General features: G+C 39.8%; 2 protein-coding genes, 1 non-coding gene and 1 pseudogene across 10 annotated transcripts; 1 reads left to right on the top strand and 3 right to left on the bottom strand.

Annotated features, from left to right (window-relative positions):
- Positions 1–20,629: 20,629 nt before the first annotated feature.
- Positions 20,630–124,052, top strand: WDR33 (WD repeat domain 33). Of its 8 annotated transcripts, none has more exons than XM_037069997.1 (22): positions 20,630–20,794; positions 60,418–60,642; positions 61,556–61,624; positions 62,377–62,481; positions 64,153–64,248; positions 64,431–64,582; positions 66,274–66,371; positions 99,058–99,184; positions 100,239–100,393; positions 100,491–100,569; positions 104,771–104,881; positions 105,240–105,334; positions 105,534–105,620; positions 105,851–105,990; positions 106,617–106,769; positions 107,597–108,679; positions 111,872–111,980; positions 114,870–115,308; positions 119,972–120,135; positions 120,232–120,324; positions 121,057–121,272; positions 123,052–124,052. In XM_037069997.1, exons 2-22 carry the CDS (start codon positions 60,439–60,441, stop codon positions 123,279–123,281), a joined length of 4,005 nt encoding a protein of 1,334 aa, XP_036925892.1. In that variant the 5' UTR covers positions 20,630–20,794; positions 60,418–60,438; the 3' UTR covers positions 123,282–124,052. The 8 variants fall into 8 exon arrangements, with proteins under 8 accessions (XP_036925892.1, XP_036925905.1, XP_036925911.1 ...); XM_037070005.1 differs by lacking the exon at positions 20,630–20,794 and adding an exon at positions 20,829–20,908; XM_037070010.1 differs by lacking the exon at positions 111,872–111,980.
- LOC119004159 (spermidine synthase-like) lies at positions 31,473–32,161 on the bottom strand (annotated as a pseudogene).
- LOC118974263 (small Cajal body-specific RNA 14) lies at positions 80,070–80,213 on the bottom strand. Its single transcript, XR_005063839.1, has one exon.
- Positions 124,053–126,497: 2,445 nt separating the features above from the next.
- SFT2D3 (SFT2 domain containing 3) lies at positions 126,498–127,586 on the bottom strand. The gene has a single exon (XM_037070046.1). It carries the CDS (start codon positions 127,453–127,455, stop codon positions 126,814–126,816), a length of 642 nt encoding a protein of 213 aa, XP_036925941.1. The 5' UTR covers positions 127,456–127,586; the 3' UTR covers positions 126,498–126,813.
- Positions 127,587–133,423: the final 5,837 nt, after the last annotated feature.

Genomic DNA, 133,423 nt, shown 5'->3' with positions numbered 1-133,423 from the left:
ACTTGTAAACGCTACCTCATGCTATATTCTAGATTCAGAACCTCGTGAACACATTCTGTTGGGCATCGTTCTCTGCAGTCCTGGCCAGCTCTCTGTTTCATCATCAGGAGACCCTGCAGAATCTCTAATCATGTGTGAAACATTGTTAGACCTACTGTACTATGTTTGCAAAACCAGAAATAAGGAGCACATTGAAACAAAACAAAAAGATACGCTGTCAAACCCTCACTTCACCAGAAAGTAACCAGAAGAATCTTTTCTGAAAATTCTAGTCATTCTGGTTTTATTGAAATTAATTAAACTTGAGACTCAAAAAATAGCATTACTGGAGGGACCTGAGCCCAAGTCATTTTTTAAACATTATCTATTTAAGCTTATGCATAAAACCATCAAAGCCTACATAAAGATTTCTATGTGACTAATTAATGTTGTATTACTCATAGTCAAAAACAATCCAAATGCCCACAAACTGAATGGATAAATATATATATTTTTTCAGGTTTTTACTACAAAAATTTTTAAACATACAAAAAAGCTGAAAGACTAGCACATTGATCATCTGTATGTTCATCAACTACATTTAACATAACAATATTTGCTTTATCTAATATATTTTTGCTACAAAACATCTGAAAGCACATGACACTTCATTGAAATAGTTAAATGTGTTTTTCTGAAATGACTTCCTTCTGTAAGCACTATTGGACTTAGGAACATTGATAAGAATTTTCAGATATTTAATATTTAGTTCATACGTTCATATTCAAATATCCCCGGGGAGAGTCTGGGGCCGAAGTTCAGTTCCCATGTTGGTATAATTTAGTATTATATAAAAGCAGTTACCACTAAGGATTTAAAATGACACTTGTGAAAAATATTGAAGAAATACATGTGGTCACTGCTCTCAAGTTGCTGTAAAGAGCTCTGACTGGACAGAATACCTGTATGCAACCCCATGATGAAAAAAGGGTCTAGGTAGATTGTAGGCCCAGAGTAGATTTTGATCACCAGTGTGTCTGCAGGTGACACTTGGTCTCTTCATGTCTCATCAGCAGGAGGGCAGTTTGGAACTAAATGGGCAGAATGGTGACAGTAGAGTTGAGGCAGGTCTGCTGAATGTAGACTTGAGTTATGTGATGCATTTTATTTACTAGTAAATATGTTAAGTAGAAACAGCGCCATTTTCAGAAGGATCAGTGGGGAGCTGCAAGGAGATCAAGAATGTACCTGAAATTATAAAGTGAGATAGAGTTGAGGTTGTGGAGAAACAGCTCAGAAGATACCTGGGAATTTTGAAAGACAAGGTAAAGCTGCCAAACAGAACTTTATGTAAGGGAAAAATGTTCTATATCCGTGCTGCTCAATATGGTACCTGATAGCCACATGTAACAGTTGAGTCCTTGAGGCCAGCATGACAGGAACTGTGTTAAAAACATGTTTTTTCATTAAAATTTTAAGTAGTTGCATGTACTTATGTTGGGAACAAGAACAATGGCCTCAGCCCCAAGGAGCCTGAAACCCTAGCAGACACCCTGTAAGTTGATTGCCATCTGTTTAGTTTCAAAATCTCCATTTCAGTTGAGTCATACCCCCACCCTTTTTCTTGGGTGTGGGCCCTGTAAGCCAATAATCTGCCTGTGTGCAAAAACACCTGCTTGATGACCTGTATATAAGGATTTAGCTGTAAGCGCTAGGCGTGAAACCCGGAGGAGCCCAGTGGGCACAGTGTCTCTGGAGGGATCACCCCTGCGCAGGTTAAACTTGGCCAATAAATTAACATCTTTGAATCCCTGAAAGTCTCCGACATTTGTTCTCGAGGTTGGTGGATCTAACATTTGGAGGTCCCACCGAGATTTCCCTCATTGGAGACCGGATGGGTGACTTCAGCTGAGTAAGTAATTGGTTAGGATCCTCTTAGTGTTTGTACTCCAGAGTTAAAGACCCTGTGGTGTGAGACAGGACGCTGTCTAAGACCGCCCAGGGATTGTCAGAGACGGAACGCCGCTCTCTGAAATTTGGTATTGATGACTTAGATTGGGACCGGTCCCCTTAGGTTTCTATTTCCTTGCGCTGCGCCACACTGTGAGTGTGCTTGGTGTGTTTGCAAGTGTTTATGTCTAGGGACTCGGATAATCTGTGTGTTCGTACGGTCCTGTTGGTTGTCGGGTCTTTGTCTTGTTTAGTATATTGGTTTGACCTCTGAGGTCTCTAAGGTCTTTCAGATGGGTCAGCGAGAATCTGTGCCTGGTTTTCCGCTTGATTGCCTGTTGAAAATTTTTTCTGACTTTCAGAGGCGAGCCCAAGGATATGGTGGCTCGCCACCGGACCCTGAATTCCTCTGAACCTTGAGTCAACTAGAATGGCCCTCCTTCAATGTAGAATGACCCACGGAGGGCACTTTCGACCTCCCAACCCTGTTTGCTGTCCGGGCTACCGTTTATAGAGTTCCCCACCCTGACCAATACCTGTACATAGATATCTGGGTGGATATTGCTACTGAGCGGCCTGGATATATTAGGAAATTTTTAAAAGGAAATCAGCGGGGCAGAGGAGCGGTTTGTCTCGTTGCTGGAGGGAACAAAGAAAAGGGGGAGGAGGGGCGGGGCGGAACTGCTAGTGCTGCCCCGAGACAGCCCAGGAATCAGCGTAGGCTTTATCCTGTTTTGCAAGAACCGCCGGAGGATCACCTGGACCCTGTAAATGCTCCTCCACCTTACCCACGCAAACAGGAACCTGATTCCTTGCATTGGGATGCTGGCGAGTCCATGAGCCCGGCACACACCGGGTGGGGGGGGGCACTCTACGGGGAGGGGATATTGCCTTTGGCGGGAAACGTCCACCCTCTTGCCCCCGTCAGAGAGGCCTGCCCCCTTGCCTTTGGCGGCAACTTCCACCGTCTTGCCCTCGTCAGAGAGACCCGCCCCCTTGCCTTTGGCGGGAACCTCCACTATCTTGCCCCTCCGAGAGGCACCGCCCCCACCAGATGCTCCACAGCCAGCACCTCCTCGATTTATCTACCTTCCTTTTTCCACCAGTGATTTATATAATTAGAAACATCAGAATCCCCCATACTCTGAGAAACCCCAAGGGCTAATCTCCCTCCTGGAAACTATATTTAGAACCCATCAACCCACCTGGGATGATTGCCAGCAGATTCTGCAGACCCTTTTCACTTCGGAGGAGAGAGACAGGATTATTAGGGAGGCTGCAAAGGCAGTCCTAGTGGAGGAAGAGGACACCACCGCGGGAAGGAGAGAAATAGAGGGTATCCTCCCTTCCCAGCCTCCTAATTGGGACCCCAACACTACGGGAGGAAGAGATTCGCTCATTCAGTATCGCCGGGCTCTACTCAGAGGGCTGAAGGCAGCAGCTAGAAAGCCGACCAATTTTAGTAAAGTCGGTGAGGTCATCCACGGGCGGGAGGAATCCCCAGCAGCCTTCCTAGAAAGACTCATGGAGGCCTACAGGATATATACCCCTCTAGATCCTGAGGCAGAGAAGAACAGAAGGCTAGTGAATATAGCTTTTGTGACTCAGGCAGCGTCAGATATCAGAAAAAAGCTTCAGAAGATAGAAGGGTTTGAGGGAGAGAATAGGAGCAAGTTATTGGAAATAGCACAGAAAGTGTATGTTAATAGGGATGATCCGGAGGTTGGCAGAGCAAAGGAAGTTGCCAAGATTCTGATTGCTGCTCAGAAGCCTCCTCCCAAAGGAAAAGGGGGACAACGAAAGGGCCAGGGACGGCGAACAGACATAGACAAGGACCAATGTGCCTTTTGCAAGGAGAAGGGACACTGGAAGCGAGACTGCCTGAAGCTGAAGGCTATGAAGGCAGACAATCAGGGACAAAAACAAGGCCCTGAGGTCTTGCTCCAAACCTTAGACTGACGGGGCCAGGGCTCCATTCCCGTTGGCTCCCAGGAGCCCATGGTCACCTTAACAATCGAAGGTGAGCCAATAGACTTCCTGGTCGACACGGGAGCCACTTTTTTAGTCCTGAAACAACCTCAGGGGCAAATTCAGAAGGCAACCACCAAAATAGTTGGGGCGACTGGCAAAGCAGAAGCCTATCCATGGACTACCGCTAGAATTACTAACTTGGGCCGAGGCACCATCACCCACTCCTTCCTAGTTATCCCAGACTGTCCTTCCCCACTGCTTGGGAGAGATTTGTTGCAGAAGCTTCAGGCCACCATTACCTTCAGATGTGAGGAGAGCCCTTCGAGGAACAAGGGCAAGGAGGCAGAGGTCAGCTTGGAGATAACTGTCCCACTATCTGAAGAATACCTACTTGCTGTTATACAAGAAGGTAAGGAGGAAAGAGCAGGGGTCCCTGATGCCCTACTCACCAAGATACCTGGAGTATGGGCAGAGACCAATCCACCAGGGTTGGCCATCCACCAGCCGCCTGCTCTGGTGCAGCTGCTGAGCACCGCCAGCTCAGTTAGAATTAGGCAATACCCAGTCCCAGCCCGAGCCAAACAGGGCATTGCACGACACTTGCAACGCCTGCTGGAGGCAGGCATACTCCGAGAGTGTCAATCCGCATGGAATACCCCACTACTCCCTGTCCAGAAACCAGGGAAACTCAGGACTACCGCCCGGTGCAGGACTTGCGGGAGGTGAATGCGTGGGTAGAGACTATTCATCCTACGGTGCCCAACCCATACACCCTGCTGAGCTCATTGCCCCCGACCCATACCTGTTATTCAGTTCTAGACTTGAAGGATGCCTTCTTTTGTATTCCCCTGGCGCCCCAGAGCCAAGAGATCTTTGCCTTCGAATGGAACTACCCAGAAAATGGACTGGTGGGGCAGTTCACTTGGACTAGGCTACCACAAGGGTTTAAGAACTCCCCCACCATTTTCAATGAGGCCCTCGGCAAGGATCTGCAGGGTTTTCGCTCCTCCCACCCGTCGATCGTACTGCTCCAGTATGTAGATGATATTCTCATAGCAGCCAAGGATAAAGGAGAATGTGAAGAGGCCACCATAGATCTGCTACAGGATCTCGAGCGGATGGGGTATCGAGTCTCTGCTAAGAAGGCCCAGATTGTGACTCAGACTGTAAGTTATTTGGGGTATAACTTGCAGAGGGGACAAAGGACTCTGTCCAGCCAGCGGATCCAGGCAGTTCTGCAGATTCCTGAGCCCTCCACCAAAAGGCAAGTACGAGAATTTATGGGCGCAGTAGGATACTGCCAGTTGTGGATACTAGGCTTTGCAGAACTAGCTAGACCCCTGCATGAACTAACCAGAGGAAAAGAAGAGCAGTTCACATGGACAGATAAGGAGAGGCAAGCGTTCCAAGCACTTAAGGAGGCCCTAGTGACTGCCCCAGCCTTAGCCCTGCCAGACCTAGCTAAGCCCTTTCAGCTGTTTGTAGCAGAAAAGGGAGGGGTAGCCCTAGGGGTGCTGAGCCAGGAGCTTGGGCTGTGGAAGAGGTCCATGGCCTATTTGTCTAAAAAGCTTGACCCCATGGCCTCAGGGTGGCCAACATGTCTGAGGGCACTTGCTTCCACCTCAACCCTGGTCAAGGAGGCCAGTAAGTTGACTCTGGGACAGGACATACAGGTGATTGGGGAACATTACGTAGAGCAAGTGCTATGAGCGCCCCCAGATAGGTGGCTAACTAACGCACGGCTAACGCAGTATCAGGCCCAACTATTAAACCCTCCGTCTGTTCAGTTCCTTAAAACAGCTGCCCTAAACCCGGCGACCCTGCTGCCAGTACCGGATTCCACTTTAGTCCACGATTGCAAGCAAATCCTTGACACGGTGACTGGCTCCTGCCTGGACTTAAGAGATCAGGCATATGAAAAGGCAGACCTAACCCTCTTTACTGATAGGAGCAGTTTTATCAAGGATGGAAAGCGGTACGCGGGGGGCAGCAGTGACCACAGGAGATAAGGTCCTGTGGCGAAGGGCACTGCCTGCAGGGACCTCTGCACAGAGGGCAGGTCTGATAGGGCTGACCGAGGCCTGACGGATAGCTGAAGGAAAAGTGGCCAACATCTACACTGACAGCCGTTATGCATTTGCCACGGCCCACATCCATGGGGCCATATATAAGGAGAGAGGCCTCCTAACAGCAGGAGGAAAAGACATTAAGAACCGCACTGAAATTCTTGCCCTCCTAGATGCCATTTGGTTACCCACCAAAGTTGCCATCATTCATTGCAAAGGACATCAAAAGGGGAATTCCCCTGTTATAAAAGGTAATTGCCTGGTGGACTCAGCTGCGAAAGAAGCAGCTACGGGACAACAAGAAAACCTCCTCCCCCTAGTGCCTCAGCCAACTCTACCTCCGGATCCTAAGTATTCCCCCCGAGGAAGAGCAGGAAGGGATACAACTAAAGGGGCAGAAAAATCAGCAGGGGTGGATAGAACTTCCTGACTCCAGACTCTACCTGCCTCAAAGAGTAATAAGAGAGATAGTAAAGGATATTCATACTGGTACCCACCTAGGGCAAAATAAGTTAGAACAGCTTGTCAAGAAATACTATTTAGGGCCCAACATTAGGGATATTATTCACTTCATTGTCTCTAGATGTAGCATTTGTGCTAGGGTAAATGCGCAGAATAAGAAATTGCCCCCCCTTATAAGGTATCAGGGAAAAGCTCCTGGAGAGTTATGGGAAATAGATTTCACAGAGATGACTCCTGGGAAATCAGGTTATAAGTATCTATAGGTACTTATAGTATTAGTATTAGTAGACACCTTCTCGGGATGGGTAGAAGCATTCCTCACACGAGGAGAGACTGCCTCCACCGTTTGCAAAGTTTTATTGAGGGAAATCATACCCAGATATGGCATTCCCATAGCCCTAGGATCAGACAATGGACCTGCATTTGTCTCAAAGATATCTCAAGAATTAGCTACAAAGTTAAATATCAATTGGAAATTGCATTGCATCTATAGGCCCCAGAGTTCAGGACAAGTAGAAAGGATGAACAGGACTTTGAAAGAAACCATAATGAAATTAAGGGAAGAGACCGGGAAAAACTGGGTTGAGCTACTCCCTTTCGCCCTTTTTAAAACAAGGTGTACTCCTTACCTTAAGAAATGGGCCCTTATGAAATTTTATTTGGACAACCAATACCTCTTGTGTCTCGGTTAACTAGAGAAGAGATAGAAGTTTCTAATCACAACTTCCTCAAGTCCTTACAGGCACTACAGCACATCCGGAGCGAGGTGCGAGCTCTTCAGAAGACATCTCCATCAGATGCTGATCATGGCACCCGAATACCTGAACCACCAGAACCTGGACAGTGGGTGTGGATCCTCAATCACAGGCGGGGTAACCTGGAACCGAGATGGAGTGGACCATTCCAGGTACTCTTAAGCATGCCAACGGCTATTAAAGTGGCAGAGAAACCCTACTGGATCCATCTCTCCCACGTGAAACCAGCCAACCCCTGTGATGAGGATCCCTGGAGATGGCAAGTCAAAAGAAAACCAGGGGAACCCTTGAAGTTGACTTTTTCTGCCAACTAAGAATACTGATTCTTTGTTCCCTGTTTGGTCGAAATATGGGGTTAAAAGGAGGAGAATGGGTACTAATTCGAACAGCAGATGGAAGTGCTATTGCTAAAAATTTTACTTGGGATGCGGACCCAATAACCCTACAAGCTGATTTTTCCAAATTTTTTGGAGACACTCTTAAAGATTCCTCAGTTTCAGATAGGTTAGGGACTTCAAATCTTTATGTATCCACTGGGATAGTTGGAGGAGGGGCTCCCCCCAAACCCATACCAGTGGATGAAGAAGAATTTTTAAATAAACAATTAAGTAGAACGAGAGCCTACGGGTGCCCACAACCGGAGAGAAAGAGAGCCCGTGGCTGTGGATGGGAAGGAGATTTTTACTGCAAAAGTTGGGGTTGTGAGACTTTAGTCAGGAAGGAAGGATGGGTCCCAGGAGGAGGAAAAGATCCCCATATTAACTTAGATAGGGAAAGTAAATGGGGGAAACCTCAAGACTGCGGAAAAAATAAGTGTAACCCAACAGTCATTACTATTAAGAACCCACAAGACCCTGAATGGATTAAAGGGAGAACTTGGGGTTTACGATTATATGTTACTGGACAGGATCCAGGAACCTTTTTTACTATAAAGAAGCTCCCTATGAAAACCAAGTTACTCCTAAAGGGGGCAGGAGGTGGTCTCCCACCAAAGCCACCACAGCCCACTACAAGGGGGCCACCGCGACCCACCACAAGTTCTCCCAGTCAGAGCGGGTCGCCTGTAACCCCTGTTGAAAAGTCAGAAGAATTAGAAGACCAGAGCCCTAAGCCACCATTCTACACTCCTAATCCGCCGTTAGAGAGACCGCATCACCAAGAAATCTATGCCTTAGATTTATTGGATAAAGTTTTCCCATTCTTCAACAATACTCAGCCAGAAATTACAGAGTCCTGCTGGCTATGTTTAAGTCCCCGGCCGCCTCTTTATATAGGATTAGGAGCCAACACCTCCAGAGGAGGAGAATTAGCCCCTAAGACAGTCACTCTTACAAATGACATAGAATGAGATCAAGACCAGATGGAGGACTGTGTTACTGAAGGGTCCCTCACCCTTGCGGAGTTCCATGGGAGAGGAACCTGTTACCTCCAAGCAAATTCCACTCTAGACAAAAATCCAAACTATAGTGACCACTGTCTTAACCAAGAGGCCCTGCAAACAACCTCAGGGAACCCCTTCATAACCAAAGCTTCTGAGGGGTTATGGTTTGTCTGTACCCAAGGCATTTTTTTTTTAATTTTATTTATTTATCTTTAGAGAGGAAGGGAAGTAGAGAAGGAGTGAAACATCAATGCATGGTTGCCTCTCATGAGTCCCCTGCCGGGAACTGGCCTGCAACCCAGGCATGTGCCCTGAGTGGGAATCGAACCCAGGCATGTGCCCTGACTGGGAATCGCGGGCGTGTGGTTTGCAGGCCCGCGCTCAATCCACTAAGCTACACCAGCCAGGGCCCCAAGGCATTTTTAAATGCATTGTTCCCACTCACCCTGAGCTCTGCGTTAGTGCTTATATTATTCCTCAAGTATATTTATATGGAGGAAATCCTGAGTTTCTAGTTGCCTCCCCTCAGCGCACCAAACGAGCCCCATTGCTTATCCCAATTGTAGCCACTACAGGGATTGTAGGTTCCGCTGCTGTAGGGGCGGGGGCTTTCATACAAGGGGGGGGGGCTTTCATTGCTCAACCTCAGGCAATTATCCCAAACTTTCTCAAAGGACATATCCCTCCTACAAGATCAAATAATATATCTAGAGCACCAAGTAGACTCCCTTGCTGAAGTAGCCTTACAGAATAGGAGAGGACTAGACCTCCTCCTCCTCCAGCAAGGTGGGTTATATGCTGCATTAGGAGAAGAGTGTTGTTTTTATGCTAACCACTCTGGAGTAATTAGAGAAAATATCAAAACACTCACCAAAAGATTAAAAGGTAGAAATAGAGAAGAAGAAAGTTCTAATTGGTATGAATCTATGTTCAAAACGTCCCCTTGGCTAACCACCCTTATATCTGCCATTGCTGGACCACTCCTAGTGCTCTTATTAGTGGTCACAATAGGACCTATTATCTTAAATAAAGTACTTGCTTTCATCAAGGAGAGAATAGAAGTGGTTAAGCTAAAGGTACTCTCCCAACCCTACACCATCCTCCCGAGTGATGAAGAATCAAAGGTTTGACATACCCCCAAAAGAAAACGGGGGAATGTTGGGAACAAGTAAAATGGTCTCAGCCCCAAGAAGCCTGAAATCCTAGCAGACACCCTGTAAGTTGATTGCCATCTGTTTAGTTTCAAAATTTCCGTTTCAGTTAAGTCAGACCCCACCCTTTTTCTCATGTGTGGGCCCTGTAAGCCAATAATCTGCCTCTGTGCAAAAATGCCTGCTTGATGACCTGTATATAAGAACTTAGCTGTAAGCACTAGGCGCGAATCCCGGACGAGCCCCCAGTGGGCACAGTGTCTCTGGAGGGATCACCCCTGCGCAGGTTAAACTTGGCCAATAAATTAACATCTTTGAATCCCTGAAAGTCTCTGACATTTGTTCTCGGGGTTGGTGGATCTAACACTTACTGGCTATTAGCACAGGTCTTAGCTCCCAAGACAAATGTCCTGAAGGCCATTGAAATCAGGGTGTTGGCAAGATTAACACTGTTTGCAAGAGCTGATGCGGACACTGGTCCTCAGTGTCTGTGTCGCTGTGGATGTAATGAGACATTCACCCAGACTACTAAGCCATGTGTAGGAAAAGAGACAGCATGAATTATGGAGAGCAAAAGCCTCAGCCCATGCCATGACAGGCCTTTATTGGGTTTCTGGGCACATTACAGAGTGTTCCTCATTTACTATGCACAGGTTGCTTTAGATAGTTACCTTTTATAGAAAACAAAGGAGCCAATGCCAGTAATCATGTCACAGAAGAGGGATATTTGCGAATGAAAAGGCAAAAGTGGTTGGACCGGTTACACTGGACCTTGGAAGGTTTAGCATGGTTTTTAGGAAGTTATTTTGCAGTAAATGTTTGCCACTGGGGGCTAGGCCTACACCACACAGAATGGTCTACAAAGAGCAGCAGTGGTAACAGGTGACCATTAATCAAAATTTGGTCCCCAAATTTCTGAAGTCTAAAGTTGAATATCATTTTCTTTTTTTGGGGGGTTGTTTTTTTAAAAATATATTTTATTGATTATACCATTACAGTTGTTCTATTCCTCCCCTTCATTCCCCTCCACCCGCACACTCCCTCCCCCACCATTCTCCCCCCCTTAGTTTATAACCACGTGTCTCAAGTTCTTTAGATTCTATATTTCCCCCACTATTCTCGCCCTCCCCCCTATCTATTTTCTACCTACCATCTATGCTATTTTCTGTGCCTTCTCCCCCCTTCTCCTCCTCCCACCCCCCTGTTGCTAACCCTCCATGTGTTCTTCATTTCTATGGTTCCACTCCTGATCTAGCTGTCCTCTTGGTTTGCTTTTGTTTTAGGTGTGGTTGTTAATAACTGTGAGTTTGCTGTCCTTTCACTGTTCATATTTTTCATCTTCTTTTTCTTATATAAGTCCCTTTAGCATTTCATATAGTAAGGGCTTGGTGATGATGAACTCCTTGAACTTGACCTTATCTGAGAAGCACTTTATCTGTCCTTCCATTCTGAATGAAAGCTTTGCTGGATAAAGCAATCTTGGCTGTAGGTCTTTGGATTTCATGACTTGGAATACTTCTTTCCAGCCCCTTCTTGCCTGGAAGGTCCCTTTTGAGAAGTCCGCTGACAGTCTGATGTGTACTCCTTTGTAGGTGACTGTCCCCTTATCCCTTGCTGCCTCTAGGATTCTCTCCTTCATTTTAGTCTTGGCTAATGTAATGATGATGTGCCTTGGTGTGTTCCTTCTTGGGTCCAACTTCTTTGGGACTCTCTGAGCTTCCTGGATTTCCTGGAAGTCTATTTCCTTTGCCAGATTGGGGAATTTCTACTTTATTATTTGTTCAAATAAGTGTTCCACTCGTGGCTGTTTCTTTCCCCCTTCTGGTACCCCTATAATTCGGATGTTGGAATGTTTAAAGATGTCCTGGAGGTTCCTAAGCCTCTCCTCATTTTTTTGAATTCTTGTTTCTTCATTCTTTTCTGGTTGGATGTTTTGTTCTTCCTTCTGGTCCACTCCATTGATTTGACTCCCAGTTTCCTTTCCATCACTATTGGTTTCCTGTGCATTTCCCTTCATTCCCATCAATTTAGCCTTCATATGTTCCTCTAATTTGTGACTGTAATCTACCAATTCTGTGAGCATCCTGATAAATAGTGTCTTAAATTGGGCTTCTGAGAGGCTGGCAATCTGTTGGTCGCTTAGAGTTATCAGCTCTGGGGCTTTGAGTTCCTCTTGCGCCATCTTTTGGGCTGTTCGTGCCTGTTAAGTAGCAGGATCGGAGCCCTAGGTTTTCACCAGAGCAGGGCAACTAAGTCTCTGGGTTGTGACGTTGTATGTGGGGGCGGGGTCAAAGAGGTACAATGGCTTACCTCTGCTGCCCGCTGCTGCGACCCCCACCGGCACCACAGCCACCACTGTCACCAGGCCCACGCGTTTTGTTCCACTGCACTCGAGTGTGCCATTGCTGTCAGCCCTCTACCACTGGGTTCGTCCCCTGGAGCCTGCGTGGTCCGTCTCACTGTGCACGAATGTGCGACCTTTGTCAGTCTGCCCCGCACCCCGACTGGCTTGGGGCTGCCTGCGCACCTAGCGCCTAGGTCGGGGGATCTGTCCTGCCCGACCCAGCTCCACTGCTGGTTCCGCCTCTCTTACCATCCCCGTTGAACGGTTTGTAGCTGTCCGACTTCCATATAATTCCGTTTTCTGGTCTTTGGGTGTGTCCTAGTTCTCCAAAACTTTTGTTGTAGTCAAACTTGGTTGTGGGAGAAGGCACAGTGTTTCCACCTATGCCTCCATCTTGGCGGAAGTCCTGAATATCATTTTCTATACATCTCTGAATTCAGTTTTTCTAATACAAGTTTTTTTTTTCTCAAATCTGTTCCTTCTCTACTAATGTTCAGACAAAATTTTGAAAGTTGTTTTAAGGAAACATGTGGAGATAGTGAAAAGAAATGAATACCTCGTCTTTTGTTGAGAACTTCTTTCTAGTTATTTTGCTTTTCAGTAGGCTGATAACTTGTATGTTGAATTTAAAAGACAAAATCCCTACACCAAGATTGCAGGTTCCAGCCTTGTTAAGGGCACATACAAAAATCAACCCATGAATATAGGCTACTTAACAGGCACGAACAGTCCTAAATATGGCTCAAGAAGAACTCAAAGCCCCAGAGCTGATAACTCTAAGCGACCAAGAAATAGCCAGCCTATCAGATGCACAGTTCAAAATACTGGTGATCAGGATGCTCACAGAACTGGTTGATTTTAGCCACAAATTAGAGGAACATATGAGGGCTAAATTGATGGGAATGAAGGGAAATGCACAGGAAACCAATAGTGATGGAAAGGAAACTGGGAGTCAAATCAATGGAGTGGACCAGAAGGAAGAAAAAAATGACCAAACAGAAAAGAATGAAGAAACAAGAATTCAAAAAAATGAGGAGAGGCTTAGGAACCTCCAGGACATCTTTAAACATTATAAAGATGTTTATAGGGGTACCAGAAGGAGAAAAGAAACAGCCACAAGTGGAAAACTTATTTGAACAAATAATAAAGGAGAAATTCCCCAATCTGGCAAAGGAAATAGACTTCCAGAAAATCCAGGAAGCTCAGAGAGTCCCAAAGAAGTTGGACCCAAGAAGGAATACACCGAAGCACATCATAATTACATTAGCCAAGATGAAAATGAAGGAGAGAATCCTAGAGGCAGCAAGGGATAAGGGGACAGTCACCTACAAAGGACTTCCCATCTGACTGTCAGTGGATTTCTCAAAAGGGACCTTCCAGGCAAGAAGGGGCTGGAAAGAAGTATTCCAAGTCATGAAATCCAAAGACCTACAGCCAAGATTTCTTTATCCAGCAAAGCTTTCATTTAGAATGGAAGGAGAGATAAAGTACTTCTCAGATAAGGTAAAATTCAAGGAGTTCATCATCACCAAGCCCTTACTATATGAAATGTTGAAGGGACTTATATAAGAAAAAGAAGATAAAAAATATGAACAGTGAAAGGACAGCAAACTCACAGTTACTAACAACCACACCTAAAACAAAAGCAAACCAAGAGGACAGCTAGATCAGGAGTGGAACCATAGAAATGAAGAACACATGGAGGGTTAGCAACAGGGGAGTGGGAGGAGGAGACGGGGGGAGAAGGTACAGAAAAAAGCATAGACAGTAGGTAGAAAATAGATGGGGGGAGAGCAAGACTAGTAGGGGAAATATAGAATCTAAAGAAGTTGAGACATGTGGTTATAAACTAAAGGGGGGAAGGTGGGGGAGGGGGTGTGCAGGGTGGAGGGGAATGAAGGGGGGGGAATAGAACAATTACATCTGTCCTGTAATGATATAATCAATAAAATATATTTTTAAAAAAGAAAAGTATTTAGGACACGAGTCAGATGAAGCTTTAATATTAAGTGGTATTTGTATACACATTTGTATACCCAAAGACAAGAGTAAACCCTGGTCTGAGAACCTATTTGCTAAGTGCTCCTAAAATTCCTTAACCAGCATTGTAATTGAGGCCATAGAGCCCAACATTTGTTCACAGGGTGACAGAACCAGGACTTGGACCTAGGCCTATTGACATGGGGTTCAATGTTCTTTTTCTTCCTGGCATGCTTTGTAGACAAAACTGTAGTTGTGTATACAGTACTCCAACTTGAATTTGTGCTTTGTCAAAGCATCAGAACTGTATTTAAAGAAGTGATATACATTGTTTTCTTTGGTCTTTAATTTAGATACTTCAGTTTCTTCTGTTTTTGATTTGTCGTTGCTGGTTTGAGCAGGCTTGTTTTCTTCACCTTTCAAAAGTAGGGAGAACTGTGCTAGTGCTGACAAGAAGAGGATATTTAGAAAGAGTCTAATTCAGGGGGCAGTGATATGTGGAGATGGGGGTTTTAACTTTTTTTGTGTGTGTAAAGAAGTTTTTATTTATTTTTAAATTTATTTATTTATCTTTAGAGGGGAAGGAGAGAGGGAGAGAAACATCAATGTATGGTTGCCTTTCATGCATCCCCTGCTGGGAGTTGGCCTGCAGGGAACCGGCCTACAACCCAGGAATGTGCCCTGACTGGGAATCGAACCCCGATCCTCTGGTTCGCAGGCCTATGCTCAATCCACTGAGCTACACCAGCCAGGGGGGTTTTAACTTTTAATAAGTATATTTTATTCACTATTCTATTACAGTTGTTCCATTTTTTTTCTCCCCTGTATTCCCCTCTGCCCTGCACCCCACCTTCCACCAGCATTCCCCCACCTTAGATCATGTTTATGGGTCATACATATAAGTTCTTTGATTTCTACATTTCCTTTACTGTTCTTAACCTCCACTGTCTATTTTGTACCTATCAGTCATGCTTCTTATTCCCTGTACCTTTTCCCCCACTCTCCCTTCACCCGCTCCCCACTGATAACCCTCTGTGTGATCTCCATTTCTGCGATTTTATTCCTATTCTAGTTGTTTCCTTAGTTTGTTTTTGTTATTTTTTAGGTTCAGTTGTTGATAGTTGTGAGTTTGTTGTCATTTTACTGTTCATAGTTTTGATCTTCTTTTTCTTAGATAAGTCCTTTTAACATTTCATATAATAAAAGCTTGCTGATGATGAACTCCTCTGACTTTAACTTATCTGGGAAACACTCTAGCTACCCTTCCATTCTAAATGATAGCTTTGCTGGATAGAATAATCTTGGATGTACATCCTTGCCTTTCATGACTTGGAATATTTCTTTTCAGCCCCTTCTTGCTTGCTAGGTTTCTTTTGAGAAATCAGCTGATAGTCTTATGGGAACTCCTTTGTAGGTAACTGTTGCTTTTTCTCTTCCTGCTTTTAAGATTCTCTCCTCCTCTTTAATCTTGAGTAATGTAATCATGATGTGCTTTGGTGTGTTCCTCCTTGGATCCAACTTCTTTGGGACACTGGGTTTCCTGGTCTTCCTGGTAGTCTATTTCCTTCACCAGATTGGGGAAGTTCTCTTTCATTAGTTGTTCAAATAAGTTTTCAACTTCTTGCTCTTCCTCTTCTCTTCTGGTACCCCCGTGACTCGAATAGTGAAACATTTAAGCTTGTCCCAAAGGTTCCTAAGCCTCTCTTCATTTTTTAAATATATATTTAAAAGATTTTATTTATTTATCTTTAGAGGGGAAGGGAAAGAGAGAGGGAGAGAAATATCAATGTATGGTTGCCTCTCGTGAGTCTTCTGCTGGGAACTGGCTTTGCAACCCAGGCATGTGCCCTGACTGGGAATTGAACTGCGATCATCTTGTTTGCAGGCCCGCGCTCAACCCACCAAGCTACACCAGCCAGGGCTTTTTTTTAAAAAATAATTTTGTCTTCATTTTTTTGCATTCTAGTTTTTTCATTCTGTTCTGGTTGAATGTTTATTTCTTCCTTCTGCTCCATATTGTTGATTTGAGTTCCGGATTCCTTCCCTTCACTGTTGGTTCTTTGTATATTTTTCTTTATTTCACTTGTCATATCCTTCACTTTTTCCTCTATTTTTTGACTACACTCAACTATTTCTGTGCGCATCCTGATTATCAGTGTTTTTGGACTTTGTATCTGATACATTGGTTATCTCTTCATCACTTAGTTGTTTTTCTGGAGTTTTGATATGTTCTTTCATTTGGGCCACATTTCTTTGTCTCAGTGCAGCGTGCAAGGGGCAGAGCCTTAGGTGTTTACCAGGCCAGGGCATCCCACTTGTCTGTGTTGTGGCGCTGTATATGGAGGAGGGGTCCAAGAGGGAACAATACTGCTTCCTTGGCTCTCAGCTGGCTTTCAGTCACTTCCCATGCTACCCACAAGCAAATTGGGCCCTTCTGGTGCTGATTCCCAGGTGGGTGGTTTTGTGTATATTCTAGGACCCTGTGGTTCTGTCCAACAAACTCTCTTTTGATGCTGGGAATTTCTCCCACCGCTACAACCCCCAACCCCAGTTTTTTTTTTTTTTACAGCCAGAGGTTTTGAGTCTTTCTTTTCCTGCATTAGAACCCTGGGTTTCCCAGTCTGTCTCACTCCCCCGTTGTTCCTCTCAGTTTAGCTACATGTGAATGTTGGACTGCTAGCCACCACCTTGCCTGCCCAGTCCTCCAGCTGCCACTTTGCTGCTCGTCCTCTCTGTCCTGGCTCCCTGTCTCTGCCCCTCTTAATGGTCTGGATAAATGTTTCTTTTTTAACTCCTTGTTTGCCGGACTGCTGTACAGTTCCATTTTCTCGCAGTTCTGGTTTTTTTTTTTTTTTTAAATTTGTTGTCAATCTTCTTTTGGTTGTGCGAGGAGGCAAAGTGTATCTACATATACCTCCATCTTGGCCAGAAGGCTATTAATTTATTTTTAGAGAGAGGTGAAGGGAAGGAGAAAGGAAAGGAGAGAAAAATATCAATGGGTAATAATGCCCAACCAGCTATGCCACACTGGTAAGAAATGGATACAGTACATTTTTATGGTAACATTTTATGATGATTTTATAAATTCCTATTATATTGATGCTCCAGTTCAGCACATTTTAAAGATTTTCAAAGATTAGGACAATTTAATATGCTTGAATGCCTTTCCTACTTCTTATGGCTATATCTCGGAATAGACTTCTTATCACTTTTCTATCTTAGTTTTAGGACCCAACTTAAGGGTGGACTCCTTAGGGTAAACTTTTTGATCCTTCTCTCTTCAGTCCATGAAAGTCCTGCCTGTCATTCTGGCTTTCCTTCAGGGCTTCTGCCATCCTATCCCTACACTTAGTAGATGTAAATAGAATTGCCTGTTGTCCTACAAGGAACTCCTTGGGATCTGGTTTATTCTGTGCCCAGAAGTTAGAGGAAATGCAGGACAGTATCTCTTTGTTGTATTAATAAGTGGTGTGGTTGATTGAATAACAAGTTCTTCCATACCACTCATTCCTGCTACTCCCACTGCTATCTCCATCATAATTCTTTTAGGGGATAGGGGATATACACAATCACATATCCTAGTGTCAAAAGCAAGACAACAGTCCCAAAATGGAGTCACTTATGCTATACTCCACACCACCAAACTAAGACTTAATTACAATTTTGGCTAGTTCCAAATGGAATGTTAGATCAGTCAATCAGGCACCCCTGTTATCCTCTAAAGGAAAGTGACTTTGTCTTTACTAATCTGATTTTCTGCCTGTTATAATTTTCTTGTTCTTGCTCCCATTTGCCTATAAAATGTTTGATTTTCCACAGCTCCTTGAAGCTCCTTTCTGTCTGCTAGATAGAGTGCTGCCCAATTAATGAATTATTGAATAAAGTCAGGAAGATCTTTAAAATTTATTTAAGTTTGTTATTTAATAGTAGCCTGCAGTAAAATTGTTGCTTTCCCAAATCTTTGCTTGTTGCCTCCAAGTTTGTGATAATCCATGCCTTTCTAGAATTGGGAAAAGGAAAATTAAACTCTTGACACCTGGAGAGTTGTATGGTTCTGGTATTTATTAACAACACCCAGTGGTTTCCAAGTCTCATTTAAACAAATAGAAAAATGGGAAGATTCTTTAAGCAATGTGTGATGTTAAGCAATGGACAAGAAGTTGAATATCATAACTGGTAACAAATAGAAATGCATTTAATACAAAATAACATATGTCAGTAACCTGCTTTTTTTTTAAAAAAAAAACAAAGGCCCTTTCCCTCTTAGTGATTATAAAAGTAAAATGCAGATATTTGAAGGAAACAGTCATTCATAATCCCACCATTTTATTTCCTTAGCTATTTCTTATTACATATACATACACATTCCAGCAGAAGTAAGGCCTGTTTCAGAGTTATTGGTAGGGTAATAATAATATGGGTGTAATAATTTATAGTTTTAATTTGAACATTTCACCTAAAATGTCATATAGTATGCTTGAGTGTTATATTGTTATGTTACAGAACTACATGTTTATGATTTTGTAATAAAAGATTTTATAACAAAAAGGGGGCATTAAAGTGTGACAGCATGGGTGGAACTGGAGAGTATTATGCTAAGTGAAATAAAGCCTGGCAGTGAAAGAAAAATACCATATGGCCTCAACTTTAAGTGGAACCTAATGAACAAAATGAACAAATGAGCAAAATAGAACCGGAGGCATGTAAACAAGGTACAGGCGGACAGGAACCGGAAGGGAAGGGGGAAGGTGATGAGGGAGGAAATAGGGGGAAAGGCCTAGTTAAAGAACAAGTGTAAATGACCCATGGACATGGACAACAGGGTGGGGATTCACTGTCATGGTGGGGGATGGGCAGGGCAGGGGAGAGCAAAGGGGGAAAATTGGGACAACTGTGATCGAATAACAATATAAAAAGGAGGGGGTCATTATTTGGGCTGGACTCTGTATTTACAGTTGTTGATATTCATATCCCACTATGATGAGATCATAAGCATTTCTGATGTCATTATTAAAACTTTGTATCGTATAATCTGTAGTGTCTGTGTGGTATTCTATTGGATATTCTGTGGTATCCTGTTCTCTGGTGTTGGGCATTAAAGTTGCTTCCTTTTTTTTTCTATCTTCAATACTACCTCAGTAACAGGTTTGTCGACAGTTCTTTTTCACATTTCTCAGACTATTCTTAGGGTAGATTTTTAGAAGAAGGATTAGGGTCAAAAGTAATAAACATTTTAAAGATTCTTTTATTTTTTAAATTATAGTTTACATTCTACATTATTTTGTATTAGTTTCCAAATTAAGACTCTTGATTCATATTGCCACACTACTTTCCAAGTTAGAAGACACCTTGCTTGAAGTTTTATTCTCAACTTCATATAAATTCTGTCATCCAGTGTGCTCTTTGTGCCTGATTTAACACTTGAAACCTTGATATTCATCCGGGTTTTTGTGTTTATCAAGAATTATTTCCTATTGCTATACTGGTCATTGTATAACCACACCAGTTTATTTACTGTCAAGTACTTATGGACATCTGGATTATTATTGTTTGGTTGTATGAATAAAGCTAGTATAAATATTCTTTTTTTTAAAGATTTAATTTATTAATTTATTTATCTTTAGATGGGAAGGAGAGAGGGAGAGAAACATCAATGTATGGTTGCCTTTTGTGCGTCCCCTGCTGGTAGTTAGCCTGCAAGGAACTGGCCTGCAACCCAGGCATGTGCCCTGACTGGAAATCGAACTGCATTCGTCTGGTTCGCAGGCCCACGCTCAACCCACTGAGCTACGCCAGCCAGGGCTGCTAGTATGAATATTCTTATACAAGCCTTTGGTGGATATATTCTTCCGGTAGTGTAATTGCTGTGTGGCTTCTTACACATTGTTTTCCAAAGGGGTTATACCATAGGGCTTACTTAGTTCTTGGACTCTAGACACTAAGCTAGAAGTACTATTCACATAGGGTAGCTGCCTTCTTGACTCTTGGCTTGGGGCATTCATTTACATTCTCAGGTGTGAACCACCATTTTAAAAGACTCTGCCCTGGCTGGTGTAGCTCAGTGGATTGAGCACAGGCCTGCGAACCAGACGAATGCAGTTCGATTTCCAGTCAGGGCACATGCCTGGGTTGCTGGCCAGTTCCCTGCAGGCCCACTCCCAGCAGGGGACGCAGGAAAGGCAACCATACATTGATGTTTCTCTCCCTCTCTCCTTCCCCTCTAAAGATAAATAAATTAAATTAAAAAAAATAAAAAAATAAAAGACTCTGCAAGGTCAAATGCCTTGTCCACAATGTGACTCTCCCGTTAGTTTGGCCATATAACCTAATACAGAACAAAATTCTCAATTAATATTTGCTTCAGGGTTGGCTCACAATACGAAGACAGCCAATACAGCCAAACCCCCTGGCTTCTATCCTCTTCCCAACGCAGATCCAACATTCTCCTAGACGCAACAAAGCATGCACTCTGACTGCCCGCTTAGGGTTCTGACCAGGTCCGGTCTCTCATCTCTGCACATGCGCAGGTCGAGCCCCACGGAACCTGGTGGCCCAGGCGCGCTGACGTAGAGCCTACGTAGGCGCGCGTCGACGCAAGTGCGTGCGCTCGGTAGTTCCCAGGGGAACATGGCGGCTGCTGCTTTGAAGGAGAGGGATTGAGAGGTGAGGAGGTAGGAGGTCGACAGGAGGGACATACCCGGTAGTGAACCGGAGCACTTCGCTCGTCATTCGTTAAGAGTTCTCCGCGCCAGAAGGTGAGTGCGGCGGTGCTACAGGACATTTTGCCGGCAGCCGGCGAGGGCACTTTCCGCCATTTTCAAGTTCGGCCGTTGCGTGCTTTGGAGGCCTGGCGGGGCGCTTGGGAATAGGTAGGAAAAGCAGGGGAAATCGACGTCGGGAGGATTGTTTAAGGAAGGTTGGAGCCTTTGGGGAGGTGGTTGGAGGCTTGTTGGAGGCCAGGAAAAGAAGGCATGGTAGGACTACAGGCCGTCACTGGCGACTGGTGGCGCCCGGACGTAGGTGTAGTGTAGGCCGCGGATAGGACGTGAAGTTTAGAGGAGGGAAGCGGGTTAAACTGAGATTTGGTGCGGTAGTGCCGGGGGTTGTGCGGAGTGTGGTTGTGTATGATTGGTTTAAGCCTTACACTTTAAGGGGTCACGGGAAGTTAATGCAGAAATCTCTGAGAGAGCAGAAGGTTTAACCTCGATATTATCGTGGTTTGTAATCGCTATTAGTAACAGAAATAAGTACACAGCTTGACAAGTGAGATCCCTGCTCTTTTGGAGTAGTTATATTATTATTTTGTTTCTCTTAAATCATGTTCCCTGCAAGAGTCCCATTAATAACTCCCTCCACAGTTCCGATTTTAGGTTGCCTCTGGCAAATAGTGATTTAGGCTCTTAAAAAGCATTCTTTAAAAAAAGAAAAGAAAATGTTGGTACGTGGTTGTAACCCTTAAGGATGGTGGCCCATCCGGAGGAAGAAGTAGGCAGGTCAATAGGGAATTCCGTAATTGGATAGGTGTAAATCAAATCAGAAAGGTGGGATTACCTGTAGAAAGCCTATTAAAAATGTTTGGAAGTAATTTTTGCACAGAAAAAGAAAAAAACTGTTAGGAACTCTGGAAGAAGTTAGAGTGAACAAAAGCCTGTGTTAAAAGGAATACCTCTTGTGAGCACTGAGTTGACTAATGCACAATTTATTTTTTGCCTGTTAATGTGCAGTGGTGGATCTATTTAATTAAAACAAAGCTTTTAGGTGAAACATGTTAATTGTTTCTTTAGTAGCATTCCCTCCGCCACCCCCCACCCCGTCTTAATTGCACTTAACACTGATCTTTTATCATACTTTATCGCATTTTAATTGGTCTCCTTGCCTAGAAGGTAAAGATACTGTATGGATTTGCATTTTGTGCTGAGGCTTGAAGTTCTGTATTTAGCCTATTTTCCTGGAAAAATTTATTTTTGCATTCTTGTGGGAAGGATTTTGGTAGAAAGTTGGCTTTACATCGCAATGCTTCAGGAAAAAATAAATCCTTATTTATGATGTTGATGGCTTACCTTGCATTCTTTGGCAGAAATTATTAAAAGGACAGACAGATGTTGCCATTGCAATTTTAACTTGCTCTAAGGCTTTAATTACACTTAAACATTTTTAAAAATATTTTATTTATTTTCAGAGAGGGGAAAATGGGGAGAAAGTGGGAGAGAAACATCAATGTGTGGTTGCCTATTGAGTGCCCACTACTGGGAACATGGTCGGTGTCCCAGACATGTGCCCTGACTGGGAATCAAACAGGCGACCCTTTGGTTTGCAGGTTGGCACTCAATCCACCGAACCACACCATACAGGACTAATTATACTTCTAATAACCACTTCAGGTGCTTTTTTGAACTCTCTTTGCTAAGTATTAATGATAAGTACGTACACTTTTTCACATTACTTTGGGAAAAACATGTTGCCTAATTGCTGAAGTTTGAACTGTTTCATATTTCAGAATAAGAAAACAAGATTACAGTAAAGCTTTATAACTACAACAAACACATTGACAAAGGTATTAATGAAAGCTATTTCTTTATCAGGGTATTCTCATAATTCTTTTGAGGTCGCTTAGGAAAAGATTAAGACTTAGTGTTTTTAAAGTAGTACTAATTAGTTGGAACCTGCAGATTAGAATCTTCATTATCAAAGTATTTAATTAAATGCCAGAAACTTACCAGTTGTTGTTTTAGCATTAGAGATTTGTTGTTTAAGATTCCAAAGTGTCCTAGTTTTCTGCCAAACATTATCCCAGGATTTTGTGTTGAAACTTTTGCTTATGAAAGATGTTAATTTTTTTTCCTTTGCAGTGGTGAGTTTCTCTGTCGTTGTAATGTGTTTGACCAAGTAAGTCAACTGATCGTTTTTTTTTTTTTTTTAAGATTTTTATTTTTTTGCTTTTAGAGAGAGGGGAAGGGAGGGAGAGAGAGAGGGAGAGAAACAGCATTGTGCGAGATACATCAATTACTTGCCTCTTGCTTGCTGGCAACTGGGGACCTGGCCCACAACCCAGACATGTGCCCTGACTAGGAATTGAACCAGAGACCCTTTGGCTTGCAGGTGGGCTCTAAATCCACTGAGCCACACCACTCAGGGTTGATCATAGTTTTAATACTTAAAAGTATTTTGTCTTTTGTCTTTGACAGAGATACAGGTTCAAAACTTTGCTGATGGAACACTTTCTCTTTTGTAACATTTCTTTTCCTATTCCAAAGATTTACATTAGTCCTAGACACAAGCCTTTAAGTATTTTGGAAAATCTTACCCAAATTTCTCTTATCTTTTATGGACCATAAACATTTTAATATTTTCTGGTAGAGTGACTAACTTCATAATGTTTGTGTTGTACCTTATATTCATAATTTGAGGGCCTATGAATTTTTAGGTCTGGGTAATGTTGGAAAGGGCATGGATTTCAGCAGGAACAACTGGGTTTGAATGCTAGGCTCACCACTACCTAGCTTTATTTATACTGGGTCAGTTAATTAAACTTCTTTTTTTAGATACATTTTATTGATTATGCCATTACAATTGTCCTATTCCCCCCCCTTCATTACCCTCCACCCTGCACACCCCTCCCCCACCATCCCCCTCTTTCATTTATGTCCATGTGTCACAAATTCTGTAGATTCTATATTTTCCATACTATTCTTGCCCTGCCCCCTGTCTGTTTTCTACCTACCATCTATGCTACTTTTCTCTGTACCTTCTTCCCTTTTCTCCTCCTGCCACTCCCCTGTTGCTAACCCTCCATGGGATCTCCATTTCTTTGGAGATCTCCGCTCGTGAACTAGCGGTCCTCTTAGTTTGCTTTTGTTTTAGGTTGGTTGTTAGTAACTGTGAGTTTGCTGTCCTTTCACTGTTCATATTTTTTATCTTCTTTTTCTTAGATAGGTCCCTTTAACATTTCATACAATAAGGGCTTGGTGATGATGAACTCCTTGAGCTTGACCTTATCTGAGAAGCACTTTACCTGCCCTTCCATTCTAAATGAAAGCTTTGCTGGGTAGAGCAATCTTGGCTGTAGGTCTTTGGATTTCGTGACTTGGAATACTTCTTTCCAGCCCCTTCTTGCCTGGAAGGTCTCTTTTGAGAAATCAGCGGACATTCTGATGGGAAGTCCTTTGTAGGTGACTGTCCCCTTATCTCTTGCTGCTTCTAGGATTCTCTCCTTCATTTTGGTCTTGGCTAATGTAATTATGATGTGCCTTGGTGTGTTCCTTCTTGGGTCCAACTTCTTTGGCACTCTCTGAGCTTCCTGGATTTCCTGGAAGTCTTATTTCCTTTGCCAGACTGGGGAAGTTCTCCTTTATTATTTGTTCAAATAAGTTTTCCACTCGTGGCTGTTTCTTTTCCCCTTCTGGTACCCCTATAATTCGGATGTTGGAACGTTTAAAGATGTCTTGGAGGTTCCTAAGCCTCTCCACATTTTTTCAAATTCTTGTTTCTTCATTCTTTTCTGTATGGTCCTTTTTTTCTTCCTTCTGGTCCACTCCTTGATTTGAGTCCCAGTTTCCATTCCATCACTATTGGTTTCCTGTGCATTTCCCTTCATTTCACTTAGTTTAGCCTTCATTTGTTCCTCTAATTTGTGACTCAAATCAACCAATTCTGTGAGCATCCTGATGACCAGTGTTCTGAACAGTGCATGTAATAGGTTGGCTATCTCTTGGTTGCTTAGAAGTATTGGCTCTGGGGCTTTGAACTGTTCTTTTTTTTTTTTTTTTAAGATTTTATTTATTTATTTATCTTTAGAGGGGAAGGAGAGAGGGAGAGAAACATCAATGTATGGTTGCCTTTCGTGCGTCCCCTGCTGGGAGTTGGCCTGCAGGGATCTGGCCTGCAACCCAGGCATATGCCCTGACTGGGAATCTAACCTCGATCCTCTGGTTCCCAGGCCCGCGCTCAATCCACTGAGCTACACCAGCCAGGGCCTGAGCTGCTCTTCTTGAACCATAATGTTTTGGTCTGTTTGTACCTGTTATATATGAGGTGCGGAGCCTTAGGTGTTCACCAGGGTGGGGAGACCCAGTTGCTGGGTTGTGATGCTGTATGTGGGAGTGGGGTCCGAGAGGGGCAGTGGCGTTTGTTCCACTCTCTCTTGAATTTTGGTCCCCTCTGCTGCTTCCCCCAAGCAAACTGGGGCCTTCTGGTGCTGGCTCCTGGGTGTGGGGACCTGTGCACCCTCCAGGACCCTGTGGGTGTCTCCAACAAACTCTGTGAGCCTGGGAGCCTCTCCCGGCACCTCAACCCTGAAAGTCTTTCCAGTTGGTGCTTTCAAGCTCTAATTCCTGTCGTTGGGGCCCTAGCCTGAGTGGTCTGTCTCACTACTCGCTCCTTTGCTTGATTTATCTGCACGTGAATGTGTGACCGAAGTCAGCCAGCCAGCTTGCGCCCTCACTGTCACTGGGTCCACCCGTTTCCACCCCACACCTGGGATCTGCCAACCACCGCCTGGGCTCCTGGGTCAGTCTGGCCGATCTTTTCTGTCTGACTCCGTTCTACCAACTGCCAACTCCGCCCCTCTAACTGGTCTGGCTGAATGGTTCATTGTTGTCGGACTTCCGTACAATTCAATTTTCTGTGTTTTGGCTGCATTTTTGTTACTAAAACTTTGTTGTCTTTAAACTTGGTTGTGCCAGGAGGCACAGTATTTCCACCTATGCCTCCATCTTGGCTGGAAGTCTAATTAAACTTCTGAAGTTCAGTTTCCTTTTATATAAAAATGTTAATTATAATATCTCAAAAGTGAGAGGAAGTGTCTAGTATGTAGTAAGCATGAGTAAATTTTGATATTTTCATTTAGTGATGAGAATTTAATTGCTGATGTAATTTTCAGTGTTTTAAGTTGAGGTATAATTGACATATGACATTAGTTTTAGGTGTACAACATAATGGGTTTTTTGCATTTTCATACACACTAATTTTTTATTTTTACTTTTCAGTTACATTACTGTAGAAAGTTATATTAGTTTCAGGTGTACAACCCAGCGATGAGCCATTAAATGTAGCTTAGGAAGCAGTCATCCTGATTAATCTAGTACCTATCTGACACTATATGTAATTATAATAATATTATTAACTATATTCCAATGCTGTGGTTTATGTACCCATGACTGTTCCTTAACTACCAATTTGTACAAGGTCTGTCTGGAAGGTATCCAGCCATGTAGTGTGGAATGAAAGACATTTGTTGAAGAAGATACAAGATACAAGAAACATTGTACATAGGATGATGATGCCTAAGTCCCCTTCAAAATAGACACCTTGGGATCTCACACAGTTTTCCCAACAGCCGACAGCTGCCCAGTCATATTTTCCTGAATCTCACTGATGGTCTGAAATCTCTCTCCTTTCAAAGGTGATTTTAGTTTTGAGGAAAGCCAGAAGTTGCAGGGCGCCAAATCTGGGCTGTGGGGGGCTGAGTTACCTGGCTGATTTGATGTTTCATCAAAAAATTCTGTATGAGGCTGATGCATGGGTGAGCACATCATCATGATGTAGCTGCCAGTCACCAGTTGCCCATGGCTGCAGCTGTTTTCATCCTGTTGCATCTCTTAACTGACAAAGAACATTGGGGTAGTACTCCTTATTAATTGTTTGGCCTGGATGGACGTATTCATAAAGGACAACACCTTCACAATAAAAAAATGCAGTTAATAGAGTCTTGATCTTCCTGCAACTTTGCCTTGCCTTTTTTTGGGCCTGGAGAACAGGCAACTTCCATTGGGACAACTAGGCCTTTGTTTCTGGATCATAGTCATAGACCTACAATTCATCTCAGGTTACTACCTTCTTGAGGAAATCTGGTTCATTGGTAGCAGTTTAAATCAAGTCATGAGCAACTGCAGCACGATGTTCATCCTACAAGATGCTCATTCTGCTCTTGTAGCGGAAGCCATGGAATGAATTTTGCCACAAAACATTTCCTGCCAGGGTCCTGTGTCAAAATCTCAGCAGTTTTTGGAATATCCAGATCAGCTTCTAGTTCTTGCATTATCAGTTGCTGATCTTTGTTGATCACATTCCATACATGTTCAAAATTCTGAGGTGTACTGCTTGTTGCAGGCCTTCCAGAAGGTGGATCACTTTCAACAGAGTCTCGACCATCTTTGAAGCATTTGTGCCACACTTTTATTTGTGCTGCACTCATTGCATCACCCTCAAAAGCCTTCTGAATCATCCAAATAGTTTCTATGGAGGAATGTTAAAGCTTAATGCAAAATTTGATGCAGATTTGTTGCTCTACTTGCTCAGTCATTTTGAATGTGATTGCCATGCAGTACACATGTTCACTCAACAGCATCTACTGTCCCCACTGACTAGTACAGTGAAATTGTCATTGTTTATGCACGAGCATTCCAGTCCATTCTCCTTGGTTCCTGGGTTACATCGATGTCACACAAACCATTCTTGTTATGTTAATGGTTGGACTTTTTCCAGACAGACTTTATGCTTAATCCCTTCACCTTTTTTATTCAGCCTACAATCTCCCTCCCAACTGGTGACCATCTTAGATAAAATAGTTACTTTATCTATGACTTTGTTTTATCAGGTCTACTTGTTTATTTTTTCACATTTCACACATAAGTGAAATCATATGGCATTTGTCTTTCCCTTTCACTCAATATACTATCCTTTAGATCCATTCATATTGGTGCAGAAGACAAGATTTAATTTTTTTATGGCTGAATCATATTTCATTGTATATATGCACCACATAATTATCCATTCATGTATTGATGGACACTTAGATTGCTTCCATATCTTGGCTATTGTAAATAATTCCTCAGTGAACATAGTCTTTTCAATTTATTGTTTTGGAGTTTTTCAGAAAAATAACCTGAAGTGGAATGGCTGGATCCTTCTTTGTCTCTTGTTATAGCCTTTGTTTAAAGTCTGTTTTGTTTGATGTAAGTATTGCTACCTCAGCTTTTTTTGTTTCCATTTCCACAAAATATCTTTTTCCATCCTTTCACTTTTTTCTTTTATTTTTTAATATTTTGATTGATTATGCTATTACAGTTTTCCCAATTTCCCCCCTCTATCCGCCCTCCGCCCCGCCCCCCCACCCTTCAGCATTCCCCTCCCTGCTTAGTCCACGTCCATGGATTGTAAATATAAGTTCTTTGAGTCCTCTGTTTTACCATTTTTATCTCTCCCTGTCTACCTTATGCCTATTAACCATGCTGCTTCTTCCCTGTACCTTCCCCCCCATTCATCCCTGCCCTCTCCCCACTGAAATCCCTCCATGTCCATTTCTCTGATTCTGTTCCCATTCTGGTTGTTTGCTTAGTTTTTGTATCCATTGTTTTTCTTCTCTTTTAGCTTCAGTTGTTGATAGTTGTGAGTTTGTTGTCATTTTACTGTTCGTAGAACTGTTTGTAGAACTATCTAATTCTAAGATAAGTCCCTTTAACATTTCATATGATAATGGCTTGGTGATGATGAACTCCTTTAATTTGACCTTATCTGAGAAGCACTTTATCTGCCCTTCCATTCCAAATGAAAACTTTGCTGGATAAGAGTAATCTTGGATGTAGGTCCTTGCCTTTCATTACTTCAAATACTTCCTTCCAGCCTCTTCTTGCCTATAAGGTTTCTTTTGAGAAATCAGCTGATAGTCTAATGGGAACTCCTCTGTAGGTAACTCCTTTCCTCTTTCAGCTCTTAAGATTCTTTCCTTCTCTTTAATCTTGGGTAACTTAATGATATATCCCTTGGTGTGTTACTCTTTGGGTCCAACTTCCTTGGAACTCTCTGGGCTTCATGGACTTCCTGGAATTCTATTTCCTTTGACAGATTGCGGAAGTTTGCTTTCATTATTTGTTCAAATAAGTTTTCAATTTCTTGCAGTCGTTTTTCTCTTTCTGGCACCTCTATAATTCAGATATTGGAACGTTTCAGGTTGTCCCAGAGGTTTGTAAGAGTCTCTTCACGTTTTCGAATTCTTGTTTTTTCATGCTGTTCAGGGCAGATGTTTATTTTTTTCTTTTTGTTCCAAATTGTTGCTTTGAGTCCTGGTTTCCTTCCTGTCACTGTTGGTTCCCTGAACATTCTGCTTTATTTCACTTTTGGTATTCTTCTCTCTTTTTTAAGATTTTATTTATTTATCTTTAGAGGGGAAGGGAAGGGGAGAAATATCAATGTATGGTTGCCTCTCGTGTGTCCCCTGCTGGGAACTGGCCTGCAACCCAGGCATGTACCCTGACTGGGAATTGAACCGTGATCCTTTGGTTCACAGGCCTGCGCTCAATCCACTGAGCTACACTAGCCAGGGCTCACTTTTGGTATTCTTCATGTGTTTTTTCATTTTCAGCCAAGCTCAATCAGATCTGTGGGCATTTTGATTACCAGGGCTTTAAATTCTCCACCAGATAAGTTGGCGGTCTCCTCCTTGCTTAGCTTTTTGAGGCTGTACTGTGTTCTTTCATTTGGGTCATATATCTTTGTCTTGGTGCAGCTGATAGGTTGTAAGGGGGCGGGACCTTAGGTATTCACCCAGGCAGGGTAACCCCAGCTGCATTGTGGTGCTGCCTGTGGGGGAGGGGCCAGAGAGGGAACAATGCAGCTCACCTGCTCATCTCTAGCACACTTTTCTTTTTTAAAAAATTATTTTATTGTTTTTCAATTACAGTGTCTAGTGTACTTTTCAATGGACTCTTGGACCTTCCTGTGAGACTGGGAGTTTCTCCCACCGCAGCAACCCCAGTTGTAGCCTATAGCCACCTCTGAGTCCCCTTAAGTCAGCTCAGCCTCCAGTTTCTGCACGTTGTAGCAGTTTTTCTGAGTCAGCATGCCGGTCTGCCACCTTGCCCATCTGCCACCTTACTGGTCTGGTTGTTCTGGTTGGCTTTTTCTTAAATTCCTTGGTTGTTGGAGTTCCATGCAGTTTGGATTTCTGGTGCTTACATTGTTTATGATTTCAGATGGTTTATGGTTGTTGTCTTCCCTTTGGTTGTATGAGGAAGCAAAGGATCTCTACCTATGCCTCTATCTTGGCAGGAACTCTCATCCCTTCACTTTTTGCCTGTGTCCTTCCATCCTAAGGGAATCTCTGTAGATAGCATATGTAAGGTTCTTGTTTTGTTCAGCCAGTGTCTTTTGATTGTAGCATTTAATCCATTTGCATTTAATTGTTGATAGGTATGCATTAATTGCCATTTATTTATTTCTATTTTTGATCTTTTTTCCCCTTCTTAAAGAAGACCCTTTAACATTTCTTATAACACTGGTTTGGTGGTAATGAACTCCTTTAGCTTTTTCTTGTCTGGGAAGCTCTTTACCTGTCCTTTGATTCTAAATGATTGCCTTGCTGGGTAGAATAATAGTGCTTGTAGGTCCTTTCATTTCATCACTTTGATTATTTTGTGTCAATCCCTTCTGGCCTGCAAAGTTTCTATTGAGCAATTAGCTGACAGTCTTCAGGAGCTCCTTTGCAGGTAAGGTACTTCTTTTCTCTTGCTGCTTTTAAGATTGTCTTTGACATTGAATATTTTAATTATTTCTGTACATCATCATCAACATTTGTTTTGTGTTGTTTTCGATAGCAGCCATTGTAGTAGATGTGAGGTGGTAAATATACCTCATTGTGGTTTCAGTTTGAATTTCTCTGTTGTTGAAGGATTTTGAGCATCTTTTCATACTCTTGTTTGCCATTTGTCATCTTTGGAGAAAAGTATGTTCAAGTCACTTTGTGAGGTATATAATTGTCTAATCTCGTTGTACACCTGAAACTAATATATGTCAACTGTAATTGAAAAGTAAAAGTATTAAGATTTTTTTGTTGTAAATATGTATGTTTGATGGGTGAAGGGTGACAGAGGGTGGAGATGGTACTGTACACAGTTGGTATAGGTTTGGAGGCTGGACACCACAGAGAGAGACAGGCAGTCTGCTCAGCAGGGCAGGCTGAGCAGCATTCTAGAGCCTTTAATACCTGGTTGGTGGGTGTGCTGGTAGGGGTCTGGTACATGGTTTCCTTGGCTGAGGTCCTGGGTGGTATGGGCATTGGCACCTGGCCTCAGCTAACATTCAGGCAGGGTGTTGTGGGCAAACTCAGGCTGCTGGGTGCTCATCAGAGTGGTAATATTTCAGCTGCATCTGTTTGACCTGCTTTTGTCTCAGCTGCTGCACCGGCTACTAGAATGCTTGGGTTATTTATTTATTTATTTATTGAGAGAGGGGATGGGAAGGAGAAAGAGTGGGAGAGAAACATCAATGTGTGGTTTCCTCTCATGTGTCCCCTACTGGGGACTTAGCCATGTGCCTTGCCTGGGGATCAAACCGGCGACATCTTGCTTCACAGGCCTGCGCTCAGTCCACTGAGCTACACCAGCCAGGGTGAATCCGTGGGGTTTGCTGCACAACATGAAGCCAATTGGGCTGCTGGGGTAAGGTGGGAATGGTAGAGTAGGCATAGCTCACCATGAGAAGAGTGACTTGTGAAAATGCAGCATGTCTTTGTTGAAGTTTAGATGGAGCTACTGGCACTCACTTTGGCAACAAAGTATTCAGTCCTTGAGGGTGTCTTCATAAGCTGGTAATAGACTACTTGAAGAGGTTTTTCAGGAGGGCCCTTGTGGTCAGAGGAGTCAGTGATGATAAATAATGTCAAAGCCGTCCTTATTCTGTTTCATGATCTCAAAACGTGGAGCATTAGTTTTGACCTGGAGCAGCCAATGGCCATGGCCAATAAGAACTTCTTAGAGACTTGAATGACATCCTCATCAGTCTTGCACTGGATCATAGACTCCACAGAGGAATGCTTCACCACCTTCAACCTTTCCAGGACACTGTGTCCCCACCCCTGATTAACAGACCGTGTGTGGGTGGGGTGGCTGCAGAGTGGCAGGTTGGCTGTCATCTCCTGGTAGGAGAACTCATCCCTTTCCATGCACTTATGACTTGCTCCAACACCAGCATGTTGCCATGACTCTTACTGCAGAAGAAAAAGATACTCTGTTACCACTCTGGTACTGGTACCTGGTATTCCTGGTATCCAGGCTACACTTTTCATGGAAGTTACCCTCCTGGAACCAGCCCTTCTGGATGGCAGCAAGGCTGGAGTCCATGGCTGGCATGCTGGTGGGTGGCACTGGGTACAGATCCTGGACTTAGGGATCCCGGACTTAGGAACCTGGACTCAGGCCACACCAAGCCACAACTTGACCAACTCCGCCCACTGCAGTGACGTAACCTAACCCTCCTAGAGGGCCTGAAATATAAGATTATTGAAAAAAAAAAATAAAATACAATAAAAATCCTGAAAAAATAATGACAGAAACTTTGAAAATTTTATCTATCCTATGTATAATATTGAAGTTACAGAATTATTTTACTTATAGAGAATATTAAATATTGATCCTTTAATTTGAAGATAAACAGGACTGAGAAAATTAAATTTTTTCTTAGTTACACAGTTACTGCAGAATTCAGGTCACCTGCATACAAGTTTAGTACTCTTTAAAAAAAAAAGAAAACAAAAAAGGAAAACCAGAACATTTTATAGTACAACTTGAAAGGGATTTTTTGTTCTTTGACTTTGGGAGTCAAAGCTTTCTATAACATCTTTGGGAGAAAGCTAAAATTATGACAGTTAAAAAGCTAGTAAAGTCTAAGTCAGGAAAGTTTTCCATCGGGAGTTAAGTGGTCACATTATTTTGTGGATTATCAATTAGGACTTTTGTGTATTTTTATTTTAGTAACCTAGTGATTTTCAGCTTTTAAATCTGCCTTTAAATCATGGGATTTAGCTTAACATTTCTTGGTAGATTTTGCACACAAACCTGTGTGTAACCCAACGTCTCCCTCATGTGTTCCGGGTACTCAAGTTGTAGGTGATACTGTTAGGGAGTTGTCTTTTTTAATCCAAAATTTCTACCCATAATACTTGATTCCAACTATTTTTTTAAATATCAAATTTGGGCCCAGAATAGATATTTGCAGTTCTGTCTGACCATGTCCGTAATATTACAGTTAATAGCATTACTTTTGTCGGGGAGGGTGTTTAAGATGACAATTTATTCTCATAGTTCTGAAGGCCAGGAATCTGAAATCCAGGTGTGATTAGAGTTGATTCCTTCTGGAGGCTCTGAGGGAAAAGCCATTCCATGCATCTCTCCCTTAGCTTCTGGTGACTGCAAGCAGTCCTTGGCTTTCCTTGGCTTGTTTGTAGGTATATTGCTCCAATCCGCCTTTCTCTTCACATGGCTACCTTTGTTGGGTGTTTATCAGTAGCATTTATTTTCATAAGTTATGTTATTTTTATTCAGTTATTCATATACTTCATCTATATGTAAAAAAATAAAGGCACAAGAAGATATGTGGTAATCTGTCTACTTTCTGTGGCTATCCTCTAGTCCCCTTTCGTCTATTCAGTAGGTACCATTGCTATAAGTTTGAAGATAGTTTGGGCTACATACAGCAAACTAATGTTTGAGCATAGGACAGTTTATCTTCCTAAAATAGAAATTTTATAATCTGCATTTCTGGAATGATTGATTCATCATTGCCTATAACAGTGTTTTTTTTTACATTTTAGACCCCATGTCCCTGCTTTCTTTCTCCCCAAAATGTAAATATGCATATATTAGAATTTTACATATGACTGCGAGGTGGGAGGTGTCATTGAATTCCTTTTACCCATTTATGTATCTGTAGATTTCATTTAAATCTAGCTTCTTGCTGTATTTGGTAGATTTAAACTCTTTAGCATGTCTGAGTTGCCTAACAGGAATTTCTATTCCCTCTTCACCCTACCCTGCTCATGAACAACTTTAAAAAACAAAACAAAACTCCTTTTGTGGCTTAGCATAAGTTCTACAAGTTTCATCCATTAGCATGTATTAAAATTTCCTTTTTAAAGTTGAATGATATTGAATACACTATACTTTCTTTATCCATTCTTCTGTTTATGGACATTTGGGTTGGTTTTCATCTTTTAGCTATTGTGTGAATAATGTTGCTATGAGCATGGGTTTACAAATATTTGTTAGTGCACCTACTTTCAATTCTTTGGGTACACACCCAGAATCCCATAGCATTTTATATGTACTTTTATAGCCCTTTGCCCTGTTGTGATATAAATATTTCTGTATCTGAAGATTCTAAACAAGGCATATCGTGGGGAAGCTTATGAAATTGATAATAAAATTGAATTAATGATTAATAACCTTACCCTTCCAAACCAGAAAGCACCAGGCCCACATGGGTCATTGGTGAATTCTACCAAACAGTTTAGAAAGAAGTTATACCAATTCTTTGCAATCTCTTCCAGAAAATAGAAATAGAAAGAATACTTCCTAATTCATATTTGAAGCCTAATGCTAAACCAAACAAAGATGTTATAGAAAGAAATCTATAGACCATTATCTCTGGAACATAAACACAGAAATCTTCAACAAAATACTAGTAAGTCCATTGTAATAGTGAATAAAAAGAATGTACAGTGATCAAGTGGGATTTATTCCACTTATACCAGTCTGGTTCACCATTCAATAATGAATTGATGTAATCTATCACAATCAACAGGCTTAAGAAGAAAAATCATATGATTAAATCAATCATTGTAAAAGAACATTTGACAGAATTCATATCTATTTGTGATAAAAATGCTCAGCAAACTAGGCATAGAAGGGAACTCCCTAAGTTCATATAGAATATCAACAAAACCCTCAGAGCCCTGGTTGGTGTGACTCAGTGGATTGAGCGTCGGCCTGCGTGAACCAGGAGGGGCCTCAATTTGATGCCCAGTCAGGGATATGCCTGGGTTGTGGGCAGTGTCCCCAGCTGGGTGTGCAAGAGGCAGCCAGTCAGTGTTTTTCTCCCTCTCTTTCTCCTCTCTTTAAAAATAAATACATAAAATTTTTTAAAAAATACAACTCACAGCTAATGCCATACTTAATAGTGAGGAACTAGATGCTGAGATCAGGAACAAGGCTGAGATGTTCATACTCACCACTTCTCAGCATTGTTCTGGAAGACCTAGCTAATGCAATAAGATGAGGAAAGGAAGTAAAAGGTATACACATTAATAAAGAAGAACTAAAGTTGTCTTTATTCACAGAAGACATGATTGTCCATGTAGACAATCTTAAGAATCAAAAAACCTCTAATGAGGGATTATAGCAAGGTTTCAGGGTACAAGATAAATACACAAGTCAACTGCTTATATAGCCAGGATGAACAGTTAGAATTTGGAATTAAAAACTGCTATATTCTACATTTCCACCCAAAAATGTACTTAAGTATAAATCCCCCCCAAATGTACAAAATCTACAGTAGGTAGACTATAGAATTTTAAGGAGAGAAATCAAAGATCTAAATAAAGGAAAAAATATTTCATGTACATGGAAAGAAAGGTTCAGTATTGTCAAGATGTGAATTTTCCCTGACTTAATCTGTAGATTTAACATGATCCCAGTGAAAATCCTACCAAATTATTTTGTGGATCATGATAAACAAAATTCCTTTTAATCAGATAATTATTATCACTTTCTACTAAATGAATGGTTGCTGGAAAACAGAGTAGTCAACATAATTCTAAGGTATTACCCTAAGGTATTAAACATTTTGGGCATACAGAAAAGTTGAAAGAGGTTAATACCGTATACATGCCTCCTGAATTCAACATTTGTTCTAATTTTGCTGTTACTGTCTCTCTCTATTGGTTTGCCATGGCTGCCATAATACAGTACCACAAATTGAGTGGCTTAAACAATAGATGTCCTAAAAAATATCTTTTCAGTTTGGTGAAACTTCTCTTAGCTCATTCCCTGTGACACAAAAACAAAAATTATTGTTCTGTGAGCAAATACTGTGTTTGCTGGACCTTTTTTTCTGTATGATTACTATTTTCCTTTATGATTAATAAGTATTTTGAGGAGATACCTTGACACTAAGTAAATATATGTTGCTTCTCAATTTTTTGCTCACTAATTTTAGCAGCTGTTGGTGGAGCCTGTCTGCATCAAGTGTTAACTGGGTGTTCCAATGGTGATTTTCTGATAGCATATGATGCCTATCTGCAAAATCTGCAACCATTGTTAATATAATAAGAGTGGTCTATGTGACATTGATGTAACCCTGCAGCCAAGGAGAGTGGACTGGAATGCTCATGTGTGAACAGTGACAACTTCACTGTAGTAGTCAGTGGGGTTGGTAGATGCTGTTGAGTGATCGTGTGTATTGTGTGGCTGTTGTCCCCATAGTGACCAAGAGAGTAGAGCAATGAATCTGCATCAAGTTTAGTGTTAAACTTGAATATTTCTCCAAGTAAACTATTTGGCTAACTCAGAAGGCTGCAGTTATGGGCAGCTGGTGATTGGCAGCCTCATTGTGACAGCACACTTCATCATGCATCACATCTTGTGCAGAGTTTTTTGACAAAACATTAAATCGCCCAGGTGATTTAGCACCCCTAAAACCAGATTTGGTGCCCTGCAACTTCTGGCTCTTCCAAAACTAAAATTACCTTTGAAAGGGAAGAGATTTCAGACCATAGATGAAATTCAGGAAAATACAACAGGGCAACTGATGGCAATTGGGGGAACTGTGTGAGGTCCCATGGTGCCTATTTTGAAAGGGACTGAGGCATCATTGTCCTATATTTCTTTTATCTTTTTTTTTTAATTTAAAAATTTATTTATTTATTTTTAGAGGGGAAAGGAAGGGGAGAGGGAGAGAAATATCAATGTATGGTTGCCTCTCATGCATCCCCTGCTGGGAACTGGCCTGCAACCCAGGCATGTGCCCTGACTGGAAATTGAACCGCGATACTATGGTTTGACGGCCCACACTCAATCCACTGAGCTACACCAGCCAGGGCTCTTTTATTTTGTATCTTCTTCAATAAGTGCCTATTTTCCTATTACATGTCTGGGTACTTTCTGGATAGACCTCATATATTTTAACGTGTATCTATTATAATTTTCATGTGTGCTAGGTGTATGCAAATTATTGGGAATGTAGAGATTAAAACATTCAGTTCTTGCTTACAAGGAATTTATAGTTTAGGCAGAAAGACATTTAGTTTTTACCATTGTAATATATGCTTTTCTAGGATTATACATAGTATACTTTGTGAGTGCAAAGACTGCTGAGTAAATTGAGTATAATAAATGAGCATAAATTTACAAAAATAATTCAGAACATTGGTATAGAGATATACCAACAAGTGTTTTGAAAGTACAGTCATGTGCTGCTTAATGATAGGGATATGTCCTGAGAAATACGTTAAACAATTTCACTGTTCTGTGGAATCATGGAGTACACTTACGCAAACCTAGATGGTATAGCTACCGTACACCTAGGCTGTAATAGTATAGTCTGTTTCTCCTGGGCTACAAACTTGTGCAGCATGTTACTACACAAAACAATACGAGGTTAAATCAAGCACAAGAGAAAATGATGCAATTAAGAGACACTGTAAACACAAAATATGTGAGGCTGCCATTGGAGTAACATGGCATACTGTTTTACAGCAAACTTTTAAAAATAAGTTGAAGGAGTACACTCTAACAATAAAAAGTATAGTATAGTAAATACAGTAACATTGTTGTTCATTATTATCAAGTATGTGCTGTATACTTTCAAGTATACAGTATCAAGTAATTGTGCTGTACATTTATATGACTGGCAGTGGACTGGGTTTGCTTACACCAGCATCACCACAAACTGGTGAGTAATGCATTGTACTACAGTGTTACAACGGCTATAGCATCACTAGGTGGTAGGAATTTTTCAGCTCCATTATAGTCTTAATGGATCACTGTCTTTTACGTACCCATTGTTTATTGAAATGCTTTGTGGCACATTATTTGGCAAAGGTAGAGATTTGAGAAGAACATTTAAAAAAAAGTAAAACACCACTCCTACCTCTTTATAAAAGTAAATCATATCTGTGGACAACTTGGAAAAGCCTAAGGTATAAAGGAAACAACAAGATTTTACCATAATTCCATACTTTGTTGCCTTTATGTGTTTATTCCCATTTTTTGACTTTTGCCTGAAAACATACAGTTCTTTTAAAATAATTGTAAATTTTATTTTACAGTCTAATTTTTCTGCATAGCTTCAGATCAGGTAAATTTGTTTAAAATATTTCAAACAAATTTTAATAGTAATATAAAATTTCATAATATAAATGGGCAAAAAGAACTTATTTAGCTATTTTTCTGATTGCCTGTGCCTTTGAACTGTTTTTTTTTTTGTAAGGCAGATTTATTTTTAAATACCAAAGTTTTAAAAAGATTTATTTATTTTGTTTTAGACAGAAAGGAAGGGAGGGAGAAAGGGAAAGAGAGAAACATCAATGTGTGGTTGCCTCTCACCTGCCCCCTATCAGGGACTTGGCCTGCAACCTACACATGTGCACTAACTGGGAATGAAACTCACAACCCTTTGGTTTGCAGGCTGCTGCTCAGTCCACTGAGCCACACTAGCCAGGGCAAGACGTGGGTACTCTTCATGGGTCTCTGTTAAATCATAGAATGGTTTAAAAATAGCAGTAGTTTTCTTGAATGTCAAATAGATTATAATAGAAGACTATAAATCATAATCATGTGCTTTACAAATAGTAACTATTGGGTGATAATAATAGTCCTTAATACTGGCCCTTCATTTTAAAGATGGAACAAAGACCCAGAGTGTCAAAAATTTCTCCAAGGGGAGACTTCCGCCAAGATGGAGGCATAGGTGGAAACATTGTGCCTTCTCTCACAACCAAGTTTGAACACAACAAAGGTTTGGAGAACTAGGACACACCCAAAGACCAGAAAACGGAATTATACAGAAGTCCGACAACTACGAACCATTCAACGGGGACGGTAAGAGAGGCGGAGCCAGCAGCGGAGCTGGGTCGGGCAGGACAGATCCCCCGACCTAGGGGCTAGGCACGCAGGCAGCCCGGAACCAGTCAGGGTGCGGGGCAGACCAAGGTCGCACATTCGCGCGCAGTGAGATGGACCACGCAGGCCCCAGGAGGCGAACCCAGTGGTGGAGGGCTGGCGGCGGTGGCACACTCACATGCAGTGGGGCCAGGTGCGTGGGCATGGTGACAGTGGTGGCTGGGGGTCGCGGCAGCAGGCAGCGGAGGGAAGCCATTGTCCCTCTTTGACCCCGCCCCCACATACAACGTCACAACCCAGCGACTGAGTTGCCCTGCTCTGGTGAAAACCTAGGGCTCCGATCCTGCTGCTTAACAGGCATGAACAGCCCAAAAGATGGTGCAAGAAGAACTCAAAGTCCCAGAGCCAATAACTCTAAGCGACCAACAGATTGCCAGCCTCTCAGAAGCCCAATTGAAGACACTATTTTTCAGGATGCTCACAGAATTGGTAGAGTACAGTCACAAATTAGAGAAACATAGTCACAAATTAGAGGAACATATGAAGGCTAAACTAATTGAAATGAAGGGAGATGCACAGGAAACCAATAGGGATGGAAAGGAAACTAGGACTCAAATCAAGGGGGTGGACCAGAAGGAAGAACAAAACATCCCACCAGAAAGAAATGAAGAAATGAGAATTCAAAAAAATTAGGAGAGGCTTAGGAACCTCCAGGACATCTTTAAACGTTCCAACATCTGGATTACAGGGGTACCAGAAGGGGGAAAGAAACAGCCACGAGTGGAAAATGTATTTGAACAAATAATAAAGGAGAACTTCCCCAGTCTGGCAAAGGAAATCGACTTCCAGGAAATCCAGGAAGCTCAGAGAGTCCCAAAGAAGTTGGACCCAAAAAGGAACACACCAAGGCACATCATAATTACATTAGCCAAGACCAAAATGAAGGAGAGAATCCTAGAAGCATCAAGGGATAAGGGGACAGTCACCTACAAAGGACTTCCCATCAGACTGTCAGCTGATTTCTCAAAAGAGACCTTCCAGGCAAGAAGGGGCTGGAAAGAAGTATTCCAAGTCATGAAATCCAAAGACCTACAGCCAAGATTGCTTTATCCAGCAAAGCTTTCATTTAGAATGGAAGGACAGATAAAGTGCTTCTCAGATAAGGTCAAGTTCAAGGAGTTCATCATCACCAAGCCCTTATTATATGAAATGCTAAAGAGACTTATATAAGAAAGAGATGATGAAAATATGAACAGTGAAAGGACAGCAAACTCACAGTTATTAACAACCACACCTAAAACAAAAGCAAACCAAGAGGACAGTCAGGAGTGGAACCATAGAAATGAAGAACACATGGAGGGTTAGCAACAGGGGAGTGGGAGGGGGAGAAGGGGGGAGAAGGCACAGAAAATAGCATAGATGGTAGGTAGAAAATAGATAGGGGGGAGGGTGAGAATAGTAGGGGAAATATAGAATCTAAAGAACTTGAGACACGTGGTTATAAACTAAGGGGGGGAGAATGGTGGGGCAGGGAGTGTGTGGGTGGAGGGGAATGAAGGGGGGGAGTAGAACAACTGTAATGGTATAATCAATAAAATATATTTAAAAAAAATTTCTCTAAGGTAGGGAAGGAGGAGCCTTTATAGAGAGCCCTAGCTTCCCAAGTTCACCGTTCTTTGCACTCTGATGATAACTGTGTCCAATCCCTCCATTGCTTAGAGACTCTTTTTTTAAGATTTTATTTATTTTTAGACAGGGAAAGGGAGGGAGAGAGTTGGAGAAACATCAGTGTGTGGTTGCCTCCTACATGGCACCCACAGGGGCCCTGGCCTGCAACCTAGGCATGTGCCCTGACTGGGAATTGAACTGGCTACCCCTTGGTTCGCAGCCCACACTCAGTCCACTGAGCTACACCAGCCAGGGCGAGAATCTTTTGAGGAGTTGTGGATAGCATTCAACTTTGCTGTGTATCTTGAATTTACTTTTTAAAATTTATTTATTTATTTATCTTTAGTGGGGAAGGGAAGGAGAGAGGGAGAGAAATATCAATGTATGGTTGCCCCTCACACATCCCCTGCTGGGAACTGGCCTGCAACCCAGGCATGTGCCCTGACGGGGAATCGAACCGCGATTGTGAGGCTCACAGGCCCGCGCTCAATCCACTGAGCTACACCAGCCAGGGCTGAATTTACTTTTTAGATGTGACGTTAAGAAGGGGTTCTGATGTTGAAGGAAATTTAAAATGAGAGACTGAGAATAGCCTTCCATTGTGTGTACCATCCAGTTTTATTGTTTTTCTTGTGGATAGTTAGTGCTGCCAATCCCAGGTGATCCTTATTACTCATGATAGTTATGTTCTGTAAAGTTACTGCAAACACTGAACTAGCAAATACTCAACTGTTGTTCCTAGAGAACACAGGGTTAGATAAGTGGGAGCCTCTGGTGAACATATTTGCCTCAGCCAATCAAAACATAACTTTGTTATTTTGTGTGTTTCTGTTTAAAGAGATCTTACTTAATGTGTATTATTGATTAACTTTGAACTCAGTGGCTAACAGCAGTAGTTACAGCTCATGCCTCAACTAATAATGCCTGAACCATGTCTTTCTACTCAGGTGGATTTCATAAGGCACTCCAAAGCCGCCTTGTGCTTAGGAACAGAAGACAGCACTTTAGCACATTTCGGTGCCATTTTAAGCAGCGAAACAATCAGTAAAAAGCACAGACACATGAAAAACATGACATTCAATAGCCTGCAAAAAGACACTTGTTTACAGTATGAGAGAGGAAACAAGAAGGCAGAGCACCACCTGATTAGGCCTTAGCTGGGAATGAGTTCTGGTAGATTGAAATTTTTTGCTGCTCTGTGCATGTCTACAAATTACCACCAAAGACTGCAAATATTGATTTTGGGGCTACAAATTAAATTTAGTGAGTAGACAAATTAGCAAATGTGGAACCTTTGAATAAGGAGGATCCATTGTTGTTTGAGCACAGGGAAAGTGTTTTTCTTTTTTTAAAAAATATATTTCATTGATTATACCATTTCAGTTCTATTCCCCCCCTCATTCCCCTCCACCCTGCACACCCCCTCCCCCACCCTTCCCCCCTTTAGTCTATGACCACGTGTCTCAACTTCTTTAGATTCTATATTTCCCCCACTATTCTTGCCCTCCCCCCTATCTATTTTTTTACCTACAGTCTATAGTACTTATTTTCTGTATCTTCTCCCCCCTTCTCCTCCTCCCACTCCCCTATTGCTAACCCTCCATGTGTTCTTCATTTCTGTGGTTCCACTCCTGATCAAGCTGTCCTCTTGGTTTGCTTTTGTTTTAGGTGTGGTTGTTAATAACTGTGAGTTTGCTGTCCTTTCACTGTTCATATTTTTTATCTTCTTAGATAAGTCCCTTTAACATTTCATACAATAAGGGCTTGGTGATGATGAACTCCTTGAATTTCACCTTATCTGAGAAGTACTTTATCTCTCCTTCCATTCTAAATGAAAGCTTTGCTGGATAAAGCAATCTTGGCTGTAGGTCTTTGGATTTCATGACTTGGAATACTTCTTTCCAGCCCCTTCTTGCCTGGAAGGTCTCTTTTGAGAAATCCGCTGACAGTCTGATGGGTACTCCTTTGTAGGTGACTGTCCCCTTATCCCTTGCTGCTTCTAGGATTCTCTCCTTCATTTTAGTCTTGGCTAATGTGATTATGATGTGCCTTGGTGTGTTCCTTCTTGGGTCCAACTTCTTTGGCACTCTCTGAGCTTCCTGGATTTCCTGGAAGTCTTATTTCCTTTGCCAGACTGGGGAAGTTCTCCTTTATTATTTGTTCAAATAAGTTTTTCACTTGTGGCTGTTTCTTTTCTCCTTCTGGTACCCCTATAATTCGGATGTTGGAATGTTTAACGATGTCCTGGAGGTTCCTAAGCCTCTCCTCATTTTTTTGACTTCTGGTAACTTCACTTTTTCCTGTTTGGTCATTTCTTCCTTCCTTCTGGTCCACCCCCTTGATTTGAGTCCCAGTTTCCTTTCCATCACTATTGGTTTCCTGTGCATGTCCCTTCATTTCAATTAGTTTAGCCTTCATATGTTCCTCTATTTTGTGGTTAAAATCAACCAGTTCTGTGAGCATCCTTGATCACCAGTGTCTTGAATTTACATCTGAGAGGGTCGCTATTTCTTTTTTGCTTAGAGTTATTGGCTCTGGGGCTTTGAGTTCTTCTTGAGCCATGTTTTGGACTGTTCGTGCCTGTTAGGTATGAGGAGCAGAGCCCTAGGTGTTCACCAGGGCCAGGCAACCCACCTGCTGGGTTGTGACGCTCTATGTTGGGGTGGGGCCAAAGGAAAGCAATGGTGGGCAGTCTGTCTCACTGCGCGCAAATGTGCAACCAGCGATCAGCCTGTGGTGGGTTCACCTGCCGGGGCCTGCGCAGTCCGTCTCACTGCTCACTCCTCTGCTGGTTTATCTGCGCGCGCAAATGTGGGATTGCAGCCCGCGAATGTGGGACCCCAGCCAGCCCGCTGCCCGGAGCCCTCACTGGGCTAGCTGCCTGGGCGCCTGGTGTTGGGGCTCTTTCTTTTGTCTGTCCCCAGTCTGCTGCTTGCTCTGCCCCTCTTACCGGTCTGGTTGAATGGTTTGTTGTTGTCGGAATTCCGTATAGTTCAATTTTCTGTTGTTTGGCTGCGTCTTTGTTCTCCAAACCTTTGTTGTATTCAAACTTGGTTGTGGGAGAAGGCACAGTGTTTCTACCTATGCCTCCATCTTGGCGGAAGTCTGAAACAGTGTTTTTCTTTTTTTAAAAAAGATTTTATTTATTTATTTATATTTAGAGGGGAAGGAGAGAGGGAGAGAAACATCAATGTATGGTTGCCCCTCGTGCATCCCCTGCTGGGAGTTGGCCTGCAAGGAACCGGCCTGCAACCCAGGCATGTGCCCCGACTGGGAATCGAACCACGATCCTCTGTTTTGCAGGCCCGCACTCAATCCACTGAGCTACACCAGCAAGGGCGAAACAGTGTTTTTCTTATTAAGGGATTTTTTTTATTGTTGTTAACTCCAGGAGTATAAGATGTATGCTTTTAAATTCGGAGTTCAAACAACTGAAAATGTAGGGAAGTTTTTTTCCCTGAATGTGCTCATATGGAAGGTAAATGACAAAGACCTAAATACAGATTTATTTCCAAAGCAAGATACATAAAGAGGTGGAAAGAGGGTGCACCTAGGAGTGAGAATAAAATTGGTTAACAACGTCGGAAAAAAGTATTCAACCTTACTAATAATCAAGAAGGTTAAAACTATAGAAACAGCCAAGTAAAAATGATTTTTTAAACATTAAGTAGCAAAGATTATTTGACTTCAGTAATTCCTCTTGTTGTGATGGATTAAATGGTTTTGAGGAAAAAGCATTGTGCACAAAGATGAGTGCAATTTGATTTTTAGTGTATATTTTAAAACAATTCCTATGTCCAACAGTGGGACATTTAAGTAAATCATGTTATACTTAGAACATCTAGGAAATTGTTTTAAAAAGTTTGCAGAGTTTTTTTTCAGAGTTTTTAATATGGAAAACTTTAAAGCTGTAATTATTAGGGTGTGAAAGGAAAACTTTACATGTAGTTCACAATTGGAAATAGTTAACTAATTGTGGCATATTTTCTTCTTCCCTTTTCCCTTTATGTTCTCAAACTCTTTCCCTAGGTATTCTATCATAACTGTGTGTTGTTTTCATAGTGGGCAAGTTCTTTAAAACATGCAAATTATGAATAGGCAATACAAATTTGGCTCACAGTATATATAATATATGTGATTGTAAATGTCCATAGTAATGCAACACTGAGGTAAAACAAAATTTTGAAGTGCCTTCTAATAGTCCTTAGAAAGTAAATTACGTACAGCATAGGTGGCAAACACAAGGCCTATGCGCCGAATCCTGCCCTCCACCTTGTTTTATCCAGCCTGGCACCTTGTTTCTACCCAGTGGCAGCGCTGAGCTTCTTGTCCCTAGTTAAGGCGTAGTTATGTTTATACAGTCCTAAAATTACATTCAGCCCTTTGAAGGCAACCACAAGGCAGATGTAGCCCCTGGTGAAAATGAGTTTGACACCCCTGATGTGCAGCATGCTTTTCACTTACTCAGTTTTTCTGAACTCTGAAAGATGCAGATTGCTAAAACCTTAGTGTTTATTATCTGTAGGAATAAAGAGATTTTCTTAAATAACTATAAGGTTATTGCATATGACAATTGGCAATGATTAATATAATATTAATATCTGTGCTCTTTATATAATGTAACAAGGTAGATTGTACTTACCAAGCTTAATTGAACTGTATAAGTTAAATAAATTTGTAACTTGTTTTGCACAAATCTTAAAAATTGAGGTATAATTTACATATAACATCAAGTGTACAACATAATGATTTGGTATTTGTATACATTTGTCAAATGATCACTAGAATAAATCTAGTTTACATCAGTCATCTTACATAGTTAAGAAGTTCTTTTCTTGTGATGAGAACGTTTACGATCCTCTTAGGAACTTTAAATGCACGGGAACTTTAAATGCACGGTAGAGTATTACTAACCATTGACATTGTATTGTACATTACATCCCCATGACTTATTTATCTTATAACTAGAAGTTTATACCTTTTAAATTCCCATTACTCATGTCCCCCACACCTCCCCCTACACCCCTGCTCTGTGCCTCTGTATCAGTGAGTTTGTGTGTGTGGTTTTTTTAAAGATTTGACTTATTTACTTTAGAGAAAGAAGAAGGGAGGAAGAAAAACAGGAAGAGAAAAAGCAGTGTGCGAGAGATACATGATCAGTTACCTTTTGCACACCTCCATCTGGGGACCCGGTCCACAACCAAGGCCTGTGCCCTGACTGGGATTGAACTGGAAATCTTTAAGTTTCCAGGCCAGCACTTATTCCACTGAACCACAGCAGCCAGGGCTCTTTGCTTTTTTTAGATTTTATATATATATGATATTGTAGAGCATTGGTCTTTCTCTGACTTATTTCACTTAGCATAATGTGCTCAAGGTTCGTTCATGTTGTTGTAAATAATGCAAGATTTCCTTGTTTATGGAAAAAATCTTTTTTAATATGCTGTGTGTGTGTGGTATGCATACCATATTTTCTTTAGCCATTGATCCATTGATAGACAGTTTGTTTCCATATCTTGGCTACTTTAAAATGCTGCAATGAGCCTTGACTAGTGTGGCTCAACAGATTGCATGCTGGCCTGCAAACCAGAGGGTCACCTGTTTGATTCCCAGTCAGAGCGCATGCCTGGGTTGCTGGCCCGGTCTCCAGTAGATGGCAGTCCAGAGGCAACCACACACTGATGTTTCTCTCCGTATCTTTCTCCCTCCCTTCCCCTCTCTAAAAATAAATTATTAAAATTAAAAAAATAATGATGCAATGAACATATATCTTTTTGAGTTACTATTTTCATTTTCTTCAGGTAAACAAAAGTGGAATTGCATGATTATATGGTAGTTCTGCTTTTTTAAAAAGTATATTTTATTGATTATGCTAATATAGTTTTCATACTTTTTCCCCCTTTATTGCCTCTTCGTCCTGCATCCCCCAACCCCCAACCCCCCAGCATTCGCCGTCCTTAGTTCATGTCCATGGGTTGCACATATAAGTTCTTTGAATTCTGTTTCCTATACTATTATTAACCTCTCCCCATCTATTTTATACCTACCAATTATGCTTCTTATGCCCTATACCTTCCTCCATTCCTCTCCTCCCCCTTCTCTGAAAACCCTCCATGTCCCTTTCTCTGATTTTGTTTCTGTTCTAGTTTTTGTTTTCATTGTTTTTCTCTTTTTAGGTTCAGTTGTTGATAGTTGTGGATTTGTTGTCATTTTACTGTTCTTAGTTTTTGATCTTCTTTTTCTTAGATGAGTCCCTTTAACATTTCATATAGTAGTGGCTTGGTGATGATGAACTCCTTTAGCTTGACCTTATCTGAGAAGCACTTTATTTGCCCTTCCATTCTAAATGGTAGCTTTGCTGGATAGAGTAATCTGGGATGTAGGTCCTTGTCTTTCATGATTTCAAATACTTCTTTCCAGTCCCTTCTTGCCTATAAGGATTCCTTTGAGAAATCAGCTGATAGTATTACGGGAACTCCTTTGTGGGTAACTCTCTCCTTTTCTCCTGCTGCTTTTAAGATTCTCTCTTTATCTTTAATCTTGGGCAACTTGATGATGTGCCTTGGTGTGTTCCTCTTTGGTTCTAACTTCTTTGGGACTATCTGGGCTTCCTGGACTTCCTGGACTTCCTGGAAGTCTATTTCCTTCGCCAAATTGGGGGAGTTTTCCTTCATTATTTGTTCAAATAAGTTTTCAGTTTCTTGCCTTGATTCTTCTCCTTCTGTCACCCCTGTAATTCGGATATTGTAATATTTAAAGCTGTCCCAGAAGTTCCTAAGCCTCTCTTCATTATTTTGAATTCTTGTTTCTTCATGCTGTTCTGGTTGGATGTTTATTTTTTCTTTTTGTTCCAAATTGTTGCTTTGAGTCCTGGTTTCCTTCCTGTCACTATTGGTTCCCTGAATATTTTGCTTTATTTCACTTTGTGTATCTTTCATTTTGCAACCAAGCTCAGTCAGTTCTTGTGAGCATTTTGATTACCAGGGTTTTGAACTTCCCATCAGATAGGTTGGCTATCTCCTCATTGCTTAGCTCTCTTTCTGAAGTTTTACTATGTTCTTTCATTTGGGTCATATTTCTTTTTCTGGACATATCTGTTAAGTTGTGAGGGGGTGGGGCCTTAGGTATTTACCAGGGCAGGGCAACCCTCTTTGCTGCATTGCAGTACCATCTGTGGGGGAGGTGTCAGAGAGGGAACAATGCAGCTTGCTTGCTTTGCTGTAGCACCACTTTCCAATGAACTCTCAGACTCTTGTGTGAGACTGGGAAATTCTCCCATCATGGCAACCCCTGCTGTAGTCCAAAGTGAGCTCTGAGTCTCGGTTTCCTGTTCAGCCAGCCCTGCCCGAGAGGTCCCCCACCTTGACCTGGTTTCTCTCAGCCAGCCCCTGCCTTTGTGGTCCATCACCTTGCTTCAGGTCTTCCCTGTCTGCATGGATGCCCTGCTCCTTCCTACTGGTCTGGTTGAATGTTTCTTTAATCCCTTCATTGTTGGAGTTCCATGCAGTTTGATTTTCTGGCACTTCTGGTTGTTTATTGTGTTTAGATTGGTTGTTATCCTCCTTTTGGTTTTTCGAGGAAGTGAAGGGTTCTACCTGTGCCTCCATCTTGGCCAGAATTTCCCGTTTTTTTTTTTTTTGTTTTTTTTTTGGTAGTTCTACTTTTACTTTTTAACCTCTAAATTGTTTTCCATAGTGATTACACCAGTTTTTAGTCCCATGAGGAGTGCACAAGGTTTCCTTTATCTCCACATCCTTGTTAACTCGTATTGTAAATAAACAAACAACCCCCCCCCAAAAAAAAACCCCCAGAAAACAAAACTATCGAGATAGCAGCCCTGGCCAGGTGTCTCAGTCAATTGGAGCATTGTCCTATGTACCAAACGGGTTGCAGGTTTGCTTCTTGGTTAGGGCACATATCTAGTTGTGGGTTCAGTCTCTGGTTGGGTCACACATGGAAACAAACCATCAATGTTTCTTTCCCTCAACTCCCACAATAATCAGTAAACGTATCCTCAGGTGAGGATAAAAAAATCCCCTGAGATTTCATCAAGGTTTGTTAATGTCTTTTTAGTCTCATACTTCAGGCTAGTTCTCCTCTGCCTTTGCCTTCTCATTGCATTAACTTTTGTTTTAAAAGATTTTATTTATTTTCTAAGATTGGAAGGGAAGGAGAAAGAGAGAGAGTGAAACATCAGTGTGTGGTTGCCTCTTGTGCACCCCCTATTGGGGTGGGGAGCAGGCCTGCATCACAGGCATCTGCCCTGACTGGGAATCAAACTGCTGTGACCCTTTGATTCACAGGCACGCATTTAGTCCACTGAACCACACCAGCCAGGGCTCACTCATTGCATTAACTTATTGATGTTTCTAAGTTAGGCGTCTTCTGGAATCTAATAATGTAAGTTTGTAAATGCAGTTGTTTTGTTAACTTCTTTTCTCTGTATTTTCTGTCCTCTAGCTCTAGAGAACCAATTAAATTGTTTAATTCTCATGGATTAAAAAGTACAGTTGTGTCTGCTTGGTAGGTATAACCTTGTTCCATAGATTGTGCCCATCAGAGCCTTTGGCATTAATAGTTCTCATTGTGTAGATTATTCCCCTTGTACTGATACCATCAACCTCCAGGGGCTTCTAAATTATTAATAGATTCCAGATTCCAGTTTGGGAATAGAAAGTATTGCTTAGCACATGTGAAAGGATAACTTTTTTCGAGAGTTGTTTTTTATTTCACATTTAAATTAATTTTGGTTAAAAGTATTTCAGCCCTGACTGGTGTGGCTCAGTGGTTGGAACGTCATCCTGTAACCGAAAGATTGTAGTTCACCTCTGGTCAGGCATATGCAGAGGTTTTGGGTTTTATCTCCTGTCTTGGCACATGTGTGTGTGTGACCCCGATCCAAACACATACAGTCCCTTCCAGGCGCATATAGCCCCAATTTGGGTGCCTATGGAGGCAAATGATTGATGCATCTCTCACATCAATGTTTCTCTTCATTACTCTCTCCTTTCCTTTCTTTCTTTCTCTCTCTAAAAAAAGCAAATGAAATTGTCCTCAGGTAAAGCTACAAATAAATAAAACGCATTTCAAACAGACTCAGATATTTGACTCGTGCCTCATTTATTTATAATGACGGAATGATGAAGGTGGTGTTAGTTGACTAGAAATACTATATTGGGTTGAATTCTCCATTTCTCACATTCATGTTGTCTTTCAGTTTTACAGAATTTTCAGATTAAAACTATCTCAAGTTTTTGGTTGAAAACTTAATTCAACATAGAATTAGCAACTGAATTTATATTTTTGTCACTTATAAATTAATATTGTCTAGTTATTAAAGAAGATTGAATAGAACCTCTGTTGCTTTAGAAAGATTCTACATATGCTAACTATGTCCTTGAATGGAAGAAAAAAATTTTTTCTTTAAATCACCACTTGAAAGTGGTGGGGGATGACATAAACATCAATATGAAAGAAACATTAATCTGTTGCCTCCCCTCTGTGTCCCAACCGGGATTGAACCCACAACCCAGGTATGTGCCCTGACTGGGGATTGAATCAGCAACCTTTTGGTGTAAGGAACCATGCTCCAACGAACTGAACCATCCAGTCAAGGCTGGAAATTATTTTCTTAAGAACAGAGTTGAATTCTGACTTCTATTGAGTGAGAGTAAAGTTGAGTGAGAGTAAAATTTTACTGAGCTTTAAATTGAGTTTTTAATGTATCAAATCATTAAATATCTCAAATTCAAATTGTGTTGACAAAATTCTTCACACTTCACAGTAAAAATTCTTACCTACTTGGAATAAAAGGGATTTTTTTGGCCCGATAAAGGTCATTTGCAAATATCTATGGCTTGTGTCATACATAACAGTGAGTATTGTATGTGAAGGACTAAATACTTTCTCCTCTAAGGTTGAGAACCATGGTAAGGCAAGAAATAAAAGGGATTTTAGCATATAAATAAAGAAAATTGCCCCTATTTGTGGATGGCATGATTGTCTATGCAGAAAACTTCAAGGAATCTGCAAGAAAGTTTCTTAAACTAGCGAGCTTAACAAGATTGCAGGATCTTTGGGCAATGTTAAAAATTATGTGTTTATACCAGCAGTGAACAACTGGAAATGGAAATCAGTTAAAAAAAATAGTACCAATTAAGTAGCACTCCTCAAAAGGTATAAATCCGAATACACACACACACACACACACAGACACACATATACCTACATACATATAGGATGTATGTGCTGAAAACTATAAAAGGCTGATGGAAAAAAATAAAGCCTAAATAATTATAGAAAATTACCTCCTTATGATTTGAAGATTCAGTATTGTTAAGATGTAATTTTTCCTGATCATCAGCAACATAGGTGGAGAATCTGATCTGAAGCCTAGGTGTTATATTAAGACATTCTGTAAAGTTACAGTAATCCAGCCCTGGCTGGTGTGGTTCCGTGGACTGAGTGCTGGCTTTGGAACCAAAAGGTCACTGGTTTGATTTCTAGTCAGGGCAGATGCCTGGGTGGCAGGTCAGGTCCCCAGTAGGGGGAGAGTGAGAGACAACCACACACTCATGATTTCTTCTATTTCTCTCTTCCTAAAAATAAATAAATAAAATCTTTTTTTTGTTTATATATATATATAATTGATTATGCCATTACAGTTGTTCTATTCCCCCCCTTCATTCCCCTCCACCGCACATTCCCTCCCCCACCATTCTCCCCCCCTTAGTTTATAACCACGTGTTTCAATTTCTTTAGATTCTATATTTCCCCTACTATTCTTGCCCTCCCCCCTATCTATTTTCTATCTACTGTCTATGCTATTTTCTGTACGTTCTCCCCCCTTCTCCTCCTCCCACTCCCCTGTTGCTAACCTTCCGTGTGCTCTTCATTTCTATGGTTCCACTCCTGATCTAGCTGTCCTCTTGGTTTGCTTTTGTTTTAGGTGTGGTTGTTAATAACTGTGAGTTTGCTGTCCTTTCACTGTTCATATTTTTCATCTCTTTTTCTTATATAAGTCCCTTTAGCATTTCATATAATAAGGGCTTGGTGATGATGAACTCCTTGAATTTCACCTTGTCTGAGAAGCACTTTATCTGTCCTTCCATTCTAAATGAAAGCTTTGCTGGATAAAGCAATCTTGGCTGTAGGTCTTGTGTGTAGGTCTACACACAAATGTTTATGACAGGTTTTTTCAAATTGCCAAGCACCACAAACAATCTAAGTGTCCCTGAATTGGTGAGTAGATGAATAAACTGATACCCATAGAATTCAGCTAAAAAGAATCTTGCTACTTGCAATAACATTAATGAATCTCAAAACTGTTAAGCTAAGTGAGAAATACCAGAGTGAAAAGGCTACACACTGTATGATTTTGTTTATTTGATATTCTGGAAAAGAAAAAAGCTAGAATGATGGGCAACATTGTTACTGAACCACCTTCCAAAATTCAGGTTGGTGTACGTGATATGCTAATAAGCCAAACACTGAGACACTGCTGCATGGAGATAGAACGAGGTTTATTTGATTTGGCTAAATGGAGAAGCTGGGAGAGCAGGATCTCTCATATCCATGTTTTCCTAAAAGTAGAAGGAGGGAGGTTTTTAAGGAGGTTAGGGGGTAAAGGCGGGGTAAGGGGTAAGTTTCAGTGAACTGAATCTATTTCAGTTTCAGTCTGTTTCTTTAGTCCAGATAACATTTTGTACCACCAGACTTCTGGGTGTCAGCAGCTAGTTGCAACTTTCTTAAAGGCATTTATTTCTTCTGCAAAATAAACTCAAATTCTCCTCACGACTCTGAAGTTATCTCCTGTTTGACAAGGAGACTACTACAGCCACTTACAACTAAATTGAGAACAAGGGGTGCTGGGCAGGAAGTGAAGAATAGCATGTACAAGTGATGGTTTTGTGCTTTAGCTACATTTTTCTATTTTAATATATTTATTTATTTTCAGGGGAGGGAAGGAGAAAGGGAGAGAAGCATTGAGATCTGTTGCCTCTTTCACATGCCCTGATGGGTGATTGAATCCCCAACCCAGGCATGTGCCCATCAGGAAGTGAACTGTGGTACAATGCCAAATGAACTGAGCTGGTCAGGGTAGGTCAGAGAAACTAACTTTGTTTTTATTTTTAAGGATTTCCTCCTGCCCTCCCCTCCCTTCCCCTCCCATGTGAGAGAAACCTCGCTCAGTTGCCTCTTATGGGCCCCAACCAGGGACTCTGCCTGCAACCCAGGCATTTGTCCTGACCAGGAATCAAACCAATGGGAAATCGAACCAGTGACCTTTCAGTCTGCAAGAATGTGTTCAACCCATTGAGCTACACAAGTCAGGGCTAACATACTTTCTTAATCTTTGACTAAGCTACATGACAACCCAAGCAATTGAAACATTTAATTCAAGTCTATTAACTGTATTCCTAGACTCTATGATCTGATACCCAAATGTGTTCATTGTTGACAGTTTCAAGATGAGTGGCTGCCAGGGTTAGAAGTAGTAGTAGGATATTGCACACAGAGTGCCAATATGAAGGAACATCTGGGGATGATATGTTAAACTGTTCTGCCTCTTCACTGTGTTTGTTCCATAATTCTGTGTGCTTGTCAAAAGTTAAAATGTACTCCAAAAAGTGCATTTTATTGCGTGAAACTTTAAAAAGGTAAGAGAAGATGGGGCACAGAATGGGAAAAATGTTTGCAGAAGAATATATCTGATAAAGGACTGGTGTAAAAAATTAAGAACTCTTTTAAAAAAAATTCATTTATTTATCTTTAGAGGGGAAGGGAAGGAGAGAGGGAGAGAAATAACAGTGTATGGTTGCCTCTGCCGGGGACACACAATGTATTGTGTGTCCCCTGCCAGGAACTGGCCTGCAACCCAGACATGTGCCCTGACTGGGAATCGAACTGCGATCCTCTGGTTTGCAGGCCTGCGCTCAATCCACTGAGCTACACCAGCCGGGAAGAACTCTTAAACATTAAAGAATAAGAAAACAAAAACTTGATTTAAAAATGGGCATAAAATCTGAACAGTCACACTACCAAACAAGATATACATATGTTAAGTAAGCATATGAAAAGATGCTCAAATTGTATACGGTTACATACCTATTAGGGTGTCTGAAATCCCAAACACAGAACACTCGATGTCTGTGAGGATGTGGAAAAACAACTCCCATTCACTGCTGGTGGGAACGCAGAATAGTGCAGCCACTTTGGACAGTTTGGCAGTTTCCTACAAAACTAAGTGTACTTTTAGCAGATGATTCAGCAGTCATGTTTCTTTGTATTTACCCAAATAAACTGAAAATATGCAAATATTTTAAAATAAACAAAAACTTGCTCGTGGGTGTTTTAGGAGACATATTCATAATTTCCAAAACTTAGAAGCAACCAGGAAGGCCTTCTTTCTTTAGGTGAATGGATAAACAGTCAAGACAGTGGAATCTTAGCACTAAAAACAAATGAGCTATTGAATTAAGGAAAAGATGTGGAAGGACCTTAAATACATTGACTAAGTGGAAAAAGCCAATCTGAATACATTTATCAAAACATGTAGGATGTACAGTACCAAGAGGGAACCCTCATGTAAAGTTTATGGGCTTTGGGTTCAGTGTTGGTTTACTGATTTTAATAAATGTACCATAAAAAATACACAAAAATAAATGTAGCATTCTGATACTGGATGTTGTGGGGGAAGGGGCTGTATGTGCGTATGTGTGTACTTTATTAGTTTTGCTATGGATATAAAAGTGCTTTAAAAATAGTCTATATGAAAATAATACATATAAAAGAAACAAAGGACAAACTGTGTATTTCACATTGGAGTATATGGTAAATTTCTAGATCAGTGTAGGGTAGACTGTTGCTTCAAGGAAAACAACTATATTTGTTGCCAGTGATAAAAAAATTTGAGGTTTCAAGCAACAAATAGAGTTTTGGAAAACTTGTATTTGTCATGTGAGATTGAATTCCCCAATAATTAATCATTTTAATGATAAGAACTATAATGTGTTTAATAAAAATGTGATTATTTTTTGTTTCATAAATAATGTGACAATTACATGTAATTCTGTGGAACCAGTGGTTTACAAATTGTCAGCACATGCTGTTCTAAAATCATGCAGCAGGGGTAAATGTTTCAAAGCACCAAGTAAACCAGTGCCTTTAAATGTGAGAGTTCAAAAAGTTTATTGATAAGATTTCAGATGTCATGTTACAGGGACAGACGATATTTAGTAAGCTACCACTTGCCAAATTTTGTTGAAATACCAAAGAATATTCACATTATCTGAGAAGGCTATTAAAATACTATCTCATTTTCCAAATATATGTCTTTGTGGGTCCAGATATTTTTCATAAATTTAAGAGGTTAAGAGGGCAACAGATTGAATATAGAAGCAGGATGAGAATCCATCTGTTTTCAAGTAAGCTAGGCATTAAAGAGATTTATAAAAATATAAGACACAAAAATAATTTTTCTCACTAGTTCTTAGGGAAGGAGAAGTAGTTATGATAAAATTTACCATTTAAAAAAGTATTTATTAGCATTTATTTTATGTTGAATTTACTCCTGAGCCATAAGTTTTTGTTTCTTCAGTTTCTTGGTTATCTTTTACTTCTGTGGAGCCTCCTCTAGGAACAACCTACTCTTCAGTAAGGATCATCTCCATGTGGCAAGGATAACTGTGTTAATCCACCTTCTAGCTAAGTTCTCTGCCAGGTCTTGGGAGCTTTGTTCACCTGGATGTGCTCAATGACTGGAGAATCTACATCAAGTTCAGCATTGCTCTCTGCATTTTTAAACATGTGCAGCAGAAATTTAGCAATGTTTTGGGGTCACCAAACTTGTGTCCATCTCCAGTGTTTGGCCTGGGCATGCCGATCAACTCCACCATTGTAACAATAAAATGGCACACTTTGCTTCTGTAAAGTGACATCCATCAGTTATGTGGTGGCCATTTGGATATATGCATACCCTTGATGTTCTGGGCAGTTACGTAAGTGTTCTTAAAAGGAACATCGACGATTTGAACCTCTTGATTTGCATGATTTTGTGGGGTTTTCTGGGTTAAGTAAACAGCAAACCATTTTCAGAGGTCACCTCAGGCTGCTTGTGGAAGAGATATTTATTGTCTTAAAATGAATTACTTTGTGTTTTTCTTTTTTAATTTCTAGTGTGGCATGTATGTATAAATACCATAGTAAACAAATATGGGTGAATCCTTAATTTTTAAGAGTAAAAGGTTCTGAAATAAAAAATTTAAGAACTTGCTGGTATAAGTAAGCCAGCAAGTTAGTGGTAGTGGTTAGTGGTACTTAGTCCAGTGGTATTCAAATTGTGCCACACTTCAGTATTATCTGGGAGCTTTAAAAACCTCTGCTGCCCAGTTTATTTTCCATACCATTAAATCAGAGTAAAGATGAGAAACTTCAAGCCTGCCTTTGGGAACTCCTAGTTTCAGCTCATTCTTGAAACTTTGCATTCCTTATTCCAGCTTTACAAGGGGGGAGGGGTCACTTTATGCACTTGATATATATTTACCTTATTTAGAAAATGTTACATCATTTTTGTTTACTTTTGCAAAAGTGAATTCAGTAATCCAGTGAGAATTAGTTTGCCCAAATTTATGGTTTTAAATAATTGATAACTTAATGTATAATCCAATTAAAAACAATGGGAAAATCCTCTTTCTTTGTATGCTAATGACCAGGGGGGAAAAACCACACAGTAATTTTATCTCCTTTGAGAACTTTTTTTTTTTTAATTTTCAAATTTTTCTCCCCCCAAACAGTTTTTTTTTAAATGTCAGAATTATACTTTTGAAATACTGAACTGTTGTTCCTTTCTAATTAAATAGATAGCCAGATATATGGTCCTGGACATTATATCTTAAAGTCAGCTTTTGAAATAGGGAAACTAAATGTAAAAAGCCTAGTACAGTGTCAAGTAACATACATTAATATGGTCCAGTGTAGTATCTACTAAAAAGTTTATTTAACGTTATAGCTAAGCATGCAGTGGAAGCTGCTTACGCCAAATTAGGAAAAGTTATGCAGCTAAGTCTGTGGCTGAAGGCTAAAAAAGTTGGAAAACTTATATATCGAGAGTTAATTAAAGTTAGTTTTTAATGTCAAGTTTAGTCATCAACAAATTTATGGTAGTAGTCTTTAAAGAATTCCTTTAAGTTGACTATTCCATATGTGTGTTCTCAGTATGGGTTGTTTGATCTTACCAACTAGTGAGTTGCTCATGTTAACTTTTTAAAATTGATTCTTTATTGAGATAATTTTATATTAAATGCATTTGCAGGAAATGATGTAGAGGGATCCTGTATATCTTACCTAGTTGCTCACAATGGTAACAACTTGAAAAACAGTATTACAAGTTGAGTAATTACATTGATATAGCCTACAGATATTATTCAAAATTTCCTGAGGTTTTCTTGTGTGTGGTTCTCTGTGATTTTATTATATGTGTATGTTTGTGTGTCTACCACCGTAGTCAAGATACTTAACAGTTCATCTCTATACAAATTCCTTTTTGATAACCACACCTCCACCATCATCTCTAACTCCTGACAGTCACCATTCTCCATCTCTGTCATTTTGTTATTTCAACAGTGTCATATAAATGGAAGCATATGGGCCTGGGCTGGTGTGGCTTAGTTGGTTGGGCATTGTCCTGCAAACCAGAAAGTCACAGGTTCAATTCCCAGCTAGGGCACATGCCTGGGTTGCAGATTTGGTCCCCAGTCAGGGTGCATGAAAGAGGCAACCCATCTGTTTCTCTCCCTCTCTTTTTCCCTCTCTTTTTCTCTCTCTTTCTCCCTCTCTTTCCCCTCCCTTCCCCTTTCTCTAGAATCAATCAAAGAAAAAAAATTAAGTGGAAGCATATGGTATGTAACCTTCTCCATAGGTTTGTATGTCTTACCACAGTCCAGCAAAATCATGTGAACTTTTAAAATCCACTTATGTAAACAGCTGCTTTCTATTTTATTCTTTAAGGGATTAAATGTCTCAATATAATTTTTCCTGATTTGTTCAGGATTCACATTTATTAAAGACTAGACAACAAAAAAGGGAACATGTTGATCATTTTGTTATTTGGCTTTGTATACCACTCATGCAGATCTCTTCAAAGTTCAAATTAGGTATCAAATCTTTTTTTAGGGTAGATTATGTATGCCAGGACCTAGTGGTCTGGAGATAGATAATCTAAAACAGAGGTTCCCAGGCCAAAGTTCTGACCTTGAAGGCTAGGTTTGTGTTAGTGAGAGTGATGATCTTGAAATGATTTATTTATTTATTAAAGATTTTTAAGATTTGTTTTTAGAGGGGAATGGAGGGAGAAGGAGAGAGAGAAGAATATTGATGTGTGAGAGGTACATCCAACAGTTGCCTCTTGCACACCCCCCCAACCAGGGAGTTGGCTTGCAACCCAGTCCATGTGTCCTGACCGGGAATAGAACCTGAACCTGCAACCTTTTGGTTCACAGGCTGGCACTCAGTCCACTGAGCCACACCAGCCAAGGCCCATTTATTATTTTTAAAAGCCCTATAGTAATTGTACTTTATATCCTAGCTATTTAATGCATCAATAATTTGTTTTTAGTTAGAATTCTTGCATTTCACTTGGGAAAACAAGCTTTGTTGTGCTGATCAGAAGTTCTGATTAGTGATAGATGTGGGAAGAATTGTTGGATGTGATAATCAGGCTAGACTCTGGTGCCATACTGGACAGATGCTGTATGTGAATTTCTTTGGCTATAGATACACAGTGACAGCAGGAATTAAGTGATCATAAATGGAAGGTGCATGGATAGGTAACCCTGGTTTTCACTTAATGGTTTGTTAACATTAAGCTATTGTTTTTACTTTTGACAAATTAACAGGAAGAAAATACTTTTATATTATGACCCAGTATACATACATGTACAACTGTAACAGAAGTTTCACAAAAGCATTTCTTCCCTTTAAAATGTGTAATTTAGTCCTGTGTATTCTGCTTTTTTATTACTAGTAATGCTGTTTGTTAGCCATATTGATTTCAAGGAACCATCCACACACAGGGTGTGACTTCTCATTTACAGAAAAACTACTATAGGCCCATTGATGACCTTCCAGGTCATAGGATTTTTTTGATGCAGAGCTTTCAGTTCTAGACCTTCTGAAGCATAGTTTAAAGATCTTTTTATTCAATTATGTGAAGCATTTGGTGCTTTATACTGAGTTCATTTTGGATTGAATTTGTGGAATTAGTTAAGCTTTATTTTAGCAAGGTCATTTTCCTGTAAAAATGTATCTTTCACCCGTGTTTTATTTGGAAAACAGTTGTGATGGTTAATAGAGTCAGAAATGTTTGGTTGGGGAAGATTATTTCGGATTATTTGGTTAAAATTATGCTGGCTGGCCATGGAATGCCTAGTGGATGAGTGAATCTCACTTATTTTGTTTCTTTTCTGACAGTGTCTTTTCCTCCCTGCTTTCCATCCTACTCTAAATTTAAACTACTCAAGGCTGAGTGAGTTATGCTGTAAGCCTCAGCTGTATTGTATCTCTATTGCCTATGATAGTTTCTGGCAGACAAGCATTGTAGATTCTTTCTGTAGTAGTAGATTCTCATACTACTTTCTTTCTGATATCTTCTGATAAACTCATCAGTCTTTTGAGAACACTGTGTGGTTGGTGCCCACGGTCTGTGTCTGTTTGTCTTTAGTGCCTGTTAAGTACTTTAGTGCTATTGATGAATTGCATTTCTTGTGCCACAGGGATTTTTCACATATTTCAGCAATTCCTCGTGTGTGTGTACTCATAGCTAGTAACTGCCTTAGTGATTTTGGTGGTGCCTGTGCATCAATTCTATATTAATAAATCTTTCCATATAATTTCCAATTTTAGTCTTACCTCTCATGAATCTTTCCTGTTCATTTTACTGTTCATTGTTGCTCCAGTTTTTGAGGTTTTGTTAGTGCTTGTACACAGTTTTTTTAACTTAAATTTAGGTTTAGGTTCAATAAAATGAATTATTATTTAATAGAACAATTCTACAATGTGAAATTTGCAATGACTTTTTAAAGAAAAGCATTTATGGTTTTTTCTACCCACTTTCTGTGTTCAGCTGTAGTTTTGATAATATCACATGACTAAGATTATAATAATTGTTTTGTAATAGTTGGGACAAGAAGCAGAATTATAATGATAGATAGTATGGACTTGTGCACACAAACATTGGAAAACTAAGTCTGGGCATTCCGTTTTGTTAAACAGGTTACCGTAGTTGCTGCATTGGCAAAAGGGTTAATAATATATTTCATGCAAAATAATACATTTAAGAAAAAGGATCTTGGGACAATTAACTTCATTGTCCAGGTTGAAGAAACATCCAAAGTAGTTTAGTGGCTTGCCTAATTAGGGGGAGAAGTTGAGATGATTTGGTTTATTGTTAAACATGTAATGAAAATTTCATTTTAAAAATGTGAAAAGTTCCCAGTGATGGTGCCTCTCCAGCCCCTCCCCTATTTGCCCACCCCACATATGCACAAAACACAACCCATTCAACCCAAGCTCTTATAAATTGTGGTTTTTCCTTCCATCAGGCTGAATTTTACAGCAAATGCTTATTAGCAGCACTTACTCTATGAATTGGCCTTTTTCAAATGTGTAACTGGTCTCTGCCATTGAATCTAATAGTTTGTTTTGTAAACAGGATTGACTAAAAGCTATAAATGAAGTATATTATAAAGAAGAAGAGAAGTGTAAGAATGTTATTAGGAATGTTCAGTGTTGATATTTGTAGTGAAAGTACTTTTTGTCTCCCTCAGTGATCTAGAACATCAATCACTATGGCTACAGAAATTGGTTCTCCTCCTCGTTTTTTCCATATGCCAAGGTTCCAACACCAGGCGCCTCGACAACTGTTTTATAAGCGACCTGATTTTGCACAGCAGCAAGCAATGCAACAACTTACCTTTGATGGAAAACGAATGAGAAAAGCAGTAAACCGAAAAACTATAGACTATAATCCGTCCGTAATTAAGTATTTGGAGGTAAGTACAGGTCATGTGCTTCAGATACCAGACTTTATTTTATTTTATTTTTTTAAAAAAATTTTTTAAATGAGGGGTAATAGGTATATCTGTATTTCATGAATTCGTGAGATTTTTTTAATAGTTTTTTTAAAAGATTATTTATTTATCTTTATAGGGGAAGGGAAGGAGAGGAGAGAAATATCAATGTATGGTTGCCTCTCGTGAGTCTCCTGCTGGGAACTGGCCTGCAACCCAGGCATGTGCCCTGACTGGGAATCGAACTGCAATTGTGTGGTTCACAGGCCTGCGCTCAATCCACTGAGCTACACTAGCCAGGGCCGAATAAGGGAGATTTTTAAGTGAAGCCAGCCACTAGTACTTTTTAAAATATATATCTGCATGAATTATCTTCACAAAAATTAATAAAGTTAGACTCCCAACATAGGAATTAGTATGTCCCATGCACATAGGAGAAAAAGATTCATTTAGAGGTAAAGACAGATTTAGATTTTTCTATATATTTCCCTTGGGAAACTAGACTAGGAGAGCTTGAGAGGAATTAAGAAAACCAAGGGCAAGATGTGAAGAATTGTTTTTGTGCTGAGGATTTTGAAGGAATTGGGAGTATCTCTTTATTTCTTACTTTCTTTCCCTATAATTAAGGGATGTATGGCCCATGAGAATGTGTTAGAGTTAGGAGCATCTCGAATGATTGATGGAAGTTATTGTGAGTAAGGAGAGGAGGGAAATTCTAAACAATCTGTCAGTAGGATAAGATACCAACTATTATGTATGTTTTCAAACATAATGAGAAAAGTTTAATCCTGTTTTCCCTCATTTAATAATAGCTTACATTTTGTTAATTTAGTTTTATATTGAGTGCAATTAGATCATATATCAGTTGATTAATTAATTAATCTATTTTTAACAGAATAGAATATGGCAAAGAGACCAGAGAGATATGCGGGCAATTCAGCCTGATGCAGGTTATTATAATGATGTAAGTATAAAATATTATACTAGCTTAATATAATTTTTTCATTAGGCATTTGAACATAAAAACATGTGATCTCAAATTCAAACATGGACTTTCTCTTTCCATTTTTGTAATAAAAACAAAACATTCCTAAAGGGATACTAAACATACTGTGTAAACCATGAGTTTTTTTTATCTCAACTTAAATTTTCCTTTTAATCTAATGATAGATGAAAGTAGTGTTCAGCGTAAGACTGCACTGCCTCAGAGTCTGTGTAATAGGAAAATTAATTTTAAATTTGGCTTATTGTTGACTTTGAGAAATAATTAGGGAAATTTTATACTTGATTTTGTTGTTTGCTTAGTAATAATTGGCGATTAGTTTTCCTGCATTTCAGTTTTCTTGATTTAATATAGAATACTTATAATCTATTATTACAGATTTTAAAAAATATATTTTGTTTTTAGAGAAAGGGGAAGGGAGGGAGAGAGAGGGAGAGAAACATCAGTTGGCAGCCTCTCACATGCCTCCAACAGGAAACCTGGCCCACAACCCAGGCATGTGTTCTAACTGGGAATTGAGCCAGTGACCTGTTATTTCTCAGGTTGGCACTTAGTCCACTGAGTCACACTGGCCAGGGTTATTGTTACAGTTTTTTTACAAGTCTTGTATATTTGTTAATTTGTATTTAAATATTAAAATAATCACTTCGCATGCCCCAGGTTTGCATAATCAGGAGCTTTTACAACCCAGTTTTCTTTTCTTTTTTTAATAGCTGGTCCCACCTATAGGGATGTTGAATAATCCTATGAATGCAGTAACAACAAAATTTGTTCGAACATCAACAAATAAAGTAAAGTGTCCAGTATTTGTTGTTAGGGTAAGTATTCTGTTGGGTATGTTTGGAAAAATTAATCCTGAGCTAGTCTGCAAATATATTCAACAGGACAAAGAAAATTAAACATTATTTTAAATGTACATCTGGGATAAAAATTAGTGTATTGCTAATAATTTTATTTTGTAATAACCAGTTGTTTATCTGCTTTATCCACATTTAGTAAGGTATTACATTTATTTTACTTTTTAAAAAGATTTTATTTGTTTTTAGAGAGAGGAGAAGGGAGGGAGAAAGAGAGAAACATCAGTGTTTGGTTGTCTCTTGCATGCCTCCTACTGGGGACCTGGCCTCCAACCCAGGCATGTGCCCTGACTGGTAAATGAAACAGCAACCCTTTGGTTTGCAGGCCAGCACTCAATCAACTGAGCCACACTAGCCAGGGCAGGCATTACTTGTAGATCATTTTCTTCTTATTGCAATTCCCATAGAATTTTCTTTGAGCTGGCCATAAATATATATTTCAGCAGGTCTCAGATTTGCTCTTGAATGGGATTGCTTTTGTTGTTTAGAAAGCAGCATCTCAAGGCGAATGAAAACTCTTGGGTGTTACTAGGAGGGAAAATACCTGAGAGAAGCTGAAGACAAATGGTAGACCATAATTGTCAGCTCCATGAAGGTACATAGTAGGTACTCAATACATTTCCACTGGAATTTTAAAAATATAATTTAAAAATAAATAGTACATTTATGTGGTTCAAAATAGTGAAAACTGAAGAGGTTTTCAATGAAAATGTTTTCCCATATCTATCTGCCAGACTAGTTAATAGTCCAGATTGAGCAAATAAAAGACTGTCATAGCAAATATGTGGCAAATAAAATAATTAAGTCCTCTGATATTAGGGAGGTGTAATATACAGCGTGGAGAAATGAGGAGCTGGAAGAGATGCTGGTTTGAGCTCCATAAAAATGGTGCAGTCAGTCTAAGGTCTCCTATTTGCTTTTGAAGCATATCTCAGTAGAAATATCATTAAGGAAACACTTATTTAAATGGTTTTTGTGTTAGTAGAGCCAACCAACATGTAGGATAACTTTGGGAATTTGGGAAAAGGAGTATGATGTGCAACTAATTTTAATATCATCTTAGCATAATACAAAACTTTTTTGAAATGAATAAAATCTGAGCTTTCACTATCTTATATTTTGCTTGATGGGTGAATTTCTCATTTGAGGCTCAATCTATAAGAAGTAAGGAGACATTTGCACATAGTGGCATAGTCCATATTACAAGGTATTAAGACACAGAAATGTGTCTATAGTGAAGTTGCCTGTTGTATTTACTGGGTTGCGATACACAGCAGATAACAGAAACTAGGAAAGTAGGATGATTTTGTTTATAATAATCCAAATCATAATCTGTAGGCAAACAATAAAAAGCCAGGTTGTCATACATATCTTTGTAATTTACCAAATAGTCTTCATTTTATGCATCTCATCCCGCTGTTCCTATGAATACACTTGTGCTTTTCAACTCTGTATCAGTTTTAATTGATTTATTTTAAAGATTTTATTATTTTGTTAGTACATTTAGGTGAAAGGCAATATCATTTACTTAATGTTGATTGTTGGATATTTTGTAAGTACATTCTAAGTGTTTTAAAAATTAAGGCTGAGGATCTGTAGCCTTGTATAACCTGTCTTTTTTTTCTTCCCCAGTGGACTCCAGAAGGAAGACGATTGGTCACTGGAGCTTCTAGTGGAGAATTCACCTTGTGGAATGGACTCACTTTCAATTTTGAAACAATATTACAGGTAAGAGTAATCATCAGATGGTAGCATTGTTTTGTAATACTATGAAGAACTTGAGATATTGTAACTTTATTGGCATTTTAAACTTATAGTTGGGCAGATTATTGTGGATTAATGTATGCTCCTATAAAGCCTCCTGTCATATATTCTTGTATGTAATGTTTACAAATGGTTTATTTTCACAGGCTCATGATAGCCCAGTGAGGGCCATGACCTGGTCACATAATGACATGTGGATGTTGACCGCAGACCATGGAGGATACGTGAAATATTGGCAGTCAAACATGAACAACGTCAAGATGTTCCAGGCACATAAGGAGGCGATTAGAGAGGCCAGGTTTATACACAATATACCATTTCCTGTAGTCCCTACTGTCATGGTTAAATCATTCTCTAAGTGTATTCTGGGTGCAGAGGTGCATGGGCTCTGTGAGATTCTGAGAAGCTTTCTGCACCCTATAAACACAATATTTTCCTTTGTTTTCACACATTCACCATTTCACTGGCGCCTTTCTGAAGTAGTGTTGTCCTGGTATCTGCCTTTACGATATGTTAGAGTTGTATTGTCTGCCGCATTTTGCACGGATTTTCTCTTTTCCTTTATGGTTAATAATGTGTATACATTACTCCTTTTTATTACCTACTGTGTAAGACACAAATATTTCATTCCAAATAAAGAATTCAGTCTTTAATTATACAGCTGAATAAAATCTAAAGCCTACAGAAAACACTTCCAGAGGTCACACAAAATACAAGAAAAAAAGGCTTAAGTGAAGACCTGGTTGGCTTGGTTATGCCATGACTTCAAAGGAAAGTGCACTAGGTCTAAAAACTCCAACAAGTAACTCTGGATATGGCAAACATTAATGGATTAATGAATGGGTTCTTCAAGCTTTGAAACTGTAAGCGGATCATTTTCAAGAAGACTCTAGGACTTAACCTTCCAATTCACTCTTGATACCATCAGTTATGCAAATGTGTAATAAGTGCAGTGTAAAATATTTTCAGCAAGCTGTATATATTTGTACATATCAGTGAGATATGTACAGTAAAACTGGAAAAAGAAAGTTTCAAAAACCAGCCTGAAGAGTTGCTGCAGCCTCAGAATAAAGCTAAACAGCATTCTCTATGGCTGTGCTGCCCATGTCGGGTAAGAGGTTGACATCTCTATAGAAACATTCACTGCAGTCACCATTTCTACTTTCAGATCTGAACAAAGATTGGTGGATAAAAATGTTTCTGCAAAGACTTGCTGTAGTGTCCTGCCCATACATTGAGTTTTCACAGTTGGTTGTTTCTTAGTCATAGGATTCAAAGGTTCAAAGAGTTCTTAGAGTTCAACGAGAAACTTGATGATCTGTCACTACAGGGAGAAAAAAAATGGTTCTCTTCTTTGTAGCAGGTCTTAAGCTTTAAATACAAGTCTAACTGTCCCTATGTTAACCTTTTCATCAAAAGGTGCAACATTCATAAGATAGCTTGCCAGGAAGAAGATGTGAAGGATTCCATAGACCTTTGAAGTACATGAGAAACATCATATGTGGGAATGTTTAGCAACCAGTTGTTAATAGCCTGCCCAGATTTTTTCAGTTTATTGTTTCTGAAGTGTCTGAAGTAGAAGCTAATCCTAACTTTTTGAGCAGTATTCCTATGTAAAAGACTATTTATAGGAATATTGCAAAAACAATTTATTTAGTTTGTACACTTAAATTAGCTTCGTGTTTTCTGTTGGTACAACAGGAAATTACTTACTGTGGGGAGCATGACTAGCATTAGTAGTAATACACTTGTTAAAATACTCTGAATATTGATGATTGAAAACTAAGAAGCAACTACTTCATTAAATTCTTCTTTTGATGAGATGTGATGGTTAGCTGACAACATTCTCTTTAAAGTGTCTTCTTGGGTGGATACTTCCCTCTTCTAATTGTAACACAGCATAGTGTTTTTATTTTTCCCTTTTTGAGAAGCACAGATAATCTGTTAAATGCTGACTTCTTTCCCCTGCTGTGTGTCTTCATGTAACAGTTTCTCACCCACGGATAATAAATTTGCTACATGCTCTGATGACGGCACTGTTAGAATCTGGGACTTTCTTCGTTGCCATGAAGAAAGAATTCTCCGAGGTATGTGTACTAATAGTACTCATTGGACTATTTAAATAGGAAGGCATTTGTGGTTAAATCACAATACTACAATATCAGCTTAGATCTCTATTCAGTTTTCTTACATATACACTGTCTTAGGCTCTTTAAAGATCTGTCTGGTTCACAGTAATTTTTTAGATTCCTTTGAATTCTTTGAGGTACAGGTGTTTCCCTTCTTCAGTCTCTTTCTTCCAGTTACTCACTTATCTTTATGCATCTCTTAGGGCTATATTCCTTTTCCTGTCTGGTATCCAGATACCTTTTTTCCAACATACTGACACTATAATTTTATTTAGATAGCTCACATTCTCCCAACAGTCTTTTTACAACACAAATTAACGAAGGTACCAATAGCTCTCCTTCTAACTATTGCTATTTCTGAAAGCTGGCAGTGTTCTGTTGTATCACATTATATCACATGGCCCATGTGTCATAAATTTTGGAGGGGTTCCTTGTTTACTTTTATTGATTCTTTGTTAACTATCATCTGTTAATCCATTTACAAAAGAAATCTGTATTTCTACTTGGATTAGCTTAGTTTTAGACTTTATAATGTGGCTAATGTGGTGCTTTTGAAATACAGTACATCACCACCAATTATGTGAATTCAGTAGTGTTAGAAGTAGAAAATTCACTTTGTGTTTAAATGTGCAATATAAACATTTAAACGCAAATGTTTACACTTCTAATGATGTGTTATTAGCTTATTATTGATTAGGAAGGTAGTTTTCTCAAGTGCTTGATTTGAACCTGTACTTATTTAACCAGGAGTGCATTCTACTTCATACTTTTGATTTCAGTATGCCATAAAAGTAACAGTTTCTATGGCTGTGTGGGTGCCACAGATACTGGGGGTCAAGAAATTATTATTCAGATATTTCCCTTTCTGTTCAAAAGTTGGTAGAGTTAGATGTCTTGGTTGAATTGTAAGTTTCTTACATCTTTTCAGAGATTTATATCCAGCCTATAGTGACTATACTTTCTACACAAGAAAATAAACGTTCTTGATATTTAATCCATTTTTCAAACCAGTACTTTAAAAAATCATATGTGCTTAAACATTCCTGGCTTTGTACATCTTATGTGGGTTCATCCATAGTTTCGTATGGTGGTAACTGATGTGAGGATATATAGTTATCTATCATAATGAAAGGAGTGCACTCACTAACAAGGTCATACTATTCTACAGCTTGGACTAGATGTAGTCTCTGAAGTCCTCAAGTAAGAGTGGTTTTATAGGTAAGAACCATTACCTAGAAGGCTTAAGTGACATGGACAGTGTAAAACAAGTTCACAGTCAGGACCAGAATCGTACCACTTGACTCTTAGCCCAATGCTACACTGGTGTTGCATCTTTCTTCACTATTAGTAGAAGTCTTAGCTGTTAAATAGAAATAACATAAACAGCTTTCTCTAATCTTTGAAAATTCTAAGAAATGTGGAAGAAACAAATAATTTTATTTATTAAAAGCAATTCTGAACTATCAAAAACAATTTTACACTAGACTAGGACTATAATAACTGAAGTCAGATATAAAACTATTATGCATCTTGGATTTAAGAAGAAGAACAGCTCTGGTTGCTGTGACTCAGTGGATTGAGCACTGGCCTGCAAACTGAAAGGTCGCTGGTTAGATTCCCAGTCAGGGCACATGCCTGGTTGCAGGCCAGGTCCCCAGTTGAAGGCATACGAGAGGTAGCTGATCATGGATCTCTCACACACTGATGTTTCTCTTCTTCCCTATCTCCCTCCCTTTTCTTCTTCCTAAAGTAAATAAATAAAATCTTTAAAAATTAAAAAAAGAAGAAAGCCTATTATAACATTTTAATCTCAAGTTCTAATGTATTATTCAGTTTTTGTAATGAAATTGTTTATACATAGTGCTTAAGAATTTTTTTTCTAAAATTTAGAGTGTATGTGAGATATTAAGTAGCAGTTAACATATTTTCAGATTTGAATCCAGGTGGATTTGGATATAGTTAAGTGGATGGTGACTCACTGCCTGTTCTTTTGATGGCTTAAAAAAGTACACCAATGTCTGTATTGATTTGTGGGTTGAATTTTATTTTTTCTCTAAAGATTTTATTTATTTTTAGAGAGAGGGGAAGGGAGGGAGAAAGAAAGGGAAAGAGACATTAATGCAAGAGAGAAACATTTATGGATTGCTTCTCGTACATACCCGTGCCTAACCCATGGGAATTGCCCTGACCAGGAATCAAACCAGGGACCTTTTGCTTTGTGTGAGAACACCCAACCAACTGAGCCACACCTGTCAAGGTGAATTTTGTTTTTTATGTGGGGGCTCTTTTTATTTTAAGTTTTTTCTGTGGAAATTTCAAACATGCTCAAAAGTATCCTGCACCTGTTTGTACTTACAGGATTTATGTTTTAGTTTATTTGTGTTTTTCCTTTTTTAAAAGAATATTTTACTTGCTTTATAGTTGATGATTTTTTTCTTAGTATCTCAATGAGTATATGGGATAAATATGACTGTTTTAAACCAAGTTAATTATACCACCCCAGTAGTAGTTTTAATAGCAGGTCTGGTGTAGTGGGTTAGTTATTAGATTCCAGTTACCCATTTTCTGTCATTCCTTATTTTTCTACATTTTCTGAATTTGAGATGATTATAGAATAATTAAACTAATGCTCTCTTTCACTTGGTGGGTTGGGGATCAGGGGATGATGGAACTCTAGTTTCTTAAGTCAAACAAACAGGGACAGGATCTTCCAACTTCTAAAAGTTGCTCTATGTAAAGATGACATGTTCATGTATCCCGTATACACTGTACAATATTGGACAGGTAAGCATATGCCTGCAACATGTTAGTGTTGTAGATCAGACCATCATTTGGGATTAAGTATTTAAAATACAAGAACATTTTAATTGAAGGGGAGGTTTATGATCATTCAGTCCAACTCTTTATTAAATACTTTCCTTTCTTGCATCATTCCTAAAGGCAATCTTGTATTCAGACATTTTTAGTAATAATTACATAGCTCTGATTTTCAGAGAGTTTTGTTATATCAGAAACCTGCATCCTTACAGCTTATCCTGCCTCTGGAACATGAAAAATTAAGTCTGTGCTCTGCTCCACATGGCACTCCTTAGGGTATTTGAAGACAGCTGTCATGTCTTCTTAATGTAGTCTTCAGCCTTAAATGTGCAGAATCTCTCTGTATGCAGAAGCCATGATACTGTGCTACCCAGTGCAGTCCTTTCTGAGATTGTTCTTAGGATTCCTGGAAAGGAAGAAATTCCATAAGAAAGAGTAATCAATATTTTTGAAGGTTATAATGAGCATAAGTCTGTTGTCAGAAGACTTGCTATTCAAAAGGTCAAGATTGGTCCATATGCTGGAAAAACACAGGCACTTACAAAATTGAATATAGTGTAACACTGAGAAGTACCATGAATATGTCCACCCATATGCAAGTCAGCATCATATATACACATTTATCCTTTTTTAGTATGAATTACAGCACTCAGTTTATAGATTCGGATTAAAATAACATTTAAGCAGCAGGAATATATAAGCTTCTAGATTACTGATGTTTATATATTTGACTCTTAGTGAAATAAACCCATTAAAATTGATTAATTTAGTTAGCATATACTATACACACTACCGTAGGTATATTTTTGTATTTTTAAAAGAAGTTATAAGCCCCGTCATGCTTTTTAAAGTTCAGTAGGGAAAGTAATATTTTCACAAGTTCAAGATGTTGGATAGTATGGGAGAAGAATCATGATAGTGTTAGACGTATAGTTTGTTAGTGTAGAGTTAGAAGCAGGTCACTTAATGACCAGCTAAAATGTGAATGAGAAGGGTTGAAAATATGGAATCAGTGAGAAGTCAATTTTAGTGAGAAGCATAATATTCTTTAAAGGAATTCAGGCTGCAAGTTCCTCATGCTTGAATTTTGTTTTACCTTCCTGATTTTAACAATAATAGCTGACACATTACAATTAGTATGTATCAGCCCTGTTCTAAGTATTTCATTTAGTTTTCCAAATAACCCTATGAGACAAAGACTTTCATCCACAGTTTACAAATGAGTAACCAAGGTAGGAAAAGTTAAGTAAACCTACCCAAGGTCATATTTGAACCTAGGTTGTTTGGTTCTAGAGTTCATACTATGTTTAACTGCCTGCCTCTTTTATGTTTTAAAAGTAATATCAGCAATAATGTTTTCCTGAGCTGTGATGACAGAATTGTAGAGGATTTTTGTTGTTGTTGTTTTTTAGAAGGAGAGGGGTGTGGGTAGAAGGAACTCATTTAGATACTCAGGTTCATTTTCCCTTCTTTTTAACCAAAAAATTTAAACACAATGAATAGTTCAAACTGCAAATGGGTTATCAGGTACATACTAGGTTATATAAATAGAACATGGACATAAGGAGTTATACTGAGACTTATTCAGGAGATGATACCGGTTTTCACTTTTTAAATACAGCACTCAGGGAGAGGAAATGAATCTGTGAGTACACATAGCTTAAGAAAAAGAATATTATTAATACTTTTGAAAAGTCCTGTATGTTCCTTCCTGTTTGCATTTGACTGATTTTTAATAAATGAGATCAACCCCTCTGCAAAGATTTTGTGATTTAGCAGTGTGTTTTTGAACTGTATGAAGAAGACGTGTATAAAGTCTGAGTGTTTCAAAAGTCTCTAATACTTTTTATTGGAAATAATTTCAGTTAAAACTGACAAACCAAGTAGTTTATGATTTAAAGGACATTAGTTTTTTATTTTAAGATTTTATTTATTCATTTTTTAGACAGAGGAGAAGGGAAGGGAGGAGGAGAGGGAGGGAAACGTAAGTGTATGGTTGCCTCTTACGCACCCCCAGCTGGGATCCTGGCCCATAACCCAGGTGTGTGCTTTGCAGGCCTGTGCTCACAGAATCCTGTCCTTTCTCTCCAAGATGAAAAACAGAAGCACCCATCTTCGTTTAAAATAGCCTGTAGCAGAGTAACTTCTTCCAGTAACATAGTATGCTTTAAATATTAAAACACTTCAGGCATATCTCATTTAATTATCCAGCCAGCGATGTGGATCCATTTTACGTGGGGACACCTGTTTTCTCTATCTGGATTTGCTTATTTGGGGGAAGAATTTATTTAAGGCTCTTATCTCTCTGCTTTCTTAAAAGACTGGATCATTGTAGGTTTTCCTATGTAAATAATTATCTGAGTATAATATGAAAGGGGAAAAGTATTAACATTTACTTCTTTTTTTTAAAGATTTTATTTATTTATTTATCTTTAGAGGGGAAGGAGAGGGAGAGAAACATCATTGTATGGTTGCCTTTCGTGCGTCCCCTGCTGGGAGTTGGCCTGCAGGGAACCGGCCTGCAACCCAGGCATGTGCCCTGACTGGGAATCGAACAGCGATCATCTGGTTCTCAGGCCTGCGCTCAATCCACTGAGCTACACCAGCCAGGGCTCAACATTTATTTCTAAAGCACACTACTTAAAGAAATTAGTATAGTAAGGTCCTATTCATTTACATTCAAACTTTTACAGAAATTATTTTAGATTTTTATATTTGGCTTTGTTACTTCTATCTTGATATTTCTATCTTGAAGATTTCTATCTTGTTTTAAACATTGCACATAATATGGCAAAAACTTGTTGAAAAGAGATCTGTGGCTTTCTTGGAATGGCAGTGCTGCATATTGCTGCCATCATATTCAGTGTTCTGAGTTGAGAGGGATTCCCAGCCACTCCTGTATGTAAACATTCCAGTTTTTTGTCAGTAACAAATTACTATGATTCATAATGTGGGCAGCCAGCTTTCAGACAGAACCTTTGAATCTTTGTGTTTATTAAATATGCTATAATTTTCTGCTTCAGTTGACTTTGAGTGATGAGACTTAAATCATTTAGCTACCCTGCTATATTGTAGGGCTTCCTAGCTAATTAGATTTGTCATAGTTTTTTTTTCTTTTTTTTTTAAATATAATTTTTATTTAATTCTTGTGATTTGTGATAGTTTTTACAGTTAAAATTCAGAGATTTGGAAAGAGTTGATAACATTAGCTAAATATATAATAAGCTTTTGACTTGTTAGTAGGTGTGTCCTTTAATAAAAGTATATGATTAGAATATGGTGTCATAAAAAATAGTTATTTGTCAGTGGTTAAGTACTACAACAGATGCTCTTTTTTTCATTCACTACTTCTTCTACTCACCTTGTTATGAATACCAGAAAACCGTTGTTTGATTTAAATCATATTTCAGGAATTTCTGACTAGTATGTGTAGTACTACTGATCACTTTAGTTTAAAGAGACCAGAATAAGAATTTCTGTTTAAAAGAAGAAGTGATAGTTTCTGGGTCACTTACTCTTTTTTACAGATTGTTTCATAACATAGTCTTAATTTTTACAAAATGCACTGTTAAGTCTCTCAAGGCCATTCCGTTGAGGTCTCTTTGTGTTTTTTCCCCCTTGAATATATTTTAATAAAATTCTCTTTGAGAGAACTTGGTCTTTTACATGGTTTTAGAATAGCTAGTTATTTGGATTAGCACAGTGAATTATATCTGCGTTAACTTGCTAATGTTTTTACATATTGTGTTTGGTCTTAAGGAACACCAGGAAGAAGGGCTGTGGTGTCTTTGAGCAAGGGGTAGGTAAGGTCTTCTCTACAGCCCAGTGTCCAGCTTTGTTAGAGCCACCACATGCGCCCCCCCCCCCAACTGGTACATGCCCCTTGTCTGTAGTTCTGCTGGCAAAAGTACTGATGTTATGTAGAGATCCATTGTAAGATACATAGCTTAAAAAAAAAGTGTCTGAGTTGTTGCTTTTTTCAGGCTATGTACATATTTTTTTTCTTTTTAAATTATTCCAATGTTGAATCTTGAGCATTCTCTACACCTAACATCACCATCTTCCTTTGCCTGTCACAGGTTGTGGGAGCCCCTATTCAGTTTCCAGGTTTGTTTTGTCAAAGATGACAATTATAAGTGTTCCACCACATTAAAACAGTTAGGAAATACTAAGGGAAATCAACATGAATGCAGAACCAAGGAGTGCAAAGGTGAGTTCTAGAAACTCCATACCAGAGTTTAATCTCCAACAGAAAATTTTTATGTAGCATTAAATAAAAGTAATTTGTGATACCAGGAGTCATCAAAAGACTGAGTAATAGTTTGTGGTCCTGTGAAGCCTAGTGACTGCTTTTTCTAATAAATATTAATTAGCCTCCACTTTTCTGAAGTGAATTTCATTGATAATGACTGCTGCACATAAAACTTTTTTTGAAGGGCGACAGTGTGCGTGGTTGCGTGCATGCACGCACGCACACACACAGAGGCTCTGAGAAGAAAAATCTTTACAAGTGCTCATTAAATGACATTATGGCTTCCATTTGAGAACCAGTGCTAAAGCAACTTTAGCATAAAGCAACCCTATTTTTATAGAATTAGTGGATGGGGTCAAGCTATTGTAGACAAACCATAGGCATTCTTTTGGACTAATCTGTGGATCAGGGTAGAGGATCATAGCTGCATGAGTGAAAGGTCATTTCCAAAGTAAGTTTTCATTAGATGTTTGTTACCTGTGAGGCAAGTATTCAGATCTTTTCTTGGTCTCAGTCCCATTTAATTAAAAAAGTTAATCTAAAGATGGCTTGTCTTGCAGATTTACAGGTGATTCAAACTACAAGTTCTTCAGTTGTCAGGATTCAAGAAGATACTGCGATGTTAAACTTCATGGTGGCATTTAATTATTGATGATTAGGATGGGAAAGGGTCTGGAAATCACTAGAAGAGTAAAGGGAAGTTTAATACTCAGTTTGGATAACAGAGACTTAAGAGTCATTTACAAATATTAAAAGACTTTGTATGAAAGTAGAATCAGATTGAATGTATCTAGGGGTGGGGAGGATGTAGGACTTCATACTTGGATTTAACTATGGAAGTTTGTTTTTGTAGAAAGATTAGCACTGTTAGGCTTGCTTTGCTGAAGTTGTGTCATAGTTAGCCTGCCAGCTGTTAGGGAGACTAGAGGACATTCCCTTTCCAGAGGAATGGTTTGATTTCATGCTTTTTTAAAAAAAACTTCATGCTTTAAGGAAGACTCAAAAGTCTAAAAGTAGGTGACACGTTGGATACAAAGGGTTAAGTAGATAGGGTATGTCCCAGGAGGAAATATTGCCAACTCTGCTCCAGAATTTTTTTGAGACATTATATAATTTATTACTGTTACTTGAAGTAGCCTTAAAACCACCTAAATATTTTAAAATATTTATTCATACTTTAAATTATATATACATTCATATATATGAAATGTACAAATCTCAAGTGTACAGTGTGAGGTCATTTTTTACATATTTACACATTGTTGTAACTACCTTCCAGATCAAGATATAGAATGTTTTCAACACTCAAAAGATTTCTTCATGCTTTTTTCCACCTAAGCCTTTATTTGGTAGGTTAAACTTTCAAAGGTATTTTCACTAAATTTCCTTAGAAAATAAACTTGGAGGAGAGTAATACTGTTCTCCAAATTTATTTTGCCATTTTATGGTTTCTGTGATTTTTCTCTTCTGTAGTGGGGCTGTCTTAATTTCCGTTTTTTGATTTGTCACTGGGTTCTTTGGGAAAATGTTTTCTTTTTTTTCTGACTAGCTTTATTAACTGGTTTCCCGCTACTAAAAGTAACACAACAAGTCAGTATATCAAGAGATAGTATCGTATATATTATAATTACAGGTTCTGGAATGTGAATTTTAGTCACAGTTTTAGCCCTTAGCGGCCCTGTGACATCGAAGCAAGTCCTGTTACTGTGTCTATGCTCTCATCTGTAGAGTGGCAATTAATAATTAGGATTAATAATTAGTCCTAACTTTACTGAGTTGTGAGAGTGAAATGGACTAATACATGAGAAGCACTGAACTGGTGCCTTAGAGAGCATTCAGTGTTACGTCATTTGCAAAGGTAATTTCAGAGCTGCTTCCATACCTCTGCCTACTTAAGATGAAAATGGTTATTTTAGAAGTATATTTTACTCTCTCCATTTACTCTCTTCATTTCAGCCATTGTCATTACTTACTATAGTAGTACAGGTTTTTATTTACAGGTAGTCCATAAATATGACCACCAGTTTAAACAAAGTTGTCATTGCTTTCTCATGTTTTTACATCTAAAATATTTAGCACTTATAATTGGCCTTTTTAAGATCTTACATGGAATCATTTAAAGATTCTATTTTTTCTTTTGATTTAATCTTTATTGTATTTTTTTCTATTTCTAGTTTAATTTTTACCTGAATCAAATAATCATTGATTGCACACTGTATTCAAGGTACTGGGCTTGTTTCTTTTGTTGATACAAATTTCTTTTTTTAAAAATTTATTTATTTATTTATTTATCTTTAGAAGGGAAGGGAAGGAGAGAAGGAGAGAAATATCAATGTATGGTTGCTTTTGGTGTGTCCCCTGCTGGGAACTGGCCCTTGCTGAGAACTGGCCTGCAACCCAGGCATGTGCCCTGATGGGGAATCGAACCGCGATCTTCTGGTTCGCAGGCCTGTGCTCAATCCACTGAGCCACACCAGCCAGGGCTGTTGATATAAATTTCTAAGACATGGTCCTATACCTTAAACAGCATTTCCAACAGTTTCCTAGTTATTTCATTTCTTGAAACATGTTTTGTCATTTGGCCCAGTACCACGATGAACAAAAATGTCAATTGCACTGAAAATCAACAGGATTCATAGTTTATTACACTGCTGCAGACTGACCATTGGTATCCAGGCTCTTGCATCAGGACAGCATTTATTTTTCTCAAGGGGAAGAATACGTTTTTCCTATTGACCAGATTTAATTATAAAAATTAATTTCTGCCTCATTTAGTGATAAAGTTGGATGAGTTAGTGACAGCTCTGGTATACTGTCATTTCTGTTTGCCGTCTTTGATTAGTAATGTGACCAACTGTCAGGAGTCTTGGGAAAAGTGTATTTTATATATTTTTTGTTGCAACACAAGATTTAATACAGACATCTAATATCTGTTCGAGCCTTGTGAAAACCTTCTGTTCCTATCTCATGAAACTAGCCAGGTGACAGCAGACTGGCTGAGTATAAACTGTTCTGTCCCCAAGGTCTTTGGTGGAGTTTATTGCAGGATGAGAGCTAAATCCTTACCTAGGAATGTAATAGATATGGCCCCCCTACTGATATGATTCTAAGAGTAAACAGGCTGATATTCAGGAATATGTTAGGAATTAATCAGCACTGTAAATTCAGTGATTTCTGAACTTAAATCCTGCTTCTTTCTTGAGGTTATATACTAAAATGACCACTTCTAAGGTTCTTTTTGTAGGCCCTGAATGTTAAATACTTCAAAAGTTTGGTGTTACTAATATTTTACATTTTTTGTAATAGTCACATCAGATCATTTAATTTAGTTTTCAGAAATTTATGTAAGCTGTTCCATTTACATCTTTTTCAAATATATCATCAATCTGAATTTTGAGGACATTTTTAGTTTTACAGATTTAATGTTTCAGTGTGCCATGCAAATGTAAATTATCAAGATTTTGGGGGGTAAAAATAAGATATTTGCCCTGGCTGCTGTGGCTCAGTGGATTGAGTGCTGGCCTGTGAACCTAAATGTTGCTGATTTGATTCCTGGTCAGAGCACGTGCCTGGGTTGCAGGCTGATTGATGTATATCTCACACATCGATGTTTCTCTCTTTCTTTTTTTTCCCTCCTTTCCCCTCTCTCTCTAAATGAATAAATAAAATCTTTTAAAAAATAAGATGTTTATTAGAGACTTCTGGCCAAGATGGAGGCATAGGTGGAAACACTGTGCCTCTTCGCACAACCAAGTTTAAAGACAACAAAGTTTTAGTAACAAAAATGCAACAAAAACACAGAAAATTGAACTGTATGGAAGTCTAACAACAAGGAACCATTCAGCCAGACTGGTAAGGGGGGCATAGTCAGTGGCTGGCTGAGCGGGGTTGTGCAGGAAAAAGTGGCCAGACCGACCCAGGCATGCAGGTGGTGGTTGGCAGATCCCAGGTGTGGGGTGGCAACGGGAAGACCCAGTCAGGGTGTAAAGCGGCTGGCTGACCGCGGTCACACATTCACAGATAAAACAGGTGAAAGAGCGAGCAGTGAGATAGACCATGCAACCAGGGCCCCAGTGACGGGAATTAAAGCCTAAAAGCATCAATTGGAAAAACTTTCAGGGTCAAGGTGCTGGGAGAAGTTCCCAGGCTCACAGACAGTTTGTTGGAGAGTCCCACAGGGTCCTGGAGGGTACACAAGCCCACACACCCAGGAGCCAGCACAAGGGGGTTCCGGTTTGCTTGCAGGAAGCAGCAGGGGGGTCCAAAATCTGAGAGAGTGGAACAAACGCCATTGCCCCTCTCTCACCCCGCTCCCACAAACTGTCACAACCCAGCAACTGGGTCGCCCCACCTAGGTGAACACCTAAGGCTCTGTCCCTCATACATAACAGGCCTGAACAGACCAAAACATTATGGCTCAAGAAGTACAGCTCAAAACCCCAGAGCCAGTACTTCTAAGCAACCAAGAGATAGCCAACCTATTATGCACAGTTCAAAATACTGGTGATCAGGATGCTCACAGAACTGGTTGATTTGAGTCACAAATTAGAGGAACAAATGAAGGCTAAACTAAGTGAAATTAAGGGAAATGCCCAGGAAACTAATAGTGATGGGAAGGAAACTGGGACTCAAATCAAGGAGTGGACCAGAAGGAAGGAAAAAATGACCAAACAGAAAAGAATGAAGAAACGAGAATTCAAAAAAGTGCAGAGAGGCTTAGGAACCTCCAAGACATCTTTAAACATTCCAACATCCAAATCGTAGGGGTACCAGAAGGAGAAGAGGAAGAGCAAGAAATTTAAAACTTACATTTGAAAAAATAATGGAGAATTTCCCTAATCTGGCAAAGGCAATAGACTTTCAGGAAGTCTGGGAAGCTCAGAGGTTCCCAAAGAAGTTGGACCGAAGGAGGTACACACCAAGGCACATCGTAATTATATTACCCAAGAGCAAAGACGAGAGAATCTTAAAAGCAGCAAGAGGAAAGGAAAAAGTTACCTACATAGGAGTTCCCACCAGACTATCAGCTGATTTCTCAAAAGAAACCTTGCAGGCAAAAAGAGGCTGGAAAGAAGTATTCCAACTCTTGCTAAGTAACTTTGTAAACATTTTTTAAAAAACTGGTTCTCATTGCCATACTGAAGTCATGGTTTTGGTGCATGATGGCCTGAGAAGATGAGCTTAAATCATTGTTACATGAAATCCAAAGACCTACATCCAAGATTACTCTATCCAGCAAAGCTTTCGTTTAGAATGGAAGCTCAGATAAGGTCAAGCTCAAGGAGTTCATCATCAGCAAGCCCTTATTATATGAAATGTTAAAGGGGCTTATCTAAGAAAGAAGATAAAAATATGAACAGTGAAAGGACAGCAAACTCACAGTTATTAACAACCACACCTAAAACAAAAGCAAAGTAAGAGGACAGCTAGAATGGGAGCGGAACCATAGAAATGGAGATCACATGGAGGGTTAGCAACAGGGGAGTGGGAGGAGAAGGGGAGAGAAGGTACAGAGAATAAGTAGCATAGATGGTAGGTAGAAAATAGATGGGGGGGGCAAGAATAGTATGGGAAATAATAGAATCTAAAGAACTTGCGACACATGGACATAAACTAAAGCGGGGGGGGAATGGTGGGGGAGTGGGTGTGTAGGGTGGAGGGGAATGAAGGGGGGAAATAGGGCCACTGTAATGGCATCAAAATATATTGAAAAAAATAAGATGTTTATTAAAAAACTTTAAGAGTTTTAGGTGTTTTATTTAGTTTATTAGATTCTAGCAGGGAAATCACTAAATACTGTAAAATAACACTTTTGAATTAACTGTTTTCACTGTAGTCTTTTTCTTTAAATTTTGGACTTTCAGAACAAAAACAGAGACAGCACTTGTCTTCCCACAGTGAAGAAATAAGATGACACAGTTCTGATTTAGGAACTGGATGATACTAGGGAGTAAAGCCCATGTGATGATAGGTATTTGAAAGACTCAGGATACTGGAGGAAGTTTCAGTCCTAGGCAATAAATCTGGATTTCTTAAAAAATTTCCAAACTCCTCCTACAGAGAAGAAGTTTAGTCACAAATTAGAGGAACAAATGAACTTCTCCCTCCTCTGTAGGAGGAGTTTGGAATTACCGGAAAGGCCAGCCTTCTTATTGGATTACTTTTGATAATGTAATACAAAATCAGGTGAAAGGAAATAAACCTATAAAATGTGATACATGAATGTTCAGCCCTCCTTCCCGTAAAATATGTTAATATCTCGTTCATTGTATAGACTTAGAGTGACCACAAGCTTCTTTTTTATACTGTAAGTTACACAGACATTGCTTGGTATAATATATATTATCTTTGAATATTTTTTAAAAGATTTTATTTATTTATTTTTAGAGAGGAGAAGGAAGGGAGAAAGGGAGGGAGATACACATTCATTGGTTGCCTCTTATAGCTATCCTGACCAGGGACTGAACCTACAAACCAGGCATGTTCCTTGACTGGGAATTTAACTGGTCAGGGCAACAAACAGGCATGACCTTTCATTATTTTAAAAATAAATTTTATTTTATTTTATTATTTTTTTTATTTTTTAACATGTATGGAGCCATGGCATAGAAAATCTGATAACTATACAGACTCTGTCGGCAGGAACCGACAGAGCATATGCTTTGATGTGTGTGACTGCCTAAGGTTGCTCTGTCCACCTAACCAATGCAGTCAATACCAGGAACAGTCACGGAGACCTTTCGTTTTGAGGATGATGCCCAACCAAATGAGCCACACTGGTCAGGGCTAAGTAAGTTTGTAAACGTTTTTTAGAAAACTGGTTCTCATTGCCATACTGAAGTCATGGTTTTGGTGCATGATGGCCTCAGAAGATGAGCTTAAATCATTGTTACTTCTGCTTGTTGAATGACCAGTTTTCATGATGTATGAATAATAGTGGTAATGCCTGTCTAACAAGGGAAATCATATTGTAACATGCAACACTTTCTGTGCTGCAAACATAGAGGGTCCTTACTGGTGGTGAAAATGTTTTGTGTCTAAGCCAGATTTGTGCATATATAGGTTCTTAGAAAATGATGTGCTTTTGAAGTTAATGACCTTCATATTGGGGATCTCAGACTAAAGTTTCAAACTTAACTCTCTCAGAGCCTTGAAGGGCATAATATGCACTTGGGAAACTGGCATTTACTTACCCTATGTGACAGCCCCTTTACATTAAAATCTTCCAGTTTTATTTGGAAGGTAGGTAATGGGTGATTTTTTTCAAAGTGTTTTTTAAAGCTGATTTTATTTTATTGTTTTAATAATCTTTTAAAATTTTCTTTTTAGAGAGAGGGGAAAGGAGGGAGAAATGGAGAGAAACGTCAATATGTGGTTGCCTCTCTTGCCCCCCACACTGGGGACCTGTCCCACAACCCAGGCATATGCCCTGACTGGATATTGAACTGGCAACCCTTTGGTTTGAAGGCCGGCACTGAGTCTACTGAGCCACACAGCCCAGGGCTAAAGCTAATTTTATAGTTGATAATAAAGAAGGTATTTCTGCCTTTTATTTGGGGCAGAGAGAGACTTTTTGATTATTTCCCTCAGGTTTTTCAAGACTTCTAGTTTTGAACTTTTGTGTTAAACATATTATGAACAAATTAGCTTTAAAAAATTTTTCGACAAAAAGTGGTCATTTTATTCTTTATACTAGGTTTGTGTTTTAGAATCTTGTGTCTAAATAATTGGCATTCTTGGTTTTTGTTTTTTTACCTATGTCTTGATGTGATTAGTACTTACAAAAACAACATTCAGCTCTAAAATGGGAGACTTTGCACATAAAAAATCTTTCAAAGAGTACAGATGAAAATTTCACTTCATTTTGTTCTTACAGCTAATCTGTTCACATTTTCCAATAGATATGATAAGCACTACTGTTAAAAAAAAACACAGCCTTTTCTACCTTTTCCTTATAACTTCCATTTTTTTATTATTGGGTATTTTCCTGAATTTTTTGTTTTAAAATCCTTGGGAACATCGGTGTAGCCCAGACACTTGAGCACACCTCTAGTTGAAATGACCATTGACCTCCTCCTTAGTCTACTAATGAGCTTGGCTAGATAGACTTCTTTTATGCCTTAAGAAGTTTCACTGTGATTGTCAGGGATGCTTTTTGCTTTACCTGAACTTTTCAATATGTTTCACCAAGGTCTTGACCTTAAACAAAAAATGGAGGAAATCTTATACCAAAGTCATCCAAAGATGCCTCTCCATGACTTGTGAAATGTGTATTAAGAAACTGTGTAGTATTGGAGTCATTTTGTAATCCTAAAACATTTAGGCTTGCCCTAGCTGGTGTAGCTCAGTGGATTGAGCGCGGGCCTGCAAACCACACGATCGCGGTTTGATTCCCAGTCAGGGCACATGCCTGGGTTGCAGACCAGTTCCCAGCAGGGGACTCACGAGAGGCAGCCATACATTGATATTTCTCTCCTCTCTTTCCCTTCCCCTCTAAAGATAAATAAATAAAAAATATAAAAAAAACATTTAGTCTTTTTTTATTCTACAACTTGTATTCACAGGTGTGAGTGCCCTTGTCAAAGACCACCAGCAACACACTTGTAATTGAACAATTTCCATTTATTACTTATTTCAGGAAACTACATAGGTCATATGCAACCATGGTGTTTCTCAGAAAGAGGGTGTTATAAAGACTATCGTGTGATTTGGGATTGGGGTAATATGGTGGAAGGTTCAAGGAAGTGAAGATGTGAAGATGTTCACTAATTTAGCATAAAAGCTGTGTTTGGTGAGCTGTGTAGTGGTGACTTTGTCTTTGCGTTCTGCATGGTCTCAGAATGACAATGTGATGTGTTTAGTGAGATTGTCCAACAGGAGAACAAAATATAAAACTTTAGCTGTAAATGTCTGATCAGTTTGTCATAATGAGACTTAGCTGTGAGTGTCAAGTTAAATCTCAGAGATCAGGGGCTGGCCTGTTTTGTTTGTTTGTTTGTTTGTTTTTTCTTTTATTCCTTAAAGGCATTTAAATCCTATGTAGGGACCAGCTGGGGAGGTCAGCATTTAGTAGTCTATCTGGAGTGCCACTGGAACACGTTACAGCAATACTGACCATTGTTTTTATAAAACAGTTGCTTCCTGTTTATAAAATAGGGCAGGTGGGAAGCATATCACACATGCCACTTTTTAGCTGATTAGAAATAATGGGTAAAGTCCTGGCTGGTGTAGCTCGGGATTGAGCGCGGGCCTGCAAACCACACGATCGAGGTTCGATTCCCAGTCAGGGCACGTGCCTGGATTGTGGGCCGGTTCCCAGCAGGGAACCCATGAGAGGCAACCATACATTGATATTTCTCTCCCTCTCTCCTTCCCTTCCCCTCTAAAGATAAATAAATACAATCTTAAAAAAAAGAAATAATGGGTAAAATATGAACACGTTCATTTTAAGAAATACCACAATTAAGTTTTTTTGCATTAATCCTTCTGGGGGACCAAAGGGTTTATTCCACTAAATTTAGTGTCTATAAATTAGTTTTTAGTGCTTCAGGGGTTTTTATACATCTGGGAAGAGTAAACTGTTCATTTTCTGTAATGTTTATATTAATACAAAGCAGTAATTATCAAAGGGGATTTTAAAAGCTTTTAAGATTTATGAACTGTTAGATACCTTACATAATTATAAAATTTCTTATGAACTGTCATGTTGACCCTGCAGCAAAGGGACCATGTTTTCACAGCTCCACTCTCCACCAAAGATCACTGAAGGGAAATTTGCATTTATTCATAAAATTGCTGTGGGCTATGTGTCAGGCTTGGTGCCTGGCTTGGGTATGGAGAAGGGTTTCACTCATTCCTTTCTTCATAAGCAGTACAATTGGTGGCTGGCTGCAGATTTTTGGTTTAAAATCATCACTTTAGCCCTGGCTGGTGTAGCTCAGTGGATTGAGCGTGGGCCTGTGAAGCAAAGGATCGAGGTTTGATTCCCAGTCAGGGCACATGCCTGGGTTGCAGGCCAGTTCCCAGTGGGGGACACATGAAAGGCAACCACACGTTGATATTTCTCTCCCTCTCTCCTTCCCTTCCCCTTTCTTTGGGAAAAAAAAAAGCATCACTTTAGTGCTATCTTAATTTCACATATCTTTTATAGTAAGCACTGCATTATTGTATTATGATACATAGAAGAGTATCTGTGATTAATGAAGTTGTTTTTGTAGTTTTGTGACTTTAAAAATAACTTTTCAAAATCACATATTTTTGGAGCATCTGGAGACACCTTTAAAATACGGAGGTTTTTACAACAAAATTTGTTTCCTAGTAAACTGCAAGACAGGCTTCTTCTACTGTGTATTCACCTTTAATAATAAATCATGGGTATCCTTCTTAATACTGAATAATACTTAATAATTCTTATCATTTTGTAAAAACTAAAATTTAAAACTTAGAAAAGTTGGGTTTGTAGTTAAGACTTAACTGTGAGTACTTATTAAAAATCTAGACGCCCTGGCTGGTGTAGCTCAGTGGATTGAGCGCGGGCCTGCGAACCACACGATCGCGGTTCGATTCCCAGTCAGGGCACATGCTTGGGTTGCAGACCAGTTCCCAGCAGGGGACCCATAAGAGGCAACCATACATTGATATTCTCTCCCTCTCTCCTTGCCTTCCTCTCTAAAGATAAATAAATAAAATATTTAAAAAAAAATCTAGAGCACATTTGGGTAGAGTCATGTGGAGAGAGAATTCAAAATGGCTAGCTCCATTAGACACATCATATGGTACTACTGTTCTGCCAGTGGCCTATAGAACTTTCATGTAGAAATAAGTGTAATCATACATAAATCTTTTGTCTCTTACATCTTCATAGCTTCATCATATAGCTTTGCATGTTTTGGAGAATCTGGAACATCTTTAAGAAAGGTGTAGATTTCATAACTTGATAAATCTTTTTTTTTTAAGATTTTATTTATTTATCTTTAGAGGGGAAGGGAAAGAGAGAAGGAGAGAAACATCAGTGTATGGTTGCCTCTTGTGAGTCCCCTGCCGGGAACTGGCCTGTAACCCAGGCATGTGCCCTGACTGGGAATCGAACCTCGATCGTGTGGTTCGCAGGCCTGCGCTCAATCCACTGAGCTACACCAGCCAGGGCAATAAATCTTGGTGCTTTTGATGGAGCAGCAGTAGCATTAGAATATTGTTGATTTGGACCAAACTAAGGATGATAACTTTTCAGAATAAGGTTTTTCTCCTAAAGACCATTCCACACAGAAAAATGTATTCATGTTAATTTTTAAGTACTCTATCATTTAGATTTTATTTACTAAGTACAGTACATATTTTTGTGTGGGGAAAGTATTCCAAAGTTACCACAGTTTTCAGGATTGGTAGGGAACTTAAGTATGTGGCCATTTTTTAAAAAAAATAATTGCAGCAGTTTCTTTTAAAAAAGAAAAAGATTTTATTTATTTATTTTTAGAGAGAGGGAAAGGGAGGGAAAGAGAGAGGGAGAAAAACATTTGTTTGAGAAAGAAACATCTATCAGTCACCTCTTGAACATTCCCCAACCAGGTACTGAATCTTCAACCCAGGCATGTTCCCTGACTGGGAAATGAACCGACAACTTTTCTGTTCCCAGGCACCTGAGCCACTACCAGTCAGGGTACTGTGTAACCATTTTTATCTGTGACTAAATTATATGTAGATTCCAGAATGTATCTTTGTATAATTTAGGTGCATAGGTTTGTGGTACATTCTCTTGCTAAAGTGCCTGGAAAAGATTCTGTATTTTGAAACTAAATCTGTCTGGACAGCCTCCGTAGTGTCCACAAAATTCACTTTTATTATTATTTACTATAACCTCTAGGTTTTTATTAATGTCTTTTTTATAACTGTCCACTCACCAGAAGGATTTATGTAGAATAGTACCAGTTTACTATTTCTTTTCAGAATCAATGATAGGTGTAGGTCTGTTTGTAATGTCACTTTTTTTTCTATACAAGGGGTAAATTATAGTTTGTGTATTGTTGTCTGTAAATTTTGTGATAGCTGAACATCGTGTAATTTTTGTTTACAATGATTTATTAATATTGTTGAAACTCTTCTCCAGCTGCTCCAAAATTCTAGGAACAGTCATAGTTTCTACTTGGGCAGTCTTTGTCCTCTGGGCAACTTTAAACATTACTCATCTGAGAGTCAGCTGGTCTGGCTTTGAATCTGAGCTCTGCTACTGGGCAAGTCAGTCTTTCTGTTTGTGTTTCCTCCTCAGTAACATGGGGCTAATGATACCTACCTCACAGGGTTGTTGTGAGGGTCCCGGAAGGACACAGGAGCACTACTCATGTTACAGGTATAAAGTAAGTTTGTTGCTTGAGTCTGTAATCTGATCCAAGGAAACATCTGAAAATCCTGGAGGAGTAATGAAAGTATCAATTTAAGTTAATGTAACTTAAGAGGGGATTGGAATTGATTAGGAAGAGTATTATAAATGGTTTACTTAAGAAGAAGTAGTGTTGGGATGGGGTACCATATATAATTATCCTATTTTCAGTAGTGTTTCTTAGGTTTAAAATAAATCTAAGAATGAAACTAATTATTATAAGCCACATTTAAGTACATAATATATTAAATGGAGCTATGAGTTATTTTTAAAACTATTTTAAGTCCTTGTACTTCTTCACTTTTTAAAACTATGTAAGTTCTCATGCTTGTCACTTCTACCATCATCTCAGAACCATAGTATTATCTTAAGATACTACTTCACTCCCACCATCCCCATGCACCGTTCCCAAAACTCTGTTCTTTTCCTTTGTTTGGTTGGTTGCTTCTTTGTTTTCCTGAGAAGGAAAACTCTTTCCTGAGAGCCGCTAGCTGTTTTGGGGTTTTTTTTTTGAGTTCTAGTTAGGTATATTTATATCTGATGTGTATAAGATAAACTGAATTATTCTAAATTTATAGCAGAATATTCTCTTCATTGCTACCTTTACTAGATTTACAATATCTTGAAAAATATAAAAGCTAAAAATGATACATATTTGTAGTGTGGATTATTGATTTGGGCATTTTAACAGACATTTTAAGTTGGGTCAAAATTAAGTACTCTGTTGTTAGAGGTATTTATGTAACTAGCACTGTGGTCACATTGTAAATCCTCATTTGTTCTATTTTTCTTTATTCTTTGATTGCCTACTTATATTGTTGCCTTTTCAGAAAATGAGTAGTGAAAGAACAACCATTCTAGAAGCACAGTTCAGGTTCAGAACCCTTCACTCTGCCACATTACTTTGATTTGTATTCAGTGTGAAGGCTGAAGATGAGAGTTAAAGCCAAGAAATGAGAACCTCATGGTCCCTCACACTCTGATATACACTGCTCCTGCTGACAGAGCAGGGTTCGGCAGTGTTGCTGCAGGTGCTTTGCTGACCAACATTCTCGTTCTGGGAAACATTGAGATCATAAGTTAGTGATTTTGAAGAAATGTATACAGTGTGGTCGTACACGTGCACAAATGTGTTCTTCAGAATACAACCACCTGACAAGCCTCTTATCAGTATGCATCTTTTGAGAAGTGTTTCCACTAGTTGAAATGTATTTACTTTGATCTTTTACACCTCTTCCTATCACCAGGAAGAGGACAGATGATGAATAAAAAAGCTGACTGCATTAGCAAGTAATGACCTGTATGGGGGTATCACTTAAACCTTGGCTTTACTAGCAGCACCATTCCCTAATCAAACAAACTGAAGACCAGATGCAACATTAAGATGCATTTTTTCATCAGCCATGCAGGTTGTCAAGTATATTCTGTGTATCACATGGAAGTAAGATTTGAAGAGAATTGTATGGTCTGGATTCACACATTTCCACTATGTGCCATATGAAAGGCTGAGATGTATGGTGCAACAGTCTTGGGGGAATGGGGTGGGGGAAGTAAGGGAAGAATTGGGAAGAATTAATGTTGAAATTGTTTCCTCGAGATTTTTTTGCCTTTTACAAAGTTAATATAAAAAGTTACAACAATTAGAAGTCAGTGTCTCACTTTTGCAGTCTCACATCAAGAGGTCATCACAATTCTGTTAATAGTTTGGTGTACATGTTTCCATAATTCTTACCCATATACAATTTTTTTAAAGTACACACAATAGAATTATACTACATACTTTCTTTTGCTGTTTGCTTCTGTTATGACACGGTAAATCAGGGTCATCTTTCTGTGTCATTACTACCCGAGTCTTATTTAAGTTACTGCTTTAACACTCTGTGTATAGCATATGTCTACCATAACTTATTTAGCCATTCTCATTAATAGACATTGAGGATTTGCAAGAGGTTTTTGCTAAGACACAGTTGTGCAATAAGCTTGTTCCTTTATAGTTGTTACCACTCACGTAAATTTTCCTTTAGAATAGTCTCCTAACAATAAAGTTGGAGGATCAGAGTATGAACATTTAAACTTTTGGATGATAGTTCTGAGTTATCCTCACCATCTGGAGTCATTAATGACAAGTTTAGGAATGTTGTGTTCTAGCCCAAAACTCTAGAAGTAACACAGAATTTGACTTTGGGACATTTCCACCATTTAAAAAATGTAACATTATTTTTATTTTTTATTTTACTTATTTTTAGGGGGGAAGGAGAGAGGGAGAGTAACATTAGTGTGTGAGAGAATCCACTGGTCACCTCTCTCATGCCCCTAACTGGGGACCCAGCTCACAATCCAGGCCTGTACCCTGATTGGGAATTGAGCCAGCAACCTTTCAGTCCACAGGCTGGTGCTCAGTCTGCTAAACTACACCAGCCAGGGTGAAATGTAACATTACTTTTAAAAATTATAAATAATTTGCACACATGGTAATACAGTCTTTTCCCCAGCACCATAGAGTGAAGGAACTTGTAATGTAAAAATCTGCCAATCCTTTACCATTTCCCAGTGGTACATATGGAAAGCACTGAAGGGGTTCTCAGACGTGGAAAGAAACTTGTCAGTTTTTAAAATTCAGCATTTCCAAATTATTTGACCACAGAACCCATGATTCTGTGCACTGTTGATGCTTATTAGAACATGCTTTGTGAAAACACTGCCTAGAAGTGTACTCTTTCCAGAATTGACTTTCCATTTAATTTTACAGATTTTATTAATGTAACTTTCTAGGTGACAGAGTTATTAATAGTAATCACTTGCAGTTGATGTTGACTGTTGTTGGATCAAGTTTAAAATCATTTCACAAAAAGGAAGATAAAAGTGCTAATAAATTGCGTTCATTGACCAGCATACAAGTTACTTATGCTCCTTAATTTTTTAAATTCTTGAGTTCCCTGAGCTGTTGAAGGGACCATGGACCATGACTACACATGCCCTTTGCCTTAAACTGATCTGTTACATTTTATGTTCTGCAGCTGGAAGTAGCCTGAGTTTGTTGTTAATGTTTGACATATTTTCTTGAATAACAGTTCTTCAACTGTTAATATTGTATAAGATAGTATTTGAATTCTTTGTTAGCTTTTTTTCTTCCTGTATTAGAAAATATTGGTGCTTTTTGTAACTTATGTGTAAAAGAAAATTTTCTTAAGACTTGTTTATATAATGGTCTGGTCCAGGAAAAATAAAATGCAAAAATGGACATTATTTCTGACCTTCAAATAAAATTCTCTATGTTGGTTTTCAGACTCTTCACCCAGCCTTGGGGTCAAATGAATTGTCTTAAGGTGGAGCTGTTCACTAGTACCTGCATGGAATGATGATAGGTCCCTTAGGATATACTGAGGGCTGTTTAGGAGAGATGAGGTTCTCGAAAAACAAAGTTTATATACAATTTCACAGAATCCAGGCAGCCTCCTCCTATAAAGGAAAAGTTCAAAAACAGTCCTTCCCTTAATGGCTTATGGCTTCTGTCCTTCATTGCACTACACTTTTATGGTCCTGAAAGGAAATAACAAGGAATGCTCCACTTTCTACAAAGTAAGTCCAGAACTGTTAATCAAATAGCTAAGGACTAACCCATCTATTTTGTTACTTAGAATTTTAGCGTTTATTAAGGAGTCTCTGTAGTTTTAGGATCTCCTTTAAAAAATTAAGTATTTTTCATTAGTTAAAATTTTTAAAATATATTCTGAATCTTGCTATTTCTGGCATAATTATGCAATATTTTTTACAAGACATTTTTTGTTTTTTTTACTTGGTGTAGAAAGTTCTCTCCAAAACCTGCATTAATTTTTTTGTTAGCTTAATTTCAGTCTTTATTCAGAAAACTTTTTTTAAAGCCTTTTGTTGATAAGATTACAAATGTTATATCTTTTTTAAAAAATATTTTACTTATTTATCTTTAGAGTGGAAGACAAGGAGAGAAATATCAATGTATGGTTGCCTCTCATGTGTCCCTTGCTGGGAACTGGCCTGCAACCCAGGCATGTGCCCTGACTGGAATTGAACCACTATCCTTTGGTTTGCAAGCCCGCGCTCAATCCACTGAGTTACACTGACCAGGGCCAGAAAACTTTTTTATGCTAAGTGTTAATTTTCTTAAAAGTTACTGTAACTGGACTGTGTGATTCTATAAATACTCCTGTGTTCAATCCTTATTTTGTTTAATCACATTTTAGAGATTGAGCACCCATGTTAGGAGCCCAGTAAATGTGATGCACGCTTGTTTTAAATTAATGAGTGAAGGAATGATCAAGTGGAATCAGTAAATTATTGTTTATGTCCCATTTGGTATGAATTATGTACAATTAATTGCTTTTCTGCAAATAATAATGAAGTAATAAACAATTGGGTTATGTCAGGTATTGGTTAATCCACAAAGCAATGCCACCGGTCTTCAGGAAATGCTAATTCTGTCACTTTTAATTTTTTTAGGGCTCTGAGAGAATGTTTAGCTAATGAAAATATGCAAAATTCATTGCCCTCAAGGCTTAACCTCTTAAAGTAACCCGCTATGGTTAGATTCATTTGGAATTTCTTTGCATGGAGTTAGGTAATGGTTGCTAGATTCCTTTATTTTTAACAAGACCCTGGTCTTCAGAATCAATCTGATTTCTTGGGTGGTTAAAAGAAGTACTTCATTATGTATTTTTACACTTTACCCCAATTTTTTTCTTACAGTTCTGAGGAATGAAAAGGTATGCATAAGTTTGTCTTCTACACTCTCCTCAGTTCTATTTGAGAAAGTGAAAGTTGATAAGTGAAAGAAAAGGAGCTATTCTGCCCCTTTATTTGGATATGTTATATTTAGTGAGGTGAAGGGAAGATTGGAACGGGAAGAAGGAAATCTGGGTCACCTCTAGCCACTGGCTTAATCCTTTTAGGCATCAATTTTCTCTTATGTAAAAATTACAGGGCAGGACGAATTTGCAGGTCTTCCCTAGCTCTAGTATCAATTGAAGATAAATTTTTTTTGTTATTTTTGTTTATTGTATAACTGAAATAATGAATATGATTATGGGATTTAAGGAGAACCTTTACAGAGGCCAACTATAGTTTAAATCAGTCTTGTCCAGTAGGGGTCTTTGATGGAAGTAGTCTATATCTATGCTTTCTGATATGCTAGCCACTAGTCACATATGGCTTTTGAACTGTGAAATATCACTAGTATGACTGAGGAATGTAATTTTAACTTGAATTAAAACATTTATATACCCACATGTGGCTAATAGCTACTATATTGGGCAGTGCAGGTTAAATTCTTAAGTATTCAAAGGAAATTCCTCATATTGATGTAGTATGACAACCTTGTTTTTTAGTGATTTGCAACTAGAATCTGTTAATCTTAGAATTTGGCAATTAAAACTCCAAGCCTCAATATTGAAATATTTCTTCAAGCACACCCTCTGTTTCTAATTGCAATCAAGTATAGATAAGATCCTGTGATCTTTCCCAAGGGTCCAGAAGTCTGCTTGGAAAACATATGCCTATATTCCTGGTTTCTTTAAAGCTCTGCCATCCTACTGAAGAGGGCATGTGTCTTCTAGTCAACCTGTAGACTGCTATCAGTCCCCTTCAGGATTATAGTCCTGTTCCTGTGGTAGACTTTTAGAGATATGATCTGGAGCAGGTTTGGGGGTGTTGAGAGTTTTATCTTTATGTTTTTTATGAGTTTGATTCTGAAAAATTGAATTAGATGCTACTTTTAAAAATACTTTAAAAAGTTTTTAGTCCTAAAGTTTTTAGTCTGAAAATCTTGATCCATGGGCAACATATTTTTAAAATATTAAAATATCTAGCTCACTTGGCCATAAAACAAGTTGTCACTTGAATGAAGTTTTCATTAGGTCTGTATAAATTGCTTCAGCATCACAAATATTGCATGCTTGGAATTTCCATATGTGAATGTCAGCAAAGATTTTATTTTGAAATTCTAGACCTTTGAAATGATAAAAGTTAATGTAGAGTCATTCTTTAGGGTTAATCGTTGAAATTGCTATGTGTTTAGCACTTTATGAGGTAATATATGTAAATTTAATTCTTCATATATGGCATCCCAGATCCCCAAACCCATGATATCCTTGAAACTTAATTCAGCCATACTGAGTCTGAGGGTTATCAGTGATAAAATGCATCCCATTGAGACTGAAGCATATCTTCGTGGGATCTCACACACACTGGTTAGTTCTGTATTGGAAAATGAAGGCATTAATTGGTATCAGTCATTTGGATGAGTTTTGAATAGAGGGAAATCAAAGGCAGTTTCCATCAAATAATAAAAACACATGTTAAAAACTTCAAGTAAAGAAAACTTCAAATAGTGCAGAAGAATACATGCCTTCCTAGTCCCATACTATCTCTTCTCTCTAAGAAACTTAACTACCAGCTTAAGCTTTCTTTTTTTACAAGTGGAAAAGTAAAAAGTAAAAAACTTGCTAAGTTTATTCCTTGCTTTTTTGCTTATAATTTTAAAAAGTCAGTTATTGGCCCTGGCTGGTTTGGCTCAGTGGATTGAGCACTGGCCTATGAACCAAAGGGTCACTGGTTTGATTTATCGTCAGGACCTATGCCTGGGTTGTGGACCAGGTTCCCAGCAAGGGGCACATGAAAGGCAAACACACACTAATCTTTCTCCCTCTCTTTCTTCCCCTCTGTATATAAAAATAAATAAAATCTTTTTTAAAAAGTCAGTTATTGAGGTATAGTTGACCTATAGTTATATATACCATAATTGAGATGTATAACTTTTCATTCCTTCCAAAAGGTCCCTTTTCTCTGCTTCATTTTTGTGACCACCACCATAATCAAGATATAGAACACTTTTGTCACCCGCCAAAGTTCCTCTTTCTGCCACAGTTTTTTAAAATTCTCACCTGAGGAGTTGCTTATTGGTTTTAGAGAGAGATGCAAGGGGAGAGAGTGGGGAGGAAGAGGAGGTGAGAAAGAGAAACATGAACGTTGATCAGTTGCTTCCTATATACACAGTCTAGTCAGGGATTGAACCTGCAACCTAGGTATGTGCCCTTAGTGGGAACTGAACATGCAACCTTTTGGTGTACGAGGATGGCGTTCCAACCAACTGAACCACATGGCTGGGGCTATAGTTTTTAACAGCTGTATTGAATTCAGTATATGGACTTAACTAAATTTTCCTAAATCATCTTTCATAGATTCATCTTCAGGTTGTTTTACGTCTTGGGATTCAAACAAGGTGTAGTAAATATCTTTTAACATTAATCTTGGTGTCTTTTTATAGGTACGGATGTAGAGTAAATTTCTAGAAGAGGGATTACAGAATGAAAGGCTACAGAGCATTTAAATGTTTTGGGCAGATTTGGCCACATGACCTCCCCAAACAGTTGGGTTAATTTGTGGATGAAAGGGCCTGTTACTCTCTCTATTAACATTGTGTGTCACTAAGTTTAATTTTTTGCTAATTTGATAAAGGAAAGTATTACCTACCAAAGTAACTTGCATTCAGTTTGTTTTTCCTCTCATTTTAAAATTATATCAGGCCTTGGCTGGTGTGGCTCAGTGGATTGAGTATCAGCCAGTGAACCAAAGGGTCATGGGTTTGTGGGAGAAGGCACAGTGTTTCCACCTATGCCTCCATCTTGAAGGAAGTCCCAAAGGGTCATGGGTTTGATTCCCAATCAGGGCCCATGCCTGGTTTGTGGGCCAGGTCCCCAGTAGGGACACTTACGAGGCAACCACACATTGATGTTTCTCTCCCTCTCTTTCTTTTTCCCTTACCCTATTTCTGAAAATAAATTTTAAAAATAAAATCACATCAAAAAGTTTACACACACAGAAAAAACCTAACTCATGTTGCTTATGGTTAAAACCACAATATAACAGAGGAAATGTGAATAGGCAAACTTTACCTTTATTTTTATTATCCCAATATAAATTTCATTTTCTACTCATCTATACTATATTTTTATAATTATACATGTACATTTTAATTATCCTCCTACTGTATGCATAGTTTGTGCATGTATTATTTTGTTTTGCTTTTTAAAAGGTCACTTCCTGAGTATTTTTTTGTTGTTATTCTCAGACTCTTCATTTTTATAGTTGTGCGATTCTTCATTTTTTTGACTATGATACAGTTCAGTCATTCTATTTTCAGAACTTTATACTTTTTCACAATTAATGGACAGGCTTCAAATACCGTATTTTAAATATAAAAGTTTTTTTTAAGTCCATTAAAAGTATTTCCTTAGGATAAGTTTTTACTAGTCTGATTCTTCTGGATATAAATATACTCACATTGACAAGACGGTATAATTTTATCATTTCAAATAGTTTTTGTCACTTGGGAATTCAGTAATTTTTCTCTGAAGAAGGAAGCAGTTATATATCAATTTGCTTTTAATGCTTTCTTAATCTATTTTTCCTCTTCAATTTTTTATTTAAAAAAATTTGTTTTTAATAGCAGTTTACATACATTAGTTTCAGTTTTAGCATAGTGGTCAGACATTTGTATACCTTATGAAGTGATTACCCTAGTAAGTCTAGTACCCATCCGGCACCATATATAGTTATTCAAATATCAGTCATTCTGTTACTACCTGTGCTCTATTTTGTGTCTTCATGATGACTTTTATAACTGGCAGTTTGCACTACTTAATTTCTTCACCTTTTTTTATCCATTCCTCACCCTTCAATATAGTAATCATCAGTCCATAGCATCTGTATCTATGAGTTTGTTTCTGTTTTGTTTGTTCATTTATTTCATTTTTTAGATTATATATACTTGAAATTATACAGTATTGGTTTTTTTTCTGACATTTTTATTAGCATAATACCCTCTAGGTCCATTCAGCCTATTTTTCATTAAAAAAAAAATTTTAAAGTAGCCCCAGCTGGTGTGGCTCAGTGGATTGAATGCTGGCCTGCAAACCAAAGAGTCTGTGGTTCGGTTCCCAGCTGGGGCACATGCCTGGGTTGGGGGCCAGGTTCCTTGGTGTGGGGCATACAAAAGGCAACCAAACATTGATGTTTTCTCTCCCTCTTTCTCACTCCCTTCCCCTCTCTCTAAAAACAAGTAAATAAAATATTTTTTAAAAATATATGCTACCTGTAAAGATTTCATACCCACTTTACAGAGGCAGTTAACTCACTGTTATTTTAATTGATTTTTTTCTTAATAGATGATTTGCATCAGTGGTCCCCAACATTTTTGGCACCATGGACTGGTTTCGTGAAAGACAATTTTCCATGGGAACAGGGCTGGTGGTAGGGGAGGATGGTTTGGGGATGATTCAGGCACATTACATTCAAGCTCACCTCCTGCTATGTGCCCGTTTCCTAGCACGCCTGGACCAGGAGCAATCTGGCCTGGAGTTTGGGGGCCACTGATTTATATGTTTCAGTATTTTAAGAATATCAAACAATAATACAATGGAGACCCCTTACCCTTTTCCCTCCACTATTCAGTTTCCCTTCTTGGAGGCAGTTAATTTCTTAGATCCTTAAGACACATTTTACACATTTTCAGCAAATGTATGTATGTGCACTGTGTTTGAGTGTGTCTCTTTTAAAAAGAGGTCACAAATGTTAGTATGTTGCACATACTTTTTTGCACATTTTCTTAGATACTGTTTGTATTGAATTTTTTTGAAAATTAGGTAATATACTGCTGGCTGGTGTAGCTTATTTTGTTTGAGCATTGTCCCGTTCACTGAAAGGTCAGGAGTTCAATTCCTGGTCAGGGCACAGACCTTGGCTGTGGGTTCCATCCCTGGTTGGGGTTTGTGTGGGAGGCAACTGATAGATGTTTCTCTGTCTCTCTCTCTCTGTCTTTCTCCCCCTTCCTCTAAAATCAAACATTTTAAAACACTTTTTAAAAAGTAGATAAGATAGGTTCATGGTTCAAAAATAAAATATTGTAAAGTCTTGGATAGACCCCTTTCTATCCTGCTACGTACCATCCTTCAGTGAGTCTTTATGCATTATAAAAGCAAGTAAGAAGGTATATATGTTATTTTCTTCCTCCTGTAACTCTTAGACTAACCTTTCACATCCAATAAGGCTGTATAGAATAGATGTTGAGAGCAGTGGCTTGGCCAGCTCCTTGCATTCAGATGTCTGTTCTGCCACGTATCAGTTGTGTGTGGGCAAGTTATTTAACTTATCTATCCTTGAATTAGTAAGTACTATTCAAATACATGGTAAATAAGTAATACATGGATTTGCTAGTAGTAGCATTTTTATTATTAAGGACAGTGACTAATAAAATACTGTCAAAGAATCAGCCCTGGCTGGTGTGGCTCAGTGGATTGAGTGCTGGCCTACAAACTGAAAAGTTGCCAGTTGGATTCCCATTGAGGGCACATGCCTGGGTTGCAGGTCAAATCCTTAGTTGGGGGCAAGTGAGAGGCAACAGATGGATCATTTCTCTCACACATTGATACATTGATGTTTCTCTTCCTGTCATTCTTCCTTCCCCTCTCTAAAAATAAAAATCTTTTATTTTATTTTATTTATTTATCCTTAGAGAGGAAGGGAAGGAGAGAAGAGAGAAATATCAATGTATGGTTGCTTCTTGTGAGTCCCGTACTGGGAACTGGCCTGCAACCCAGGCATGTGCCCTGACTGGGAATCGAACCTCGATCATAGGCCCGCGCTCAATCCACTGAGCTACACCAGCCAGGGCCTAAAAATAAAATCTTTTAAAAAATAGTGTCATGCCCTGGCTGATGTGGCTCAGTGGATTGAGCGCTGGCCTGTCAACCAAAGGGTTGCTGGGTCAATTCCCAGTCTAGGGTACATGCTTGGGTTGCAGGCTGGGCCCCCAGTGGGGGTTGTGCAGGAGGCAACCACACATTGTTTCTCTTTTTCTCCCTTCCTTCTCCTCTCTCTAAAAATAAATGTTTAAAAAATAATTTCAAAGAATCTATCAGTTTTATTAATATTAGTACATATGGATATGGTTAAATTTATTTAACAGAAAAGAATGGATGGGGTTCATCACTTGCTTCAATTTTACTCAGTGCATTTTAGAAAACTTTAGGAAACAAAATTAAAGCAGTTAAAAATATTTTTTTCTTATTATGGCTTGGTGGTTTTTTGTTTTTGCACATATTTATTTAAACTAAACATAAACTTTATGTAATGAAGGTGTCCCAGAGAAGGTGAAGGTAGAGATGACTGCTAAGGATATAAACTTTTTTTGCATAGAGCATTACATTTAAAAGTGCTTTGTCATGCTTTTCCCACTCAAATGTAGTTAAAATGCATACATATCTACATGTAATATTTAGTTTTAGATGATGATCTTCCAATTTTAAAGTTTTAAAATGTAGGGTCAAATCATTAGTAACATTAAAAGTTTTTAAGTCAAGCAGTAGGCTGGAGGACTAAATTGTATTTCTATTTAATTTGTTCATCCTCAACTGTTTTTTTAAATTAAAAAAAAAAGAACAACCAAAGGTGTCTTCCCCTTCCACCTTCAGATTCCCACTACAAAATAATTTACATTCATTGTAGAAAATGTAAAAACAATGGTGTATATACATTGGTGTTTTTTGTTTGGGTTTTTAAACTTAGTTTCATGAATATTTTAAATTCATTGAATTATCTATACTATCATTTATAATAGGTACATCATACTGTATTGAGCACATACGCCATACTGAAATTTATCTTGTATTTATTGCCTACTCAAGGGCATTTTTTTTTCAAGGGCATTTTTAAAATGAGCTGTATCAGTGCACATCTGGTAGATAAATGTTTTTGGACATATATGTTTTCTTATGATAAATTCTGAGATTGGGTTATAGGGTTGTAGGATTTGTACTTTTTTCATGCTCCAGATAGTTGCTATCTCCGTATGTGCTTGCCAGCATGGGGTGTTGTCTTTAGGTAGGTCCGTGCCTGTTTGAAATGTGAATTACTCTCCTTCTGATTTACTGCAAATTCTCTTTCCTTGCCTCTAGAACCATCTCTTTCTTCTTCTTTACTCCCTCTTTTCCTATTCTTTTATGTCCTTCCTCCTTGCCACCTAATACTTCATAGAAACTGGATTTGATGCAGGCTAGAGAAGAAGTTGTTTCAGGTGCTATTTACCTCACTCTTCACATGCTTTTCACTGTATAACATATTCTTGGAGCTCTTCTTGTACAGCATCCAGTTTTTCAAAGATCATTTCTCTCAGTTTTATAGATTCTGACTTTCACTTTTGTGGTTTTTAGTGACAGTTAATCTAATACATTGTGATGTGACCCCATGTTCTATCACAGTGGTTAAGGGAACTAGCTCTGCATTCTTGAGACCAGGTTCAGATCCCAGCTCCTGTTTTAGCTGAATGGTGTTGGAATCTAGGATATGTTGTTTTAACCCTTCTGGTTCTCCTCTTTTTGTCACATTTTTCTCATTTTTTTTCAAAATGGAGATAATGGTAATACTTTTTTCTTAGAATTTTGTTAGGATTTCAAGAGTTGATACTTGTAAATACTCAATACACTGTATAACATTTAGTAATTACTTAGCCCAGTCAGGGCACATGCCTGGGTTGCAGGCCAGTTCCCAGCAGGGGATGCACGAGAAACATTTAGTAATTACTTAGTAGGCTATCTTTTCTTATCATCTCATCTGACATGTGTATGAATGAAGCAGGTATTATTTTTCTCATTCTTCATTTATTTGAGTAAATGGGATCAGAAAGATGGGATACTTTTCCTGTCATCACACCTAGAACGTGGTAGTGTCTGAACATGAATTTAGGACTTTTGTCTCAGGAACTACTGCTTGAATAGAACTACTGCTTAACGTAGGAAAATTAAAATTAATGACAAGAATTGAATTGTGCCTAATAATTAGGGTAATGCAGGAACAGCATGAAAAGTTTAAAAAGCTTTAGATACTGGGGCTTGAGAGGTACAGCTCCAAAAAGTCTTCACTAGACTACCAGCAAGTAGGTAAGAAGATGAAGTTAGTTCCTGAGCATCTTGACATGGAAAGAGATGTTGCTATATATCCATAAGGATCCCAGACACAGAGACCAAAGAGTCTTTAAAAAGTTTAAGAAGACTAAGCTCTAGTATCAAAACATTTGTACTTTGATTTGGCTTCTGTACTTTGATTCAAGTTAGAATGGAGTCTTGCTTTAAATATGTATGACTGACTAGGTTTTTATGTTAACTTGTTTCCAACAGGGCATGGTGCTGATGTGAAATGTGTAGACTGGCATCCAACAAAAGGGTTAGTTGTTTCCGGAAGTAAAGATAGTCAACAGCCAATCAAGTTCTGGGATCCCAAGACTGGCCAGAGTCTTGCAACACTGTAAGTGATAGGAATCCCACCGTGGTCCCTAAACAAAGGGAACAAAGCTGCTTGTGTTCTTTGAACTTTTAGCTTTCTTATTAATTAAATAGGGTTTATCTTGGAATTCCTAATGAAATAAGGACTGATTTTTATTCTGCTTCATACGTAAATGTAAATTTAGTTTGGGTGTCTCATGGGCGGGGTGGGGTGGAGATTGAGAACGATTTGGTCATTACTGTTCTGACTTACTGTCCCTTATAAACATTTTAACATTGCAAGGAGTTGATGTTTATGTCCCTTACCAGACATACAGCCCAGCTTTGTCCATCTCACTATATCTATTTATAGAGAAGTTTTTCCTTCATTTTTGAATCAGTTCTCTTTTTTTTGTCTTAGGTGCTTATTTTTGATTCACCTAATTCAGTTTTCTCTTTGAATTATCTGTAAACATTCACAGTGATATGAATATGTTGTTAATGTATTTTTGACCAAGCAGCTGTATCCTGGTCCTTCTGATTGGGAATGAGCCATATCCAGAGTGAGCAGGTGGGAGCAGGGTTGCCATGTTGCACACCTCCAATGTCCAGAGTCAACTTGAATGCCTTGGGAATGGTGCCTTGGAGCTGTGCATTGTGCAGGCTTCAGCTTGTTGCAGAGTCTCAACTTCAAATTAACAAATGAACAATCCCATGCTCTTTTCTGTATTTTGTCTTAATGAGAGGAGCTTTGTTAAATTTTTAAAATTTAATGAGCTTTATTGAATAGTAATTTACATGTTCAAGTGTTTCCCCTGCTTCAAAGTTAAAACTTGCATATCCAGCTGAAGCTCTGCTGCTATTTCAGTTGGTTAAAGAAAGCAGTGCTTAGATAATGGACATTGTTTCTGTCATTGACCTATTTATTTCAAATGTATTTTTAACTGTGGCCCTATAATATTATATAACTTTATGCTTTATTGCTTCTAGGCTAAGCCTCTTGCCATCTTGACCCATGTGCTTTTCAACAAAAATGACCAAATGGATTTAGACTTGTTTTGCATTCTTATATTATTTTCTTGGTACTTTGCTCCTAGTCATGCCCATAAAAACACAGTGATGGAAGTAAAGTTAAATCTCAATGGCAATTGGCTACTCACAGCATCACGTGACCATCTCTGTAAACTATTTGATATCCGAAACCTGAAAGAAGAGCTTCAAGTTTTCCGAGGTCATAAGAAAGAAGCCACAGGTCAGTAGCTGTCAGATATGCTTCTCATTCTGACTATTGATTGTAGCATTCTAAGGTCCTGATAATTTTGTCTTTTCCCTATGTTTGTGTTTTATAGCTGTGGCCTGGCATCCTGTTCATGAAGGGCTTTTTGCTAGTGGAGGGTCCGATGGCTCTTTGTTATTCTGGCATGTTGGGTATGTATACTTAGTGTGTAAAGTAGATGTATATTTTATGAATAGAGCACTTGAAAGTGTAAAACATAGTAACACTTGTATTTTTCCTGAGTGTTCATATATCCTGTATCACAGACTTCCTGCGGTTTTCAATTTTGGAAACCCAGCTTGGAATTGAAAACTTTGCACCTTTATTTTTGGATATGGAAGTCATTAGGAGTGAATTAAGAGTGCTTCTTATTGGTGAAATCATTCACTTTTAAAAAATATTTTTATTTATTTATCTTTAGAGGGAAAGGAGAGAGGGAGAGAAATACCAATGTATGGTTGCCTCTCATGTGTCCCCTGCTGGGAACTGGCCTGCAACCCAGGCATGTGCCCTGACTGGGAATCGAACTGCGATCCTCTGGTTCACAGGCCTGAGCTCAATCCACTGAGCTACGCCAGCCAGGGCTCGTGAAATCATTCTTGAAGAATTTATTCTTCTGAATTCTTTTGGGTAAAAGAATGTATTAGAAATACATTCTAATATTATTAGCTTACATTCTGTAATTACATTTTGTAATATCTAATACATTCTGTAATTCTCATTTTTTTGAATTCTTGTTACTTCATTCTTTTCTGGTTGGATGTTTCGTTCTTCCTTCTGGTCCACTCCATTAATTTGAGTCCCAGTTTCCTTTCCATCACTATTGGTTTCCTGTGCATTTCCCTTCATTTCAAGTAGTTTAGCCTTCATATGTTCCTCTAATTTGTGACTATAACAACCAGTTCTGTAAGCATCCTGATCACCAGTGTTTTGAACTGTGCATTTGAAAGGCTGGCTATTTCTTTTTCACTTAGAGTTATTGGCTCTGGGGCTTTGAATTCTTCTTGAGCCATATTTTGGACTGTTCGTGCCTGTTACGAGATATGAAGAGCAGAGCCCTAGGTGTTCACCAGGGCAGGGCAACTCAGTTGCTGGGTTGTGATGCTGTATGTGGGGGCATGGTCAAAGGAAAGCAATGGTGGTCCCATCTGCCGCCTCCCACTGCTGGGGCTCTGCATCCGTCCCACTGCATGCGAATGTGTGACTGCGGTCAGCCCACCGCTTTGCGCACTCACTGGGTTCGCCCGCTGGGGCCTGCACGGTCCATCTCACTGTTTACTCCTCTGCTGGTTTATCTGTGTGAGAATGTATGACCACAGCCAGCCTGCCCCACACGCTCACTGGATCCATGCTGCTACTCGCTGCTATTCTGACTGCTTGTGCGCCTGGGTCAGGGGATCTTTCCTGCCCGACCCTGCTCTGTTGCTGGCTCCGCCCCTCTTACCTGTCCCGATTGAATGGTTCGTTGTTGTTGGACTTCCATATAGTTCAATTTTCTGTTCTTTGGCTGTGTCTTTGTTTACCAAACCTTTGTTGTATTCAAACTTGGTTGTGGGAGAAGGCACAGTGTTTCCACCTACGCCTCCATCTTGGCGGAAGTATCTTTTTTTAAAATATATTTTATTGATTGTACCATTACAGTTGTCCTATTCCTCCCCTTCATTCCCCTCCACCCTGCACACCCACTCCCCTACCATTCCCCCCGCTTTAGTTTATGTCCACGTGTCTCAAGTTCTTTAGATTCTATATTTCCCCTACTATTCTTGCCCTCCCCCCTATTTTCTACCTATCGTCTGTGCTACTTATTCTCTGTACCTTCTCCCCCAGTTCTCCTCCTCCCACTCCCCTGTTGCTAACCGTCCAGGTGATCTCCATTAGGGTTCCACTCCTGACCTAGCTGTCCTCTTGGTTTGTTTTTGTTTTCGGTGTGGTTGTTAATAACTGTGTGTTTGCTGTCCTTTCACTGTTCATATTTTTCATCTTCTTTTTCTTATATAAGTCCCTTTAGCATTTCATATAATAAGGGCTTGGTGATGATGAACTCCTTGAACTTGACCTTATCTGAGAAGCACTTTATCTGTCCTTCCATTCTAAATGAAATCTTTGCTGGATAAAGCAATCTTGGCTGTAGGTCTTTGGATTTCATGACTTGGAATACTTCTTTCCAGCTCCATCTTTCCTGTAAGGTCTCTTTTGAGAAATCTGCTGAAAGTCCGATGGGAACTCCTTTGTAGGTGACTGTCCCCTTATCTCTTGCTGCTTCTACGATTCTCTCCTTCATTTTAATCTTGGCTAATGTAATTATGATGTGCCTTGGTGTGCTCCTTCTTAGGTCCAACTTCTTTGGGACTCTCTGAGCTTCCTGGATTTCCTGGAAGTCTATTTCCTTTGCCAGACTGGGGAAGTTCTCCTTTATTATTTGTTCAAATAAGTTTTCCACTTGTTGCTCTTTCTCTTCTTCTTCTGGTACCCCTAAAATTCAGATGTTGGAATGCTTAAAGATGTCCTGGAGGTTCCTAAGCCTCTCCTTGTTTTGAATTCTTGTTTCTTCCTTCTTTTCTGTTTGGTTGTTTCTTTCTTCCTTCTGCTCCACTCCATTGATTTGAGTCCCAGTTTCCTTTCCATCACTATTGGTTTCCTGCGCATTTCCTTTCATTTCAGTTAGTTTAGCCTTCATATGTTCCTCTAATTTGTGACTCAAATCAACCAGTTCTGCGAGCATCCTGATCACCAGTGGTTTGAACTGTGCATCTGAAAGGTTGGCTGTTTTTTGGTTGCTTAGAATTACAGGCTCTGGGGCTTTGAGGTGTTCTTGATCCATGTTTTCGTCTGTTCGCCCCTGTTATGTATGAGGGGCGGAGCCTTTGGTGTTCACCAGGGTGGGGCGTCCCAGTCAGTGGGTTGTGACGCTGTACGTGAGGGCGGGGTCAGAGATGGAAAAAATGGCGCTTTGTTCCGCTCTCTCTCAGATTTTTGTCCCCTCTGCGGCATCCTACAAATAAATTGGGCCCTTCTTGTGCTGGTTCCCAGGCGTGTGGGCTTATGTACCCTCCAGGACCCTGTGGGTCTCTCCAGCGAACTCTCTGTGAGCATGAGAGCCTCTCCTGGCGCCTTGACCCCAAACGTCTTTCCAATTAGTGCTTTCAGGCTCTAATTCCCATTGCTGGGGCCTTAGCCTGAGCGGTCTGTTCGCTCCTTCGCTTGGTTTGTCTGCTTGCGAATATGTGACCACAGTCAGCCAGCCGCCCTGTGCCCTCACTGGGTCCACCATCGCCACCCCACACTTGGGATCCGCCAACAGCCGCCTCCTCTGCTCTTCGGTCGGTTGGACCGAACGATCTTTCCTGCCCGACCCCGCTCCACCACTGACTCCGCTCCTCTTACTGGTCTGGCTGAATGGTTCATTGTTTTTGGACTTCCATACAGTTCAATTTTCTGTGTTTTGGCTGCATTTTTGTTACTAAAACTTCGTTGTTTTTAAACTAAGTTGTGCGAGGAGGAAACACAATGTAGTGTTTCCACCTACGCCTCCATCTTGGCCGGGAGTCTGTATAGCCTTTATTTCTTCATTTTGCAAACAAACTCAGTCATTTCTCTGAGCATCCTTATCCACCAGTGTTTTGTACTCTGCATCTGGCAGCTTGTGTATCTCCTTGTTGCTTAGCTCATTTCCAGTGTTTTGATGTGTTCTTTTGGGGGGGGCCATAATTTTTAATATCTGTGTACCGGTTACATTATAAGGGGTTGGGACCTTGGGTATTCACCAGGGCAGTCCTCTGTGCTGTTTTGTGGTGCTCTCTGTGGGGGAGAGAAGTCAAAGGGGGAACAGTGTTGCTCACTGTGCTCTTGCCCCCCTTTCCTTCACTTCCCTCGCTTCCCACAAGGGGATTGTGGCATTTCAGATGCTGAGTCCCAGGTATATTTAGGATCCCATGGACTTCTCCAGTGGACTCTCCTGCACGACTAGGAGCCTCTCCTGCCTCGCAACCCCCACAGGATTTTTATAGACAGAGGTTTTGAACCTTTATTTTCCCAGTCAGCTAGAACCCATCTCATCCGGGCAGGTTGCCACCTGTTGGGTGTCCTCTCTGCCTAGCGGCCTCTCTGCGTCCCTCCTACCAGTCTGGATGAATGTTTCTTTAACTCCTTGGTTTTTGGAGCTCCATGCAGTTTGATTTTCTTGTAGTTCTGGTTGTTTATTGGTTTTAAATTGGTTGTTATCCTTCTTTTGGTTGTGTGAGGAAGTGAAGTATTTCTACCTATGCCTGTATCTTGACCAGAACACTGATTATTTTTGCTAAATTTTTTTTAATAACTGTTGTGAAAAGGCTTTTTTCTGTGGTGCTGTCACAGGGTAGAGAAAGAAGTGGGTGGGATGGAGATGGCCCACGAAGGAATGATCTGGAGTTTGGCTTGGCATCCCCTTGGACATATTCTCTGCTCAGGTTCAAATGACCACACCAGGTAAGCTTTATATAAAAACAACAAGGAATTACTGTATTCATGGAACAGAAAGAAATAAGTATATACATTTTTAATTGAAAGGTTGGTATATTAACTTGTAGTCCATTCATTCTTAGGAACATTTTTGTGATGGCTTACAAATACATATAAGAAAGAGATTGGGTATTGAATATGACCTTGTTATTCAGATTTTGTTTTGCCTTCTGATTAAAAAGGCAAAATTTTACATTTTACATTTTTATAAGAAAAGCATTATAAAATTGTGTTTACCAGATGACTGCTTAGTACTGTTAAGTGTCCAGAAATACACTGAGGTCACGTTGGTCCCCTTCTCCTATTCACTTCTTTTATTTTGCAGTAAATTCTGGACCAGAAACCGACCAGGTGATAAAATGCGAGATAGATATAATCTAAACCTATTACCAGGAATGTCTGAAGATGGAGTAGAATATGGTGAGGCTCTTGCATGTTTATCCTTCTTTGAAATTGGATATTCTGTTAAAACATGTTATTTACAAAGCAGATTTTTGCTTTACAGTTTGTTGATTTGTAAATCACTGGTGGTAGGTTTAATTTTTATAGAAGTATTGATTCTATTGGGCCAGTATATTTTTCAAATCTCTGTTGACAGTGGATAAATTCCTATTTATAGATGACCTTGAACCTAATAGCCTGGCAGTAATTCCAGGGATGGGAATACCAGAACAACTTAAATTAGCTATGGAACAAGAGCAGATGGGTAAGCAAAGTTACACTTACGAATTTTATTTTTATAAAATTTTATAGGTCTGTTTCTTATGTTCATGATACTAAATTGTTTTGGAAATGCCAAAATGATCTATGTTGAGAAATGTTGATATAAGTAATAGAAACTGCATAAGATTTAAAATCTACTCTTCCAAAAATATGTTAATTGATGAAGTGGCCACTTTCATTTCCTTGACTAATTACTTATCTTTATGATTATAGGGAAAGATGAATCAAATGAAATTGAAATGACAATTCCAGGTTTGGATTGGGGAATGGAGGAGGTGATGCAAAAAGATCAGAAAAAAGTACCTCAGAAGAAAGTTCCTTATGCAAAACCTATTCCTGCTCAGTTCCAGCAGGTGAGTGGCTATATCTCATTCATGCATTGGAGGTTTCGCTTGGTGAATCTGATTGAAGTTCAGAATATGTTTCTCCGGATAATCTTATTTATTGAAGATAATTCTGAACTATAGACTCTTTTGTAACATTTTTTAGATATTTCAGGTATTCTTAGACATAGTTCCCATCTGCCACTTTGCAGTTAGGGCTGAGTTTATCATGAATTTTCTGTAGATCTTTTATTCTTACCTACTTATTATCATCCATGCTACCAGAGGAAGGAGGAAAAAAGGCATGCAGCAGAGAGAGTATGTTGACTTTCTCCTACATTGTCTGTCTTCTGCTTTATTTGTTCCTCAACACAAAGTGTGTGTGCCCTTTTAAAGAGGCAGGCAAGCTTTGCGTTCATAATAACATGCTAGATCTAACAGCTTCTGTTAATTTAGTACTTTCTACCTAGTAATGTGCTTGCCAAATTCCATCTCTGTGTCACTATGAATTAGCATTAGAAATAAAGACAATATATCAGGTGAGCCAGTTTGTATTCAGGAAGTTAGAATTAGCCAATGACAGTATAGAATGGTTTTCTCATTCTGTCATAACTTACACGTCTAGGGTATATTTTAATATTCTTTTGTTTCCCGAGGCTTGGATGCAAAATAAAGTTCCGATTCCTGCCCCAAACGAGGTACTGAATGACAGAAAAGAGGATATTAAATTGGAAGAAAAGAAAAAAACACAAGCAGAAATTGAGCAAGAAATGGCCACATTACAGTACACTAACCCACAGCTTTTGGAGGTGTGTGCAGCTCTTTAGGGGGATTCAAGATGCTCAAGAGAAAGTAGTGAAAACATTTATTGATACGCTAATAAGAAGGATGGGAGTCTCAGGTGGATCTGATAAGTACCACTGTTTCTTATTGGTATGGTAGGGAGCTAGTTTCTAGCCAGATCATTTAAGCAGTGAGTAAACCTCACTTAAATATGTTTTCTAACAGAAAAGATAAAGCCAACATAGTTTAAATTGGAATTCACTTATTTATCTACAGATAAAATCATTTTTCTTTAAGATTTTACTTACTTATCTTTAGAGGGGAGGGGAAGGAGAGAGGGAGAGAAGTATCAGTGTATGGTTGCCTCTTGTGAGTCCCCTGCTGGGAACTGGCCTGCAACCCAGGCATGTGCCCTGACTGGGAATTGAACTGCAATCATGTGGTTCGCAGGCCTGCGCTCAATCCACTGAGGTTAAAATAATAAATAACACCAGCCAGGTTAAAATAATTTTTCTTTCTTTGTCAGCTTTAAAACAGGTGGTTTCCTCTTAATTTTCCTACTTTGTCAGCTACCTATAATGATATAACATTGGTACATTTTTGAGCTTTTCCTGGTCATGATAAATAATCCTGACTGCTGTGTCCTAGCACCTCACTTAGAGTGAGTCTGGAGGCCTCAGTGCCTTTTGGGTTATCTGAATGTTACATGGACTCTAGTTACTGTTGGGGTGGTAAGAGGTTAATGCCTCATGTTTGTTCTGAGGTACCCCCAAGGAAATAAGTGACAGCAGTATTGTCATATTCTAGGGCTCTGACTTATTTTTCAGTATGCTTTTTCTTTCTTTCTTTCCAGCAACTTAAAATTGAAAGACTTGCACAGAAACAGGCTGAGCAAATTCAGCCTCCTCCATCTGGTGCCCCTCTCCTTGGACCCCAGGCCTTTCCAGGACAAGGTCCAATGTCTCAGATTGCTCAAGGTTTTCAACAGACCCATTCATCTCAGCAGATGTCAATGAACATGGCGCAAATGGGGCCTCCAGGTCCACAGGGACAGTTTAGACCCCCTGGACCTCAGGGACAAATGGGACCACAAGGTCCTCCATTGCATCAGGGAGGTGGAGGGCCACAAGGATTCATGGGACCACAAGGGCCCCCAGGCCCACCCCAAGGGTTGCCAAGGCCTCAGGACATGCATGGGCCCCAAGGAATGCAAAGGCATCCTGGATCTCATGGCCCTTTGGGACTTCAGGGACCACCTGGACCACAGGGTAATTCTGGTCCTCAAGGTCATATGGGTCCTCAGGGTCTACCTGGCCCACAAAGTCACATAGGCCCCCAAGGCCCACCTGGTCCCCAGGGTCACATGGGCCCTCAGGGGCCTCCTGGTACTCAAGGTATGCAAGGGCCACCTGGTCCCAGAGGAATGCAAGGACCTCCTCATCCTCATGGGATACAAGGTGGGCCAGGATCTCAGGGGATCCAAGGTCCTGTGTCTCAGGGACCTCTGATGGGATTGAATCCAAGAGGAATACAGGGCCCTCCAGGCCCTCGAGAGAATCAGGGTCCTACTCCCCAAGGCATGATGATGGGCCACCCGCCTCAAGAAATGAGACCTCACCCTCCAAGTGGACTATTGGGACACGGCCCTCAGGAAATGAGAGGTCCTCAGGAGATGCGAGGCATGCAGGGGCCTTCACCTCAAGGATCAATGCTGGGCCCTTCCCAAGAATTACGAGGGCCTCCAGGCTCACAAAGTCAGCAGGGGCCACCCCAGGGCTCTTTGGGACCTCCACCTCAGGGTGGCATGCAAGGGCCCCCTGGACCTCAGGGACAGCAGAACCAAGCAAGAGGGCCACATCCATCTCAAGGGCAAATACCATTCCAGCAACAGAAAACAGCTCTGCTAGGTGATGGGCCACGGGCCCCCTTCAATCAGGTATTATTTATTTGCAACTTGTGGGCATTACACATTGGGAAAATATACTCTCCACTGAGGTGACACTTTCAAATGTTGTGAAAAGCAGTCACAGCTGATATAAATGTCTCTCAGGTGGTGATACTGGCCTGGGAAAAGCAATACAGCCAAAGAAGGGGACAATAATTAAATAGAGCATTAAATATATCACAATATGAATCTTTACTTTTCAGCCTGTTTTCTGGTAGGTGTTCTTCCGTAAGAGATTAACTTTGCATTGAATACAGTTCTTTTTTTGAATCTTTATGGGCACTTTGCTCAGATGGTCGTTGATCTAAGAAGATGGTGCGTTTGCACCCTAACAGACCATCTTAAATTCCATTTTAAAATTGCTCTTTTTATAAGGAGAATAAATGTGTAGATAAGGGGTTTGTGATTCAGGGGGAAGTTAATTGGATTAAAAAAATTGTAGCATTTTTGCCCTGGGCAGTGGTCTTTAGCTGTGGTCATCTTACTCTGGAGTACAGTGGCTCAGATACCATCTTGAATTGCTTGCAGTCCCGAGACACAAAGGTGGAAGTGTTTCTGGTCTCCTGGAGTCAGGATGAGTCATACCTTCAGTTCCTGGAACAATAGTTTTTACATGCTCAGTTGAATACAGTTCCTAATTGTTTCAGGACCCCAGAAGAGCTATGGCCCTGGGGAGGAAGCATGGGCACCTCTGAGTCTGCCATGCTCCATTTTCTGGTCTTTTACTTTGTAGCATGGTGTTTCATGGGCCTGCCAGCAACAGAGCCACCTCTTATCTACCTGCTGACTCTACTTTTAAGGATAGTATGGGGTGTTTACCTCACTATTTTCATTTCAGTGAATGCTTCTAGAGGTCTCTCAGTCCAGAATTACACATTCTCAGATGGTGAACCTCTGGATAAACATCTGTTCAAATTGTTTTCAGCTTACTTACAAAAATATTTACAGGAAGGAGTATTTCTGTAGAAATTTTCTGGGTCCTCTTTTGACAATTCTGTTTTTCTCAGCCAAGTTTTACTGCCCATTCCCTGAGCTTGTGCTTGAGAGGTGATGTGAGAACAATTCATGTTGGTTGGGGAGAATTACAGAAGGACTACACAAACATGGATGGATTTAACATTGTTCAGCTCTGTGGTTTTTACGTTCTTGTGAATTTCATAGTCTAGAAGCATTATTTTGGTGAGTGAGTGAATAAGCTAACATTGCCTCCCTTATACTCCATTCGCTTGGAAGAGGATTTGCTGCAGATGCTATGTATAGAAAATACAGTCTGTTAACTCCTCGGAGAATTTGTAATGTAAAAGTGACTGTCAGATTTACTGAATTAAAATAACCAGCCAAATAAGTAGATTTTGTGGTACTCTTTAGTAGATCTTCCAGGACCTAAAATATCACAGCAATGGAGAATCTGATGGAATTTAAGTTTTATCTGCAGAATTTATTGTGCACTTTTCAAAATTTAGGATGAGTTTAATAAACCTAGGTTTCCACACTGAAATTGCTGTAAAACTTGAAGTGTTACAAGTTTTACTAATACAGAGTGTGCTTGTGTGTGTTTATAATTTACTTACCCAACCTTGAGGTAATGAATTAACAGTTTTCATTTTGGAGGATAAAAACATGAACTTTAGCTTCCACATTATGACTCAAATTACAAACATGTCAGATTCAAGGAGACAGGTTTACATTTCTGGGACAATTTAATAAGAGATTTTACTCTATCATGTAATAAAAGATTTTATAAATGAAAAGCATAATGCCTGTAAAGATTTAATTGACATATACAAATGATGGTAGAATGACTATGAAGGTTTGAAATAGGGTATTCCAAATCTCAGAAGTTACCTGATCAAAATCTTTGCTCATATTTTTAAAAAAAATTTTTATTTATCTTCAGAGGGGAAGGGAAGGAGAGAGGGAGAGAAATTTCAATGTATGGTTGCCTCTGGTGTGTCCCCTGCTGGGAACTGGCCTACAACCCAGGCATGTGGTCTGACTGGGAATTGAACTGCGATCAATGTGGTTCGCAGGCCTGCGCTCAATCCACTGAGCTACACCAGCCAGGGCTTTGCTCATTATTTTTTATATGCTGAAGTCTGACATTCTTCACTTTGACTAGGTGAATTTATTTAAACCAATTGTTTCAATTGGTTCAGTTTACCGGGATTGCTCTCAGGTGTTAAATGAACAGCGTGAGACAATATTAGTAAGAGTTGTTCTTGGGTAAAATGGACGGAAGACGAGAGTATAGAAATGACTGGTATTATTTATAACTATAGTTAAGGCAACTCTTTCATGGAAACTACTTTGGATCATGAAAAGAATTTTGCTATTGATGTTTTTGAAACTAAGCTATTCTCATAGTAGATCCAGTCACTAAATGCATTCTTAATATGGGGGAATACCTAGAGATTTTTGTGTGTGTTTTTCAACGGACCTGATCCAAGGTCACTGGACAGTGTGGGAAGTCAGAATTTAGACATGGCTAGGTAAAAATACAGAATATGAGGACTAAGGACAAGATTGGGTTTCAGAGCAAGGAGTTTAAGAGCATCAGAACAGCAGGTTTGTATCAGACAGAAGCTGCAAGAATCAAATGAATCCATCAAGATCCCAGGTGACTAAATGGGAATAAGCAGTAGGTTGCTGACTACAGGGCAGTCTGGAAGGTAGAGGTAAGAGGGAGGTGAAAGGAGGACGCTCTTGTGAACTCATTAGGAGCCTACCCTTTTCTTATTCTCCCACTGCCCCCTTTTCAGACCTAGCCCTGGTATCTTGTGAGGATGGTTGATTTTCTGTGGCTGGAAAGGAGCTGTGGATGTCAGCACAGCTTATCTGTCCTGGGAGATTGCTACACCTTTGCCAGGACTTCCTCTATGCAGTGTTGTCATTATGTTATGATTTCTGACTTGCTATTGAGGTTCTTGCTTGGCATAACAAGTAAAGATCTAGCTTTAAATAAAACCTATAAGCAGGTTTAAAATATGTGTTTCCTTTTACTCTGGTAAGAGAAATATCTCCTTTTCCCCAATTTAAAGACAATTTTGCTACAATGTCACTATATTTACTGCTGGAGGCTTTGGAGTGACCTAATGTTTTTATCTTGTCACATTATAATAAAATTGCTATTCATGAAGCACAAGCCTATGATTTCACACCCCCGCTTTAAAAACATCTTTTCAGGAAGGACAGAACACAGGCCCCCCACCCCTGATACCAGGCCTAGGGCAACAGGGAGCACAAGGTCGCATCCCCCCTCTTAACCCTGGACAAGGACCTGGCCCTAACAAAGGTAAATATCTGTTTGGCTGAATAAGAGATTGTATTTTACCACCTTTGGGTAAATCTTACAATAAACAGTTTTATTGGTAAATAATTGAATAGAATGATCATTTGCATCTCTAGGAAAGTAAGAGCACAGCCATTTTAGGTAATAGGTTTTTCTTATGTTGCTTTTATTCATGAATTTGCTTTAGTTAGCCATAAATGCTGCTGGAGGGAATAAGCTCCTCACTACTGGATGCTGGTGGTAAGACACTTGGATAGCCCCCAGCAACATGGCCTGGCCCTGGTGACCTCGTCCATTTGCAGGAATGGGAGTGAGGCCAGTGCTTATCCATTGCAAGTGTGTCTTCCAGCAGCTGGAGAGCTGAACTGATTTGTAAATTTTTTGATGGGATAAAGAATTCAGAGATTGTAACAGTGTTTTTAATACCATCCCATCCTCCCCAAAAATTGTGTCAAGTTTTGAGTTATTTAGCTAGTTACATTGTCCTGTACAATTTGAAAAGAAGAGAGCATATGGGAAGCACAGAGATGAGGAAATAAAGAGTTAATTTTAGGAGTTGAAAGAGCACACACTGGGAACCAGAGTCCCAGTTCCCTAAAGGATTAAGTTCTCTTAACATCTCCTAGCATCCCCTCACACCCACATGAAGAGCTGAAACTTCCTACAGTAGTAAGTGGACAGCAGGCTGTTGGAGAGTTAGGGGATAGATAGGGACTGTGAAAGTGTGGATGCAGGGAAGTCAGGGGGTGGAGTTGTTATATCAGTAGGAGGACACAAACCAGAGAATGTTGGTACTATGGAGATTACATTTCAAAGAACTTTTACTCCTTTTCATTTTAATGGGCTAAGCCCTCAGCTCCCTGTAGTACATCTTAGGGTTCTTGCCCCATTTTATCATATTAAGAAGAGTCCTTGTTAGCATTTTTCAGCCCCAGGACTTTGGGAATTTAAAGCCTAGTGTTGAATGTATGTGAGGTGTTCAAGATAGGGATGAAGGAATTAGAATAATATTTAATTTAATCTCACTTTATGGAAGTGGTGGCCAATAGGGACAAAAAGATAACAAGCATTAAGAACCCACCTTTGGAGTTTGGGGACCCTAAGAAAGAAGAGTCTTTTATCCACAAGGTATAGCCATCAACAAACTGAGAGCCTGCCTCTCTTCCTCTCCCCTACCCTATGTCTGTCTCCATCTATTTCCCTCTCCTTGTTCTTCCCCTTTTCTCTTTCTCTCCCTCTCCTCTCTTTTTCTTTCTTTCTTCCTCCTCTCTTTTTCCTCCCAGGGACCAAAGGGAGAAGGGAGAGCCGAGAAAGGGGCCCTGCCATCCCCTACTGGATTAACCAGCGCTGCCGCCCCATCACCGGTGGCCACATCCCTTCTAATTTCTAGTGGTGGGTTTCTTTCCTTGGATGAGCAGGGTACTTTTAAACAGATAGAGGTAATGAGAGGATTAATATACATAGGTAAGTTCAAATGGAATAATGATCAGCGTCCTGAGGTCACATGTCTGCTGTATCTGAGGTCACACCAAGTTCAAACACCATAATGTCAGAGATAATTAGCAGCAGGAATACACTGAGAGGTGAGGGTCCTATCTATCATAAGGAAACAGACCTAGGATATTTGCAGACAGCATGTAGAGGACTGGTTTCATGGAAGAGAGGAAAGAACCCTTCAAATGGTCTATTTTTATACTGAGATATCCAAGTTTTTTATACATGTTTGAATAATAAGTGGGTTTTAAATAGCCAAGAGAAATGAGCAGAAATGAAGGAGGAAGGACATTGGAAGGGTGAGAATTAGGATTGCCTGTGATACCAGGAAATTAAATTCAAAGAGTAAATATCATGAGTGGTGCAGGTGGAGGACTTACATTGAAGTACAATACTTTGTTGTTTCAGAGGCAGAGTGTCCCTTTGTATCCACTTACCAGGAATGTTTTAAATTGTATGTTGACAGAAAATAAGTGTTCATTTATAATTGCTGAAGTAGTTCAGGATCCAGGAAAACAGATCCCTTCAATGTTAGGAAGTGAACTAAGTTAACCATCACAAGTTTAATTAGTCTTTTTCTGTTTTTACTTAGTACATTTAATATATTATATATGTTCATATATTTTTAAAAAATCTTTAGTGATTTTCCAAACACTGTTTGCAAGGAATGGTAAAGATATTATAGATGAGGAATATCATTCATAGAAAGGGACAGAAAAAATGCTCATATAAACCTGAAAACTGATATATAGTGAAGTCATTTGGTTACCAAGCAGTTATAAGAGAAGCCCATGGTTCTGTGTGCCTTACAGAAGATTTTGTTAAGAATCAAAGTGTAAGTTAACAAATCAAGTTAAATGAACTAGGGGTTAAAAGAGTGACATCATAGATGGTGGCAGGTAGCCCATTTTTGTGATGGGCTTTGCAGGCCCTTCCTTGTAAGTGTGGGGCTGGGTGGCAAGGTTAGTGCCTGGCTTGGCTTCCTGGCCTGCACCGTGTACTTTTTCCTGTCTCCTCCCTGGGTGTGGAGCAGGTGGGCAGAATGAAGTCACTGAAAGAATTAGGGCAGGGGAGGGTAGCTCAATCTTATTCCTGTGAGGCTTTCTTACATTTTCTAAATTAATCACTATACTATAATCACTCACTATTTGAGATTAGTAATTTGTTCTAGGTCAAGTTCCTTAACTAGTGAGTGATGAAGTGGAAATCTTTACCACAAAACCCTAGTTCTATTCATTTTATAATGTCTTAGAGACATTTGTCTCCTAGTATGCTGAGAACCAAGGAGGGAAAAATTCTAAAAAAAGAGTGCCTTCTAAAACATTATGATGCTGAAAACCAGACTTGTGTTGGCAGAATTCCTGGAAGATGTGGTAAAAGCAGCTTTGTTTCCCATAGGTGACTCACGGGGCCCTCCAAACCATCACATGGGCCCACTGTCAGAGAGGCGGCATGAACAGAGCAGTGGTCCCGAACATGGTCCAGACAGGGGACCTTTCCGGGGCGGCCAGGACTGCAGGGGTCCCCCTGATAGGCGTGGCCCTCACCCTGACTTCCCTGATGACTTCAGCAGACCAGATGACTTCCATCCTGACAAGCGTTTTGGCCACCGATTACGTGAATTTGAGGGGCGAGGAGGACCTTTACCACAAGAAGAGAAGTGGAGGCGAGGGGGCCCCGGGCCTCCGTTTCCTCCTGATCACAGGGAATTCAGCGAGGGGGATGGCCGGGGTTCAGCCCGGGGCCCTCCAGGTACTTGGGAAGGCCGCAGACCTGGAGATGAGCGATTTCCCCGGGATCCTGAGGACCCACGTTTTCGAGGGCGCAGAGAAGAAAGGTGGGGCAGATACTTCGTGGGTCTATTTCATCTTCCCTGGAGCTTTTTATCTTTTCTGTTTTCCACAAAGTCCCTTTTCTTTTTCACTTCACTTCTAGCCCTACGCTCTTTGTGTTTTGCAGTTAGACTTAAAAAAATGTATATGCTTTTTAACATTTATGTGGTTCTTTTGTCTTTATAATTTAAAAATCTTTTTTTTGCTTATCTTTTGGTTGTTTTAAAGTGATAGGAATATATGTATACTATAAAGTTTCTTGGGTCTGATTAGAAATGACCAGGCTCTCTTGATTAGAATGATGAAATCATACAGATCTCTAGATTAAGAATAAAGAAATTGTTAAGTAGTTTTTGTGAAATTGCCTAAAGATTCTAACAAAATGAAATCAAACTGAAAAATATAATCTTGCTGTTAAAGTAGGTCAGGTCAGGCCTGAACACTCCACTTGCTTGGAGTAAAAACAGAATACAAGAAATATGTAGGAAAAAACCAAAAACAAGAATTAGTGAAATTGCAAGTGAAATTCAATAATCAGTGATGATAATTGAGTATTTATTGTGTGCTAGATGGCTCCACTTAATTGTTATAGTGAACTATGAGATGGGTGTTACTGTAAGCATTTTACAGATGAGGAATTACAGTGCCCATGCTGTTCAGCACTCTTGCCTTCACCACTTCAGTGTTCCCTCCCCTGTCTTTTCCTATCACACCTCTCTCTAGTGTTGTTAGTAGGTGACTGAGTTAAGGGTTGGCAATTCCCATCCTCATCGGATGTGTTAGAGGAGAGTGGCTGTTAAAAGGGCCATGAAGGTGAAGAGAGGGTTGAGGAAAGCAGCTATCAGAAGGGAGTTTTGAAAAAAAAATTAAGGGCTCCCAATTTTCGTAAGGGCCTTTCTTTATGATATCTAGTATTCATTCTGAAATGGGTTTTTTTTGTATCTGTAAGTGCCTCATTTCCAATGGCTTTGGCATCAGCATGACTTTGATTTCTTTGAGTCCCTGCATCTTGTGCAAAGGCTCATATTTTACTAAGCCTCAATTTGTATTATATTTCATCTTTTGGTAAGTCTCACAGCCTAAACTCTTATGCTTTTTACAGCTTTGTGTTGCTCTTCAGATACGGCAATTGTTCCTTTTGTTCATGCTGTTTCCTCTGCCTGGGACTCAGTTTCACAAATGTTTTTGGCTCCAGTTAGATCTTTCCTCCTATATACCCGGTTCCTTTATATTGCTTTCTGTTTCTTCATAGCACTCAGTGTTGTGTGATACCAAGTAATATATTTATTTCTTTATAACCCATATCTCTCAGAAGCACCACTCCTTTTGAAGGGAGGGCAGGGGCTTTGTTCATCCACCACTGTGTCCTCAGGACCTAGAGCAGTAGTGTTGTCATAATAGGTGCTCAGTAACTTGAAGAAATGAATCTGTTCAATAAGGAGAGGCATTTGAGAGAGGTCAGTTTATTAGGTGCTCAGGCTGCTATAAACAAATACCCTAGACTGAGTGGCTTAAACAATAGAAACCTGTTGGGTTGGCCAAAAAGTCTTGTGCTTTTTTTCCATAAAAGATACATTTTACAGATGGGGGATCACAGTGTAACTTTTTATTTTCACCAGTAACTATCAATTTGGATATTTTGAGTATGTCAGCTGTCTCCCACTATTGGCTTCTAGTGGGCAGAGGCTAGGGGGTGCTGCTAAACACCTTCCAATGCATAAGACAGCCCCACAGCAAAGAATTATTTGGTCAAAATGTTAGTAGTACCAAGAAACTTGACAAATCACCTTTGACACATTCAATCATACACAGCACCTTCTCCATACACTGCACAAACCTTTTTTTTTTTCAATTCTATTAAAATTTTTTTATTTATATTTAGAGGGGAAGGGAAGGAGAGAGGGACAGAAATTTCAATGTGTAGTTGCTTCTCCTGCGTCCCCTGCCGGGAACTGGCCTGCAACCCAGGCATGTGCCCTGACTAGGAATCAAACCGCAATCCTCTGGTTCACAGGCCCATGCTCAATCCACTGAGCTATACCAGCTAGGGCTGTTTTTTGCATTTCAAGTGTGTTTTTACTTTTCTTGAAATAATAAAGCATAATATGCTGAAAATGTTGCGTATTTTCTTCCATCTTCAGTATTGAAATGGCTTCACAAAAATTGACCAATTTTGAGATTTTTAAAAATACATGCTAGTATAACAGCTATCACAATACAGTCTAACAAAATTGTTTCAAATGAAGTTAAAGACAATTAAGCCTACCAGAGCCATCATATGGAAAAAAAACGTAACAGACTTTTTAGCCAACCCAATATTTTCTCAGAGTTCTGGAGGCTGGAAGTTCCAGATCACGATCCAGGAGGATGGGTTTTTGGTGAGACATCTCTTCCTAGCTTGCAGTCACCTTCTTCCTGTGTCCTCACATGGAAGAGGGAGAGAGAAAGCTCTCCCTGGTATTCCTTCTTACAAGGACACTAATCTCATCATGAGGGCCCCACTTCAATAATCTCATCTAACTCTAGTTGCCTCTTAAAGGCCCATCTCCAAATAGCACATTGGGGTTAGCCTTCAACATATGAATTATATAGGGGTACATAAACATTTAGACCATAACAGGAGCTGTTTTCTAATTAGGGCAGCTCAGATTCTCTCTCTCTCCTCTTTTGGACCAAAGAAGAGTCCCGCTTTGTTTGGGGCTTCTACCCTGACTGACTCTGTCTCAGGAAAACATTGCCTTCTGCTTTTACTCTTCCTGTTCCACTCATCTCCTGGCCACTTCACCCTCAATGTACATTGTTATTTAGCTAGTTTTCTGGTCGCCCCCCGCCTTTATTTGCATGACCATGATTCATAAGTTACCTTAGGGCCAAAAAACTTGCTAAAAAATAGCTGAGTGGTGGAGTAGGAAAGGGGAAGATCTTTTTACAGTAAAACACCAACTGATAAATGTAGGAGGAGTGGCAGAATTAGAAAATCACTTCTTTTATAGCAGGTAATGTCACAGTTGATTCAGGCAAGGATCATCAGTGGATGCTGAAACCATTGGGTAAAAGATTGTGGGGAAACAGATGAGTCTCACACCCCATAGATCACTTAATTGAAAAGGAGAAGATGTGTCTTTGCAACAGTGAAATTTGGTTGCTGCACCACTAGTACATCATAAACAATGAGACAAATCGGTGTCACTGAGAAGGTATAAGTAGTTTGGCCAAGAATGAGGAAATAGTCAGAAGAATTCAAATTGTGGTCCATTCTATAAAACACCTGGGTGGACCTCTCAAAAATGTCAAGATCACAAAAGATAAAATATGGGAGGGTGACTGTTCTAAATTACAGTAGAGCAGAGATATGTCACTACTGAATAACTGTGTGGTTATTATTGAAATCTATTTTTTAAAACAAATGTAAAGGACGTTTTGAGGACAACTGGAGAAAACTGAATGAGACTAGAGAATAAATAATATTACATGTTAGGTTAGTAATGGTATTATTATGTAGGAGAAATGGTGTTCTTAGAAGAAACATACTAAAGTAAGTATTCAGGGCTAAAGCCTCACATTCCAGCTGATTTTAGAATGGTTTAGAAATGAATTTGGAAACACATGTGCAAATTATTGAGAACTGGTTAAGTAAAGGATATATGAACTTGCTCTATTTTTTAACTTTACTATAAATTGTGAAATTTTCAAAACAAAATGGACTAAACGATAATTGAATGGAAACATGAAAAAGTAGAAGGCATGGCCTGAAAGGAAGTCATGAACATGTGGCCCATGCAGACCAGTGTCATGTCCCTACCACCTTCTGACCCTTTCCCCACTTTTTGTGGCCTGTTGGTACTCTTTTGCTGGTAGGCCCTTACTCTGCTTCCCATAGGCTGCTGCTGCTTCCACAACACTCTGGGCTGGTTTGACTTCCCTAGTCCAGAATTCCTGAGAGATAGTGATGTTGTTCACTTGCCAGGGCACCAGCCTGTTCATATGCCAGATGCCTACCTGAACACCAGTCAGCTGTGGGACTGGCCCATTGGGGAAGTCCATAGTCACTCCTGAGTAGAGACTGTGGGGTGGGCCAGGGCAGATGGCAGTATAGATACCCCAGAACAAGTCTAGTACAGTTGGCAGACATGAATCTATACTCTCCCTTTTTTCTGATGATACAAGTATTCATTATAAAAATTTAAATGATAATGAAAAACTTTGGGAGGCAGTGGTAAAGAGCCTGGGCTGAAGGGCAGGACTGGCTGAATTCAGATGTGAACACTTAGGTGTGTCCTTAAATAAGTGACTTAATCTCTCCGTTCCTTGTTATATTCATGGGTAGAAGAGAGTTAATCATGGTAGTAGTTTCATATGGTGGTTATGAGGATGAAATGGATTGAATAATACATTTAAGGCACTTGACATATTAGCACCTAAAAAATGCTCACTATTTTTCCTAAAAGCCTGAAAGAAAATGAAAATAATCCTACATTCTGATGTCTACTTCCTGCTTGTTTTTGCCTGTAATATTGGGATTGTAAAATGTATATTTTAAATAATTTACAATTTTACTTTGTTTTTCTCCCATTTAATGTATCATGTTTTTTATATGCTTCTTTGAAACATGAACTTACAGCTAGAAGGTGTTTCATTGGGTGGACATTCTGCTGTTTTTCCTCACAGCTTCAGAAGAGGAGCCCCGCCGAGACATGAAGGTCGAGCTCCCCCAAGAAGCAGGGATGGTTTTCCTGGTCCTGAAGACTTTGGTCCAGAGGAGAGTTTTGATGCTTCTGATGAAGCTGCCCGCGGAAGAGATCTCCGAGGACGAGGCAGAGGTGCCCCACGAGGTATGCTCTAAGGATACCAGCTCTGGGAAGAGCAGAGATGGAGAGGTAAATGTTTGGGAGTACACCTGAAATAGTCTGTTTTGTTCCATTGTGTAGGAGGAAGGAAGGGTTTACTTCCCACTCCTGATGAGTTTCCCCGTTTTGAAGGAGGACGGAAACCAGACTCCTGGGATGGAAACAGAGAGCCAGGTGAGGAAGGAGAACTGCCTGTTCCTTATGGTAACTCAAGACAATTAGTTCAAGGACCTCTGGGGGCCTGAGACCCTCCTCCAGGTCCACCAGCTCCTCTTTTTTCCAATTCAATCTCCACCTGAGGATGGATTGTTTCACAACCTTCACTCAACAGCATTCTATCACATGAGATTAGAGATTGAATGCAGAAACAGATGACAGAATCCAGCTTTCTTTCACATTTCTCTATAAATGAGGCAGACACGTATAAAGGGATTTATCTAAATATGAAATAATAGCATTCTTTTCACTGAAATGTTTTATTTTTGGAAAATGTAATGAAAGAAATTAGTTTTCTCAGTCTTAATTGCCAATATGGCAGATATTATTAGATATAACTCAAAAATGAAGTGTCTTTGGGGTACTCAGTAACTCTTAAGTTACTTTTTGAGTTACTGAGCACCTCAAAGAACTCCTGGGACTGAAAAGTTTGAGATCCACTTTTCTGGACCTTACCTGCCTTTTACTTGAAGTGGTATGTCGATTTCTAATCTTAACTTGTTTAATGTATTCATGGTATGACTTATACCTGGCAGGTATTCAGCAAGTGAGTGTTTCTAACATGAATGATTGTCAGTTCTCAAGTTGCTATTTATACTTAACAATATAATTTCCATCTGCTGTAGGTCACATTCTAATATAATGAGACTGTCAGATTCTTAGCCCTGTCCATCTATGTTTCTCTTTCAGGACCAGGTCATGAACATTTTCGTGATGCTCCCCGCCCAGATCATCCCCCTCATGATGGTCATTCCCCAGCTGGCAGAGAACGATCCTCTTCCCTCCAAGGCATGGACATGGCGTCCCTGCCACCCCGAAAGCGCCCCTGGCATGATGGACCAGGGACCTCTGAGCACAGAGAAATGGAAGTCCCAGGGGGTCCTTCTGAGGATCGAGGAGGCAAAGGTAAGTGGAGGCCAGTGATTCTAGTTCTGAGAACTGGGGATGCCATAAACTTGCCAAGAAGGCAGCAGGGCCAACTGGAGGCCTCATCTCCAGGCCAGCCCCATCCCAGGGTATGCTGTTCCACCTGTCCCCTTCCAGGGTGTCAAGGATCCTTTTTCCATTTCTACTCTCCAGGGCTTATGCTGTGTAAAGGCACATGTTCCCCAATGTGGTACATATGCAGTTTGCTTGGGCTTACCCCACAGCCAGTCAGCTCTCACTTGTGACTACAAGCTCAGTGTCCTCCACTTGATTTCAAGAATCTCTGCTTTATTCAAATTCAGCTCTTTGTCAGAGTGCCCTGCGTGGTCTCTGCTGATGGTACTTTCTGTGTGACTCCTGCTCTACCTGGCATATGTGCTCCACAGATGGCTGCTCTGAGCCCAGGAGGGTCTCATCAGTGGCAGATGGAAGTGCCCTCTTCCAGGTTCTCGGCTTTTTTTTTTTTTTTTTTTTTAGCATGGGCCCGGAAGGAACATTGTATGCACCCATAGTCACAAACACTTTGGGGAACATTGTCTGGAAAGGGTTGTTTTCAGGTAGTGGCAATAGAGTATTTCTAAATCTTGAAATAGGGTCTTTATTTTAGTTGCAGCACTTTTAGGCAGGAGCCGTAGCCTATGTGCTATGGTTTGGAGGCTGCTGGAACAACTGCCCATGGGCTCCAACTTTTGCCCACTCCCTAGTTAACCTGAATCCTTGACAAAGTTCTGGCTTTTGTTCTTGACAGTTTGGTTCTTCTCAGGAAAAAGCCCTCAGAAATTATCTCATGTCACCAAGAGATCTCCCTATCCAAGCACATTTTGTTGCTGGTCTGTATGGGCACTCAGGACACATTTATAGGTCCTTGACTGCAGCCACATGGCTAGTGTGGACATGAATAGCATGGAAATTACATCCCAGCCGATGACTTCTTTGCCCTTACACCTTCTGATGGGTCTAGGCTTCACTTTGTAAGAAAAGAAGCCAAAATTATTTATTTGGCTAGCTTTCCTAACCTCTTCATCTTAACTGGATTCAATTCCATTAAAAAATTTAAGACAAAATAAAGTTCTCAATAATCTGATAATGCATTATGAGATGTGTAGCCAAATCCTATCATCTCATGAGAAAAAAACCTTTTTAAATGAGAATTTTAAAGTTTGTATTCAAATCTGGAACAAATAAAACTATCCCTGGGAGAAATCATTCTAAAAGCTAGTGTTTTTTTTCCTATGATTTTGTTTTTCGAGAAATATATTATTTCACTTTTAAAAGTAAATCAAAGGTACCATGGTTGTGGGGTAAGCAAGCACTTGTTTTACTTGTAATTATCATCATCATAGTTGCTTCCAAAATTTGTTAGTGCTTTTCAGACCTTCCCTCAAAATACCTCTGGTGGCATGCATAGGAGGGTGAAGATACACCTCCCATAGATTAGAGAAATGACCTAGTGTATCCATGACTTCTAGAAGTTGCTCCATCTTTATCTCTTGGCTTTCTGTTGTCTCTGTCACAAAGCATTGGAGAACATGTGTCTAGTTGTTGTGGAGGGGCATGGCTACAAGCCAGGATGGGAATGGGACAGTGGTCAGGAAGACGGTGGAGGCACTTTTTGTGCTTCTAATAGTGTCAGAACTTTGTGCTAAAGAAAGACCCAGAAGTGTTCTTCTGTCATCACAGAGTAAAAGTTCTACCAGGAGTTATCAATAATCTGATTTTAAAAAAAAAGTCACATGTGAAATCATTGTTTCTTTTCAGGCCGAGGGGGCCCAGGACCTTCCCAAAGAGTGCCAAAGTCCGGGCGTTCCAGCTCCTTGGATGGAGATCACCATGATGGATACCACAGAGATGAACCTTTTGGGGGCCCTCCAGGTAGTGGTACCCCTTCTAGAGGGGTCCGGAGTGGCAATAACTGGGGTAGAGGGAGTAACATGAACTCTGGCCCACCAAGGCGAGGAGGTTCAAGGGGTGGTGGAAGGGGTCGGTAGAAGGTGGGAATGAGTACCCCTTGGCATCTCTGGACAGTATTTAATAACTTCTTGTGGACTTAACAAGAGAAACAAAAGGAAACCTGCACCTTGTAGCTCTGAACTCTTATTCTGGGGCAGCTGAATGAGGTCTTCAAGATGAAGAGACTACTGCTGGTCACCCAGAGTAACTGGCCTTTTGTCCTGTACACCCTCACTGCCCCAGCTCCTACATTGTTTTGTGAAGATAGAAGCTGGAATTGTTTTTTGTTTTTGTTTTGTTTTTTTTATCAGGAGACAAGAAGCACCTCCTCTACAAATTTAAGTTCATGTCCAATTGGAAATTTGTTTCTATATGTACAGTTTGTCAGAAAAAACATTGTTTTTGTATGAATACAGAATGTGATTTATGCAAGAATTAACAGAAAACAACTAATTGTGAAGTGCTTGCCTTAAGGAAATCCTTAGTTTCTAGTGCATCCAGTCTGTTGAAGGGTATACTATTAGTGCTTATACTTGTGTAAGCATACTTGATGAAGTCTCTTAAGTCAGGGGTGTCCACCATTTTGGCATGTCTGTGCCACACTGGAAGAAGAGTTGTCTTGGGCCACATTAAATATACTGCAACATGTAATCACAAAAAAACTCAATGTTTTAAGTAAATTTATGACTTTTGTGTTGGGCTGCATTCACAGCCAGCCTGGACCACATACAGCCCAGGCTGCTGGTTGGACACCCCTGCCTAAGTCATCTAAATTGATTTCATCTGTGAACTTTATGCTCTGGCAGATGGTGCTGAGGTAGTGTGGTCGAGCAGTCTAAGGCGCTGGATTATGCTCTGGCAGATGGAAAAGTATACTCCAAGAAAAAAATACTCTGGTTATCTAAGTAGGGGTTCTCCCTTAGGTACATCTAGTAATCACCTTAGACTTGAATTGCCTTGTTTCTAAGTAGAGGAATTTGATGCAAGCCAGAAATTAACATGCATCCTTTTGACTACTGTAAATCAATTTTACAAACTTTAAATTGAAGACTGAAACAAAATGTTTGAAATAATTTTGCAAAACTTCAGTAATTTCTTTCTTCTTCCAATACTAGCTCTGTGAAAATACCAACGTTTAAGGCAGAGGATAGGCCTAACCTAAAGTAAGCCAGGAAGTTCTTGTCTACACATAGTATTTTAGTTTTAAATACAACATTTGGCCCAGTTTGGATTGGATGCCAAAAGTTTAGTTTGAGATAACTCCATAATACTCTCTATTACTGGTCCTTACTTTTTTTTTAATAAGGAGAAAGCTTTTATTATTCAAAGGTAAGTCCATAGTGTCCCTAACACTGCCAGTTTCAGTTTCACATTAGAGACAAGTCTGCTTGGCACACTTAGCACTGGAAGTCTCAGTAGTTGCTTAGAAAAAAATCCCCTTTCTAAGGGAGAGTTGGACAGTATGTAAAAGATGGTAAAAGCTAAGTTATTTCTGCAGAGAGGAAAGCCATCATGTTGCTTTTTGGGTATTAGAACCTATAAACTACAAGTGAATAATTTTCACTTTATTTTGAAATTAAAGGCATCTTAATTATTAGCACCTCTCTGTAAACATGATTAGGAAGCTTACCATTGCTTTAGGTGTGTGGATATTCTTTATTGGCCCTCCATTGGTATATCTTAAAAAGAAGTTGTCATTAATTCTGAAGCTGAAAAGGGATTCAGAGACCAAACCCTGATCAAAATTAGACTCCTTTTTGAGATTTATTTGGTAAGAAACTTTATCATCTTAACATTTTAGGGTTTAACTTTAAAGCACAGTACCTCAGCAGATAACTAGATCACATTTTGAATATGAATTCACTTAGAAAAAAGTGAAATCTCTACATTATAGATTTATAAAATACTTAAGAGATAACATTTTAAAATATCACTGTCAAAATATGTTGTGCTTTGAATTTTATAAAAGCTAGATTTTCAGTGTTGAATTCTTGAGAAAACGGTGGGGATACAATTTTTAGAAGTAACATCAACATAAAAATGTGCTAAAATGGTAAAAATCTTCAGTTGTGAAAATTCTAAGGAAATTTAGAATTAAGAGATTTTACTAAGAGGTAGAAAGAGCAGCCAATGGCACAAGACTTTACAGTTAAATAAATCACTCCCTGAAAAACTCCATTTGCTTTTACAAACACCCTCTTGGTTTTTCCTTTTGAGGGCAGTAACCATATTTACTGGTCCAGGAAGAAGGCAGTATTTTTAAAGAACACGGTTGGAGGTGGTTGCATGAAGTATCCTGTAAGCCTCCTGTGGATGTTGGTCACTGTAGTACCCATCAGGACCTAGTAAATTTTGAGGCTGGATGAAGAGGCAGTGCTCTACTGCTGCCTGACATACTGTTTAGGTAATACTGGACTCCAGCCCCAGAGAACAGTTTTCAAAGTGTGCAACCCAATTACAGAAAAGTGGTTCTCAAGCTTAGCTGAAAATGGGTGATTGAACAGATCCGAGGTTTGGCTCAAATAATTTTGATGTGAACGGAGAACAAATAAAACAATTTTAAAACTCTAAATACATTTTACATTCTAATTAATATATAACTAGTGATAACACAAAGTGTTATGGACTCATCAGAATATACAGCCCATTACTTTGTGGCAATAAAGTGTGCAATAAAGTCATGTAAGTGCTGAATCTAAAAGAAGGAAATTTGGCAAGTGGATATGAAAAGCATCTTACATTATACTAGGATTGGCTCATAATGTCCAAGTTAGTTTAAAAAGCAGATAGTAAAACTAAGAATTTTGATTAGACTGGGTTCCATCAAACACGTAGAATTCTTTTTCCCAGGGGTCCCTCACCACAGTTCTGCCCAGGAATCTCTCAGCACCTCACTAGATACGGTGATTCTTGGGGCAGAACGTGTCCTTTTAAGGTCTATCGCTTGTTTTTGCTATCAATAAAGATTTTTAGGCGCGTTGCTTTCATTATTAGTACAATTTTCCTCTAATTTTGTAAGGCACAATATTTACGATTTCACTAAAAGAAAAAGAAAAAATGAGGTAAAGCCTCTTTAAAATACTTACAAAAATCAGGTGGTTAAATTTCTTGTGTAAAGCGATACTATTATGGAGCCACCTCACATTGAAGAGAAAATAATTTTCAACAGCCAAAGAAAACAAGCTAATCTAAACTAAAATCTACCACTGGACTTTTAATTTAAGGTAAAAGAAAAATCTAAGAAAAGTCACAAGGACAGCTAACTAGAGGCATTTTTTAATGCCGTGAGTTTACATTTACTGTGGTCTTACATTGACCATAGTTAATGCAAAAGCAATTCATCGTGTTTCACAGCGTACCACCAACTCAATAACCAAGTCTCATTTTCAGAGCACAAGCTACCGAATGTAGCAGAAACGGCTGAAATTGAGGATCTTTCGAAACTGCTCGTATCTGTCGCTCCGTGTCTATAGATAGGCTGGCAGGGTGAAGGCCGTCTCTGCCTGCGTGGTCTGGGAGCTGGGAGCTGGCAGCTGCGGTCCATGGCTCGGGGGGGCTGGCGTCGGATTCTCACACAGGTAGCGTTTTGGCAAGGCGGGCACTGGAGCACATCCGTCCCAGCACTAAGCGAAGTGCAGTGCCGGCACCTCGAGGAAGCAGGTCAATCAAGGCAGCGAACAGCGCGCCCACCTGTACGCAGGCGCCTAGCGCCGTGAGGACCGTACTGCGTAAGCCCAGCGCCACGTACAACGTAGCCCCTAGCGCAGCCACGTAGAACATCACGGCCCGCGAGGGAGCTTCCTCGCAACGCAGTAGACACCTGTACGTCGCCCCGCCCCGCAGGATCGTGCCTCCAGCCAGCGCTAACGCGGAGCCTAGCGACCAGAGTATCCCGAACTTGCGGGGGCGCAGCAGTAGCACGGGCACGTAGAGTGCGGCCAGTCCGAAGCAGAGCGCCGCCAGTAGCAGACACACGCTACTCGCCGCCAGCTGCTGCGCGCGCGACACTTTGGGCAGACAGGCCAGGCCCGCCTCTGGCCCCATGGTGCTCTGTGCCCACTTCCAGCGCAGGGCCAGCCACGTCCTTACTGTCCCGTCTCCCGCCTCAGTTTCCTCTGCCTTTTCCGCGTTGAGCAGCGGCTCCGTTGCCGCCTGTAGGCTCGATTTCCCCTGCGCCAAGTAGTCTTGCAGTTCCCGGTGGATGTCCGCCATCTTGAGCCGAGAGCTGCATTTCACTTCCGGCTCTGGTGACGAGACCTGCTCTCCCCACCGCGGCTGTGGTGCGGCTGTGGCGCAAGGGGTGGGGCCTTCAGCCTGCGAGGAAGGCTGTGGTTATCCCCGCGCTGTCTCAGCTGTCTGTACACCACCTGGGCAGGAGGCCTGGCTTGCCCATCTGCATTTACCTTCCCAGCGCCAGACCTTGTTCTTTGGCGTGAGCATTGTTGCGGACTAAATCGTGTCAGCATTAAAATTTAGTTGGGGGCCGGGGTTGGTGTAACTATAAAAGGATAGGTGAAGGACTCTTGATGGAACTATTGGTATCTTTATTTTTTAAATATAAATTTGAAGAAAGTAATTTGCTTTATTAAATCATTTGTGATTTGGGCAGCATATCATGTAACAATCATAGAGGTGCTCCTGTATTGCCTGTGTGTTGACCTTATGGATGTTAGTATCCTGGTTGTGTGCTATGTAGTTGTACAAGACATTACAGTTGGGGAAACTGGGGAAAGAGTACATGGGATCGTTGTATTTCTGAAACTATACTAACTTGCAAATATGTCAATAAGTGTAATTTTTTAAAGTTAAGACATGCAGGACTGGAAACGCAAATTATAACAAGCTGCAGGCAGACCTTTTGAGAGTTTGGGTAAGTTGTATTTATTAGCAAAGAGTGTAAAGGGGGTGCGGAGTCTAGCAGGAGGCTAGGTAGTAAATTCATTGGCTTGTGTAGAGGGAGAGCTTCTTGACCATGTTCATTGGTAGGAAGTACTTTTCGGTCTCTGTAGGTCAGACCCTTCCTGGAAATCACTTTCTCAGTTCTTAAGTTTTGTTTTCCTGAGGGCACATGTGTGAAACTCTCTTTTTCATATCCTCTGGTTCCATTTTAGATTGAAATCCTTCATTTGATAGTAATAGTGATCATGCTGATCACTTACTGTGAGCAAAATCATTAAGATGGCTACTATAAAGAAAAAAGTTTTGGTCAGATGTGGACAAATTGGAATGCTTACATACTATTGGTAGGAGTATAAGATGGTATAGCTGCTGTGGAAAACAGCATCGCAACTCCTGAAAAATTTAAAGGTATAACTACCATATAATCTGGTAATAATTCTTCTGGGCATATATTCAAAGAATTTGCCTGGCTAATATAGCTTAGTGGGTTGAGTGCCAGGCCTGCCAGCCAAAAGGTTGCTGGATCAATTCCTGGTTGGGGCACATGCCTGGGTTGCAGGCCAAGTCCTCAGTTGGTGGGTGGGGGTGAGGCAACTGATTGTTTCTCTCCCACCTCCATGTTTCTCTCTCTCTTTCTCCCTCCCTTCTTTTCTTTCTAAAAGTAACTTAAAAAGTAAACAAACAAAAAAAAGTTAAAGCAGAGTCTTGATGGCAGCCAAAAGGTATAAGCAACCCAAGAGTATATACCAAACCCAAGTGATTATACCAAAAGGTGTAATCAACTTGCGGATAAATGACTAGTAGTTTGTACAGACAATGGGGTATTCCTCATTGTTAAAAAAGAAAGAAATTCTGACATACAACATGAATGTACCTTGAAGACACAGGATACTAAGTGAAATAGGCTAGTCACAAAAAGGCAAATACTATATGATTCTACTTGTGAAGTACTTACGTCAAATCACAGAGACAAAGTAGAATGGGGGTACATATGATATTACCTAATCATTTATATAGCTGTGAGATGGAAGATGGATTGTTCTGCTCAGTGTCCAGATGAGGAAGACAAATACTAAGAAGTTAAATAACATACCCAAGATCACTCCAAAAATTGCTGATACGGCAGGTTTGTGAGTTGTGAGCCTCCCTTTATATAAAGAGGGCTTCCCTGGTAGCCCTCTATAATGGTATTATAATGGAAATGGTATTTAATGGTATTATGCCAGAAATACACTCTGGTTTGACTCCTGCATTGATGGAAGGACATACTGTAACAGTTTCTTGCCCTGGTTGGGTAGCTCAATTGTGGCATTGTTGCAATAGGTTGTGGGTTCCATCCCTAGTCAGGGCATATTTAGGAGTCAACCAATGAATACATAAATGGGTAGAATAACGGATAATGTCTTTCTCTAAAAATAATAATAAAAGCCCTTTCTTGGCCCTACTTCCCTCAGCTACTGCAGCAAACTTTATTCAAAGGATCTATATACTCAATGTCTCTGTTTGCCTCCGTTGTCCCTTGACTCTGTTGTGTCAGCAAAATCGTTTTTGACAGTCACCAAATACTTCTGTTGCTAAGTCCAGTTAAAGTTTTAAACCTTACCCTCCTTAAACTTCCAGGAATATTTCACACAGTTGCTCACCCTCTTTAATCCAACACATTGCTTCCAGGACAGCATCCAACACCACTCACACCATTTCAAATCTCCTTTGTTTGCTCCTTTTCCATCTGACTCCCAGGGCATCTCTCTCTCTTTTTTTCTTGGCACTTCAAAGAATGATATAAATGGAGCCATTTTAAAATGGAGTGGGAACTCTGGCAGGGTGGCTCAGTTGGAGTGTTGCCCTGTACACCAAAAGATGGATTCAGTTCCTGGTCAGGGCACATAGTTAGGATGCGGGTTTGATCCCTGGTTGGGGCAGAAAGGAGGTAACTGATCAATGTTTCTCTCTCCTCCCACCCCTTGCTCTGTAAAATCAATGAATATTTTCTCATTTCAAAAAACAGCCCTGGCAGGTATGGCTCAGTGGATTGAGTGCCAGGCATGAGAACCAGGGGTTGCTGGTTCTATTCCCGGTTGGGGTACATGCCTATGTTGTGGGCCAGGTCCCTGGTTTGGGGGCATGTGAGAGGCAATCAGTTGATGTATCTCTTTCCTTCTCTTTCTCCCTCCCTTCCCTTCTCTCTAAAATTAAATAGATAAAATCTTTAAAAAAAGTAAAATGGAGCAGTAGCTGCTGTTCAAATGGGGCAAAATATCCTTTAGACTGAGCCTATAGCAACATTGTATCCCAAAGAACTGTTTGCAAAGACAAGAAAGCAGTTATTATGACTATCAGACTGAAAATTAAGAATGTTCTGCCACTGTGTTTATCCACAACTATAGAAATGCCTTCTATGATGATGTAGTTGATGTAATTGTTCCCCTTTTCATAAATACCCTTTACCTTTGCCTCCTAATTGGAACGCTAGTTGCAATGCTGCCCAACTCAGTGCTTCCCAGACATTCTTTTGAATCTCAAAAGAAATGCTTGTTGAGTCTCACTTTGGTTTTTTATTTTAAGGTTAACATATCTGCTGTCAGATATGGGATGTAAAGTGACCTTGTGACCAGAAAGGTGACCTGGCCCTGAGCAGGCCTGCTTTGGGCTGGCCGGTAGTGTGTGGGTTCTTGGCTTCAAGCAGGGAAGATTTCACAGCACAAGTCCCGGTGATTTTTAGAAGACATTTACAATGAAACAAGGAAGGGCCTAGGTTAGAAGAAGTAACAGGAGAGGGGCTAAGTGGGGGAAATGAGCCTAGGCTGGACTGTATTGGCTCACTAAGAAGTCAGAGAAAAGGGGGCCTTGGAGATGAGTTTAGGCAGTTAGCCTGGAATGAGCTGCTGCTCCCATTGCTCCCAGGCCTCATGGGGTACCTTAGTGTTTAGGAGATGCATGGCTGAGGGGGTAGAAGAAGGGGGACAGAAGAGAGGGAAGGGAAAGGTGTGGACTTGCTCTGGAGAGATGGAGAGCCTGGGCTGAGACATTTGTTTTGAGGTTTTTTTTTTTTAAGGATTTTAAAAAGATTTTTTGTTTCTCTTTAGAGGGGAAGGTAAGGTGAGAGGGAGAGAAATACCAATGTATTGTTGCCTCTCGAGTGTCCCCTGCTTGGGAACTGGCCTGCAAAGCAGGAATGTGTCCTGATTGGGAATTGAACCGTTAACCTCGGGATTATCACGTTCAAAGGCCTGTGCTCAATCCACTGAGTTACACCAGCCAGGGCTGTTTTGAGGGTTTTTTAAAGGCTGAAAGTCTAGGGGAGATTTGGGGGAGGATCTCAATAGAATGTTCATCAGCTTTATGCTGATATACCAAAATGAGATGTATTCCCTTCATCTGTCTTTGGGCGTGGTTGGCAAATGGCAATGATTAGATTTCTGCCATCTCTCAAAGTAGGGTGATTTAAGCTATTTACCTTCTTGTTGGGCAGAAATGTAAACCATTTACTCTTACAAGTCCATAGCTTAGGGAAGATAGGATTTACTAGCTGGCTGCAAACTGCTCCTTTAACTATCTGTCTCAGTTTCCCTATTCTGCTTGCTCTAGCTGACTAACCTGTCTCAGCCTCAGCTTCCTGTACTGGCATCCCATGAGACTGGGCACAGTACCTATGATTATAATAGAGATCTGATCAGGTTACTGAGGAGTGGGGAGGGGCCATAGAGGAGGTCGCCTGAGGCAATGCTAAACAGCCTAGGACAGGGTTTAGTTGAGAAGCTGAACACCCCCAGAGCACGTGGAATTATGGGCTGGAAGATTTGAACAGAAGGAAGACAGAATTGCTTTCTCAAGGATGCCTGGATGATTGTGCTGTAGCTGCCTGCATTTCCCAAAGGGTGGTATTTTAAATGGGAGAAAGACCTCTGGGGCAGCCTAGGATTGGGCCAGCCTGGCAGAGGATGGCAGGGTTATTCTTTGGGTGTCCTAGAGGGGACAGGCTCTGAGGTAGAAGCCTGCCATTCTTCCAAAATTGTGTAGCTTTTGTATCTTCTGTTTTAGTTTGTAAGCTAACCTTATAGAAATAAGATAATTAAAAACTAGTGGGGGAATGATAGGGGAACTCAAGAGGTAAAGATTTTAGCCTTTGTTTATAGGCTTAAGTGATTAAAGCTGGAAGTTAAGAGTTAAAAAGATTTCAGCCTTGGTTGTACTTGGAGCTGTTATTCCAAAATTGTGTAGTTTTTGAATAGACTCCTTTCTTTTTTCACCAAGCCTTTGCCTTCAGAATTTTGCCTAGAGGGTGGCAGCGGGGCAGCAGGGCCCAGGTCCTGCTGTTCAGTAACACCTACAGAGCCTGTTGTGCCCACTGCTTCTGAGACAGGATAGTAAGAAGCTAGGGAAATTCTTAGGCAAGTGGGAGGGGAAACAGACAAGAAAATTAAAGCCAAATACTTTGAGCATTTTACAGCCAGCTAGACCTTATCTTTTCTAACCAAGACACTTGAGAATAAATGGTTTATACCTCCACTCCCTAACCAGAGAATACATAACTTCCCTGGCCAGAAACCACAGGCCTGGGGGATGGGGCAGGGGATGTGGCAGCAGTATAGTGTGAGGAAGAGGAATTCTCATGCCAGTGGAGAGAGAACACCAGAACAAAGGAGCCAGCTTGGAAAGAAGAGGTTTATCTCCCCTTTCAGCTCCTGCTCCCAAGAGAAACAGCATATTTGCACTCCCCCTAGAATTTACCCCTCCCAAATCTCATTTCTCCTATATAAACTTGCTTCTGAAAGCTCAAGGTAAGGTGGAGGTTAGGGTTTTAACTCGCCACCTTCTCAGACTGGTAGTCTGTGATATTAAATGTGCAATTATAATCCAATCCTTGTCTCTGCTTTTTGGCTAAGCAGTGACAGGCTAGCATGTGCCCTGGACTTGGTTGCCCTCTGGTTTCTATTCCACAGACTACTCATGAAGCCCACTTAGGTTTGCACTTCGGTGCTTTTGGTTGAGGTCAAATGCCTTTAAGATACTCAGGGGGTGGTTTTCCCCTCAAGGGTGGATGATTGTTCTGAGGAAGATCATCCCATGACGGCATGAGGGTGCTCCTGCAGGAGTTTTCTACCAAAGAGAAAAAAATTCCTCCCCTCAAAAGAAAACCTTCACCTATGGAAGGTTTCCTGGAAGGCATGTTGTAGGGTAAGTGGAGGCAGTTTGGCTTCTTTGCCCAGGTGTCTGGGTACCTAAGAGGAGCAGCATTCCCATAGCCTTGGAGGGGCCTGATAACCAGCATTCTCAGCCT

The sequence above is a fragment of the Sturnira hondurensis genome, unplaced genomic scaffold (genome assembly GCF_014824575.4).
Source record: "Sturnira hondurensis isolate 20B ecotype Veracruz unplaced genomic scaffold, ASM1482457v3 Scaffold0001304, whole genome shotgun sequence".
Taxonomy (NCBI): Eukaryota; Metazoa; Chordata; class Mammalia; order Chiroptera; family Phyllostomidae; genus Sturnira; species Sturnira hondurensis.
This window is presented reverse-complemented; position numbering and strand designations above follow the sequence as displayed.

Bases quoted from the DNA above. Each gene is read 5' to 3' on its own strand.
- WDR33 (XM_037069997.1), top strand. From the start codon at position 60,439: ATGGCTACAGAAATTGGTTCTCCTCCTCGTTTTTTCCATATGCCAAGG. The intron at 99,185-100,238 runs GTAAGTGATAGG...CTTTGCTCCTAG, and splicing joins GGCCAGAGTCTTGCAACACT to TCATGCCCATAAAAACACAG. The intron at 105,621-105,850 runs GTAAGCAAAGTT...TTATGATTATAG, and splicing joins TATGGAACAAGAGCAGATGG to GGAAAGATGAATCAAATGAA.
- SFT2D3 (XM_037070046.1), bottom strand. From the start codon at position 127,455: ATGGCGGACATCCACCGGGAACTGCAAGACTACTTGGCGCAGGGGAAA.